This window comes from Diadema antillarum, unplaced genomic scaffold, assembly GCF_040938485.1.
Source record: "Diadema antillarum isolate AM-2024a unplaced genomic scaffold, OU_Dant_1.0 seq00000193_RagTag, whole genome shotgun sequence".
Taxonomy (NCBI): Eukaryota; Metazoa; Echinodermata; class Echinoidea; order Diadematoida; family Diadematidae; genus Diadema; species Diadema antillarum.
In genome coordinates this window covers 1,385,952-1,530,130 of record NW_027271256.1, presented here as the reverse complement: position 1 = coordinate 1,530,130, position 144,179 = coordinate 1,385,952, and the positions used below count along the sequence as shown (strand labels likewise).

General features: G+C 38.2%; 4 protein-coding genes across 4 annotated transcripts; 1 reads left to right on the top strand and 3 right to left on the bottom strand.

Moving 5' to 3' along the window:
- Positions 1-7,479: 7,479 nt before the first annotated feature.
- On the bottom strand, positions 7,480-13,073 carry LOC139728717 (uncharacterized). Its single transcript, XM_071639658.1, has 5 exons — positions 12,363-13,073; positions 11,052-11,284; positions 10,524-10,684; positions 10,395-10,397; positions 7,480-9,818 (listed from the first exon to the last, which is right to left on the bottom strand). Exons 1-5 carry the CDS (start codon positions 13,071-13,073, stop codon positions 7,480-7,482), a joined length of 3,447 nt encoding a protein of 1,148 aa, XP_071495759.1.
- A 7,463-nt stretch (positions 13,074-20,536) lies between these two features.
- LOC139728701 (farnesyl pyrophosphate synthase-like) lies at positions 20,537-34,019 on the top strand. The gene is made up of 11 exons (XM_071639644.1): positions 20,537-20,610; positions 22,054-22,186; positions 23,433-23,577; positions 24,533-24,673; positions 25,366-25,446; positions 26,236-26,358; positions 27,538-27,626; positions 29,714-29,786; positions 31,415-31,492; positions 32,043-32,177; positions 33,819-34,019. The coding sequence occupies exons 3-11, from the start codon at positions 23,449-23,451 to the stop codon at positions 34,017-34,019; spliced, it is 1,050 nt and encodes a 349-aa protein (XP_071495745.1). The 5' UTR covers positions 20,537-20,610; positions 22,054-22,186; positions 23,433-23,448.
- An 11,654-nt stretch (positions 34,020-45,673) lies between these two features.
- LOC139728715 (prolyl 3-hydroxylase 1-like) lies at positions 45,674-103,512 on the bottom strand. The gene is made up of 12 exons (XM_071639657.1): positions 102,878-103,512; positions 97,978-98,130; positions 97,564-97,735; positions 83,790-83,915; positions 80,527-80,750; positions 58,499-58,960; positions 57,037-58,041; positions 55,932-56,039; positions 54,741-54,836; positions 52,682-52,847; positions 46,609-46,796; positions 45,674-45,895 (listed from the first exon to the last, which is right to left on the bottom strand). Exons 1-12 carry the CDS (start codon positions 103,346-103,348, stop codon positions 45,674-45,676), a joined length of 3,393 nt encoding a protein of 1,130 aa, XP_071495758.1. The 5' UTR covers positions 103,349-103,512.
- Positions 103,513-130,263: 26,751 nt separating this feature from the next.
- Positions 130,264-139,165, bottom strand: LOC139728714 (metal cation symporter ZIP14-like). The gene is made up of 6 exons (XM_071639656.1): positions 139,034-139,165; positions 136,557-136,682; positions 133,519-133,723; positions 132,461-132,751; positions 131,269-131,456; positions 130,264-130,413 (listed from the first exon to the last, which is right to left on the bottom strand). The coding sequence occupies exons 1-6, from the start codon at positions 139,163-139,165 to the stop codon at positions 130,264-130,266; spliced, it is 1,092 nt and encodes a 363-aa protein (XP_071495757.1).
- Positions 139,166-144,179: the final 5,014 nt, after the last annotated feature.

Sequence of the window (144,179 nt, the reverse complement as noted above, 5' to 3'; positions counted from 1 at the left end):
GAGAAAAGTATCTCGCACATTCACACTCTTAAAACATCCGAGTCAGAACTGACCCGGAACTGGGTCCGTTGGGGTCACACACCGTTCTGGGTCAAAAATGACGAGGAATTTGGTCATGAAGACTCCGAATGGGGTCACTCTGACCCAATTCATGACTCTGAATGGGTCATATCTGACCCCATTCCTCGTCATTTTCTGACATGTCTGACCCGGAACGGTGTGTGACCCCAACGGACCCAGTTCCGAGTCAGTGCGGACTCGGATGTTTTAAGAGTGCACACACGCTTTTAATTCGTCATGATATCAAACTAAATCTACAGTAATTGACTTCTTCTCCACGATGCACAGGTTCCTTGCATCCCATGGTGCCGCTATTGTGATACTATGATCTTTTTAAACATCTGTAAATCACATCTATACCAGACGGCACTGTCATTATCATTGCCCTTATATAGCGTTGCCAGGTATACCCGTTAATGCGCCTGGGTCGACAGGAACACGGTGATCAAAAGCATCTTGTCCAGTGACTTGCACTTGTCGGGATTCGAACTCGTGACCTAAGATTTAAGAGTAAAGATTGTCCACTGAAGCCACATCCCCTCCATAGTTTGATCGGTACTACGCCTCGAGCAACGAACCCTCGCTACTGTTGCCATGGTGATACTTCTCGACCTGGCCCGCCTCTCGATTGATGTCAGCCTTTCGTTGTAGTCTGACGGACAATGGGGGCGGTTTCTCCACCTTCGGCTGTGGTGTCTGGATTTCTGTCACGGTGGATGTCCCACACCCCATGGTTGGTGCAGGTGGTCGTTGATCTCGACGGAAGACGAGTACTCCACAGGTTACCTGAGAGCCAGAGTTCCAGAGGAAACCTGTTATGATCAATGAAGATACAGCTCCATTTCATTTCGTTTCATTTCGTTTCATTTCATTTAATCTCATTTCATTTCATTTTTCATTTCATTTCATTTCCTCTCATCTCATCTCATCTCATTTCATTTCATTTCATTTCATTCCATTTCATTTCATTTCCATATCCAAAATAATTCAAAATTATTACAAATTACAACTACAATCATTTGTGCAAGCAGGTACAAACAAATATACAGCCATCTTATGGCAGATTTGCACAAAATCGACTACACAAAACGTGAAGTTTTCAGAGTAGGAAGGTGGCTTTCTATCTCCCTATCATAGTTCTCGACCCTGGTTTCAGGATTCATGTTCTTGTTATTATTTGCTCGCTCTGTTCTTGGACGACCTTCACTCTTAATAATTCTGAAAAGAAAATTGACAAACTGACAAGTATCCTGCACTGTAAAAACATCAGTGTTAGATTTAACACCACGGGTGTTAAATCTAACACCGATCAAACTTCAATAAAGGTGTTGAAAATGCACTGTGATGGTGTTGAAAAGTGTTCACCTGACACTTCGTGGTGTTAATTTGACACTGTACCTGGTGTTATTTTGACACTGTACTGGTGTTAATTCAAAAATGACACAACATGGTGTTGATTTGATATTTGTTGGTGTTAATATCAATAGTTTAACACCCGTCCAGCTTCAATAAGAGACCACACCAGCTGGTGTTACTGTGGTGTAAATTTATTTTCACATTTTTTCAAAAATCTAGTATTTTGATGTAAAATTCTTGATCGTCTTGTTTAAATTAAAAATCAACAAAAAGTGCAGTTACTAAGAAACTCTTCACAAAAAGTTTGAAATTTGGAAATGACACCCGGAGGTGTTAATCTAACACCATAAATGAGCACCGAAAATTTAACACCAGCTCGGTGTTCACTATTTAACACCGGACTTTTTGCATTGTGTCCCTCAAAGGACTCTGGACATCTAGTGCTTTAACACTGGACGTCCGTGGACATTGTTAGGGATACGTTCAAGGACTAACAAATCAATCGGCTTCTATTGAGCAGGTGGAGACAGAGATGGGGGGGGGGGTTGAGGGAAAGAAAGAGATGTCGACATGCGTCTACTCATCTCGAAACTAACTCCTGATAGTAACTATATTTTGAACACTCAAACACAGACATCAAAAGTACCTATAGCTGGTGATTTTATTTGAAAATGACGCACTTAAAAATGCATATCCTCATTAATCATTCGTCATCAGGCTGAACCTGCTATAGCCCTTGTAACACAATGAAGTGTTCAGGTTATGAGTGCACAGGGAACTTTCAAGTCATGTAGAGAAATCACTTTGATGGGACCAATATCCACGTATGTGTGTCAGCATATGATGGTCGCTTCTTTTGTGGCCCTTCAGTGTTTTAGTTTTCATAAAACATCAACATGAATGCCGACATAGCGTATTAAGCATATATCATAAATTCAACTCGTTAAAAAAATAACAAACCACGTCATGGCGGTTCTTTCCTCTTAATATCTTCTGCTTGCTACATTGTTTATAATTTTTCTGTTTGTTTGATGGAAATGAAAATAATTTGAATCTTGAATCTTAAATCTTGAGTTCATTAAGATAGTAAGAGGGGCGAATTTTAATAACCCTTGGCAAATTTCCTCACTAGAAATTCATAAAAATCATCCCGTGGCTCCCGGGCATACCATAATCATGTAACTTAAACTCGTTTCCAGCAGATTCCAACAGTATATTTGTTTTCAAATTTCATAATTAAATTTGTTTGCAAAATAATGGAGAAGTGATTGACATAATTCTATAAAATTTGTTGTGACATTTTCATTCTAGATTAAATCGTTCGTTTACCACATTGACAATTTAGATAAAAAGTGACAACAGTTGTCACACCTACAGAATCACAAGTTGGTATGATGATATAATCTTTATCAATAACAATCAAAAAGACTCGACTCCACCACTCATTATAACGTACACAGTTTCACACTGCTGGCTGACACATCAAACTATTTCGATGTATATGACATTAATCAAGGTCAATTTAAAGTTTGCAGGGGATGATGTAGACGTATGCAGAAAAATACAAGACTCACCGAGAATTAAATTCTCGAATAACTTCAGGGTGTTAGAAAAACATGTAATTAATTAGTGGATTCATTGACTGAACGTACCTTTTTTCTCGTCCTGACTTTGTCCGGAGTGAAAGAGATTGTGTAAGACTATCACTAACACGTGAATGAATGATCCAGTGACACTTTTTCTAAAAACTTGGAGATTCTCAAGTAGAGAAGACAAACTATTTCGAGTCAGATTTCGATCACAATCAAAGGACTTTCTCCGATGATAATCCAATAGGTTAGACCATCAACACATAGACGCAGTCAGACTAATGAGATCATTCTTCAGAGAAACCAAGGCGTCCGAATCCCTGTAGGTCGGATTTATTGAATGATTTCTCCCTTTTCATTGATGACTGGGAAAGTGGTTTTCGATCCTTTTCAAACGTCACTGGTTGTTTGCCATTCATCGCATTGATTTGTTACGTAACAATGTTTGTGAGTCGTGTTACGGGTCAAACAAACACAGGTATATAAGTTAGAAGGCTGCTTGGCCCAGGGAAGAGAAACCTTGCAATGTGGTCACGTGGTCCGGGCATCGTGCTCCTTACACTGTCATGGTTACAGGACACAATGCGGACCAATTCTGATATTGTCTTTCTGTGTTGGGGCAATTTTCTCACTCTTTCCAGTTCATGCTTTCCTCCCCTTCCTCTCATCCACTCCCCCCCCCCCCTCTCTCTCTCTCCCTCTCTCACTCTCTCGTTTTCTTTCATAATCAAACCATCAGTGAAACAAAATTTCATAAACAGAAATCAAATGCGAAATACTAACATTACATGAGGATATAACATTGCCAGAAATGATACATCTTGAGGATGTATTCTGTTGAATTTATACATTATGTATTTTGAGTGTATAAATACTATGCACAGTGACATTCATGGGAGATGTTGGCACTGAATTTCTCGGAGTACAATAGGGAATAGATTACCATGTACTGGAAGAGTGTATTGGTTGTTGTTTTTTGATTCACTTTACTCACCCTCAGACTAACACTCGAAGGTCATGAAACTGACTGTGCGGTTCAATTATGAAGAGCTTGCTTCCAAAAGGCGTTAAATCCAATGAAAATAATGGATTTAGCACCTTTTGGAATTAAGCTCTTCATATTGGCGAAAGGACTGGGTATATGATTCTGCTTGAGTTGTTTGTTGGTTGTATCACTAGTGTTAATGTAGGCACTATACATTGTATCAAATTTCTTTCTGCCTCGCCTTGATGCTTATACAGGCAATCCCGTTATAACGAAGTAATCGGGACCGGCAGTTTTCTTTCGTTATATCCGAACAAATAAAATGTATACAGATATCTAGGTGATATATATATATATATATATTTCATTTTTGTTTATTTATCTATTTTTTTTAAACTGAAAGGGCTACCCAGTGAAAATAAAACGGTATAAAGGTAATAATAGTTTAGGGCCTAGAATTTTTTCACTTCGTTGTTTCCGAAAGTTCGTATTAACCGTGTTCGTTGAATAATTAATACACTCAAATTTCAATTTCTCTCAGCCGCAGTCAGGGTTCATACTATAGAACAGACGGATTTGTTTTTTAACCTTCACTGCCTCTCACTCCTTCTTGGTTTCTTCTATCTACAGTTAGTTCTTCTCCTTTCTGCCTATCCATCCACCCTTTCCTCCTTCCATCCCTTCTTATCTCTCTCTCTATCTCTCTCTCTTCGTCTGGCGTTTCGGTGTGCGCCCTCAAAATAGGTGCACAAAATCTTGAAACATCACTAGTTATATAGAAGCTATCTAGTTTAAATTCAAAGTACATTTGGGGGAACACACGAGAGTCATAGAAAAGATATATTTATTTCACCATATCAGATTTGTCATATCCTTATCAACAACGTCAATAAATATGACTGGTACAAGGAATGCAGTGAATAATTCATGGGATATTTCACATCGGACGAGGTGTAATGTCAAATAGACAACTTTACAAAAATCTTCTATGCTGTCAAATATCAGAATTTCATTACATGCTGCCATTGTATGCTGTTATTGTATGCTGAGACCGAATTAGCTTCATCTCCTTTCTTATTCTCTGGCCAACCTAAAGTAACTGAAAACATCTTATCTTCAAAAAGTAATCGTGCACTTTGTCCAAACTAAAATCAAGACTTATTATCTAATTTTTGTTCTTAAAAGAGACAGATATAATTATGAGATATTGGCACGTGATGGAAATAAAGAATGAACATTATACCATTCATACATCAGAAGTATTCAATTTATTTTTTAAATGGGTACTGATTATCACTGTGATATTACGATTATCACAATTGCTGCAACATGATTGAAGATAATAATGATTTATACACACACACACACACACACATCCACAGCTCGTTCTATATAATTATAGAGGGACTCAAGGCGTTACGTACAATATACTGACCAGTCTGTTGACTATGAATGTTTGTTAACACCAGTGCCATGTGTGTTCCTATGATCCGAACAGTCCAGAAAATATTGGTTAAAAGCAGAAAGATGTATCCATATATACTTCTCGCGTGACTTTGTTTTTCTATTCTTTTTAACCAGAAAATCAACTTTGATATGAGACCGACGGATATTTGTTTTTAAATGCTAGCATGCGTTGGGTCTTTCTTTGAGAATTTAACGCACTGTAGTCATCTTTGGAGAACATGTAATTGGGATATGTTGAGCACAAAATCATTAAATTAAATAAACTACAACCACTTCCGTGACTGACAAGCATAACTCTGTATACATTCTTTCAACATTGCAACGCAACATAAAACAGTTTTCCTACATGGCAAGATATTTGATGGGCATATATACATAATCTCTTCTTATCTCATACCAAATAATTACCAAGATGCTGCAAACAAAGTGCTGAAAACAATCAAATTGCACTCTTTACACCTAAATTTAGTTATGTTAACTTTTAAAGTCAATGGAAAGTAATCGTTAAACAAAATGACTTTGAATAATCAATGGGAATAGCTTGAAAAAGAAAGTAACACATTCTACAAGGTGCATCAAACTTTCGTTTGTTTTTCTCATGTTATATTTTGAAAGCATAATTTCAATAGATAACATGATAAAAACAACTGTACTTATCTCGGATCAGGAGGTCGTAGGTTCGAATCCTGCTAGAGTATGTACGTATGTTGTTGTTGGTTTTTTTATGGCTACTACTAAAACACTGATCAATTTAGTGCTTTTTAACGTCGTAGGACAATTTTTCAATCAGTTACAATGAAAACATATCGACGAAGAATTTTATGAATTTGAACCGTATTTATTTCATTTTGATAACAGTTCGTCATTACGAACACGCGCGCCGAAGGACGTTATTTCGAGGAATATTGATCCGAAAATTATATACGATTCGCTATATTCCAAAGGTTCGTCAGTACATTTAACACTTTCTTTCTTTCTTTTCCTAATATAACTGGAATAACGACAGAACATGTCCAGATTAAAGAACCTAAGGAATAACGAACATCATGTTGTTATCTAAAAGTTAAAAGTTAAATGCAAGATACCACTGCAAGAAATGATACATAAACATTGACCGCGCCTCTGGCGTAGTTTCCAGACACAAACCCTCCCCGGTTGTAAAGGAGTCTGCGTGGGGAGCAGCTACAATGGAGGAAGTGCATGCACAGACCCTGAAAGAGATGCTTTTGCACAGACTCCTTTATTACCGACAAGGGTTTGTGCTAGCAAACTACCTCTGGCGTGATACAGACACGGAAACATGAGAAACACGATCTAAAAAAGAAAGAAAAGCCAAGAAAATAACCATGCCATGAACGAGCACAATTTGATGGAACAGCTTAGAATATGTCCCCAGCTGCTGATAGGACATAAATTATCGATAACTATAAACAGGGCCGGCGCCGTGTTTTCAAAAGTGAGGGGGCCCACATCCGGGTTTCATGAGCTAACAAGCAAAAAAAAAAAAAGGTCCTCAGCTCATCTCTCCCCGTCCCCGTCCACTTCCGGGTTTCTTCAGCTGACAAGCAAAAAAAAAAAAAAAAAAAAAAAGGTCCTTGGCTCATCTCTCCCCTAACAAGCAAAAAAACAAACAAACAAACAAAACAAAACAAACGTCCTCAGCTCATTCTCTCCCCTCCCATTTTTGTGCCACTTACGTACTTCCGGGTTGAAAAAAGTGTGGGGGTCCACCAAAGTGATGACACCTTATGTATTCCTTTGTATGGTGCACAAAAAGTGTGCCACGGCTGCGCCGCCCCTGATAAAAGAGTATGAAGAGAACTACCTATCAATCCGATCTGCTCGAACATTACTCTCCCCTCGTGGAAAGATGTAAAGAATGTACATATTGGTCTGTTTTCCTATATACGATAGCAGGAATGAAATTCTGAAACCCCATTTTCCGCTGTTCGGGAAGAGGAGTTGGTCCCTATTCTTGATGAAAAAAAAGATATCATGTTCCGTTATGTGTTTATGGAGATTTCAGGGTGAGTCGTTCCATTCAAGTAGCCATGTCCCCATATGGTCCATTGACTTCACGCCCGGCTCAGACGCGAACATATTAAGACAAAAGACCCCGCGACCCGGAAGTTGAATTGTACAAGTACGCTGGTGTTTGCCATTGAGTGATTCAGTCACGTTTACTTTACACTCTCGACCTTGGTCACTGAACAGTGCGCCGAAGGGTTTGTTCCTCCTTACAACCAGAGTACATACCCCATGCTTGTCTGCGAGAATTGTAGAGCTGCGCGGACTCAACACGGTGAGTCCGAGCTGGACAAAATTCTTCCCCGGACCCATAGTCCCGTGAGTCTCTGGAAAACAAGGTTTCTTTGTTGCCTCCAAACATTCGACGAGCCAGACTCCAACAAAGTCGAAGCTTCCCCCATCTTCCTTTGAGGCGAAGACGACCAGGTTAAACAGACCGGATTCCTTTAACCGGATTCGTATCCTTGTTTGCGATATGTTGCCATCATCACTGAACGACGCTTCGATTAATACGGATTCCTTCCTCTTCGGATACTTTCCCTTGTCCGTTTCAAGATGGCTGGAGACCCTGGTATTTGTTCCTTTCCTGTGAGCGAAGACAAACTCACCTTCCCCCGACGTCAGTGCCACTTTCTTGGACTTGGTCTCATCAGTCAAAAGTCCGCACTCCCTAAAACGGGCGTTTTCACCGTAGCTGTTGAACTTTCCAGGAAACCGTGATTTCGGAGAAGGTCCATCACTGAAGACTGGCCAAACGCCCACATACTTGTTCGTATCATAGCCGTCAGGTTTGGCGAAGAGACGCAATGCAAAGATTCCTTCCTTGTCCATTCGCAGGTTAAACTGCGTTACCTTGCGCTGATCTTTCACAAAGGAATCTGCAAACACCAGTCCGTCTGTCTTCTCTGCCTTAGCTGTTTGGAGATTAGAGATAAACTCCACCCGATCCTCCATCGAGCTGGAAACCTCCATCACAGCCTCTCCATTGCAACACGTAATCCGGCCCTGGTGGCTTGTTTCCAAACCGAACGAGAAGAAGTCACCCTGTGGTCCTACGTGACACGCCTTGAGTGGAAATAATTCCTTAGATGAAGGTTTGTGACACACCACAAGCCAATGGCCGACGAACAATGAGTCAGGAATAAAAGCGTCTTGTGCAAACAGGGCCAGTTTGTACAACCCTGCTTTCTTGAAGCGAAGACTGATGACTGTTTCTAACTCATTTTCTCCAGTTTGATTCTCCACCATCACCATCCCATCTTCCCTTAAAGACTTTGTGTCAGTATCGTCTTTCAAGTCTACAGTAATCCTTGTATTTCTCGAAATCGGAGATTTGACCACCAGCTGACCCTCCCCTTGACTGGTCAGTATTGTTGAGGTCAGTGCTTCAGCAAGTCTCAACCCAAGCTGCTCGAAATTCCCTTGAGGGCCTCCTGACCCATGGATGACTGGAAGTGTCACAGGACTGACCGTGTCTGAAGTCAGTATGGTATACCTCAGGGGAAGACTGATCGATTCGTCCTGACCTTTGACCCAGAGGTTGAGGGCAAATTTACCCTGAGATGGGCACCTGACGTGACACACCACCCAGTCATCAAGCTGCTCGCAGTAAACAGAGGAGTCTAATCGCTTGTCCTTTGCCTGGAAGTTGTACAGTTCTGCTCGAACATTCGATGGACCGCCCTCTATCTTCTGGAAAATGACATGTGCGGCACCTTTGGGGGCTTTGATCGTTGCTTTGTTCGGTGTTACCGGGACGAGGCCTACTTTGGGGAGATTCAAGGGTGCTCCAAAGAGGTGCGCATGCTCGTGAATAGAATTTGGCTTGGTAGCCTGGCTCCCGCTGGCGGATATGACGTAAGAGACTAAACTGTTCTCCAAAACATCATTGGCATTATCCGGATACAAAACCTCGGTGTCTTTCTCTCTCTTGTGCTGCCGCGGGGTAACATGGCCGAGGAGGCGGAAGGAATAACGGCCGGAGCGAGGAAGTTTTACCGAGCAAGAAAGCTGGTCTTCATTCCACCAGTGTTGCACTCTACATGTCACTTTTTTCCCAGAGTTATTGGTCAATATACAGAACGAGTTATATACCGCCCTCTTCAGTCTGAACTTGACAAGGACCTCGTTGTCTGGGGCGTTGATGATACCCTGCTTGTGTGTGAGACACTCTAGGCCAGCGAAGACGGCGTTAGCCGAGATCATCGGTTCGCTGTTCCACTGTTTAATCGAGGTGTATGGACTACCACTCAAATCAACAGGAATATGGGACATGTTGAAGTATTCGGGATCAGCTAAAAAATGGCTCTCTTTCCAGTGACGTGTGAATACGGCTTTGCCGGAAGTGGAATCTGTGAAGACATTGAATAATGCAAATTAATTGGAACATGTATTTTAATGACTAGGAAAGCAATCCTTTGGGTCATAGGTAGTGAGATGTCTAACTTTAATCCAAATGGGAATATTGGATTGTGCCTGAAATATTCATCCACACGAGCTTCATAGCTCTAATCACGACAGGTTTTAATCCTCACAGAAGAGCCCATACCTTAGACAATTCTCCTTTAAAAAAAAAATAAAATCATAATTATTAAGATGACAACTCCTTGGGTTGTCGATTAGTTCCAAGCTCATAATTGACCGAAATTCATAAAGAATATTATGGAAAATTTATGTAAAATGCATATTGCGAGTGAAGCACAACATAAATCATCGTTTTCTAAACGCGTCTCATCGAGTAAGATTTTCATCCCCGTTTTGAGAGAGTTACCTTCAAGGTCTCTGCTCCATACACGGTGAAAGAAAAGAAAAATCAGCCAATATTCTGCTTTAAATCACAAACTTCCTTGCTGTTTTCAATTAACAACTTCAAGGCATTTTTAGACACGCTTCTATCTCCATCTGCATACTATCTGTTGTTCTGTTTAGTTTGGTGGTAAATTCTAGATTCTTTATTTGCAACAGCGAGAATAGCTTTGGCGCTATACCTCCATAGGCTGCGCTAAGAATTTAACCACGCCTTCCTTATTACTTCTCACCTACACTCCCCGCCGCCCACGTGCTGTCACAGAAAAACTTCTGACCAATCAGAGTGACGCGATTCCACGCATGCTTGACTTTGCTCAGATCAGACATCATAGGCTCGTATCCAGACCCTTTACTGTATCCAGTAAGTGTCTCGCATTGGATCCCGGCTTCACTGTGTATAGAGAGACAAAACGACGGTGGTGTTGTGACGTAACAGAATTAAGTGAAGATATTGTTGTTTTTTGCACTCTGTTTTGTCCTCACAATTCTACACAGAATGTCTATATTGGATAAGATCACACAGCAAATTTAAACAATGGTAACTCAAATCTTGTAAATGGTTGTTGCTCCTCCAATCGTTTTTAATTTAATACCAAAATGTATTAACCTTTCATTGTCATTTTCTTCGAGTGTATAGTCTAATGCGATTGAAAACTGTATTAGGAAAGAAGGACGTGTCTAAAGACGCGCACATGTACGTCAATAAAAGAACAATACTATACAACTAGTATGTGTAAATCATGATGCATTTCACTTACTCGCACATTGCTTGTGTAAGGTTGCTGTAGCCCGCACACACGGCCTTGCCAGTGCGAAGGACGCCCTCTGGCGAGTTATCTCCATGATCGCCTGTGTTGAGAAAGTTGACGTTGTATTTGATGTTGTGAGCAACCCATCGGAAAATGACGCGAAATTTCTCGAGGTCTGTATGACATTGTGACGTCAGGAAGGTCACGAGGTTACTGAGGTTGTTGCGAAGATTTGAAGGAGCCTGAGGAGAAATCAATGTCGTCATGGTAATATTGATGACGCTGACAAGATTGTCATAGTTATCATGGAGTATGTAACCATTAATAATAATGCAACGAGCACAATTACGTTTAATCATATCAGAACATCACAAGAGTCAAGTAATTTGTTGCATTTTAAAGTAACAAAGAATTTACAGTCGATATTCATCGCTTTTCATTTATCTTCCAATACTGAAATTGGCTCTCGAATACTTCATTTCCGAAGAAAATTCTCTCAACGCGGGATAATGACGTCATTTCCTATGATGCCACAATCATTGCACTTCTGGGGTCGCAATTTGGTACCGCATTGACCCAGCTTCCGTTTACAGTGAGAAAAGGCCGGACCGATCCGAGCCGAGCCAGGGCCGAGACTACCTCCAGAGCTTGGCCAAATGCGCGGCCGATTTTGGTACCGCATTTGGCCTTTTCAGCGTTTGCAGTGAAGGAAAGCCGGGCTCGGCACTGGTCGAGCCCAGCCTTTTGGACTCACTGTAAACGGGATCTGAGATCATTTCTTCTGATCTCTCTCATTTTGTAAGGCCTCCTCTTATGCCATGTGCATGAAGGCTAAAACGCATACACAAGATATGCAAATTGTATACTTCCAAAGAAATAATGGTACATATTAATTCATGGATATTCTTTCTTGAAAACTGAATTGAAAAAAGCTTAGAAAACACGGTATAGAAAACAAGAGCTGGGCAAGCAGTGCAAAACGAGACTAATGAAATCTTAGAGAGGTCATCCCACGAAACCGACACCCATGAGTCATACAGCCCACGAGTCATACAGCCCACGAGTTCGACACTATGGGCAAATAAAGCCCATTGGGCCGACACTAAATGGGTAAAAACAGACCACAGGTTCGACAGACACAACACGGGGTTTAATGTGTCGGTCTTGTGGACCATGTTTGCTAAGTGTCGAATTCATGGGCTGTATTATGACTTGTGGGCTGTATATAACTCGACAGCTGTATGACTCTAGGGTGTCTGTCTCGTGACGTGCACCCATCTTAGATAGGGATGTTAAAGGAGGAAAGACGGGAATACTGGCCTCAATGGCTCGCTGGTCTAGACGTCTCATCTCATTGTAGTCAGGTATCATCGATCTCTTCCCAGACCAAAACGTGTCTTCGATACTCAAATCACCTTCGCCACTGGACAGCGAGAATGCATCTAATCCGAAAACTGGCCTCGGCTCACTTCGGTCCTTTCCGACTTGTACCGAAGAGTCGAAGGGCGACTCGGTTTTCGTATACTGCAGGCGTTCGGAAGGTTTGGCGTTCGGGATAGCACTCTTTGAAGTTTCTGATATTTCTGCCTTGATAACTTTTTTATTAATGTCACCAGTTCCTGCTTTAACAACATTGTTAGGCCTATGCTTTTTACTGTCACCAATTTCTGCTTTGACATCATTGTTAGGCCTTTCATTCTCACTAATTTCTGTTTTGACAACATTGTTATTACTGTCACCGCTTAGTTTGTCTAATTTTCCCTGTTCCTCTCTCAGGCTAACTCCTCCATCTTTTGAATGTGTCTGTCTCCGTCCATGCTTCACTCCTCCGTCTACAGTTGTTGATGATTTGACTTTCGTCTCTCCGCTTCGGTTTTCGATTTCGTCGCTCGTCCTTTCGGCAGGTTTTCGAGGCGTTCCGAGGTTCTCTCTCACACTTCGTGTGCTCGTGGTGGCCCTCTCGGAAATTTCCGGAGCGATCTCATCTTGCCTAGCAACGGGCACCGCCCCCTTGGATCCGCCACACCCCATGGTGATGAGATAGCGGGAAGCTGTTGATGGAGGCTCCTCCTACTCGCCCCACCCTCACACCGAGGGCAGACCCTCTGTCTGTGACGTCAGAGATACAAGATTAGACACAAACGTGAACAGAGGAAAATTGTACCTTAGAACAAGTTGACTACAATAAAGGTAACAGAAAACCCGTTCTTCAAACCGTTTATGAACATGGAAATTAATTACAGTTATGAGAATATTACTGATATAGTGATATGTCTAGATATACAAAGAATAATTTGCATTTTTTCTTCCCGTTATATAAGAATCCTCCGAAGAGTTTAATGGAAAACAGATGATTGCTAATTCATTAATTCGTTTAGTTTATCAATTTGAGATAGTGTATTTAGTATTTAAACTGATGAAAATTCAGAAAGTTATGAAAATGTCTATAATTTCACTCTTTCATAAACACTTCTTGTATACAATGTAACGAGTATAATGACATTGACAAAAATAGGGTTTTTTTCTGAATGTTATTTTGATGATAATATCATACCTTGCTGAAGCAAATTGAAAGTGGTGTTGATCTGTTTTTACAATTCTTCATACTAACAAATCATTATTCTCTCCCAATATCGAAATCACTTCAGTAATAGCCAGAAATCATCAGTTGGGCCGGGGGGGGGGGGGGGGGGGTCTTTACCTGGATCACTAGCTGAAGTCGCATGTACTTAAGAAGGTACGTGACGTCATCTTATACCCGTTGAAATTAAATGCATATTTTTTTCAATGTTTTCTTTTTTATCAAACCCCAGTAAATTATTATTTTCATCGAGCAAATATCATGCTGAACAGTGTAGAAGACTATACACTTGCACAGAATATACACAGTCATGTGTATAAAACTGTATTCCTTGGAAGTTTGGGTGTTGGTTAATTTTGTTGTTGGTCTTTATTGTCTTTCGTCATTTGTTGTATACTATTGTGCCCTTTGTATGCACATTTGACATTATGAATTATTTCATGGTGATGATTTTTATGATTAAAAACAAATGAAAGATCCCAAAAGCGCGATACTTTGTTAGTGCAGTTGAGTCTCTAGACCTTCATAATACATTCACTTTGTGTTATGATAATTGTACTGTCTATAATATAATATTGTCTTATTTTAATATTAAACAACAACAGTCCATCATCACAGCTCGAACATGGTGTATGAGCAAGTATCATAAACCATGCGGAGGAAACCCTAATAGCGAACGGCTAAATACCAGCTTCGTCACTCAAAAGAATGATAAGCAGGGTATGGCTTTCATTCTTTCCGAAAATCATGTGCTATAGAGAAAACCAGTTTCATGTGGGGCCTAATATCCTCTTCAAAGTGAAGTGAAACATCTGATGCAAATTGGTAAAATCATTAAAGCTATAATCATAATGGCGAACAAACAATTTGAACCTCAACCAACCCCGACACATTGCTACACACAGTATACGGTCTGTACATTCTACTAGAAATAGAGATGAAATATACAGACATAATTTTCACTGAATAATGATTATATACTGAGAAAGATCATACGAATACTTTCTACGATTCCTAACCTCTTACAATGTGTGATATGACGCTACCACCCGGAGACGAAGTAGTGGTGTTAAAACTCCGTTGTCAGACGAGGCACCTGTAGGCCTGGACAGGTCGTCACAGCGGACAGTTTGACACTATATCCCCGACACTGTCCCGTGTCCGTCAACGCAATGGTTCGCTCTACCTTGCACTCATCATGTCTTCACGCAGGGTTGACCGAGACATCCAATAAACAAAATAATGTTACGTCACAATAGCACCTGTTAATTGTCCTCTTTAATTGCTTCTCGGCACGTACTGTATACATGATGATTCGAAGAAAGAGGTATGTTGTCCCCCATAGCTGCAAACTAGGTTCACTTCCGTGCAGTCTTAAAGCACTTCATTGTTGCAATACCTCGCCAGACACGTATGACGTTACCATTGTGCATCAGTGTGTGGGACAGTGCCGTAAGGCTGCGTTCACATAGAAGTATACTATTCGGGTATTCGGGCTCGTTTTTCGAGGGCACGCGAATAGCTTGAATCGAACGATAGGATTTCCTCACACCTCCGGTTCACATATACGAGGGCACTATTCGAAAGTACCGAATAGCTGCGAAAAGTATAGCAAAGTGGGAATCGAACTTGTTCGATTTTCTTGCCGCGTATACCGTCTCTCGTTTATGAAATAATGACACTTTTGGTCTGGATTTGCCCTTTAGCAAAAATAAACATGTAGACTGAAATTCTGATGCAGTTTAGAAATTGTTAATAAGATTTGCTGGGATGTAGGAGGAAGAAATCCTCACTGCATGGGATGGTGAGTTGACGGTGCGGGTGATGGTGTATTCGGTGCTCGAATAGCGAATACCGAACACCGAATACCGAATACCGAATACTTCTATGTGAACGCAGCCTTAGAGGACAATAGAACCCCGGGTTGGGATGCATTCTGACACTTTGAATTATATCAACGTATAGTATCTTTCTATTCACCGAAAACGGTGTCTGAATTACATTATGTAGGCCTAATACGTGTCTCTATTTATGAGATTACAACAGGGATGTGTTATGAATATAAGACTTAAAATGTTGCTTTGTCGAAATTCATTGCCTCGTTTCAGTTCATTCATTCCACAAACGGTGCTGTCCCCTTCGCACTGCACTGGTGCGATCAGTCACAGTTGCGTAACCACATGAAAAAGACTGTTTGGCTGGCTTCATTCATTCCCATAGCAACGGTGACAATGGATCGCCGTGAGCGGCGCACTGGCAATTTGGTTCTGGATGGCCGAATCTCGTCATCTCGAGGTGTGCAGTTAATCTGTAAGCTTGTTGATAAGTTAGCTAGTAACCAATGAGCCTAAAATCAAAGCTCCGAGCATACCACTAAGAAATCTCGATAATCTTTTTTTTTTTATATGTACTAGTAGACGAGAATGCGAGAGCTAGATTTTTCGATTTCTTTGCAAAGAAATCGAAAAATCTAGATCTTGCATTCCATGGTTCGACTGCGTAGGCGAGAAGTCGAGATATATATCAGATTCATGTCTCCTTATATTTTTTCGATCCAAGAAAGTGAGGAGATGGTGTATTATTATAAGATTTTGTTTCGGGAGAAAATGTGAAAGTGAGACACAAGATATCGTCTTCTCGACTTCTCGGGTCCAAGGAGGCAAGAAGACAAGATTATTTTGCCCCCCTGCCTTCGTTAGCCTTTTAATTTCAGACCCGAGACCTTGATCTCGGATCTCCCCTGCCCTGCCTATACATTGAGAGTTGGATTTTGTGTGTGTGTGTGTGTGTGTGTGTGTGATTCAGGCTTGTCATATTTAAAGGTGCATATGTGTTTCATGGATACTCAGTAGTCCTAAACCAGAAAACCAGTAGTGTGATTTGCCCACCTTACTTCCCCCGATTTTCTTTTCTTTTTTTCTCTTAATCAAGGTAATCATTTTGTACTTTCTTTTTTCATTTTTTCTTTCTTTCCTTTCTAATCTGATTTGATGTCAGTTAACATTGTTTTTTTATTTTGTTTCATAAATCTGTTTGTAGTTTCATAAGTTATTATTCGTTCTTTTTTTTGTATTTTCTGAGGGCTCCATACCGTACCAGCTTTATGAATGTGTGTGTGTGTGTGGGGGGGGGGGGGGGGCTCCATTTCCATTCCCATCCTTGTACTATAGGGCCTATACCTTAAAAAATGCAGTTATGTTGTTACATATGATCACATGTATTTTGTTAACTAATACGTTTTTGAAATCATTAGATATGTTCTGTTAATGCATTGTATAGGCCTATATAATTTTCCCTGTTTATCTTATGGAAATGAAAAATAAAGTTGAATTTAACGTTGAATTGAATTGAATTGAATGGCACAAGTTATAGAAATGTTTTTTTTTTAACCGCAGGTTTATTATGCCAGCATTTCTATTAATTATATCTGCGCATATATTCATGCATAGGTTCGTTCTTCTGTATTTTGTAAATCTGAGCATAGTATGAGCCTTTTTAGACATGCCATAGCTATAGTCTGACGTCTATCAGCCCCCAGTACACACTCTGCCCATTTAATTCTTTTTTTATTTTAATAGGCCTGTGGAAAAATGAATTGAAAGATTAGAAATGAAATGCACAATTTCGTAGCTGTCAAACGACTGAACACACACACCAGCCACCCTTGCTATACATTGTAAGGGTATGGAGCGGCTTCGAATCTCCGATAAGGATAACCGCTAAATGACATTACGGTTAACACGCTTCACTCGATACATTCAAAAACAACTATAATGAATATACAAAATAATTTTGAATGCTTTATGCGTAACCGGATATAGTAGGCCTATTTATAGGTCTAGCAACCATTCTTTTTTTTTGATGATCAATCCACAGTCAAAATGTAGCAATACCAGTTTTCTCCCGTATTTGAATTCATTCTCATCATGCCCTTGTTTCTGTTTATGATTGTAGTCTTTGAAGCCCCTGTTTTTTTCTTTCCTTTTTCGTTTTTTTTTCTGTCTAAAAACAAGCTTATCATGGTGTTTATAGTTTTGCTCTTTGCATCACTATGCTTGTAATACTGTAGGTATAACAGGGGCGGATCCAGGAATTCTGTAAAAAGGGGGGGGGCAAATATTTCTGGCGTCACTTCCGGGTTTCATTCCATTTCTCTTTTTAATTCTTTATTAAAAAAAAAGAAAAAAATAAAGGGGGGGGGGGGCGTGCGCCGGTTGCGCACCCCTCTGGATCCGTCACTGTATAATGTTTGTATTTTAACCTGTATGTGTGCACCCCTCTGAAAAACCAACCTTTGTCTGACGAGGGTGTTCCACCCCAGGCGCGCCGGAAGCAGTTTTGGATGGGGGGGGGGGGGGGGGGGCAAATTGGAGGGGGCTCACGATAGACCATACATATTATGTTACACAATACACACACACACACACACACACACACACACACACACACACACACATATATATATATATATATATATATATATATATATATGTACAGTAGCGTATATGGGTCGAGACATTGGGGGGGGGGGCACCTTGTGGAAAAGTAATTTTGAGGGTGTGTATGCTTGTGCGTGTGTGCGTGCGCTGTCAGTCTGCAAACGTAATGGGACAACAACACATTACGGAATGTGATACATTCAACAACGCAGTCATTGAGCAACATAGGAAGTTTTCCTTACATGGATTATGGAATGACGGTGTGAAACGACAAATTACTGTCAGCAACATCAGAAGAATTGCATAACAATAAAATGCGAGCGAGCGGAGCGAGCGAGCTTGAAAATTTTGACATTTTACAGTCCCAAAACTGCCGTTTGTAGCTATATATTTCGCTTTGGAAATTAAGGGGGGGGGGGCGGTAGCGCACCGGGTGCAACTGCTGGCAATTACTGGCAGCAACATTAGGAGAATGGCATAACGATTCAATGCGAGCGAGCGAAGCGAGCGAGCTTGAAAATGTTGACATTCTACAGTCCAAAAACTGCCGTTTGTAGCTATGTGTTTCGCTTGGAAATTAAGGGGGATGCGCATCGGGCTCAACTGCTGGCAATTACAGGCAGCAACGTTAGGAGAATGGCATAACGATTAAATGCGAGCGAGCAAAGCGAGCGAGCTTGAAAATTTTGACATTTTACAGTCCCCAAACTGCCGTTTGTACTATAATTGTAGCTATATATATTTTTTTTTTCGCTTTGGAAATTAAGGGGGGGGGGGGGCGGCCCAGGCGCAACTGCTGGCAATTACTGGCAGTAACATTCTCTTTTACAATGGCATAACGATTAAATGCGAGCGAGCTTGAAAATTTTGACATTTACCCTATAAAAACTGCCGTTTGTAGCTATACTTTTTTTTTCACTTTGGATATTAAGGGGGGACGCACCGTGCGCAACTGCTGGCAATTACTGGCAACAACATCAGGAGAATGGCATAGCGATTGAATGCGAGCGAGCGTGAAAATTATGACATTTTACAGTCCCAAAACTGCCGTTTGTAGCTATATTTTTTCGCTTTGGAAATTAAGAAGGGGGGGGGGGGGGGGGCGTTGCGGGCGGGGGTTAAAACTATTTTCCCGGAGCGCTACCTACGTCGGGTGTCACGTTAGTAACAACTAGCGGTGGAAGTGGGACGTATGGTAGATTTTTTTTTTTTTCTCAAGGAGGGGGGGGGGGGGGGGGGGGGGGGGCACACGTATAAAAATTACAAAACAGAAGAATTTTAAAAACTTGCTTCAAAAGGAGGGTTGGCATGGGCCAGTTGTGCCTGCCTCTAAATCCGCCAGTGCTTAAAGCTAACATTTTGATATTTACACGATTTTCCATAGCCAAAAGCCTCTAAAATCTGCAACGGTTACCGTTGAATGCGGTTGAGATAATCTGCTCACACGCAACGAAAAACGAATGTCTAAACTATGAGAGTTAGAATTACTAGTCTTAGCTAATAAATTTCCCTATTTGTATCGTATATATATATTTTTTTATTATTTTATGTCTTTATTTATTTATTTATTTGTTATTATTATCATTATATATATATATATATATATATATATATATATATATATATATTTTTTTTTTTTTTTTTTTTTTTTGGGGGGGGGGGGGGGCAAAAACGCGTTTTGCCCCCCCCCCCCCCCACTTCCGGCGCCTATGTTCCACCCCATGAGTGGAAAATGAAAATTCAATTTAATTGAGAAGAGTGCGCGTTTTGCAAAGATATTCATGTCTCTAGTAGTTTACAAAATGTTAATGCAAAACATCGAGCAGTAATTAGGCCTACTACTAGTAAAATATCCGTAAAGCTAATTTCTACTCAGTTTATTGTATATTAGGTAGAAAGGGAAACTCATTATGACATAGAAGTCTAAATTACAATCAATAAGGGTTGTGGGAAAAAAAACCATGAGTAAGTTTTGTACCTCAGGGGGGCGTTTCATCAACGAGTTCGTCGGAGGTTTTCACCGACAAATTTGCTATCAGCGGCCAATCAGACGCAAGGATTTCACTAGCTTTTAACAGTTGTCAGTGTAAATCACTGACAAAAAGTTTCATGAAACGGTCCCCTGACATTTACCCCTGCGATGACATCTACACACTTCATAATACGCTGTCACTCCAAAACTATACTCGTAGTTGGCGCTATAATTTTCCATGTGACACACAGAATTCCACTTTTTAGCAGCTGCCTGCACCCACCGTCTCGTGCAAAGACTGTTCTTTGATTTGCCTGTATATAGTCCCCCCCCCCCCCCCCACTTTTGTTGTTCTTGTTCTTGTTCGTGTTTGCCATTGATGGGTTCGTGTAGGAGAGACAGCTAGCTTTATCAGCAGCGATTTTGTACAGCACACACAACGTTCGATATCAGCGAGGTCACGTCCTCAGCCAATCACGAGCTAGTAAGTTCATCTGACGATGTCGGCTGCTGTATTCTAAAGGTCCATTAGACAGGCGCTCTTTGTTTATCTGCAGCTTTCTTCATTCTTAAAAAGTAAGTATTTGCTAATTTTATGAAAGTTTGAATGTTCTACTTATATCATATCGTTAGTTTAGGGAGGTAGCTACTCTAAAATCTGTGTTACCGAAGCAGCAAGGCCGTTGAGTAGACTGCGGTAGCTCTACGGGGCCGCGGGGTCACTCTCCCCATCGCTGATGCGGGGTGGTCGGTGCGTGCAATGTCACCATACATGTGTTGACATGTGTTGTGTGTATGTGTGCGTGTTATCATAAAGCTTCCGTAGCTCTCATGCCCGTGTGTTTGGCCAGCTAGAGCGGCTACATCATCGGATCTCCTCGGGCGCGGCCCCGCCGCTCATGCTTGCATCGAAGCGTAGATAGTCGTGCAGTCGCGTAGCCTCCTGGTTTTGGCAGTTTGGGCTTGCTTCCGTTGGTCAAGTTTCATCATGTATGGGTCTTTCTGTGTTGTCATTTTCTTGCCGAAGTTCACCCAGTGCTTTCTTTACTCTACTGTCAACTGATGTGCCACCAACTCGATAAATCTGTGGAATGTATTTGCTGAAATCACAACTTTGCCGAATAGGTACATAAATCATATTTTTTGCAGTGTGGTCTGTACTGTACGTGGCAGTGTGGGTTTCGATTTACCTCTCTCTGTTTTTTTTGTTGTAAGCAGATCTAACCCCGTAGTAAGTAACTGCTCTTACCAATGGCAATGCCGGTTAGGCTTGCTCTCAGAGTCTGATTTGATGTAGAACCTTTAGTTTTGGTGATATGTATAATTTGATTGTAAACAGAAGAAAACTACCCTGACCAGAAATGAATATAATTTATTAGTGGAAATTGAGCAAAGAAAATGGGATTCCATCGGGATTCAAACCCGAGACCTCCAGACGTAGAGTGCTAGCCTGGTGTTCTACCCACTGAGCTATTACGTTAGTCCTGAAGAAAGCCCTACTAGTTCAGTGTTCTTCCACAACAAAACCCTTAATTCTATCTGGGTTTCTGGGAAGAACACTGAACTATAGTATAGACTATAGTGCTATAGCTCAGTTGGTAGAGAGCACCGCCGCGCTAGCGTCCAGAGCAGAGGTCTTGGGTCTGGGTTCGAACCCCGATGGAATCCCATTTTCTTTGCTCAGTTTTCCACTAATGATAATGATAATTTGTTTATTAGGTGCTTATTACATGGATGTTTCTAAGCGCAGATTAAATTGTCTGCTGCATGAATGATATATGCCAAGTTAAATCAAAACATGTTTATTAAAGTTTAATGTGTGGTATGTACTCACTTCAGTCTAACTATCCCCATCCCAATTCATGTTTCACAATGTTGAATTTGCTGGCTGCCTTATCTAATTACCTTTCTATGATAATGACTGTTAACCGAGGTAGAATTGCAGAGTTTTACTGTATAAACATTTCACAAACCATTTGACTAATATATTTTATTTAAGTTTTATTTTTTTTTTTCCAGGTTTCCGAGCAGCCAGAATTTGTGCACTGATACCAGTTGGTAGAAATCTACCTACGAAGGTGACAGTCTGCAGACATTTTATCTCTGTGCGAGGCAGGGCTCCGTGGTGTTTGTCTTCTGCTGGCCAGTCAAGGTATGATGACCAAAAATAGGTTTACCAGGATATAGACAAGAGCTTGTCCAACAAGTGTAACAGTGACCAAATATCCAACAGTTTAACAAGATTCCAAAGTGTTGTGTTACTTAAGTTTTAAACTAGTACCAGCCTTCTCAACATCTGTGTTCTCTGTTCTTTGTTTCCAAAAGAAAAATGTGTACTGGAGGTGGTGAATGTGTTTAATGAGACACCTCTCCAAGCTGTGGATGATTTTCAGACTTTTGCAACTGGCATCTTTAAAATGGGTACCTGGTATAGTGGATACAGAGTTTCAGAATTAAGTACTGTATAAATCTACGCCATATATTTCGCGAGTCTAAATTTTCCTGAATCGGGAATTCCCGATGATTTCGCGATCGTGGAGTCTGTACTGAACCGAGAAGTGTACACGCGTACGTCAGATTCACATTGGGATCAGTGTCTTTAATTTCGCGAATAGTACAAGCTGTACCTGACTCGCGAAATTCACGAAAATAAAAACCTCGCGAAATATTCGGCGTATACAGTAGTGAATAGGATGAGGAATAAGATTGCTTTCAACATTTATTACAAATCACAATGAACAAGGATGACGACATAACAGCTTCACATGATGGGTGCCCAAGGAGGCAGAATCAAAAGAAGAAAGCATATGTTCCACGCAGGTGAAGTTCAAAGCAAGTAGTATTGCAATGGAAATACATTACATTACTGGAATTAATACCTATTGTTTGGTTTTTTTTGAATGTTTGTTTGCCTGCTGTAGGACCACAGTAAATTTCACAAATCTACTTGTACGTAATGTTAAATTATATAAATCATCTGGAATGTCCCTTTTAGAAGGAAAGTGGTGAAATTTTTTGCACCATGAAGTGTTAGATTATAGACAAAAATCATCAAATGTTGAAGTGATGTTGGTAGAGGAGTTTCAGCCCTGGTATGCATGGTTAAGAATGTGCTAAGACTTACACAAAGTCAGTGCTCTTTGAGAGTAAATCTCTAATATTGTGAGGAAGTTATTAGTCACAGTGTAATTGACACAGACTTTACTGCATTTTATGGACTTATGGAGCCTTAGGGTGATTTTGGGTATCATGTTCTAACATTTCCAGATGATGTTTATTCAAAATCTCGTCTATCATCAAACTAAATGTCAATACTAAAACTTTCACATTTCCATGCAGAGCCATCGTACCACTGACTTTTTTCACATTGCCTCCCCTGCCTGCCTCCCCCTTCTCAGACCATTTTATTTAGACATGACTTCATCCAATGGTGCTCAAGATGTAGAGAAGTTTAAGAAGATCTTCAATGATCTGGTCGACGAGTTAGTGGACGATGACGCTGCAAATCCGGAAATTGCTGATGCTGCCAACAGATTCAGAGATGTGAGTTTCATATGGTTTGGCTTGAGAGTACTGTTACAGGACGTTATGTCATTGGACACTACTGCATTGTGGAGATATCAGTCAAGTTTGTGTTCTCTCATCTGTCTGAAAACCTCTAGGGCCTTGATTTTATTGTTTGTTTTCAAAAAAAAATATATTTTTTATTCCGTGTTATATGAGATTTGTAATCACTTTGAATGTTGACAGAATAAACAACATAATTACTGCCATTGGATAAAAATTATTATGCCTTGTTGGTCACTCTGGTCATTGCTTTGCCATGGTCACTACTTTTTAAAGCATAATCAGACTGGGCTTTTTTGGGGGGCTATGCTAAAACTGGAGGGGAGTGAAGGTTTTCCATTAGAAATATGCACACAGTCACAAAATTGTGCTCATTTTGGGATGACTTACACTTACAAAAATGGGTATGGCTTCCTAAAAGTACACATGGACGTTGCAAATTTGGTTTCAAAGTTGCGCAAGACTTAATAAAAAAAAGTCAAGAAGCCTCCTACGAGGTCTTCTGGCATTACAGAATAGCACAAAATGTCTAGGGGGCAGATTCTCCCCCCCAGCCCACCCCAGCCCTTTTAGGGTTAAAATCAGTTGTCATAATTATGTTCTCATGTGTTCTTTTGTTCAAGAGCTTGTCTGATCGGTTACTTGTAATGTATTTGTATGTCCTTACTGTTAAAAAATGAAATTTTCTTTTTCTAGGACACCTATACCTTGTAAGGAGGGTTTGGAGCTGTTGATGAACTTACAGAATTGCTAGTTTGATTATCCTTGCGACTGATTGACAAATTGCCCTACATCAACATAAATAAGGAATTTCATAAATCTGATTATTCTTGTCAATCAGAGTTCTATCAGATGCTGAATCCACGTAGCGCCTTTCACATTTGGGGACTGTTTTTAAAGGAAGAATACATTGTTGGTGCTTTTCTTTCAGATGTTGATGTACACAGTCCCTGGAGGCAAGATGAACCGCGGCCTCACAGTCGTGAACGCCTTTCGCCAGCTGGCCACAGCTGATCAACTGACCGAAGACAATGTCCAGAAGGCCATGGTACTGGGCTGGTGCATCGAATGGGTGAGGGAGTAGTCTCATATTCAGACTTCAGATTATGCTGCTTCTTTTTGACTTGATATGCAGTTGCTGTTCGGCTGAAAAAGTAATGTACATAGTCACAATAATGTAGAGTTCTGAAAATACTAAAAGGAATAAAACTGTCTTTCTATCTAAACTATGGATAAACACAAGTCCCACTGGTTTTCACATTGCAATGTTGGCCGCCCAGGGTATGTCATTATTACCAGTATCTGACCAAGAAACATATTTTTTTTTGAAGTTTTAATTACTCTCATCAGCGTTCTGTTTATGAAATTTATGATTTGTAATGTAATATTTATGAATTTATAATATGTGAAGTGCAGTGTATAAGTTTCTTAATAAGCATACTCTAGAGTAGAATTTGACCCCGACATCTGGACCCCATTTCATCAAAAGTTGATATGATAGCAACACTTGCTGGAATGCCTGGCAATTGTTATGGTAATGACAAAGATCCAGCTTCCTGATTGGCTGTTGCTGTAGGAAGTTGCCATTCCAGCAAGAGTTGCTATCCTAACATCTTTTATGAAATGGGGCCCTGATTGACAGCTGACTTGTTCTGTCACTTTGCCATGAGCTAAAGTTTGTCATGTTGCTCAATTCCTGAGAGCCTTGACCTTTGACATGAAACTTGACGTTGGTCCCATCTGCTTTGGTCCTATTCCTCCCAGCTCCAGGCCTACTTCCTAATAGCAGATGATATGATGGACCAGTCTAAGACCAGGAGAGGGAAGCCATGCTGGTACAGAAAGGTGAGAGATGTCCTGGAACTGGACTAATCATGATGTCTTTATTATAGGTCTTTCTTGGCCGGCTCTTATGACTACATCGTGTGCTTAAAGGCACATAGACCCGGTGGTTTATTCGAATGTGTATGCGGGTGCACGACACAAGTTTCCCACAGAGACCTATGCTATTTGAAGAAGTCCGATCCACTGTAGTCAGTGGTCCAATCACAGTTTGGCTCACGATTCGGCTGATGATGACAGCTTTAGCAAACTTCTTTTGTGACGTCATACATGCTAAGAAGCACATATGCACGCACCCTGGCGTCAGTACAGACTGCGTGATGCGCAGAGAAGACAATGAAGGCAACGTTGCCTAGCAACACTGACGCGCTTTACTCTTGATGACAGCTCAACTTTGGCAATCTCTGTATGAATGCTAACGATGATCAGCACTATCATCCAACAGTGCCCCCGCACCCGCCGGGTCTATGTGCCTTTAATTCTGAGAGCTTGGTATCCCTGGTTCGGGGCTTCCCAAATTTGTTCCAAATAATACACCTTTACAATACATGATCCCTTCCTTAACCCATTGAGGACGAGCTGATTATGCCATAACACACGTTTCCCATAGACACCTGCCCAAGTATATTACGGACTAACCTTCAAACTGGTAGATACTGTTATCTTCTATTAACCCGCTGAGGACTAATCCTGGATATTCTCAGGCAGTTGTCTATGGGAAATGTGTGTTGAAGCAATATCAGCTGGTCTACAATTGGTTAAGATCATCATCATTACTTTTGTCTTTTTCAGGAAGGAGTTGGGACGGTGGCAATCAATGACTCGTTCTATGTGGAGGCTTGCATCTACAAACTCTTAAAGAGGTTCATCAGACAAGAGCCGTACTACATGGACGTCACCGACCTTTTCCACGAGGTTAGTTAGAAATGCAGCTCTGCTTTGCTCTGTGTCAATTGCCTGCTTTATGGTAGAAGTACCGTATGTCTCCCCCCAAAATTACGTTACCCTCCGCAACGATAACTTTAAAAATAGTGAATCAATCCAAACACAATTTCAGGGTATGAAACTATAACTCATTGCCCACATTTTACAGAAAACCCCATTCAATTTGCTTCAGTGGTCAAAGAGAAATGAGGATTTTTGTAGAGCAAATCAGGAATCCCTTCCTTCCAAGTTCTGTCCATTGTGTTTACACATTAATGCAGTTCGAAGAGCATCCAAGTGCTAAACTTGGAAGAGTCAGACTCATGACATGCTTTACAACAATCCTCATTTTCTGTGACTGCTTAACCAAATTGAATGGGGTATTCTGCAAAATAGAGCTAAGATGTTTATGACTCTGAAGTAGCATTTAGATGGTTTAATCATATTGGGTGTTATCAATGCAAAAATCTGATTGTATTTTTTTTTTATTTATTTATTTATTTATTTATTTATTTATTTTTTTTTTTTTTGGGGGGGGGGAACATACTGTATAGTGACATGGCCAGATGCATCAATTCTATTTAGATTTGAGTGAAGGACCCAAAAAATAAAGTAGGCTCCCTGTATGCAAGCTCCTTGGGACCAGTAAAATGATATTTGATACAAAATGTTGTTATGTTAGGGTTTTAAAAACCACTAGAGTTCAAAAGAAATCTGAACTTTGGAGCAATAAAGAGACTACCAGTACAGGGGAACACTGCTATAACGAGATATCGGTTATTACGAGGAAACTTTCCCGTTCCCAAATTTCCTTCCACACAAGTCTATGTAAAACGCTACTCTTATAGCGAGATCGGCTATTACAAAATAACTGCTGTAACGAGATAAATTTTGAGATTTCCAAACATAGAAAAATGTAGCTAATCAAACCTGTTATAGCGAGGTAAAGCAAAATTTACTAGGGTAAAGCTTCACTTCGCCTGTGCAATCATGCTCCGAGATTGCAAAGCTCGATGCGATGAAAACTGTGTCTTGTACACACATATTTTCTTCAGTGCACTCTACCTAGCAGTGTGACATTGGCTCAATATTCAATGAACAGGTGTCATTGAGGCTTGAATCGTAGGTTTTGTGTTGAGACATTCATACCTTGTTTGCTGCCCCCTATAGGTGACATACCAGACAGTGGTGGGTCAAGCCCTGGACCTCATCACGTCTCCAGACACTGACCGAGATCTCAACAGGTTTACACAGCAAAGGTCAGTCATGGGTCAGGGGTCAAAGGTTAAAGGAGAGATGGAGAGGGAGTACATAGTGAGAATGTACAGTGATAAGATACTTTGATGACTTTTAATAAAATGAAGTTTGGACACTCAGAAACTTGAAATAACCAGTAATCAGAAAGTGCATCGACTTTTGATGGCTGATAATTGTGTTGACCTACCGAAGACCAGTTCTGAGTATACCCAGACAGGTGTCTGTGGGAAATGTGTGTTAAAGCAAAATCATCCCATCCTCAATTGGTGAGTCAATGTGGAGTCCTCAATGTGGAGTGAGTGAAAGCAGCGATATTAGTCGAACACGTCAGTGAAAATGTGATGAAAATCGGACAATCCATTCAAAAGTTATGAATTTTTTAAATAAAGAGCGACTGAATGTTCCATTGTACAGAGAGAGAGAGAGAGAGAGAGAAAAAAATGTTATGTAGAATATAATATGAATATGTAGGCCTATGTTGAGTAGTGATATTGTTAAAGGAATCCAAAGCTCAAAATATAAATGTGGATTGAGTGAAAGCAGCAATATTAGAAGAACACATCAGTGAAAGTTTGATGAAAATCAGACATTTGATTTAAAAGTTATGAATTTAATTAAGTTTCTTTGCTGTCATGACTGGATAGGGAGACAGCTGCAGTTCATGATGCCATAGTGGATAACCTTGTAAAGAAAATATAAAGAAAATTCAACATATTTTCAATTTTCTACCATAAGGAAAGAGCGCTTATAGGGACTGTACAGTACTGATTGAGGTGGGGATTCATGTTTTGAACATTCCTATTACAAGTGAGATAGTGAGAAATCTCTAAAGAAATATGAAAAAGCAAATTTTAAGGATTCAAGATTTATTTGATGAACATTGGTTTTCAAATGGCTGAGATATAAAAAAAGTGATAATAATAAAAGGTTACAGGCCACACCTTTTATTAGGATCTCTTTGTTTCACCTTGTTTTTGGATATCTCAGCCATTTCAAAACCGATTTTCATCAAATTTTTGATACCCCGTAGAATTGCATGCTCTTTGACATCTCATAGAGTGGTTTCTGAATATCTCGCAAAACGTTAAAAGCTAAATCCTCACCTCGACCAGAACTGTACACACCCTTTAACTTCATACCTCTTTCAAAAAGCAGGGGGAACAGTATTACCTGTAACATGTCAGTAACAAGTCAACAGAATGTGTACTTTTCATGAAAAGTGACCTACCCGCATGAAGTAACCATTGTTGACAGACTAATTTCACTTCTGTTGTGGACATGTATGCCACCTTGTTTTGTCAAGTATATTAATGGTATGTCTGCCACCTCGTTTTTTCAAGTATATTATGGTGTGAACAAGTGATATGATTTATCAAACTTTTGATATATTGATTTTATTTCAGATTCTAACAGAATAAAAGAAACCAGAGATCATTACAAAATATACATTCATTTAAAGGCATAATTTACCGTTTGCAGATGAAACAAAAACCCAGCATTTGTGCTTCAAAATAGTTCTAAACTGTGAGTTAGGGATAGAAACAACCAATGTGAAAATTTGAACAAGTATAATCGATGTTAAGTATTTTGAAGTATACAAAATGTGAACAATAGTTATAATAGAAATGCTTCCAGACTAAGCCATCTATAGTTACGATTTCATGAGAAAAATACTGATATCTCCTTATATTTTAGCCTTTATTGAATTTTTATTGCAAAAAGTGAATATGGTAAGATGTTTTGTGAGACAAAACTACCTACACATATGCATCAAAAGTGATATCTTGAACATTTTTAAAATCACTGCTCCTAAAGGCAAACATAACTTTTAAGTATTTCATAATTACAGCTTTCACCATGGTTGCTTGAAAGTAATGTTTTAAGAAGAGAAATAAATGAAGACCAAAAAGCTCAATGAGCTTGACAGTAGGTCATCTCAGTACTGTATGTCATTATAACATGAAGAGAATATAAAAATAAAAATGTTTACACACTGCTAAAGATTTTTTTCTGTTGATATTCCATTCTCTTTTTCATGACTACATGGACATGATTAGTATCACTGTCACATTATCTTTTGTTACATCAGGTACGATGCCATTGTGAAATGGAAAACAGCGTTTTACTCATTTTACCTCCCAGTAGCATCAGCCATGTACATGGTAAGTTCAATATTTATTTGTGTTTGTTTCAGACTTTCAAGTCTTGCACCGAGTGATGGCAGATTTTTGCCTTTCTTTGGTGTGATAATTATCTTAACAAGGCTAAAAGCCTTATGATGGCTGTGAGTCACAGAAACAAGTTTTCTTGTTATCGGTTTCAAATTTTTAATTTGAGATACTGTATTAAAATAAAGTGGGAATTTTTTGTGCAGTGTAAGTTTTTACACATATTCGTTTGTTTGTTTCTTTTTTGCAGCACAAAGCTAGCACAAAATTAAAGTGTGTGAATTTTTTGCTTGTTTATGTTATATAATCTTTTATCTTTGAAAAGGTTGTAATGCAGACTAGTTTAATACCCTGTACCATAGTATGTGCTGCCCAAACCTTGAGCTACCATTGCAGCAGTGGGTTGTTTTATGTGCTGGCTCAATTGTGACAGTTAGCAAACTTAAAAATGTGCAAAATTCATCTTGCCCGGTACCTGGTAAAAGTAACAAAATTTCCACCCTTCAGAGTAGAATTAAGCTCTACAAGAGATAGTGACAATATGAAACAGCTCTATGAGAGATGCAAGAAAATGTTAAACAGCTCTACAAGAGATAGAAGATAAATCTTTTTTTGTTTGGTGGCCTCTTGTTAACTGTATGGACAGTAATATGGTCAGCCCCTCACAACAGACAGATAGCTTTCATTCGACTCTGCTGTGCGGATTCACTTACCTGATGACTGCAAGTAGAATATGGTGTATAATTCCCCTTTTTCCTTTGTAAGAGATCACAAAATCATGCACCTAGATACTCAAGGAACGAGGGAAGCTCACCAATTTCATGGTTTATTCCTCTTATACACCATGTTGCATGTTTTATTGGGTAAAACGGTCATCGAAATCTGCTCATCTGTATGATGCAGCAGTCGTGTTCAAACCGCTGAACTCGCATTTGGGCAGATAGATCGCACAGTCTGCATAGCAGAGTGAATGGAAGATAGCTGTCTGTTGCCACGGGCCGACCGTATTACCGAGCATACACTGTACAGTTAACAACAAGCCACCATACAGAAGGCAGATTTATCAGTCTAGGATCCAAACGATGTGAATGGAGCAGAGAAGAGTTTGTTATTTGTTTCTTGAGAACAGAGTTTTCTTCTCGTTAAATTCTCTGTTTGTCATCAGGGAAGGACAGTTAGAGATTTAGCCAAATACATTACATAGTATTGTCTTCTGTTCTGTAACATGAGGAATATTCGTGCGCATTTTAATTTCGTAAGCTTCGCGAAATTATAATGCGCATGATAGTTCTTGTCTACACTATATGCATTGAATGGTAGAGGCAACTTGCGAAAATTTCATGCCGCCAAAAATATTGTGTTTTACAACATATGAGACTCGGCAAAGATCACATACACTATGAGCAAACATTTTGATTTTATATTCTCTAATGGGTATTGGTAAGTATTTAGCTAGTGGAAGATCTAGCAAGAAGATCTTTTTAATGTTACAATCTTTGCTCATTGGTAGAAAACACCTGTGTTTGATGTTGTTAAAATGCTATAGGGCCTACTAGTCTAGTTCATATTTGTGGAATAAGAATAAATTTTATTTCATACTTGCCTCTGTGTTTGTTTCCCAGGTTGGTATATCAGACGCTAAGGCTCATGCCGATGCAAAAACGATTCTACTCCAGATGGGACATTTCTTTCAAGTTCAGGTAAATCTCCAATCATATCATCATCAATGGTTTTTGACATGCAGGATATTGTGAATTTTCTCTCATTGTTGATTTAGAAATAATTGAGCTTGAATCTAAAGAGAAAACTAATTTGAGTCTGAAGTTATGATTACCATATTGATGCAAACATGTTGTGCTTTATCGTCACTTATAAATGATATTATGTTGTGCTAATCATTGGCCTTGTATAATGTATACATTGTGCTAAATTAATCAGCCTTGTGAATAGGTTGTGCTAGGTTAACCAGCTTTGTTATCAAACCCAGTAAGCCAGCATGGCAAGTTGCATAATGCTTTTCTATGTTTCAGAAACTACATGTAAATGTCTTATATTTGATCTATCAGCCAGTCTTGTTTGTCAAGTATCTTGTGTAGCCAAGAAGCTTTTAATTTACTGGTACTCAGTACAGGGCACCATATATGGTGAATGAGCAGGATCTGAGCTTAGATCCCAGTCTGATCACTGGTTGAATGTCATCTTGGTGAATTCCACATCAGTCAACTTTCCTCTGTCCGTGTGGTTTGGTAGGATGATTACCTAGACTGCTACGGGTCTCCGGAGGTGATAGGAAAAATTGGGACAGACATCGAGGAGAATAAATGTGGCTGGCTGGTGGTACAAGCCTTGCAGAGAGTGACACCCGATCAGAGAAAAATCCTGGAGGTGAGTCTAATCCCTTAACCCGTTTCTTACGGGAACCTGGTTTACCAGGTTCCCAAAATGAAGACAAGGGTGCCTGCTTCAGTGGCCTAAATTCATGTTTCTTTGTGTTAAAATGCTCAGAAAAGTAGGTTTGATAAAAAGATCAGAGTTTATTCTATCAGGATTTGTTCTCCTGCTGTTTAAAAAAAAAAGGGGTGTTTTACACTATTATGTACCATTTTCTGATTTAGTTTTTTGCTTATTCTGCTGTAAACTCGTACGAACATGTACATAATGATCAAGGCTGAGATCAGTTAGAAATGCGGGTTCGCTGACCCCAGTCACCTCATTCAGGTACCTGGTTTTGAGTAGAACAAAAGATTCTGAGAGCTCATCAGCGCACGCTCTATTCATACCTCGCACCCGATCGATATTTCCATTATTCACTGGCACATGTAGTTGACCATAGAAAGGGGGACACAATGAACCGCTTGACTGCCTTCACACAGCTGGATTACCAACCTGTGTGCCTCTCTGTCGACGGGCGAAAAGAATCTCGTTTGGGGGCATTAAAGGCACTCAGAGAATTGCGGAAGGAACGGGTTAATACTGTCAAACCTGTCTATAGTGGCCACCCAAAGGAGATGGTAAAAGTGACTGTTGTAGACAGGTGGCCGCTATAGACAAGGTCATTAGCATGGCTTTTCTCTTGGGGGAATTGTGTTTAGTGGTCGCATAGGCAGGTGTTCGCTATAGATGGTGGTTGCTATAGACAGGTTTGACTATATCCTGTAAAAGTGGATGAGTGATTGTTTGTGCTCGGCTGGGCAAGATGGATTTAATGTGTTTAAAAATTTGTATACCAAACAAAACCTAAACACAGTTTTATCTTTACGCTAGTTTCAAAAATCACACAAAATGCATGAAAATTACCCCTTGAAAGTAATTTTGATTCCATTGTTTTTCATAAGTGGTATCCTCTCCTTCAAAGTAAAGTACCGGGTACGGTGGTAGTGATGGTCGCAGTGCATCTCATTTGAGGACGAGTCCTGAGTATACTCGGGCAGGTGTCTATGGGAAATGCATATTGCAGCAAAATCAAACCGTCCCCAACAGGTTAAGTGAAAAATCTATTTCCAGTAGTCTTTCTCTTTAATAGCCTGTCAGTTTTTTTTTTCCCCCTGGGCCTGTTGCATAAAAGTTACTATTATGGTAACTTTGCCATCCAATGGTAACTTCCATGGAATTCTTGATTTTGATTGGCTGTCGAGTATTGTTGCCATGGTAGTTACCATTGGATGTCAAAGTTACCACAATAGTAACTTTTATGCAACGGGCCCCTGATTTGTACCTTTGGCATTGTTTTTTTATGTGTTTGTAAAATCATGCAGCTGTTTTGTCCTTGATTCGCCCCAGTACTTTTTCATGAATACCTTGGCTGCCACACTGTTCCACTGTTTTAATTGAAGCCTACGATATAACGTCACCTCTACAGAAAAAAAAATAATAAAGGACATTTGTATTGTGCAGCTACTATTAGAGTATACTCTACTGCGCATTACAAAATAACATACATAATTCAAACATGAAATAGTAGTGCAAGGAATGATCTTGTAACACCATCTTTCACTTTGTAATCTCTCCTCTGTTGTTAATCCACAGGAGAATTATGGCATGGATGACCCGGAAAAGGTAGCCAAGGTCAAAGAACTTTACATGACCCTTGACCTGGAAGCAGTCTACCGTGAGTACGAGGAAACAAGCTACCGGGACCTGATGGAATCGATCGAAGCTCACTGCCACTCTCTCCCGAAGAACATCTTTGTCGCTTTCGCCAACAGGATTTACAAGAGGAAGAAATGATGTTTGGTTGATTTATTGTCAATCTTGTCAATGTAATACTGTATACACCAAATATTTCACAAGGTTTTTACTGGTATTTTTGTGAATTTCACAAGTCAGAAGCTACTCGCGTAATCAAAAGACACATGAAAATATTGACTCTAATCACGCTATGAATGTGACTTACGTGTGTACACTTTTCCGCTTGGTACGGGACTCCAATGATGCGAATTTAACCACAGGCAAAATCGTTGGGAATTTCCGCTTCGTGAAAATTCAGACTCGCTAAATATGTGGCGTATACAGTATCCACTTTATCATCAATTCATTTGTACAGGTATTTATGTGCAGAAGGTTTAGATGTATGCTGATAAGAATTATGAGCAGAGATTTTGATGACACTCAGTTTTGGTATGTTGTACTCAGAATGACATAATGCAATATGAAGGCAACTGATGAATGGCATTTTCATAGTGATCTCTTCATATTTTTATTTTTTCTCTACCTTTTACAATGGAAAATTGACACCAGAGATAAAAAGTTTTCAAAATGATAGCTTTCAAACATGAGCAACAGACAAGTTTGAATCAGAAAGGAACAGATACACAAGAAGATATCAATTGCTGTATGAACATCAGAACTATGCTACTGTCTTAACCCATTCCCAAATACTGGAACCTGGTGGCCCGAGTATTAAGTCTATAGGCGCGGTCAGACTGGCAAAAGATCGAGAAGTTTAAGATCGCGAAGTTTGGGCCATTCGTACGCGCGCAAGAAAGAGTGCGCCGTCCGATGGCTAGTGATTGTGATGTAACAATGCACATCTGTACATGACAATGGCTTTGCGCTTCGGAGACACTGCCCGCAAACAGATCGAGAAGTTTTGCGAGAAGTTTCGCGGGAAGTTTGCGGTCACACTGGCAAAACTTGGAGATCTTAAAGATCGCGATCTTAAACTTCGCGATCTTTTGCCAGTCTGACCGCGCCTTATGGGGATTTCAGAATTCAGTATGGAACGGGCCAAGCTGCTGCTGGATGATTACTAAACTTTGTCACATTTTGCTCAAATGCATTTTTAAAAACTCTGCTACTTGATTGTGACTCAAGTCCTGAAGTCCTGAACACAAACTTCTCATATAGGGTACCAAACTCAGGGTAAACGATGAAAATGCTTTGTACATCTGTACAAGGGTAGCATTGCCATATCGAGCACAGTGTATTCATGTGTGTGAAAGTGCAGTTGAATAATCGCCTAAGTTGAAGGTCGTTTCAAGTCGTCTTCTCTCCATATTCTGTTGACTTTAATCCCTCATAAGTCAAATTTCCTCTTAGTGGAAGCCATTTCTTCAGTCCGAATAGATTTGATTTGGGCAAGGTGGACTAGCTGTACTTCATGACAACAAATCTAGAATCTTTAACCAAACGTGCCATTTCAAATATGATTTGTATGCCTCATATTTAATTTTTCACTATTAATAAATGTATGCAATATTGCTGATTAGATCGATCATTAACATCAGCTATCCTGATAATAAAGATTACATAGAAGTCTTCATTGACCAGTGGAATATTTTGGTATTGATAAAATAGGGGAAAACCCCTGATTGGGGAAACCCCTGACACATATCATCTAGGGAAGCAGTAGCTCTCCTTGGAAGGCGAAGATGTCATCTGGTATCAACATTTCTGAGGTCAAACCAACACCCAACCTAGGGTTATACTTCTTGTGAGAAATCAAAACATTCCTCAGGGGCCCGTTTCCTAAAACTTGTCATTAGTGACAAGTTGTCATGGATGTGACAAGCTACTGAAATCCTTGCATCTGATTGGCTGAGAGCAAATTTGTCATAGAAATGTGACAGCTGTCACTGATGACAAGTTTTATGAAATGGGCTCCTTGTTTCTATTGTTTTGCTTTATTTTTATGCCTCCGCCACGAAGTGGTGCCGGAGGCATTATGTTTTCGGGTTGTCCGTCCGTCCGTCCGTCCGTCCGTCCGTCCGTCCGTCCGTCCGTCCGTCCGTCCGTCCGTCCGTCCGTCCGTCCGTCCTTCCGTCCGTCCGTCCGTCCGTCTCTCCGTCCGTCCGTAATGAATTTTGTGGACAAGGTAACTATCAAAACCTGTTGAGGTATCCTAATGAAACTTGGCATGTATGTGTATTAGGGGGTGAAGTTGTGCCTATCAACTTTTGGGTGCACGTGCTCAAGGTCAAAGGTCAAAAGGTCTAGGTCAAATACATAAAATTTCACTATTTCCACCATATCTATGTAATGCCTCAAGATATTTTCTTGAAACGTAGTGTATACATGTATTACCCAATTTAGATTCTCTGGTGAAAGTTTGGGTTATGAGGTCAAAGGTCAAAGGTCAAAAGGTCGAGAAAAAGTATTAAAACTTCTTTTTTTTTTCTCTGTAAATTGGAAAATTGTTCAAGGTATCTTCATGGAACATAGTATATACATGTACTGACTGGCAGTGATTATCTAGAGAATGTAGGGTTCATGGGGTCAAAGGTCAGGGGGTCAAAGGTCAAGTGCAACACTTCAAAATTTTACTATTTCCCTCATGTTCATGCAATGCCAGCAGGATTTTTTTTTTTTACACTTGGTGTATGCATGTGTAACCTAATAGAAATTCTCTGGAGAGTTTTTTTTTTCTTTTTTTTCTTTTTTTGCCTCAAAGTTCAAAAGGTCAAAGATCAAGTAAAAGTGCTAAACTAACTTTTTCCTCCATATCTCGGAAGTGGCTCAATTTATCGTGAAACTTACTGCATATTTATGCATGTTCTACCTGAAAGTGATTATCTTATGAATTTTAGGGTCAAAGGCCAGATGTACATGGTAACAATTTACTATTCAGTACAGAAATTGCACTTTTTCTCCATACCGGTACCATGAAAATTACTCAATGCATAAATGTATGAATGGGTCAAAGTCAAGTTAAAGTCCTTAAATCCCCAAATTCATGCTCTCCTATTCATCCAATTAAACCAAGGTCAAGTAAGGTGAACATTCAACACATTTGTGACAAACTTGTCATTTCAATATTTTGCCGGTTTTGTGAAAATGTAATCACACATTGTCCACATGTACTATCTAGACCTATTAGGAGAATCATGCATTATGGCGGAGGCATACCAGTCGCCATAGCGACATTTCTAGTTGTTATTATTTTTTTCTTAGAGATAAAAGTTACCTCCGGTCACCTAATTCCAGAAATTACTTGTCTTGCAATTAATGCAAGCATCCAGGAATGGTATGTTGGAAGCTGATTTGTTTTCAGTGTCCAGCTATTCCATTTCCCCACTTAATTTGTTTTGTTTTGGAAAATGGGCTACTAACAAAACAGTCACAAAAAGACGTAACTTTCTTGCGATAGGCATGCAGTGTTATGCCTTGAATTTTGTCATGCACAAGGTGGAATGGATGAGAGATTTAAAGGAACTGATCATGTATTTTAATTCAAAAGAAATTATGAGAAATCAAGCAGTGAGTATTCTCCGGAGACCGGTGAGTGGAGATGGTGCACATTAGAGGAAAGAGTACGTACTGATGTAATGTAATAGTTACTGCATGGCAAGCCATGTGAGAATACATTGCAGGTGGCTCACATTATAAAGAAGTCCTTGGGGCCAGTAGTTTTCTTTCGTTGTATAGTGCACTCCCGTTATAATGAACATGGTTATAGCGAAGTTCCGGTTACAACAAAGTAAAAATTAAGGTTGCAGTGTTATCCACTCTATGTATTTTATTGGTTACTTGTTTGATGTAAAAAAAAATTAATATGATGAAAGAAAACTGCCGGTTCCGAGGACTTCATTATAACAGGAGTCCACTTATCAAAATTTAATTACTACTGAACAATTGAAGTACATACATGTATAAAGATACACAGAAAATAACTATGGAACCTGAATTTTTACTTTGTTATGATGGAAAATTTCATTATAACCATGTTCATTATAATGGGAGTGCACTGTACCTGTATACAGGCAGCAGTGTACCTAGTACACTGGCAGGCTGTTTGGGAATCCTGCAGACAATGAGAAGTGTGCCATCACATGACTCTTTGTTATTGTCTAGACTTATATACAGGGTTCTTTTGGTGGAGTATTGAGATTACTCATGACAAAATCTCAACAGGGGACTGGTTCAGAGGCTAATCATACATCTTTAAATCATGTTATCTTACTGTATAAGCTGTTATTTTCACAAGGGTTTGATTTTCATGAATTTTGCAAATCACAGTTGGATCGAGAATTTAATGGGATAGTACAATATTGGTGGAGATGAGAATTGGGCTTTTAACTTTTTTCGAGATACCAAGAAAACACTTATGATATAGTACTGAGCATACCATTTTAAGAGGAATTCAAAGTTTATTTGATGAAAATGAGGTTTGGAATGACTGAAACATCCAAAAACAAAGTAAAACAAAGCGATCGTAATAAAGTGTGGGTCCCACACTTTATTAGAATCGCTCTTTTTTGGATATCTCAGCCATTTCAAAACCAATTTTCATCAAATAAACGTTGAATTCCTCATAAAATTACATGCTCTTTGATATTTCATAAGAGGTTTCTCATTATTTCACCAAAAATTGTTAAAAACCCCAAATTTGGTCTCAACCAAAACTGTACGATCCCTTTAACAACACATGAAAATTTCACCTAGCGCTAGGTTAATAGTGCATTTATGATAGCTTCGGTGTCAATTTGCAAAACAAAATCTCGCGAAAATGTCTTTGACTTCCTCATTCCCGAAAATATTTGTATGTGAAAATAACAGGTTATACAGTGAATGAATAATTCTATTACTTGCCAAGACAGTCTATTGTATGGTGCAAGAACGAATTACAGTGTAGGATGTTTGAAAGCTGGATATCAATTTTTTGAAGCCACAAGTCATTGTCATGCATTGTCATGTACAAATATCATGGATGGTTTTTCTCAGTATTTTGGCATACACAAACTTGTGCGTGAGTAGATGCGTATACACTGTAGCTGCTTCAGTAACCTGTTAACACACATGGGGGCGACGATGACTCAGTGTATGTAAGTGTGTGTATTTGGCTGTATGATGTACATGATACTGACATGTGTAATAACTTGTATGGCTGCATATGTTTGTCTAATACACCCATACATTGTATGGCAGGGCTTAACATTAGTGGTGGCCTGATATTTCCTTTGTGATGTCATTTCCTGATCCATTGTCTCTCTGAGCTGTTACAGAGACAAAATTGAAGGGGTCGGTGCAATATAGTGCTAACCCACACAATAGTCATTATGAGATAATCGCTGTTGAATGTTCGAAAAGTCCATACATTTATACATTCATAAAACATGAATGCATGCATTTTTTACCATCTTATTGGTTGAATTAAGATATGATATTTTTACCGAGGTTAGCGTGAAGAATAAGGATTATGAAAATGCATGTCACTCAATTTTGACAAAAGTGTGGGTTAGCACTATATTGCACTGACCACTTCAATTTATAAGACAGAAAATGAAAATCCAAGAGGAAGAGAGAGAGAGAGAGAGAGTAAAAATATGTGTGTGAAGAGAAAAAAAAAAGAAGGAAAAGAGAAAGACAACAAAATCTCATCAAAATAAAGTAAATAAGTGATAACAGTTTTACCACTGAAATATTGTCATAAAATCTCATATCTATCATTGTTTTACAGGGGTTCACCAGTTATGCACTTGTTTTGGTTAAATTTGCCAAATACATGCACAGTGTACCTGTATACTACTTACAGACGAATAAAGAGAGAGAGAGAGAGAATGTGTGGGAAAAAGAAGGAGAGGGAGGCAGAGGAAAGGACAGAGTGAAAGACGCAAACAGACATACAGTGGACTCCCATTCTCACAAAGTCCTCGGGGACCGGCAGTTTTCTTTCGTTATATCGCAATTTTGTTATAACCAAACAAAAAATTAATAAACAATTAAAAATATATAGAGATGATAACGTTGCGGCCTCAAATCTTACTTCGTTGTAACCGGAATTTCATTGTAATGGGAGTGCACTGTATGCTTGTAGAACAGAAATACAAACATTACTTTGTAGAAGTGGAAGAAATCAGTTATTGTGGACAATAATACAGTGATAGAGTACTGTACAAGTGGAAATTTGCACACATTTTAGGTGACCACAAGCTAGCCAAAACATAAAAGTACAAAATTTAATGTATGTGAATACTTTTGCATGCCATATGTTCCAGTAATAATGTCCTGATTCTGGCAAATTAAAAACACACCAAAATTAATCTCATCTGGCTGAGCACAAAAAATTACTCACACGAAAATTTTCACTTCTGCAGTGGCCCATCCAGTAGATGCTTTAAATTAGCTCGGCAAAATCTATCACCAAAAATAATTCTTGGTAATGAACAGCATTCTTGATAGTCTTGTGGAATATTTTCCCCCATATATCTAATCGTCATACAGTTTTATCAGCACAGATTAATCATTTCTTTGCAAATCAATTCACCAGAATGACGAACAGTGTCTCTAAGGGTTTATGTTACCATAGTAACCAAGGAATATCAACATGGAAGGGAATGTTGGTATCAAACCCTGATAGAATTGCATACAGATAAATCAAAGGTGATAAACAAAGACAATGAGTGTATGTTGATTGTCGGGTACAATTGGACTGTCATGTATAGACCGATTCGGTTTCGTTGAGGGCAGCAGACAATTTGTGGCACTGGGCGCAGCCATTAGCTCATTTTGCGGTGTCCCAGCCTACCCCCTCTCCTCTCCCCCACCCCTGAGCAACATGTTTATCGTGCACTTGTAACAAAGGTTCGCGCACTAAGCAAGCATTCGCGCACTCAGTACGAGACGCCTATTGGCTAAAGCAACCATGCATCAGTTTTTCATTCCGTGCGCGTGCTAATGTAGGGAGAGGGGTGGGGGAGTGGGACGGCTGAGACACCACAGTAATGGCGCTGCCCATGCCAAAAATACACATAGCGCGTCATAGAATCGGTCTATACTGCAATCTTTAAAGAAACATGAACACGACAAAGTCGGTTAAAATGAAAACAAACCACAAGCAGACAACCATTAAAATTTCTAGTTTCACTTTTATTTACAAACAGACATCAATAACGATAAAGATTTGAGAAAAGTAAACGAGGCACTTTTGACATTTGCACCATGCTCATGAAAGTCATCAGTCCAAGAAACTTGAGATGGCTGTAAAACGCTCTTCACAAATGGATACCTAATTATCACCTTTGAAAGGGCAGGCTAGTAACTGATCAGTGGGAATCAGTGGAAATGCTGGGAGATGATTGTTCCAATCTTTATGGGATTCATTCAAGAGTTCATTGTATATCTGTTGTTGTGTGAAAATGATTTGCTTCAGAATGGTCTCATATTCAAGTAATGTGCAGTTTAATGCTCCGTCACTGACCAGGGACGCTAACCTGGAAGCATTAATCTGCACATTACTTGAATATGAGACCATTCTGAAGCAAATCATTTTCACACAACAATAGATATACAATGAACTCTTGAATGAATCCCATAAGGATTGGAACAATCAACTCCCAGCATTTCCACTGATTCCCACTGATCAGTTACTAGCCTTCCCCTTTGAGATTTCAAGAGTTTGATTGCAAAATGTCTGGGCTAAGCAGCATTCTTGAACTTTTTTTTTTTAAAAGTAAGTCTAACATCAGACAGAGCAAGATAAAAAATTTCCAGTGATACATTACTTGTAACAAAACTAGAAATATTCTTGAAATATTCTTGAAGGTATGATAAAAAAAATCCCATATTTCTTGTTACTCTTTCTGTTTATTGGCAGCTTTAATCAGATATACAATCTCAACTCTGAACTGATAAGAAGGCAAATCCACTTACTGTAAAAGAAAAGTAAAATTCAGGATATTTTCACTGTCTTGCAACTTGTAGAATGTTGACTTACATGAGGTTTTACTGTATACATATACAACTATGTTATTAGCACTGTCTCGCAACTTGTAAAATGAGGTTTTCCTGTACACAACTAGGTCATTGAAAAAGTCTTTATATTTCTATATTCCCTGGTTTTAACCTCCACAAAAGTGCATACCCAGCAGCTAATGTGGGTAAAGAGCTGCTGCATAGATGACCACAACCCTTTCCAATCACTCTCAAATCATCTTTAAATAAAGTCACCTTTATAATCACATTACCTTTCATGATAAACATACAGAATAGCTGAACTGTGCTGGTATTAACCCATTGAGGGCGGACAGATTTTGCTATAACACTCAATTCCCCTAGACACCTGTCCAAGTATTTTTGGGACTTGTCTTCAATGGGTTAAGGTAAAAACTTATTTTTTTTTCTTATCAGCATTGTGACAGAAAAAGAAGTCTGTTGTCAACTCAGAGGTAAACTAAAAGAGCAGGAGAAAGGGACATGAAAATATTGATGAGATTAAAACATTACTAGACTGACACAAGTTGGCTTTGGTAGACACAACCATTACGTGCCTTTCATCTGTATCTTTCTCTTCATATTTATCAAAAAGAAAGGTAAATACACCCTTGCATAGAATCTGAATTTTCATAGTTACTAGTCATCATCCATTGTCAAAGACTGGGTTTACCTGAGACTAAAGACAGTTTACAATGTTTGTATGCAAAGTTTTGATATAACTTTTCATCAAAAAATTGGGCAATTTGAAACAAACAAGTATCAAACAAGATGGAAACAGCATTTGTGTGGCAAGATTACAAAATAAATGTTACAAACATTTAAATTCTATTCAGTAGATCTACATAACTAGGTTATATCTATCCAAAAAAAAAAAAAAAATAGGCATAAAAATTCATACTTCTACCAAATATCCACAGTAAAGACATCAACAGCAACAAACTTAACTGTAGCTGTGAAAATCTTGGTTTCTGGTGGGAAATGTTCATACATGTATCTAAATTACTTCAGAGTAAAGGTATCTCAAGAAAAGTGGAAATTATGCACAATTTACAATATTCCAAACCAAGCTTCAGTGCACCGCAAGTTTGCGTCAAAATCTTCCAGTTTGATGTGTGTCACTAATGAGGCAAACATTTACTGACTTGCACGACTTCATCATTTAACAGAAACTAGAATTTGTGGAAAATGTCAAACATTTAATTACTTTGCATCTACAGGAGTAGAATCAAAGGAACAGAGGGTAAACACAAATTAGATCTACCATAAAATAATGAAATATTCTCAGTCATTTCATACAGTGTATTTCATGCAAGTCAATTTCTGAAGTTCAATATCTACAATAAAAACTCTACAGAATTAATATTCATCTAACATTTATTGTAGTATTTCTCTAAGACTCGGTACTTGTATAATTCATAGCACTCATATCATTAATTTTTCAGCACAAAAATCAACTGAAACCATTATACTAACAAGGCAATCGCCAAATTGTGTCTCGCCCATTCGCGTACAAGGAATTAATATTTTTTATAACTCCCAGAAGTTAATTGACCTGCTTATGACTTTTGACCTCGTGGTGACCTTCAACACCCTAAGGGACATTTACCATCCAAGTTTGGTCACAAACGGATAAAGGGATGAAAAGTAATGAGCCATACTCGAAACGCGCCATAAAAACTTAATATTGGGCCCTAAAATTTGTTGACCCCTTTCTGTGACCTTTGACCTTTTGATGACCTTTAACTCCCCAAGGGACATCTACCGTCCAAGTTTGGTCACAAACGGACATAGGGATCAAAAGTTATGAGCCACAATCAAAACACGCCCTAAAAACATAACATTGGGCCCTAAAAGTTTGTTGACCACTGTCTGTGACCTTTGACCTAGTGACGACCTTCACCTCCCCAAGGGACATCTTCCATCCAAGTTTGGTCACAAACGGACAAAGGGATGAAACGTTATGAGCCATAAACGAAATGCGCCCTAAAAACTTAACATTGGGCCCTAAAAGTTCGTTGACCCCTGTCTGTAACCTTTGACCTTGTGGTTACCTTCACCTCCCCAAGAGACATCTACTATCACCCAAGTTTGATTGCCATTGTAGCAACATGTGCTGAGTTATGTGTGATAAGAGAGTCTTGCAAGTAAACTTTAACATATGACCTCAAATGACCTTGGACCTTATCCTGTGACCTCCAACGGCACCATAACATGAAGGTACCCCCAGTGCATCTATGACCCAAGTTAGGTTGTAATCCAAGCAACTTATGTGAAATTATTTGTCAAAAGAGAGTCTTGCAGGTAAACTTTAACATAGAAAAGAGAGTCTTGCACATACTCTTTAATATATGACCTCAAATGACCTTTGACATCATCACATGACCTCTGACAACACCATAACATGAAGATACCCCTAGTGCTTCTATCACCCAAGTGTGGCTGCCATTGCTGTAACAGTTGCCAAGTTATGCATCATAAGAGAGTCTTGCAGGTAAACTTTAACATTTGTGACGGACGGACGGACGGACGGACGGACGGACGGACGGACGGACGGACGACGGACGGACGCCATTTGGATCCCTTAGTCTCGCCTTCACCTCCGGTGGGCGAGACAAAAATGAAACACAATAGAACTTTTGGGGATATGTTATGTCAGACTCTGTGGTTTATCATATAGCAGCCTTCACTGAAAATAAAAAGGTATATTGTTCTCTGCATCAAAAACTCCATAGCATTCCAGCATGACTATGTGTGTGTGTGTGTGTGTGTATGCTGACATGCAATATTTCTATGACCATTCATTCACAACACAAGGCAAAATATACTTAACCAAGCACCATCCTTCGTGTAAACAGAATTCACACTTGTAAAAGATCAAGCAAATAATTTATTTTTCTGTGATGTTTAATCAAATGTGACAAGACACAGGGCAAGCTGGTTGGCTGTTTGCATGGTTTGCTATGGGACTTCATATGATACAAACAAATATATCAATTCAATATTTAAGTACTTTCAGTTTGGAACTCTTGAATCATATTTTTCTCAAGATGCTGACAAAGATAGGAGGTTTAGTTTCAGGCCAGACTCTCAGGGCTACTAGAGATTGATTGAGTTGCTGATATAAATAGTGAAGAGATTCTCATAGAGGGGCATTCCCCAACAACAGATACAGCTGTACAGCATATTCCCGTTATAACAAAGCAATTGGGACCAGCAATTTTCTTTTGTTATATCGAAATTTTGTTGAAATCTTTGAAGGCTTCCGTGGTGGTAGAACGTTGGGTGGTAGAAGGCTTCACGGTGCACCACGTATTCTTTTTAGAGTATGTGAGTACTTGAGAACGGCGAGAACATGCTTGCCGAAACGTCGGGATTGGGTAGGCCCTTTTCAGGGCCACTCACATACTCCAGAAAGAAATTTGTTATAATCGAACAGTATAGTGTATAAAGAGATTATCTTTAACCCATAATTTTGATTTCGTTGTATCAAGAATTTTTATATTCCCAAGTTTGTTATAACAGGAGTGCATTGTACTGTCTTTCTGGGCCCGTTTCATAAAAGTTGATATGTAAGCAGCTTTTGCTGGAATGGCAATTGTCATGGTGATGACAAGAATCCAGCTTCCTGATTGGCTGTTGCTAATGGAAATTGCCATTCCAGCAAGAGTTGCCATCCTAACATCTTTTATGAAATGGGACCCTGGAGTCCGGGCATCATTGATACAATGAATTCACTGGTTTCCATAGTAACCCTCCCTAGTGTACTGTTCCTCATAAAGAGTGTTAAGCTTGTCAGCTGCCTTGAAGAATTCAAGCTCCCTGAATCGGGGGTCAAGGGTGAACCACATCGCTAGAGCGCAACGGCGACCTCTGATGACCCCTTTCACTCCATGCAAGTTTTCTGACCCAGCCGAGAAACCAACCAGACGGCCACAGTGTGGTGTGACCACTGACTGTGAAAAAAAGAGAGAGAAAAAAAACATTAAAAATGACACACAAATTAACAATTTTTTCCTTGAACTTCTTTTTTTTTTTTTCAAAGTGATTGCCCAATTTTTCTGCATCCTTGTTCATGTAAATAAGCACTTATCGCCTAGCCGGGCTAAACAATTTCAAAATAGCCCGGGCTACATAGGGTAAAGGAAAATTGAGGATCTGTAATGAGTTTCAGAGTTTCACGTCACTGGACTATATCTTGTCACAAGAGGGCACTGTTTCTTCTCAATGAAGAGTATAAGATGCTGTTTCACAAAACGCATAAATATCATGCAATAAAGGCCTTTTCACATCAGCCCAATGACAATCTAAGCTTGAGATTTTTCAGCAATAACAAGTTAGCGTGCTAATTCATTTCCTATTCACATCCGCCCGAAAAGAATTGATCTTGCATTTCACTAACTGCAGCATACTGCGCAGTTCATCCACACTAGACATGATGGGATGTATTGCGCTTATTTCTTGACACCACTCTAATAATCAAATCATTCCACTATTTCAAAAATCTCACGAATTTGACTCAAGAAATTTTCTTAATCAAATCTTTCAAATTAGTGCAATTATTTGAATTCACATTCATCAATCAGAGCTCTATTTCATGATCGGGTTGATTTCCTGAATCAGAAAAAGGCCTAATGAGAGTAAATCTTGGAGAGAAATGACATCAAACCTGAGCCGTCTGGTTGAAGTGAGCAAAAATAAATTCGCCCCCCTCGAAGTCCTCGTTGAGGTAGAGGATGGCGCTCCAGTCCCGCCAGACGAAGGCAGGTAGCTTCTTGTGGCAGTTCCCAGCGGGATCCAAGTTACAGTTATCGGCATGGACTGGGTGACTGAGGTCACGCCTGGTCCAGTCTGAATCTGGTGTGAGGAGGAGAAAAGACCAGGACTAAATGTTTTTTTTTCAGCAGCAGACAAGAGGTGTGAGGTGGAGAAAAGACTAGGGGGTGTTTCATAAAGCTGTTCATAAAGTTACAATTAATTTGAATACAAACGACTGGTGATCAGTTCTTATGGGCTATACTTATCAGGATCTCAATAATTCAGCACAAGAACTGATTACCAGTCGTTCTTAAAGTTGTTTGTAACTTTACAAACAGCTTTAAAAAACACTCCTGAACTCGATTCATCAGTAGCACACAAGGTTTGTATTCAACGCATCATTGGTTCACAAAGTTATAAATTCAACAAACCAGTTTGTAATTAGCTGATGGGCACATGAGTGCAAATGACCTTTGTTTTTAGTTCCTTTTTTTTTCTCAGTTGGTTTGGCACTTTCCACTTATTTTCAAAGTGACATAATGCCTAGGTAGCCTTGCGCTATGCCACAATTTATGGAATTTTTGTTGAAACAAAGAATAAATTTGGTAGAATGCGTAGATTGTTTTGTACTGAATGCATTAAAGGACAAGTTCACCTTCATATACATGTGGATTGAGTGAATGCAGCAGTATTAGTAGAACACATCAGTGAGAGTTTGAGGAAAATCCGACGATCCATTCAAAAGTTATGAATTTTTAAAGGTTCTGCTCAGTCATGGCTGGATGAGAAGACTACTATAGCTTGTGATGTCACATGAGTACAACGGTATAAAGAAAGTATAAATAAATTTCACCTTATTTTCACTTTTCTCACATAACAAAAGAACACTAGACTTCTCTCTTTCAGAAGGCAAGGGGAATAATATTATCCTTAACATACATCAGTAACAAGTCCAAGAAATGTGCACTTTATTCAAAAAGTAAAATTTTGTGAAATTCTCTTTTTATTTTTATTATATTGTTGTACGCATGTGACATCACACACTGTAGTAGTCTTCTCATCCAGCAGTAATTGCGCAGATACTTAAAAACTTCATTACTTTTGAAAGGATTGTCGGATTTTCCTCAAACTTTCACTGATGTGCTCTACTAATATTGTTGCATTCACTCAATCCACATGTACATGAAGGTGAACTTGTCCTTTAACAAAAATTTCTTTGCAATCTATATTGCAAAATACCAGACTTGCTGTCAGGTGGATGTGCTGGTATGTACCATTTCTGAGATTTGCAATAATAATCATAATTGCATCACAGATGCTAATCTCAGTGAATATAAAAACAAACCTGACTGCAGGCAAAAATGATCCTTTTTTTTCTCATGTGCAAAGTGAAGCTGGAAATTGGCTTATCCATTACTGGCAGGGATGATGATGTGATCAGAATATTTTATTGAAACACTCGGGTGTCAAATTAAGAAGGAAATCAAAACCAGTTCCTTGCAATTGAGAGTTTCAGCAGCACAATTTTGTCCCAGAAACCCCTTCTTTTAAAGGGATGGTACAGTATTGGTGGAGATGAGAATTGGGCTTTTAATTTTTTGCAAGATACCAAGTAAACACTTATGATATAGTACAGAGCATACCATCTTAAGAGGAATTCAAAGTTTATTTGATGAAAATCGGGCTTGGAATGATTGAAACATCAAAAAACAGAGTAAAACAAAGTGATCGTAATAAAGTGTGGGTGCCACACGTTACTAGAATCACCCTTTTTTTGGCTTGGCCATTTCAAAACCAATTTTCATCAAATAAAGGTTGAATTCCACATAGAATTACATGCTCTTTCATATTTCATAAAAGGTTTCTCATTATCTCACCATAAAATGTTAGAAACCTGAAATTAATTCTCAGCCAAAACTATACGATCCCTTTAAGTGCAAAATACAACTTCACACATAAATGAAAATCAAGGAGTATTTTCAGCTGCCACAATACAGCATTTGCAGCTCTTTATATTGTTTGCTGCCAAATACCAAATTCCAATGAAAGGAAAAAAAAGTGAACATGCTGTGGCAGTAAACTAAGCCAACATCTGCCTCTTTATATCAAGGTTCTCTGCAAGGGAATATCACAAATATAATAGTTTCATGCATGTTTACAAGAAACAACTTTGCTTATTGTCTCTCAGCATGCACACGCACACTTGTCTACTACATGGCAACTTTACCACAGCTTATGACACTTTACGGCTCTACGCATTTCATGGAAAGCTCAGTTGCCAGTGAATTGGATATAGGAGGTTACAAGGAAGCTTTTCTTTCATGATTTTTGATGGTATGAAGACTACATGCATCCTAAGCCAATGATTTGCAGCAAAAGAGGAAGAATATCAACATAATATTTTATCAACAACTTTATCAATTGTACAGTTTTTCTCCTTAGTACTCCCATACTACCATTACTTCCACACTGTGGCAAGACATTAACACCTCTTTGAGGTTAATCTTCTGTTCCATTCCAATATTCACATTACTCTAACAAAATACGATTAATTTGATGTCTAATTTCTCCAGAAGACATTGAGGACGGTTTGATTTTGCTACAACACCTATTTCCCACAGATGCTTGTCGGAGTATACTCGGGACTCGTCCTCAACGGGTTAATTTCCCTTGACTTCACTGAGGAGTCTCGCAATAAGTCATATGTCACATCATAAAGTCTCGTGCACTGATTAACCAAAATCACACAACACTACTACTGCACATGCCACTGTACAAGCTGCTATTTTTGCAAGGGTTGAATTTTTGTGAATTTTGCAAATCACTGCTGGACCATGAATGTAACAATATGCAAAAATATCTTGAACTGACAGGTATCAGTGCGCTTATGATAGCCTCGGAGTCAAAAATTGCCAAACCGATGTCTCAGAAAAATGTTCCTGACCTCTTCATTGGCGAAAAATATCTGTACCTGTGCCTCAGAATAGGCTACTAGATCGATGACGCATTACAAATGCTGCACTCATCAGAGACTCCAACCTCAAGCACCTTCTGATCTGGAGATTCTCCCACCTGAAACCCCTAGCAAACGGGAGACTCCAAGTTGATGTGTGTGAAACGCACATCACGGGCGCGAAGCCCCTTGTGGTCTAAGGTTCTAGATGCTCTCTCGTGCTATCTAAGGCTGATTTTTCAACATACAATGAAATGAAGTAAGAAATCATATAAAGCAGGAGAAATTAAACCTCAAGCAGGAGAACGGAAGATTCTGCAAAAAATGGGCTTTCGGCGGGAGATCTCCTGTTGAAAGCGGGAGAGTTGGAGTCTCTGACTTATTATTATCATTATTATTACTGGTACACAAAAAAAACAGCTTATACAGCGATACACACTTCTGAAGTCGGAGTGCATTATGAAAACTGACACATCAAACACACAATGATAAACATGGAACAAAGTCTCTACAAACTACTGATGAAGAGGGCGCCCTTCTCTGATACTAGATGATAACTTGATTCAAGTTACAAGTCTTGTATAAACCCTGAATGAAATCATGTACAGCTGTACAAAGTCTCCTTATCATATAAAACACAGGCAAGATATGTACATATGTACATGAAATATTATATCAGAAATGTAAGTTGTGACCTACTCACATAAATTTTGTGCCTAAATAGTTTACCTTAATGTGATGCAATATTTAAGAAAGATTAAACTTTCCAGTGAGGTTCTATTGAAAGTCCAGTAGAGTTTTTTTTCCTGGTAATGAATGTTTGTGGTATTCAAGTAATTTCTGTGAAATTAGCCAAGAATTTAACAGCAGTTGGTCTGGCAGTAAATGGACTGGTCTAAGAAAGTTATTATTATTTTTTTTTTTTAGCATTGATTTCCATAGCAAACACACACTTTTGATTTTAAGTGAACTAAAAGCACTCCAAGCATATTTTGCTTCACAATCTATCTCTCTAGGGGAATATCTTGAATGGAATAGCAGAAGGTCATTAGCTTACAAGGCAGTGATGACCTTCTGCTTCTAAATTCATGACATGCTACCATGGTGATAACATGCTTCATGCATTATTCATGAGATGACTCACTGCATCCCATGAAGCCTGCCTCCTATTGGCTAAAGTGTGGGTAGAGGCGTGTCGAAGGCAAGCTGTATCCTAGCAACCAGTGAAGGGGAGGGGCATGCAACCTTTCTCTCTCTGTCTGTATCTAACAAAGATACACACACACACACACACACACACACACACACACACACACACACACACATTGATAATAAACCAGTTCACAGCTAAATGTAGCAACAGTCTATGGTGATCAAAAAACCACAGAATTTACAAAACATGGATTGATTTTTTTCTAATTATCAGAAATGCAGTTACAGAGAGAGCTAGACAGAAATTTGTAATTTACATGTAAGTTTTACACGTAAATGACATTTAAAATACTTTGAAGATTTACATTATTTGTTCTACGTGTGTATAATAAATGTTTCTTTCCTTCCTTTAGTTAAATAAAAAATTGTTACAAGGCATATTATGTTCCGAGACCATTGTCTAAGTCAAGCGTTTTGCTTATTGATAACGATCTCCTCCACCTGTACACTTAAAGGTCTGAAATGATATTTATGTATTATTTCATATGATTACATATTTGTAATGCGACATTTTGTTTATATTTTCATGACTTGAGAATATGTTCGATATTGTTATACTTATTTTCTGCTATGTACAAGTGGAGAAATAAAACTTACTGAAACTGAAACTGAAACATGAATGGCTTTCAGTGGCCGAGAAGTAAACACACAGGGCGCCTACACCTCTTTATTTCTATATGCATCTGTTCATACATGATTATCTACAGCATAGCTTTCATGCAAACCCATCCAGTTTCTTTTCACATATCTTCAGGAAAACTTAGTTATTCAAGACAGTTTCAAGAGAATGTCTGCAATGAGCTATATCTACCAATGCTGATATTGTAACTGTGAACTGACTTCTACATCACCCACTGTCAACCTTTGCTTCATATCACACTTGTCTCCTTGTAACCATGGTAACGGAACCAACCAATCAAGCCACCTGAATGATGTCCATTCCTCCTGCTTTCATACACCAGTCCAGGAAAAGATAATGAGAAACTTTCTTACAATGTATCTGTAGTTCTGTTTCAGAATAATCCCCCTCTAAAACTACCATAACTTGTAACTTTTATGTTAGCAAGTACCTCTCCTTGCACTTTGAAGATAAAATATGGTAGTCTGCAAATTGAATGTAGATGATGAACACGATGATATTTTAGTGCCAAGTTGTTTTTATTGCAACTGATTGACAAACTACCATTCATTGACATAAATACACATCAAATATTCAGTGTTTGAGTAGCAGCCATGATAATAAATCAAGGGCATGAATACTTCAGTCAGATTAAAAAACACAACCTCCTGTTGCTAGGCAGGTATCATATGAACTAGTCCATTTTTTATCATGGCTACTACTCAAACACCAAATAATCAGAGTCCACTTTACTAGTATGTCAATGAAAGCCAGTTCTTGTCAGTCTCATGTCTTGTAGTGAATGTAGTATTAAACGAGAGACCTGGGGGTCTCGCCCTCACCTGAGTATTGCAAGTTCACCTTTCATGCAGTCACTAATCTAAATTACACACAGCTCTGCTAAAATTTGACCAGGCATTCTTAAGTAGAAGATGAAAATGTACCATGAGGGCCCAGGTGGGGCGTGGTGCCCAGGTGGGGCGTGGTGCCCATTTAAACAATTTGAGATCCAAACCCCCTGGGGATGCTACCTGCTAAGTTTGGTGAAAATCTGCTTTTGGCTGAGGTGAGTTAAAAATGTGTGTAAACTGATTGGGCCTTTCATAAAGAAATGATTACCATGACAACCAAACTAACATACATACAGACAAACAGACAGACTAAAAAGAGAGAAAGGCTAGGAGTGTGGGTGTGTCTTACATGCCAGCTTGCTACCTGGCCTGGACTGACGGCAGACGAGATGGGTGAAGGAGAAGAAGAGGTGTGACTTCAACTGGAAGTGACGTTGAAGGAACTGTCGGGAGCGTTCAGCGAGATGCATGTAGATGGTGGGGTAGAGGAGGGGGATCCGCCCCTCGCTGGCTGCCTGGAGGATGGATGGATAGATAGTCAATCAGTCAGACAGACAGATAGATAGATAGACAGATAGATAGATAGATAGATAGACAGATAGATAGATAGATAGATAGACAGATAGATAGATAGATTAACAGATAGACAGATAGATAGATAGATGGATAGACAGATAGATAGATAGATAGATAGATAGATTAACAGATAGACAGATAGATAGATAGATAGATAGATAGACAGATAGATAGATAGATGGATAGATAGATAGATAGATAGATAGATTAACAGATAGATAGATAGGTAGATAGATAGATGGATAGACAGATAGATAGATGGATAGACAGATAGATAGATAGATAGATGGATAGACAGATAGATAGATGGATAGATAGATGGATAGATATATGGATAGACAGATAGATAGATAGATAGATGGATAGACAGATAGATAGATGGATAGACAGATAGATAGATAGATAGATGGATAGATAGATAGATAGATAGATGGATAGACAGATAGATAGATAGATAGATGGATAGACAGATAGATAGATAGATAGATGGATAGACAGATAGATAGATGGATAGACAGATAGATAGATAGATAGATGGATAGACAGATAGATAGATAGATAGATGGATAGACAGATAGATAGATGGATAGACAGATAGATAGATAGATAGATGGATAGACAGATAGATAGATAGATGGATAGACAGATAGATAGATAGATGGATAGACAGATAGATAGATAGATAGATGGATAGACAGATAGATAGATAGATTAACAGATAGATAGATGGATAGATAGATGGATAGACAGATAGATAGATAGATAGATAGATAGATTAACAGATAGACAGATAGATAGATAGATGGATAGACAGATAGATAGATAGATTAACAGATAGATAGATAGATAGATAGACAGATGGCAGACAGAAGGAAAAAGAGATGCAGGCAACTCCATTATAACAACCTCATTTCCAGCAAGGTACCATTTTTAATGAAGAGAACCCGTCGGTCCCAATTTTCCATTACTGTGTTTAGCTGTTCTCATTTTAAATATCTAGTACATTTTCCACGAGGTACTGGTTATAATGATGTTAAGTCCGCTGTCCCAGAAACCTTGTTATAACTGGGGTTCTCTGTGTTACACACAACTGATGGAAACACACAGACAGACCACTTTAAGAAATGTCAGAAAATTGACATTCCTAGTCATTTGCTAATGAATTTTACAATGATATTTGTATTTAAATCCTCTGGTAATATTACTTGACATCATTTTTTTTTTTTTCATTTCATCCTGAAGTAGTTAAAACTTTGTACAAGGTCTAGGAAACACAAATTTCAAAGGAGGATTAGATCATTCTATATCCTGTCAGCTGAGATCCAGAAGGATGCTATTGTGTTTTAAGATTTGATTGGAAAAAAAAAGACAAACAATCAATTTTCAATAGTTCGGGGGTCTTCTTCCCTGTATGGGCAGGGTAGTCTTGAAAAAAATGACATCAGATATGACTTGATGCTTGGTATGGAAATGAAGACTAGTCCAGAGCATACTCGGTCAGGTGTCTATGGGAAATGTGTGTAGTAGCAAAATCAGCTCATCCTCAAAGGGTGAGAAGAAATGGGTGGAATATACAAACTGCACAAAGGTAGATAATATTCACCAGACCTATATTTCTCTTCAGCTCAAAAGACTACTCACCACTAGTTTGCAGGCACCAACCCTTGTTGGTCATAAAGGAGTCTGTGCCAAGACTACCACATGCACCACCCTCTGGCACTGTCCCATAGACCCTATGTTGTAGAGGCTGCAGTGCCAGGGTGGTGCATGTAGTAGTCTTGGTGCAGACTCCTTTATGACCAACAAGGGTTTGTGCCTGCAAACTAACTCACCTCGACAGCTTCGTTGACTGTTAATCCCTCAAAACTCTCATGCTTGGTGTGTGGGCTTGGTTTGCCTTTATAACCACTACCCGTCTTGGCTTCTCCCTGGGGGGTGAGATAATAAAATAGAAAGGGAGATAAACATATGAGAGAGAATGAGAGAGATATAGATACGTGGATAGATAAAGAGAGAGTATATAGCTTGGTTTGCCCTTATAACCACTACCATCTTGGCTATTCCTTGGGGTGAGGGAAAGAGATGAAAAATGAAATATACACAGAGAGAATGATCTAGATAGATAGATAGACAGATAGATAGATAAATAAATAGATAGATAGAGATAGAGAGATAGGCAGACAGAGAAAGAGAGATCAACAGAGATAGAAGGATAAAGAGACATATACAAACATAGATAATCAAATTGACAAACAGATGGACAGTGAAAAAGAGAGATAAATATATAGAGAGAGATAGACATAGAAATATGGAGAGAAAAAGAAATAGAGAAAGAGAGAGATAGATATACAGAAATAGAGAGGAAAATAGAAATAGAGACAGAAGGAGAGAGATAAATATTGATACAGAGATAGACATAGAAAGATGGAGAGAAAAAGAGAGAAAGAGAGAGATAGATATACATAAACAGACAGAGAGGGAAATAGATATAGAGAGTGATAGCCAGATAGAAAGAGGGATTTTCATAGAAAGATAGATAGCGAGAGAAAGAGAGAGAGAGAAGGAAAATGAGGGAGAGAGATGATGTCGCTGTCTGAACACAAGGTCAGACTATGGGAGAGATCTTGCAAGTAAGCACAGTGGATGTTTGGTTTCAAAGCCTCCCCCTGTAAATCCTAATTTTGGAGAAAGCTTTACTATCATGGGTACTAAAGAAAAGAAAGGAGGCAAATGTCTATAAAGATTATGGATGACTAATGATGTATGAGACACCTGGGCCCCATTTCATTAAAGATGTTAGGATGGCAACTCTTGCTGGAATGACAACTTCCAATAGCAACAGCCAATCAGGAAGCTGGATTCTTGTCATTACCGTGGCAATTGCCATTCCACAAGAGTTGATATCGTATCAACTTCTGATGAAATGGGGCCCTGAATTTTTATAGAATAGTACATCACAAGTGCTGTATTTTTTTTATGTCACTGCAAGCCAGATCCCAATACACGCTGCCCTCTTCACTCACATCTAAAAGTTGTAAGAGAACTCCACACTCCTGGTCAGCGGCCAAACCATCGGCCACCACTCGATTCGTTCCGTTCAGCTCCTCATCGGTCATCACGATGTCCAGATCCTGAGAGAGAAAGGGAGAAGGTAAATAAAACTAGCATCCTATCATTAAACAAATATTATCTCTCCCTCCTCTACCTCACCTTAACCAGTGCTCCACACTAACTTTTAAATCATCAATTTCAAATTTTTGGTGGCCCGAAAAATAAAACAAAAAAACATTTACTCACTGCATGCATTTATGCACTTCCACCGCAAAAAGTTACAAATTTATTGATATACTTTAGAAAAAATTTTGGTGGCAAGAGGCGGGCCACCAAATTTGCCCTTTCTTGAAATTTGGTGGCCCGACTTTCTTAACATTATGAACACTGCATGACAGGTTCCTAGTCAAACAGAATGTAGAAATGAAGAAAACATTGACGAGAAAAAAACAACAAAAAACTTGATGTAAATGTACCCCTTTGTGTGCTTTGGGTATCAATCAGCACAGAAAAAACCCATAGCATTATACACTCTGTCCAAAGTCTTTGGCAAAGAAGAGGTTAAAGGGTGTGTACAGTAATGGTTGAGGTGAGGACTTAGTTCTTAATGTTTTGCGAGATATTCAGAAACCACTCTATGAGATGTCAAAGAGCATACAATTCTAAGGGGTATCTAAAGTTTATTTGATGAAATTCGGTTTTGAAATGGCCAAGATATCCAAAAACAAGGTGAAACAAAGAGATCCTAATAAAACGTGTGGTCTGTCGCTTTTCATTATTATCACTTTTGTTGATATATCAGCCATTTGAAAACGTATTTTCATCAAATAAACGTTGAATCCTTCTTAAAATTACATGCTCTTTCATATTTCATAAGAAGTTTCTCATTATCTACCTTAGGAATGTTCAAAATATGAATTACCATATGAATCAACCATTACTGTACAGTCCCTTTAATATTCTCACCGGGAGGTCAACCAGAAGGAAGTAGGCATTATCCTCAATCTTTATCATCTAACCCATATCATTATACACACTGTTCAAAGTCTCTGGTAAAGAAGAGGTTAATATTCTCACCGGGAGGTCATCGAGAAGAAAGTAGGCGTTATCCTCAATCTTCATCATCTCTTCCATCCACTCTTTAACCTCGTCCGTCATCCCCTCACCATCCAGGATCCTCTGAAGTTTGGCTTCCTCTGAAGACAACCTCTTCTCTTCCTCATCCTCTTCATCACCATGGTAACCACATGAGCCATCTTCATCAAGTTCCTCTAGGCTACACATTTGCGCTTCCATCCTTTCCTGTACGAAATCTGCGTAAGGGTTACTTCTTGTATCGAGATGGCTCTGCTGTGAACAGCTGCATTCTTGCTGTTTTGGAAGCTGCTCTTCAGAAGGCTGTGTGGCTTCAACATCATCTTTTTCTCCTTTTTCTTCCATCTCTTCTCCTTCTCCTTTTTCTCCTACTTCTTTTCCTTCTAATGTGATATCAGTGGCTTGATTGTCTTGACTGTGGTCATTAGATTCTCTTACTCTTAACTTATCGGTACTCTTATCATTTTTATTACTGCTATCTTCACTTTCTTCATTTTCTATTTCTTGTTGAGGAGATTCATGTTTAGTTCTTTCTTTATGTTTGCTTCCCTCATCCTCAGAGGGATAATATTCTCGATTTTGCTCAAAATCAGCTTCTTCTTCATCTGTAATATAGTCGCCTACATCCTCATCCTCCTCCTCCTCATCCTCACTATCATCTGTCGGTGTTGAGCCGGGAGCCCCTGCCTCATACCCTGGAGGATTCACCCAGTCAAAGTACTCCTTCTTGTCCAACCCCTTCATGGGGTTGTAATCCTTGATGTCCAACATCTTGGATGGCTTGTTGCTAGGATACACTACATCCTTCCGGTCCCGGAGGATGGAAGCTGGGTCAAAATTCTCCACATCCCTCGACTTCTCCTCTGTCTCTTTCTTGTGGTCGTAAATCAGGCCTTGCTGGGACAAACCTTGGATCATGGTTTTTAGCTGCTCCCTCGCCAAATCCTTTTCTACATTCCCATTTGCCATCATCTTCTCTATGGCCACCTAGAAGAGAATGAGAAGCAACAAAACACAGAAGTCTCACTCAAAGCATTTGATGGTTGTACAGGTCAGTACAGAATCACTAGGGTGCTGGAGTTACAAAGAATGGTGTTTAATCACCAGTCCTTTTTTTGGGGGGGGGAAGGGGGTGGGGGTGGGGGGCTGCTATTTTAGGAGGTCAGTGCTTCTTTCAAGAGGAGCCAAATTATGGATGTGCTATTTTTTTAACGGATGTGGTGCCTATTTCAGAATGAGGAACATATTTAAGGAAGTGCTGCCTAATACAGGAGGTGGTGCTTGTTTCAGGAGGAGGGACCTCTTCCAGGAGGTGGTGCCTAGCTCAAGAGGTGTGGCTTATTTCAGTAGGTGGTAATGCTTCCAGGAGCTGGCCTTTTATCAAGAGGTAGGGCATATTTCAGGAGGCGTGGCCTACAACACAATTCTGTCAAGACCTGCCTACCTTGATGCGATCCTTGATCTCCCTTGACTTGGGATCCTGAGCCAGTTGAAGAAGGAGTTGCTCCGATTCCTCCTCACTGGATCCCATCAAACTCTGCAAGATCTTCTTCATTCCAGCCAAGATCTGGGCCCTGGTACTGGATCCCATCCTCCGCCCCTCTGACCCGGTGGTGTCCTCCGGGTGGGGTGCGCCAGTGGGCGTGGCAGTCTGGGATCCATGATTAAGGTCTCTGGAGTATTTAGCTGCGCCCCTCTCATTCTCATGCCTCTGCTTCTCCAGGAACCTCCTCAGCATCTCTTTATCCTCAACCTCCTCAACGTCCGAGAGAAGACCAAGATCTCCCGTCGTGTCTCCTCCCTCGTTCTGTTTGAGGTTGACCTCCATGGGGTCAATAGGCTCCGCCCCTAGATACGCCAATTCTGATTCGTCTTCTTCATCATAATCTCGGTCAGGATATAAGTACTGAGGGTGAGAAAAGAAGGGAGTAAAGAGACAAGGTGATAAATTTTGAATTCTCAAAATTTCTTGAAGAAACTCTGCCAACAATACCCATCAAGAATTTTGTTACTTTACTTGTTTCTATAAGCCGAAATAAACAGATATAGCACAAAACACACTATTTAATGAGTATAACAGACATTACCAAAAAATACCCTTATAATGGACATATTTGTGGTCCCTGATGTAAAGAATTTTGTACTGCATTTGTTTCGAACAAAAAAAAAAGGTGTGTAACTCTACAAAATTCTCCCCTCGACAAGGTCCATATTAAATCCCCAAGGATACATCAAATGAAAGTGTGTGTTAAAGTGCAATATAGCATATAGCAATAGAAAAGAAAGTAAACAACTCTTCTGCAAGTAGTTACATCACATCAATTAAAATCACATGACCTTTATACCACCAGCTCTATGGCAATCTCTCAATCTCAGTCATTACCATGGCAACCAGTCTCTTTACAACATCACTGGGACTGTGAGGTGAAGGTCTTAGTGGTTTATGCAAAAAAAAGAAGAAAAAAAAAAAGAAGAGATATCAAAAGCTTTTAGATTCTTCACTGCACTAACACATTCAACGAGCCAATCACAGGTTGCCCTTAGAGGTGAACAAACTTTGTGACAGTGTGCGTCAACAATTCAAACTCAGGCTTTCTATGAAACCAGCCAATCTCACTGTGAAGTATTAACCCATTGAAGACAAGTCCCGAGTATACTCAGGCAGGTGTTTATGGGAAACATATGTTACAGTGCAATTAGCTCACCCTTAACGGGTGTAGGCAGACAAGAAATTAAATACCCTCTTTGAGGTATTGGAGGTAAATTGGGTAAAAATTTTGTCTCTATGATTAGAGTAGAAATGAAAGTTACAATGATAAAATTACATTTGTCTTTCTTCTAAACTGGGAGGCAGTAATGACTTAACACTGATGAATAATTTGAAATAAAATGCAACTAATACAATTTCAAAGAAATCATATAGGTTTGCAACTACTTAGACTTAGTTTATTAGACTTAGTTTATTAGACTTAGTTTATATTTGATTCACATGTGTTTCCACTAGGGAAGGAAACTTTCAAACAATCTGAATCTTTGACTTGGGAAAGTTACAAAGTGAAAATCACACCTAAGAAGAGATAATCCATCAAATTGTAAAAATTCTATCATTTTCTAGCAACACTTATCAAACAACTCACTCTGACTTGTCAAAAAACAACAAATCACAGTTTGCTATATCAGATTGGGAGCTGCAATTACTATTATTATTTAGTCAAAATATCAATCTATATTACAAATATACCTCCAGAATATGAATCATATCACATAGTAGCATGAACAAATTCATAGAATATTAGGCCATAATTAAAGTCACTTTATAATATTTTGAAATAATAAGAGACTTTAAAATTTTTAAACTTTTTTTGCCCTTTTGAGGGGGAGTTGTGGGTTGGTATGGGTTTACTTGCAATGCATTCACTTTGGATTTGATTCTCTAGAAGCTTCACTTTTATGGTTTGACCTTTTACGGTTTAAAAGAAAATATTCCAAATTTTAGAGAGAAAGAGAGTGAGAGAGAGAAGGGACTTACGGCTGAGTTTATTGGCCAGTCTCGCCTTCTTCTCAGGGGTCACCAATAGAGGGCTCCCTCCAATTTGGCACTACTAAAAGAAGAGACTAGGAAGAGACTGGTAGGCATGTTAGGCAAAGACCCAGGACTAGCATCCAGTACACATACAGCTCAGAGAGGTTTAACTCAGAGAAATGGTAACAGTCTGTCATTCATAAGCCCTTCGCACATTGTAATATAATGATGCAGAGATAATTTCAGAAGTGATAACAGATGTTACAGCCGAACTGCCTCCCAGCTCCACTATACAGTATCAATCATTCTGTTGGTATTTAATTGGTGGCATAAAATGATTACAGCACCTTCTGGTCTGCAAGCTTCACGACTGTGCTCAATCTATCACATTAATGTGCACTATGACGATTTGGGGTCATTCCACAAGACCGACACCCATTACAGCCCATGAGTTCGACACTAGGCAAATAAATCCCATGAGACCAATATTAGGTAAAAAGAGCCCTCAAGTTTGACAGATACAACATGGGTCTTACTGTGTCACTCTCGTGGGCCTTGTTACTAGCTTCATATCGAACTAATGGGCTGTACCGTATGACTTGTGAGATGTAAGACTCGTGAGCTGTATAACTCATGGCCTGTATGTCTCGTGGGTGTCGGTCTATGACGTGCACGTGATTATACATCACCCATTCTCTATGTGTTAAACAAATCAAATCAAATTATCATTACATTCATGAAATGCAGGTAAAATCTACAGTCCAAAGACTTATTTCCAAATACCTCATGTTGATTTCAGAATAATGTACAAACAACAAAAATTTTGTACAATCAGGAGCCAAGTTACCTTGTTTTAATGACAACAAACAACTCATCATTCTTTAAAATAAAACTCCCTCATACATTCAAATGACATAAAACTTAGATGAGGAATGTCATACTCGCTTCAAAGAAGTTATTTTGAGACATCTTCATCAAAATCAGAATAAACAAGAAAGACCATTGAAATTAGAAAATTATAACAATAAAATGCCAGTAAATGACACTTTAAATGAAGCTTAAGTAGTGCTGTATGATATCTTTCTGACTAAAACATACGCAATGTCACTTGTATCATATTAACCCGTTGAGGACGAGTCCCGAGTATACTCGGGGAAATGTCTACGGGAAATGTGTGTTGTAGCAAAATCAATCCATCCTCAACGGGTTAATGTCTTTCTTATTTATTTATGATTAATTGTAAAAAAAAAAAATGTTTTCCTTGTACAGATATTTGATAATTCTTTGTTGGCTTGTGGGAAGGGGTTCTTGATATTTCCTCAGTGATAATATAAGTGTAAAAAGTTTTGCTAACATTCACAGCACTTCAAAATCAGGAGATCCTGATACAATACCAGGGACAGGGAGATATAATATGTGTGTCCCAATCATATAAACACATAGCAGTGGAAATGTTCATGATGTGGAGATGTTAGCAAAATTTGCATGAGAAAAAACCTAATATATGCAAAAATAAAAGCTCAAATATATATTTTTTTTCATTGTTGTATGTGACATCATAAGTTTTGACTTTGCTGTGGAATTGAAACATTGTAGAATTCATCTTTACCTGTATGACAGCCTCTGGTCTCAGGTGAGATAAAGAGTTTTTGAAATATTAGAAGGTTTGATATGTCTTTGTCAGGATATGTGGAGATATTTCGGTCTCAAGGAACCTCCCTTAAAGATAATATAAAGTTTTGGTACCTCAAAAGTTTCCCTGAGTTTCCTTGTCTTGGTTTGTGTTTCAGGTTAAAGTACCTTTCATATAACTAACACTGTGAGACCTACTCGTCCCAAAGTGTTCTCATGTCTTAGTAATCATGCAATCATGGTTTCGTACAATACGTGTATATTGATTGTCGTGGTACCGCGTCGAGTCAAACTAACGGCTTGTTTGAAGTTTTCAGAGCCCGCTCTGCTCTGGTACGAAACCATCATTGCATGATTACTAAGACATGAGAACACTTTGGGGCGAGTAGATCTCACAGTGTTAGTTATATGAAAGGTACTTTAACCTGAAACACAAACCAAGACAAGGAAACTCAGGGAAACTTTTGAGGTACCAAAACTTTATATTATCTTTAATCAACCTGTTGAGCACTTTTCAGATACTCTTGCAGGTGTATGTGGGAGATGTGTGTTAAAGGAAAATCATCTGGACCTCAACAGGTAAAGATTAAATAGATTTAGCAGAGATAAGAATTGGGGCACTGATTATGTAACATCATCTTCCTGCCTCCCTGAAAGTGACTTCCATTCAGCTTGTTCTTTCTTAACCCATTGAGGACAGTTTGATTTTGCTATAACCCACATTTTCCATAGACACCTGCCTGAGTATACTCACGACTCGTCCTCAACGGGTTAATTGGTAAAATTGACACCTTCTGGGGCATTAAATCTTTTCGTGTGCTTTGAGTGCCGACTGGTGCAGAAACCCAATAGCGTTGTACATAGTAGGCCTGTCTTCATCAGCTCAAAGTTTCAAAATAGCACGCTATTTGATTGGGACAATTTCCCCAAAAATCTTGGGCTAGTTTGTGAATTCGCACACTATTTCGGGAAATAGCGCGCTAATTCGTTTGCGTCTCTATCAGCCCGAAAATTTCTTGATCCAACCATACATTACGGGGAAGCACTGGCTGGTGCAAGCAACAGATTACGAACTGTAACCCTCATTTTGCTTCTTGGCGAAGGCCCCGTCTACTTATCACAGATCTATACAGTGTTCCGTAAACTGTCAATGTTGATACGATTTGCACACTAATGTACCAACAGAATGGTAGAAAATAGACCTGAAAGCTCATTACATGTATTGTGTACATGATCGAGATCAACCAGACGATCATGAGTCGATCGCGCTTATTACTGACTGTACCAAAACATGTGTCCATACCAGTCTGTTGTGTATCGTACATACGGTGATACGGGAGATTTGCACAGGGAAATCCACTTTCAAACTAAAGAGTGATGCAACGCGCATACGTCAAATTTTGGGCTAATTTCCCCTAGCGCGCTGTTTCAAGCTGATGAAGACGCACACTTGCAATATCAGGCTATTTTCCCAGACCGCAAAATATCCTGCTAGTTTGAACTTTGGGCTGATGAAGACACACCTATTGTAGGGTAGCAAAGATAGTTTTTGTTTCATGCATACAAATTCTAGTCAACTGGGAACACAAACACACACTCCGGATTTCTAAACTCATTGAACACGCATTTCCCATGGATACCTGCCCAAGTATACTCGGGACTAGTCTTCAACAGGTGTAACTTCAGTAGTATTGTGACTAAAATTAGAAAAGTGAAAAGTGAAAAGAAATTCAAAATATCATAATGCTTCCATAACATCTCTAATTAAACACAACTTGTTCTGTAAAAATATCTCACCGTAAATGTTTGTTTCTTTACAAGAAGTAGCTATGGTGTACATTTTGGGGAAAACATGATTTGTATTGATATCCACAGGATAAAGCGATGTCCTACAGAACATGTTATACATAAAAAAATCAAAAAAACAAACAAACAAACAAACAAACACAATCCATCGTCATGACTGCAATGCAACACCAGAATACCTGATAACTTGACATATGTTTTTCACTCTATACCCTCATTATAACCTTACCTGATCCCACAAATACACTCTGGGTGCACGTCATGAGACCGATACCCCCGAGTCATACAGCCCACGAGTCATACAGCCTACGAGTTATACAGCCCATGAGTCATACAGCCCATGAGTTTGACACTAAGCAAACAAGGTTCACGAGACTGACACATTAAATGCTGTGTTGTATACATTGAACTCGTGGGCTGTTTTTACCTGGTGTTGGTCTCATGGGATTTTTTTGCCTTGTGTCGAACTCGTGGGCCGTAGGACTCGTGGGCTGTATGACTCGTGGGTGGTGGTCTTGTGGGATGACCCCTACACTCTACCATAATTCAGCCAGATCACAATTTATTCCCAAAAATCTCTCTGAGTCCATGTATCTTTCCAATCTGTTATATATTTTAGGTATAATTTAAGTTATGTTTGAATGTATGTCTTTTTGTTTTTGAAAAATGGAAAATAAAAATAATATTGTGATATGTTCAAAGCAGTTAATTGTGAATTAATTTGAACAAATATAAATTTGAATTTGAAGATGCAAAAACAATGTTACCTTTTATCTGAGACAAGATATTCAAGGAGTGAGACTGAATTCAAATTAATTTCAAATTCAATTTCAAAATTTGACTTTATTGATTGCAAACTCTTAAACATATGATGGAAAAACCTTTTAATATGCAAGCTATCAATCTCTCAAATGGCTTTGACATCAAAACCTCAATATGAGCTTTGTGGTTTCTGTTTTATTGAACATTTTAGTTTTAATATGGCAAGATTTTGAGAGTGCATTGATGTACATTTAAAAGACAAATAATAGAACAAAACAAAACAAAACCAAATGTTACAGGATAGAGCTCAAAAAGTAATCGTTTTCATGGACTGTTCGTATCTATAAACACTGCATGATATACTATCATCATCTTGCATTTCTTCAATCATGAAATACAAACAATTCCACACAAATGTTTTCCTAAAAGCAGTACAAACATACCCCAAGCTCTGAATTTCAAAATGCTTCAAGCTCATAATTTGAATGTTTAGAAAGATCTTTGTATACAAAATTTCACTTCTCTTTGCACCAGATGTATATTAAAGATATCTGCACTAAACATGGCTTCACAAAAAAATGTTTATTTAATTGCAAAAAAAAAGAAGAAAAAAAAAATGATCACAGAATAACAGCACATCTGATAAAGACAACAATTCATACCTAAATATATATCATCAAAAACAAAACACATCACATTAATATGGGAAAATCCCTAACAAGATGCAAAGAACAGTTAAAAAAATCATGTATACATATGAATTAGATCACAGCATAATGACCTCAAAAATATAAATCTCCCATGAATCTGTCACACACGTCATTAGCACCATTCAAAAGTGAATTTTAAAGAATGTACATTCACTGGCTGCCATGATGGATCTAATACTGTATGAAATTAGTCTTTAACTCTTTATGTGCCATGGTAGAAACCCCTGAGTGCCACATTATTCTAAGACACCAAGGTTGTCATACTTTGAGAAAACATTTTGCTTTTCAAAATCTATGTAGCTTTTAAAAACTTATGTTGAACTGGTCATGTAGTGCGTAGAGTTGTAGAGAAAATGTGAAGCTTTGCTTTGATGTAAATTGCCTGTCGAATCAATGATTTATTTTCCTTCGAATGACCAGCAGCTACATTACAGTAAAGGCCTGTTTTTGCACACAAAACAGCGGCAGAAACTTAGAATTTACATGCAAATCCAGCAGGGAACACCGATTGATAGCCAATTACCACATAAAATGCAAGCTAAATATGAGAGGAACGGAATCACGAGAAACGCTTGCATTGTTCTGTGGCATTTGGCGATTTATTGACCGGTTTTGGCGAGTTTGTGCATTTGAGCAGTATGCGAAGTTCACACGCCGTCGACTAAGTCGGGCGTGCGAACGTGGCACATAAAGAGTTAAATTGCAGCTAATTACTCTATTTAAAGGACAAATTCACCTTGCTATATGTGTAGACATTAGTGTGTGAGTGCACACAATCCATTCAAAATTTATGAATTTTTACAGTCTCAGTGCTGTCATCACTGGGTGAGGAGACTACTACAGTTTGTGATGTAATACATGTGCAGAATGATATATGAAGACAAGATTGAAAAAAAATTCCACTTGTCTTAAACCCAATGAGGACAAGCTGATTTTGTTATAACTCAAAAGACATCAGCTCGAGCAGGCTACTAAGGTCTACATGTAGCCTTCATAACATCATCTTAGCATAAAAATAAACAAATCTTGATGTAAAATAATTACCTATTCATACCCAGGTACTAAAACAAGAGATAAATCTCAGGAAAACAACTGTACTCGATATCTACTACAAACAGGACAAAGCATGAATTCAAAAGTTATTCTATTCATGGTAAATGAGTGATTAGAATTATGCAAGACAATCCATATCTAGATCTGCAATTTCATACAGGCTCTCAAAACAACTGCTTCCAATGAACACAGGAGGGCGCTTTTACTATGTTTTCTCAAATTCACTGTGCCCATTCCTGCTACACACGCAATATATAGGATTAGAAATTGAGTCATAAGGGATTTGACCTTTCATTCCTAGCAGAATCTTTGTCAGAGACAAAATGACAAACATAAAAAGGTAGGCACACACTCACATGGACTACACATGGCAACATAATATGCACTACCTAGAGGAGGCTGTGACATGTAACGATAAAAGTTTGATAGAAATGGACATCTGATGAATTTTGAAGTTATAGAAAGTGTAAAATTGTCATTAAAAAATGCACACAACTGTTTCATGTAAATGTCTTGGTTTACATGGGCTAGAGGAGCCCAAAGCTGCAATTTTATGAGCATTTTATCAACTCACTTCTGGCATAGATTTAGGGATTAAGGTTTTCAAACAACTTTCAGGGAGATCTGGGCAGATGATAAATGCAAAGCTGTTTTGATTACGGGATTAGAAATGCCTTTCTGTAGAGATGATAAACGCAAAGTCAGTTTGAAATGCATTTATTATATAGCTTGAACCTTACCACCAAAACTTCCAGAATTCTGCCCATTTCGGTTTTGCGAAAAATGGACATATATGTGACCCACTACAACAAATGGATCTGAAGGTCGAGGGTGGTAGATTTTCTGAAAATGACATGACATTATTCCCTTACTCTTCTGCTTTAATTTCATATATAACACGACTCATAAAAGTACACAGTTTCGGATATATTGATAATGTTATGAGGCGAACTTGAGAGGCTTAGGAAAAGAGGGTTTCTAGGAAATAAGCGTTTCGAGAAAACCGCTTTGAAAAAGTTTACTTTCCGACACAATCGTGATCAAGGGGAGGTTAAACAGTTTTCACCTCTTGACAATAGAAGGTCTGCTCATAGCAATGTCCTCGATGTTCATTCAAGCTTAGCGCTAGCCGTCTACGCATGACCAATCAGTAACCAGGATGCCACACACTGACCAATAGAATCACTCCCTCATTGCTAGGGGCGGAGTCTATCTGTGGCACTAAATCCAAATCTTTGGACACGTTTCTGTTCCGTTGAATGTCAGAAAATCATGGCACAGAAAAATGCTAATTTCTTGCCTTTCCTTTGATCATTTAGTTTCGAAATTTCAGCAGATGATAGACAAAACATTAGACTACAACATAATGACAACAACAGAAATTTGAAAGTTTTGATGATTTGACTTCAAAGTCGATTTTCTCGCTCAGCCGTCAGCGACTTTAGGATCCTTTCGTTGCGGCAGGTCACACATACACTCCCTACATGAGCTCTGATCTTTGGGTCAAAATGTGCAATGAAGCTGCACAGTGACGAGGATTCTTCCTAGACTAACATTATAGACGTGATAAAGGCAACAAGTCGAAAAGGAAAAAAAACAACAACAAACAATCCGAAAGGCCTCTGAAAGTGTGTTTTGATAGTGGGTATTGAAACACGCTCTAACAGTGAGAGATGGAAAAACCGCAACCCCAGAGACCTGGGGGAACCTTGTGGAGATATTTCCAGACATGTAACCATAAAAACACCAGGAGACAACAAGAGGAACCTTGGAGTTGAAGCAAACAGAGCTGAATGTGATGATAAACATTCAGAGATTTATCGTGACTCTCAGGTCACACACCAGACAGCTAACATTCCTACCCACAATGTTTCTCCAAACTTTTATCAACAAGATTAGAAAGAAATCAAGAGGAGATTGTATCAGGACTACCATCAACAATCCAAACATTCACTGATCTTCATCTCTACTTGGCTAGTTTTATACCGAGCTAAGCTGTCATCATCATGTTGGGCAAATTTCATGTTTAAAGGTCTTGTTTATCTTTGGGAGAAGTGATTTAAAAATGTTCCAAGATATCACTTTTGATGCATATGTGTACAGGTCAGTTGTATCACAAAACATCCTACTAAATAAATCTTTTACAATAAAGCCTACAATATACTTCACTATTCTTCTCATTACACCAAAACTGCAGACAGTTCAGTCTGGGGACATTTTTTTTAATCATAACCACTGTTCACATTTTGTATATTTAACAATACTTAATAGCGATTATACTGGTTCAAATTTTTACATTGGTTGTTTCTATCCCTAACTCACATTTTTGAACTATTTTGAAGCACTCATGCTGAGTTTTTGTTTTATCTTGAAATGGTAAATTTTGCCTTTAACTTTACAAAGAACCATCTGAAGGCCCATTCATGCATAAGATGAAATACCATGCTATTTCCCCTGACATTATTTTGTAATGTGAACGAAAGCTTAATGAGAGATACCTCAAGAAATACAGTAGTATTTAGGATTCATAGTCATTCAAACTTTGCTCAAAATATGCATGCGTTGAGTGTGAATGATGTCATAAAATACCACCCATGTGTGGACTCACGTCACGAATTCATAGGTGGAGCTAATCAACAACAGTTAATTAAGTTTTCGACCTAAACTTCAAGTTTGGCAACTACGTGTGAACGTAACTAATGTTTAGTCGGCCCCTATAATCTGTCTGATAAGTTGATGCAGCTTTCAGACTAGACAACTTCGTCTTGTTTACCAAATTTTTCTGTGTCCTTTTCTTAAAGCTCTATAAATCAATGTACTTTTGTTATCACTAGAAACTACCTAGATTGTATTCTGTTTGGCTGGAATTCATTCTAAATGTAAACTCAAATTGATTTGAAGTTTATAGAGCAGCAACAGCAGAAACATAACATATATGCATCAATTACATGTGTCAAAACCTGTGAAGCATAACATCTTCCTGACTAAAACTGAATGATACGGTCTTCACTGTTTATGCTTGCTATTGTCTAGATGTCTGTTGACTTTTAGGGCACTTTCAAATGGTCCTGTTTACCTTTGGGAGCAGTCAATGTTCAAGATATCACATTTGATACATACACTGTACATGTATGTGTAGGTCTGTTGTATCACAAAACATCCTACAATGTCAAATTTCAGCAAATAAAGCCTAAAATATAAGGAGATATTATTTTTCTCAATAAACCATTACTGTAGATGATTTAGTCTGGAAACATTGATTGTTGCCATTTTGTGCATTTAACAATGCTTATAATCAATTACACAGATTCAAATTTTTTACATTGGTTGTCTCTATCCATAACTCACATTTTAGAACTATTTTGAAGCGCTAATGCTGGGTTTTTGTTTCATCTGCAAATGGTAAATCATGCCTTTAACAATCTGATTTCTGTTAGATGGAGAGACATGATTTGTGGGAGTGTTGTCTAGACAGAAGATCAAGATCCATTTAGTCAGAGACAGACTCACTTGATGATTGATAAAGTCTGAAATGAAGACTAGTATACCTGTATCATCTATAACAGGTGTATGAAGAGCTCTCCCACAGAAATCTAGAGACAAGTGGAAAGTAAGCCACACCCCTCATCTCATGGATAAATGAGCTTGACCCTGACCTTTGACCTTCTCAAGAGGTGGCACCAATGCTCCTGAGAGCTGGTTGCCATGGCAATGGGGCAGTGAAAGTCAAGTTGGCTGGCACATTTTGCTCTGATACAAAATAAAATGGTACACTCTCTATTGTGTGAATAAAAGGCATCACAGGGCCATAGAAACAAGAGACTTTAAAAAAAAATTTAGATGGCTGTAAGCAACTTATGTCAAAGAATCTGAAAGATATTCATACCTTTGTACAAAATGGTCTATACAATGACAAAGTCTGTAATGTATCAAAGTGAGGATACAATGTAAATTAAATTCTGTTTTGATTTAACTCACATCCTTCACTTCTAAAGATCATTATAGGTGATAGTTTTTAGATTACGATCCATCAAGTACGGGGGAATCAACTCTTTCTGACATTTTGCAATGTGAAAAGTGAGTCTGGACAGGACACCAGCCATGTTAAAAATAGCAAGTTTATCTTTCTGGTGTAAATTGCCAAATGCCTTAAAAAGAAGTGTAAACATGATGTGCATAATATGTGTGACAACACTTTTATGAATCTCTGTAGAACAAGAACTGCCAATAACCCATTTTGGAAAGTTGGCAAGATATATTTTCTATTAGTTCCTTCCTTCAATCTGCATAGAGACATTAATCTATTTTTGTGATATGGGCTATACAAATATGGTTTATTACCATTATCATTATTATAGCCAGCATCAAAAATTGTTCACAAAAATATCTCATATCAAACCTTGTGACCAGTAGCTGTCCGACTGATATGATTTAAAAAGATTTGACAGGGGATTGAATTGGAATGATCCAGAGAAGTTTAAATTTAGAGTCAAGACTCTTCCATTCCCACAGGAGGGGAGGTCATCACTAAACAATTCTCACCCTTCCTGTAGCTCTGTGAGTCAAGTCACTGCTTACATTTCATTTTCCTTCCACTTTCACATCAGATTATATTTCCTCCTTTGCAAGATACCAATCATCTTCATAGTCTTAGCTTCAGGCTTTCATTCCTCCTTTACACGATACCAATCATCTTCATAGTCTTAGCTTCAGGCTTTTTCACATAACATTTTGTAAAAATCCCATTTAAGACCAAACATGAAAATATGGAAAGGATACTGAATGCACCTTTTTATTTGAGAAAATTAAGAACCAGCACTGACAATTGTAGAGTTTTTCCCAGTGAAGAGTATGAGAAAGATTAAAGGGATCGTATAGTTTTGGTTGAGACCTAATTTCGGGTTTCTAACATTTTTTTCGGTGAGATAATGAGAAACCTCTTATGAAATATGAAAGAGCATGTAATTCTACGAGGAATTCAACGTTTATTTGATGAAAATTGGTTTTGAAATGGCTGAGATATCCAAAAAAGAGCAATTCTAATATAGTGTGGGACCCACTTCTTAGTACGATCGCTTTGTTTTACTTTGTTTTTGGATGCTTCAGTCATTCCAAACCTGATTTTCATCAAATTAAACTTTGAATTCCTCTTAAAATGGTATGCTCTGTAGTACTATATCATGTGTTTTCTTGGTATCTCGCAAAAAGTTAAAAACCCAATTCTCATCTCCACCAATACTGTACCATCCATTTAAGAGAGAATCAGAAGACATGTGGTCATCATTTTACTAATCCTCGACATCTGATGAAGGCCTATGGGTCAAGAGGTCATTGAATAGTATGGAGAGTCCAGATGGTCTACTGGCTACCATTTCATTTAAAGGGATGGAATAGTATTGGGTATCTTTTTGGCGGCTCAATGCATTCATACAAGCACATGAATACACACACCCAATAGGCCTAACCTTGTGGCTTTGTTGTTTTTTTCCCTCTTTAAATGAGTTCATAAGTCAAAGATCATCTCTCAATAATATTTAAACCCATTGAACACCACAGAAAATGGATGTACACCTACCTTATGCAAATCCTGTCTACATTTTTCAACAAATATGAATATTTTCACCTACTAGTGATATACATTGTATATGAACAGATAAACAAACAAACAAACAAAAAATCCATCGAAATTTCTTTTAATACTTGTTTCCAAAAAGCCTCCTTATTCAAAAGCTTTAACTATCTTTAAATTATCCTACTCCAGAACTACGTTTACAATTGACTGAATTGATACAGAATCAGAATTTTGGACCAAAGGGAAACAATTTCTCCACAAGAGGCCACTAGCTCCTCAATGCTGACAGACTAAAGTTTGAGAGTTCAACCTTCTTCCACATTGAGTCCTTGGGGTCACGACCTTTCTAACCTCCCAGGAGGGGAAAAGAAATAGGAAACAGATAATCTCTAAAACTCTCATCATTTCTTCTCTCATCTCATCTTTAGGACCAGGATTCCAACTCTCCCCTGGCTGGGGTCTCTCATACTCCTCTATCATAGCAAATCTCTGGTGTTGCCCGGATTCCTTGGGGTAGTAACACACCAGAAATTTAGCCTTTGGGGTAGCTAGGTCAGTGGTGGATCCAGGTGGGGGCGCACCCCCCCTATTTTTGTTTGTTAAAACAAAAGAAACAAAAAGATGAAATGGGGGGGGGGGGGCACGTGTGCCCCCCTTTAATTTTGTAAAGGCACCTACCTTTTACAAAATTCCTGGATCTGCCCTTGCAGATGTAGTGATTCTCCACAAATTCTTGTTTAGAAGATGCAGCAAGAAATTGAAATACACCTACCTTTAAAGGGATTGTACAGTTTATCCTAAAATACAAAGATATATCACTATTTTTCTCAATAAACAATAACTGTAGACAGTTTGGTCTAAAACATTTTTATTATAACTATTGTTAACATTTTTATTATAACTATTGTTCACATTTTGTATATCGAACAATACTTAACATTCAAATTTTCGTTTGTTTCTATTCTTAAGTCGCATTCTCAAACTATTTTGGAGCACCATAAGCTGTGTTTGTTTGTTTGTTTTTTAATCTGCAAACGATAAATAATGCCTTTAACTGCAATTTAGAGGCACCTCTAACATAATGCTTTATTATCTTTTTTCTCATATTCACTAGTGCAAAGAGAATGAGCAATTTACTTTTTTTTTTCAATTTGAAGAGAAGCTTCAACAGTCTGAAAGTTAGACTACCCCAGTATTGACTTTGTAATTTGTGTCTCTTGAAATCGATAGTAGGCCATCTGGTCTAACCATCAATATCATAGAAACAAAACAACCCTACTAGTCTAGCATCAAGACATCCAAGTTTACTGATTGTAGATAATACTTTTTAATACTTTTTATGAATGAAAACACAAAATTTTTGCATTTCAAAAAGAGCATGTCTCTTAATGTTTTGAGGAAAAATCCCCAAATACTACAGACATGAAAAAAAAGGGAGAAAGATCCTTTGAACGCTTGTTGGACGGTCTATCATAATGTCCCGAGAACGATCGTGCTACAGTGGTTAGGTTTTTCGTCACAGAGTGAATCACACATGGTGTATTCATTTCCACACAATTCTCTGTCAGCAGAATGAACAGATGACCTGGCTCTGAGTTCTCCTGGCCTAATTTCTCTTTTAAAGGGATCGTACAGTTCTGGTTGAGGTGAGGATTTAGCTTTTAACGTTTTGCGAGATATTCCGAAACCACTCTACGAGATGTCAAAGAGCATGCAATTCTAAGGGGTATCAAAAGTTTATTTGATGAAAATCGGTTTTGAAATGGCTGAGATATCCAAAAACAAGGTGAAACAAAGAGATCCTAACAAAAGGTGTGGCCTATTGCCTTTTATTATTATCATTTTTTTTTTTTTTTATATCTCAGCCATTTGAAAACCACTTTTCATCAAATCAACGTTGAATCCTTCTTAAAATTACATGCTCTTTCATATTTCAAAAGAGGTTTCTCACTATCTCACTTAGGAATGTTCAAAACATGAATCCCCACCTCAACCAGTACTGTACAGTCCCTTTAAAGACCTGATAGCACTGGCTACTGGTAACAACCTGCAATATTACAGGCCTGAGGGTGTTTCACATACAGTTAAACTCGCCTAAGTCGACATCGCATATGTCGAATAATCGCGCAAGTCGATGATTTTAAAAAGTCCCGATTTTTCCCCATTGACTTATGTGTAATAATTCACTCACAAGTCGAATTTTGTAAGTCGAATACTCGCCTAAGTCGATGAAATTCCAAGAACACTTTCATGGAAAAACCATTAAATTCACTGTGCCTAAGTTGAATAAGATTTTATTGTGCAATAAATCACTGTCAAAATCACGAGACGCCAGTTTTGTTTACATAAGAACTAGCCCGATCAGACAGGTGACAAAAAAAAAAAAAATGATCTAAAGTATCAAAATTCAAAGCGATCGCATGCGATTGTTGAACTCTCTTCGTGTTTGGAGGTCCGCTGGTACAGCCCTGTCGCGCTAGCGCTACGTACGTACAGCGACTGGGCTGTGTATAGTTGTGCGTACAGCGACTGAGCTGTGTATAGTCTGTGTATGTTTGCAGTCTGCGCTGTGCAGTGGATGGATGAAGCTGCTGAGTTTTCAAAGCGGAAAGAAGGGGGAAAGTTACGGGCATGGGTAAATCAGAATTACACCTCTACACGCATTTCAAGCCACGGTATGGTAAACTGGAATCAATCACTGCTCAAATATCGTTCATATTCACTTCCCCAAGGTTTAACAAGGGTGTAAAGTAATCGGACCTGTGCCAATACTAATGCACTGTCCATGCAAAGTTCGCCGCGGCCCTGCCGGGTGACCCGTGCTGCGGCACACCTCTCCAGCTCTCGGCTCCAGAGTAGACAACATACATGTACATTTATACATAATGTACGTGTGGTGTGACTGTTGTTAAGTCGATTTTTTTCGACTTACGCACAAGTCGAAACTCGCCTAAGTCGATGTGTTTTGCTCAGTCCCGAGAAGATCGACTTATGCGAGTTTAACTGTATATTAAAGGGAAGGTATAGTTTTGGCTGAGATGAGGGATTCAGCTTTTTGTGAGATGATTAGAAACCAAGTATAAATTTATTCAGAGACTAAGCAGTCTACAGTTATGGCTGATGGTGAAAAATACTGATATCTCCCTATATTTTAGTCTTTATTACAATTATTTTACATGCTACGATATGATGTTTTGTGATACAAGTAACCTACATATAATGCATTAAATGTGATATCTTCAACATTTTTTAAAATCACTGCTCCCAGAGGTAAACAGAACCTTTAATGTCTTGCGAGATACTTAAACAATTAAACAACAGTTTATTGAGAAAAAAAGGGTTATATATCCTTATATTTTAGGTTTTATTGCAAAATTCTTCTATGACTGGATGTTTTGCGATACAACTGACCTACACATATATGCATCAAATGTGATATCTTGATCTTATTTTTTTAATCAGTGCTCCCTATGGTAAATTATGCCTTTACAAAACTGAAACATCACAGCACCTTTTACCATGACATTTTGCCAATGAGAACAGTAACTACAAATTCCAATGGTGTTTAATACCACATAAAATTTCAAATGTGAATGCACCCCAGGCCTCTTGCGTCCACTCAGCCCCCTTTCCTCTCTCCATGACAGATTGAATCAAGAAGACTCTCTCCCTACACTGACCACTCAATGTCCACTTTACTGACCAGAGAGGATGGACACAGACATGCCTTTAATTTGGCCAAATCACACTACAGACAGTGATCAGTCTATGAGTAATGGTCACCTGCTATAACAGCCCTGTCAGAAGGCTGAATCGGGTTTATAAAGTCCCCAAGGATCACCTGAGGAACATGCTATTGATACTGTACAGAAGAGGCTGCTGCGGTAACAATAGGGAGTTGGCCTGGAAACCAATCTGGGTATACTCTAGGGCTTTTTACACTTGTAAATTTTTGCTTAGCCCCGGACTATCGGTGGGGCTAAGGGGGGGCCTTAGCCCCACCGTTGGTACGGGACTATCCTTAGCCCACTTTCTGTTTACACTCGTTTTTGCCAAAGTGGGCTAGCCCCACCGATAGTACGGTACTATCTGGCCCTGCAAAATAGCAGGGGTTAGCACCGCAATTGCGGTGCTAGCACCGCAATTGCGGTGCCAAGCAAGTGAGTGTAAACAGAACGAAAAAATAATCCTGGGCTAAGCGACGGAGACGAAGTCCGACCCTCACTGACCAATCAGAAACGAGGCAATCAAGTGCTGCCGGTGCGTGCGTGTACGTGTACAGTACACAGCGTAATTATGAATATTCATGTGGTTTGGAAAGTCCGGGGCTAAGAAATACGAGTGTAAAAAGGTCAGTTTTCTCCTTAGCCCCGGACAAGAGATAGTACGGGACTAATTGGCCAGTGTAAAAAGCTGAAAAAATTGGTACGGGACTAACGATAGTCCTGGGTCAGAGAAAGTCCGGGGTTAAGAAACACAAGTGTAAAAAGCCCTTCTGAGACTTTCCAGGCAAGAAAGTGAAAAGCTCCATATATTTTGATCCCTAGAACTGACTTTCCTTATTGTTTACCACAGAATTGATATCAAATATAAAGTGACAAAAAGTGTCAAACCCTTTTATTTTCACACATCAGAATCAGAAAAGCTCTAAAGAAGCAACCAGGGAAATACTTATGGGTCTTTTGCATCTCAGTTGGCAAAATAGTTCCAAAATCACATCGACTTTTATGCTTACTTGTCATGAAATATGGAGGCATTGAAATTGTGGTATTTGAGTTTTTATGACTTTCATGAGGTGAATGATTTTGTAAAATCAACAACTTCCAAGAAATTGCCCTCCATAACACAACATGATCTACAGACAACTCCCCTTATAACAAAGTCCTCGGGACTGGCAGTTTCCTTTTCTAACATCAAAATTTCATTATAACACAAAGAAATGTTGCACCATGAACATGTGTAATTATAATTCTGGGATAAGAATTTTTACTTGAGTGTAATGAAATGTTGTCATAGTCATGTTCTTTGTAATAAGAGTTTAAAGTTTATCTCCATGGTGGGAAATCAAACAGGTCTCTTTTTCATCTAAGAAAAGCTAAACACACTGATATCTCATTCAGACACTATGGTTCTCGATTGCAAACTAAACAACTTGTGAAGTTGTCTTGTATGGCCCAACTTGGGTAATATTACCCTCAGGAAATAAATGACCTATTAAAGATGTATAAATGTTTTTTGAAGAGACCCCCTACAATTAGCCAGGCTGGTTTGCCATTTCTGAGGTAGTATCATTGTATGATATCTTTCATAGCACTTCATTGTAATGACATAAAAGTTCCAGTCAAAACACTGAAAGTAGGCCTACACTTTTTATTACACCTGTAGCCAAAGTTATCATTCATTGCCTTGGACTCTGTTGCCATGGAAACCAGACAGGAAATTGAATTGTGCAGACTTGTCATGTCAGGAAGTATGCTGAAGGTCAGGGGGTATCAATGGACGCCTGGCTATCGGGTGAGACTGGGATTCACTGTTAGTTTCCTTAGACCAAGCACCCCATATCCCACGTTCACACTGGACCCTGCATTGCACGGACAGTGTCAAGAGATCTCATCCTTTTTATGGCTGACTGTCCACACTGCTATCTCATCTGTCCCCAAGCTGTAGGGGCAATTTGGGCTTGTGGCCAGCTCTGCCACTTGAAACTAGGCAATATAGCACATGCGCACATTTCATAAATACAGAGCTGGACGCCATCAATTTCGCCCCAAGGTCACTCTCCCCTCCAAATCTTGTCCCAGTACCCGACTTGCTTTGAGGGGACGAGGGGACAAGTCCCAGCGAGCATTCACATTATGGTTTTTAAGGAGAAAGTCCATAGCATGGGAGTTTTCCCACGTCACGGGGACTAATGTGAACGCGGAGTTAGTTCGGGCTCAAACTACTGACCACTGACTCAAACTTACCACTTAATTCATTCACCCAAAACTCAATGGTTACATAATTTCCTTCGAAATTATGCAACCTAAAATCACTCCACTAACCCTTCTATGCCTTAAAAATATTAATATTAAATGTAAATGTTTTCTGAATTGCTTTTCTTCTACAGAGAACATTGTTGGATGTAGCATAATTACACAATAAAACCTAACAATCAAATATTCTTTCAATATATGAAGTCATTTTAAATGATTCATTCATTTGAAACTGAAAAGGAAGCTAAAATATAGGGCTCATGAGGTTATAATGATTTTTCTTCTTCTTTTTTATCTTTTGTAGTACATGAACACTCCCACACAATCTCCCTGCCAATACTACCATAATTCACAATAACAAACCTTTGATACAAGGATTCCACAAAGGGACAAAGTCAAAAAAACAGCGAGCTAGAAATATTGTGTTTAGGATGTGACTGTAATAATACCACTAGGTGCCAATATCTACTTCAAACCATCAGTCTGTTCCAATTTATGAGATACAGGCCAATGGGGGTGAACAGGTGCAGAACTGATAGACAGACAGACAGACAGATTGACTGACTGACAGACTAACTGACCAGTAGAAGGGCAATGTACTTTAATGACAATCAAGCCAGTCTCTCCACCAAAAATTTTGATAAGAACTACAACAGCATTTTAATGCTAATATTGATATCAGAACAAATGAACATCTCAGAAAAATGTCTGCACTTGAGCATGTTTTGTGAGATCTACAAACCTGACTCTGGTAATCATTGTTCGAGGAATGGTACAGTTTTGGTTGAGATGGGGTTTGAGGTTTCTGACAGTTTTAGATGATGATTTTTATGAGATAATGAGAAACCTCATATGAAATTTGAAAGAGCATATAATTCTAAGAGGAATTCAAACTTTATTTGATGAAAATTGGTTTTGAAATGGGTGAGATATCCAAAACAAAGCAATCCTAATAAGACCCATCTTTTATTAGGATTGCTTAGTTTTTCTTTGTTTTTGGATATCTCAGCCACTTCAAAGGCGATTTTTATCAAATCCTGTTAGAATTGCAGGCTTTCCCACATTTTGTGAAGTGATTTCCAGCTATGTCGCAAAAAGTTAAAAGATTAATTCTCACTTTACCCAAAACTGTACCAGCCCTTTAAATTTGTCAGAATAGACTGACAGGACTAGGAACATTGTGGTTGTACATCATCACTCTGTGAGAAGCATGAAGCTGTGTGATAAGATCAGAAGAGGTGGCAAACATGTGAAGATTTCATCACTCTTACAATCTGACATCTATGTCCTGTCTGGTCTAGAGAGTAACTCTCAGCAAATTAGCATCACATGGATTGGATGGAACAATCTCTGACAAGTCGTGAATTGATGTCAATCACAATGGTTTTCACTTCCAGCATTTGAGAGACTAACTTTGATTAGAATAACATGGATCCGCCTCTCTGTTTTAATCACTACACATCAAGTCATCATATGAGTGAGAAGGAATTTAATGTCAAAGGCTGGACCTCTCGGTATTACTCAATGTTTCATCTTCCTCTACGAACATTTTAGATTTGGCTGGCTAGAAACTCTGTTTTTGCTCAACTTAGTTTCTAGTTCAGCCCCTAGTCAGTTTTTCATTTGAATTTTACAAGATGTATTGATACAGAGCTACTGTAATTTTGTCACAATGTGTGTGACATAGGTCTCTTATAGCTTCATAAAATTCATCTTTTTACACAGCAATATGAGAGATGCCTCGGAAAGAATACTTCACATCTTTGACATTCTTAAACTGATGGCAGATAAACTTGGAATTAATCTGTGACTTTGGCAGTATGCTTACACGTCTGTTTTTAGTTTGGTCAAAGAGGTGATACCAACCATCTCCTCCTCCACCTCAATCTATCTCAATAAGATTGTCTACCGGTATAACTGATGCCTTCCCTGTCCACCAGTCTACCGGTATAACTGATGCCTTCTCTGTCCACCAGTCTACCGGTCTTGAGTTATTGTCTCAGTCTCCGCCATCTCCCTGTGAGCAGTGGGTGGATAGACGATATCTTGGGTGTGGTCCTCCTCCTCCGTTCTCTGCTTGGTGTCATTGTTCTCCCGTGCCCCTGCCCCACCCCCAGCCCCGATACCGTTTCCAAGAACGTTCTTAAGGAGTTGGGCCTTGGGCCTATCGCGCTCTTGAACGATTCGTCGATATTGCCTCGCCTCCTCTGCGTACTTCCTCGCATCGTTCAAAACATGTTCGGCCTTCAGAAAGATGTCCCTCCTACCGAGATCATTCTTACTCTTGTAGCCATGTTTCCGTAGAAACTCCTCCCTACCATCTTCAACATCTTCCTCCCCCTCCTCCTCTTCCTCTTCTTCCTCCTCCTCTCTCTCATCCCCTTCATACCCTGCATCCACGTCAAATCTATTCAGCATTCCATTCAATCGTTTCATTACCTCTTCGGCGTTCTCGTTCCAGAAGTTCCTCTTAGCGAAGTTCAGCATCCTGTCCTCCAAGACGGCCCTCTCATGGTAGTCCTCCGCCTCCCTCCGGGGAACGAACTCCATCTGCAAATCATCCATGTTCTCGTAGAATGCCATGTTTTGTAGCATGACCTCATCGGCAGGGTGAAAGAGGAGGTATGATAGAGCATTTTTCACTGCATTTTGGATGTCACCAACTGGAGGGGAAAGGTGTGAGAAAGAGAGGATAAAGGTCACAAGTCTGATGCAATGAAGCAAGTATTCCTAAATTGCCAAAAATGACCCACTTTGTTAGATTAACTGGATATCATAAGTTACGTTCAAATGCAGTTACAAACTTTAAGTATAGGTTGAAAACTTAACTATCGATGATAAGCATCACTTGTGAATTCACGCACTGGTTCACACGCAAACCTTAACTTTAAGTTACAACTTACCAGCGAATCCCACTCGATGATTACACTGGAAGCGCAAAGTCTTTGCTAGATGACCTTATGCCCATACAAAATAGCGCAGCTGGAGGTTGACCCAGATGTGAACGAGAAGCGAGGTTCACGCTAACTCACAAGCTCATTGATTATTGTGTCCACATGAGTGAAACTACGAGTGGGGACCCCCGTGGCTCGTGGAGAGAGCATAAAACCTAAGATGTCTCGTGGTCTTAATCATCAACTAAACTTTACGATCGCTAACTTTTGAGTGCCTCCACACAGTGCTAAACTACAAGCTCATCATCGAGGGTCAAGTTTCCGACCTAAACTTAAAGTTTAGGAACAGCGTGTGAACTAACTATGGTTACCTGAGTCTCTTTCAACCACAGACATCTCATCCTGATCCCAAAGAACCAACAATCTCAATCTAGGCCCTGTTGCATCAAATTTAAGATCATGCATTCTGATTGGCTGATACCTGAATTCTGTTGATTTTCTGACTTGCTTGATTACATTTTTTAGCAACAAGGCCCTGATCTCATTGATCTAATCTTAAAGGACAAGTCCACCTCCATAGACATAAACATACAATTTTGTGAAATTCTCTTTATATTTTCCGTATATCATTGTACACATGTGATATCATACACTGCAGTAGTCTTCTCATCCAGCAGTGACTGTGCAGACACCTTAAAAATCCATAACTTTTGAACAGATTGTCAGATTTTCACAAAAGCTTTCACTGATGTGTTCTACTAATATTGCAGCTGCATTCACTCAGTCCACATGTATATGAAGGTGGACGTGTCCTTTAACCCTAACTAGGCCGGGGGGGGGGGGGGGGGGGGGGGGGGGGACTTTTTTCTTTCGAGTCTCCCGATCTTTTGACACCAAATTTGCGATGCGCGGGTGTGCGGTTCCAAAGTTGCGCATGAATATGCATGTGCATGTCAGACCAAAAATTGCTCAAAAATGTGAATTTGTGTGCAATTTCAATGCAAACTGTGTTTACAGGCAAATTTCATAAAAGCATGATTATTTGGGGGTTTATTGATTAAAACCAACTAATAATGCATTTTCTTGTTTGGAACAATGTCACGGACAAATTTCATCGAAAAAACAATGAAAAACATAAAATCGGAAAAACAATCAATCTATCAAATCAAACAATCTATCATCTACCTAAATAGCCCGGCCTCGTTAGGGTTAATACAGCTCCTATAATCATGCCATCAGCAATCTAGCTGGATGATACTCACATCGGATCAAGCCACACTATTAGCCACACCCAGCTAGGATAAAACTTGATTCACCTGCTATAAAGTTGGATCACGCTCCACTTATCTAGAGCTGATCCCTGCTCCGCTTTGTTTCCCTCCTTTTCATGATCCCTATGTTAGTCTCTTCTCTCTCCCTCTCTCTCTCTCTTCTGTATTTTCTGGTTGTCCTCTTTTTATTTCTTATCCGCTTCCACACCTGTTCGCGAATATTTATTCCAACGTCTCTTATTTACCTCCTTTGATTTTTTTTCTCACTCTCTTCTCGAATATTAATAGCCTTGATTTGATTTTTTTTTGTCATGACACATTACTATGTTCGCATTAGGCTGCGTTTTTTCCCCATAACTTTATTTGCAGTTATGAAATTGATTTAAATATCTGTGTATGACTGCATTCATTTTTAGTTGCAGTTTTTTTTTCACTCCAATATTTATCTATCAATATGATAATATTCACAGTTTTTTAATGTGTGAACTATATATAATGAATTTTATCATATTGTATGTGAGGGTGTGTGCAATTTCTCTTCAGTTGATGCCTTATCTTTGTTGTTATTATTGGTGCTATCAATTTTTATGATAGTGTGAGTACAGTTTGTCTTTTTTTTCGGGGGGTGTCCATATGAATCAGTTGTGCAAAATGTCAGTTTGTTTTATTTCTATTCTTTATGTCTCCCTGTTGTAAAGCTGTAAAGTTTGATGTAAACCAAATATGGTTAGTCTTCGGACTTTTATTTGGTGTTTTTTAATAAAACCGAAATTGAATTGAATTGAATTGAATCTCTTGTAACATCCTCATCACATGGATTACTCACACCTGATGAGATTTTATCCACCTGTCTAGTACTGTCGAGCTCCAGTTTATCCAGTGCACATTTCAAAGATATTGATACGATTATAAAGAATTCGTTGCTGGGGCGACAAAACCTTGTATCTACAAAATGTCAAATGTTCAGGAGAGCAAAAAAAGACATGGAAGCCAAATCAGTGTATCAAATGGGATGGCCTTTCCTTTGACATGCCATGGTGGCTTCATTTTTGGGGTAAGACAGCTAGGATTCGGACAGGGCATCACTTAACTGATTATCTGACCATTTATCAAAAAAAAAGATCATTTTCACCAAAATTTGAGCTACAAGGTCTTGTCACCCCAGCAATCACATATCTCTCTTTCTTTTGAAATAAATTTGTAAGGAATACAAGCTTGAGTCATTTTACAGATTTTCCAGGCACACTCTCCAAGTTTTAACTGCTGCTAAGCTACAACCTAAGTTTACCAAAGATGCAAGAAATCTTATGTAAAATTAAGTTAAAGATATTTTCTTTCATTTCAAATTCATTTCGAGTTCATACATTTCTTTAGGATAAGGTCAGCAGAAAGGTCAATTTCAATACCTTAGTGGCACAAAAAGACTACGAGATGAAAAGTTTAGTGTCAAGCCTTCCTTGATGTGTGCATTTCCTGAATGAAATTGACCGAGATTCATTGGACCAGGAGAGATTGATATTAGTTTGGGTCAGCTTACCTTTGTAGTATGCAAACTGTAGGAAGTGAAAATGACTAGGGAGGTAGTCCTCCACCTGTTTCCCATTGATCCTGGCTAGCCAACCCTCACACTGCTCCTTACAGTACAGTGTTGAGGCGTAGTGATCTATGGGATAAAGACACACAGTCAAAGAGGAATGATTAGTGACAAAGTGCTCTCTACTGATTTGTCATGATTCATCTACTGTATATGCCATATATTTCGCGAGTCTAAATTTTGGCGAATCGGGACTTCCCAACAATTTCACGAGTGGTTAAATTTGCGATCATAAAGGCCTGTATTGAATGGAGAGGTGTACACGCGTACATCACATTCATATCGGGATCAGAGTCAATATTTTCGCGTGTCTTTAATTTCGCGAATAGCGCCTGACTCACGAAATTCGCAAAAATAAAAACCTCGCCAAATATTTGGCGTATACAGTAAGTGCTGGGTTTTCTGCATTCATATAAAAGATCACTGATTTCTATCCTATATCTACCATCTCCAACCAATGTAAAGCAAAAAATATTTGTGGCATGAAATTTTACAAATTGGAGCAAAAAGCCTCTTTCATGGCATGTAATTTTTGCAAATTGCCACTAGCATTCATCCACTGCATTTAAACTTTGTGAATCTTGGCTCTCATGAAATTAAGGAAATTAAAATGCATGCAAAAATTTGTGGTTTTCCATAAATTATTTTTTCCTCAAATTATTTTTTCCTCATTCTCTTTCAGTCTCTTCTTTTCTAATCTATTTTCTTTTCATCACCTCATCAAAATAACAATTTATTCAAACTCACAAGCAGTAAAATATCACACAAATAACCTTGGGTTTTGCCAAACACACACACACACACACACACACACACACACACATTATACAGGTATATAGTCTCATTCTTTACATGGACACAACTTTTAACACTATGTTATACCATACTGTGAAAAGCAAAATATCTGCAATACACATGAGTGTCTTGGGTGAACAAACTTCAACTTTAACTTCAGAGGTTTCTTTCCATCTCTTAGTCATGATGTAATGATGAATTCATTATCTCCAGGCAACAAGTAACATTCTTCATGAAATGAGCCAACAGAAAAGATGAAGCCACCGAACAAACCTGACATACACAGCTCTGTACTGGAACACCAATATTGTATTATGTCATCGAGTCCAATCATCAAATTCATCACAACTTTCTACTAAACTACAAAACCAGAAGTTTTTGCAAGCATGAAACTTTTAAGACAGTATAAAATGCACCTGAAAGTGTTGTCTACATTATGCATTGAATGCTAGTACTAGGGCCATGGTGAGCCCATTCTGTTTTTGTGTTTGTTTGTTTTTTAATTTGAGTTGTAACAAACATAGTTACTTTTGTATAACAAAATTCTTGTTACAATTAAAAATACAAAATTTAGACTAAAAATTACAATCTAGATATCATATATCTTTCGATGCTTTATTGTTCAGTTATAACATAATTTTGATATAACGGAAGAAAACAACCGGCCCAATTAATGACGTCATTACAATATGATTACACTGTAATGCACACAAAGTTCTATGTATGTTTTCATAAGCCTATATTGACCAGCAGTATGTGGTTTAACAAATCTCTGTATTACTAGTATAAATGCCCATAATTCTTTCAGTGTTGTTATTACATGGAGGTTTCATGACAAATATGTTTCTAGTTTTACAATAAATCTTATGGTTGAAATAATACCTAAAATAAGAATAACAGTGGATCACCACTTGCAGAGTAGTTTTTGGATCCCATCCAGAAAATAAATTCAGGACTCCCCAGTCATGTCGTATTGAGGCCACAGAGTGCATTTTTTTTTCTTCTTTGAAAGAAATGTGAGTCAAGGTTGTGAGGAAAGATTTTATTTCTGGTGAGTTGATTCCACCACAAACCTCATGAGACTGTTTATTTGCTGATTTAGGTCAAACTCCATTCCTCCATAAACTTAGTAAGGGGCTCTTGGAACCTTACCAATAACATGTTGGACCTGCGCAGCCACAACCTCTCTCAAATTCTGACTAAATATTTAAGAAAAATCCCCATTATATATGAAAAAAAAAATACAGTCCAAAACTTCTGCAAGCCAACAAGACTCTCTGAAAAAAAAAAAGAGAGGGGGGAGGGGGTGTCTTGCACTCAGCCATCTGAGTATCGCAAGATCATCCCACGAAAAAGGGCAGGGCCATCAGATTCAATTTGCAACATTTTCAGGACGCAAAAATTTCTTGCTTTACAGCATATACAGATATTCAATTCTCTATTAGAGTAGCAAGGTGTTCATACCCTTTGGCTCCGAACCTGGTATTCCCTTCAATGAAAACGGTGACTTCACCATCTCAAGATATGGGTCCAAGGCGTATAATGCCAATGTGTCCAGAACTCCACACTACCTGCATATATGTGTTAGTCTGTTGTACGACAAAACACCCTCCCATAAAATGTCTGTAATAAAGCCTAAAATAAGGAGATATCACTATTTTTCTCATTAAACCATAACTTTAGAAGGTTGAGTCTAGAAACATTTTAATATAACTACTGTTCACATTTTGCACATTTAATAATACTTTACATTTATAATACTGGTTCAATTTCTTACATTGGTTGTTTCTATCCCTAACTCACATTTCAGAACTATTTTGAAGCATGAATGCTGAGTTTTTGTGTCATCTGCAAATGGTAAATTATGCCTTTAAAGGGGTGTCAAAGTATTGGTGGAGATGAGAATTGGGCTTTTAACTTTTTGCGAGACTATACCAAGAAAGCACCTATGATATAGTACAGAGCATACCATTTCAAGAGGAATTCAAAGTTTATTTGATGAAAATCGGGTTTGGAATGGCTGTAACATCCAAAAACAAAGTAAAACAAAGCGATCATAATGAAGTGTGGGTCCCACACTTTATCAGAATCGCTCTTTTTTGGATATCTCAACCATTTCTGAACTAATTTTCATCAAATAAACGTTGAAGTCCTCATAGAATTACATGCTCTTTCATATTTCATAAGAGGTTTTTCATTATCTCACCCCAAAATGTTAGAAACCTGAAATTAGGTCTAAACCAAAACTATACAATCCCTTTAAACTTCACCAAGTTTAGGAACCAAGACGCCAGCTGGCTCCATGCCAAGAGATGAAGACTAAAGGAGGAAAGAATACTGGAGACCTTAATATGTCTTGCAGGCAAACCCAGGAACTCCCAAGGAAACAAGGGGAGGGCCACACCCACTTAACTTGTCTAAAAGACCGGTATCAGGTAGGAATGAGGGTAGTGATGTCACCTCAGACAGTGGGAGGAATCAGGGCTGGATTTAAAAGTATGATCACATGGTTTGTTGTCATACCTTTTACTTCCCTGTAATAATAATAATAATTGTTTTGGATATAAACTCCAAATTTTATTGTCCAAGAATGGAAATTCATTTTGCCCAATTGATCATGGGCCCGGCAGCCACTGAGCAGCGCCAGATTGACGTTGCTCTAACCTTTTCAACTGTTGAACGGCAAACAAGGTAGCAGCAACTCCCATCTTTTAACGTCTTTTGGTATGACGCGGCCGGGGTTTGAACCCACGACCTCCCGATTGTGAGGGCAGCCGCTCTTCTCACTGAGCCAACACATCGGTGTTGGCTCAAACTACTGTAAAAAATGATATATTCGTGGCACATTATTTTTTGAGAATTGGAGCCAATATCCTTTTTCGCGGCACGAAATTTTCGCAAATTGTCACCAACATTCAATGCATATAGTGTAGACAAGAACTTTCACGTTAATTTTAATTTCGCAAATCTTGGCTCTCGCAAAAACTCGCAAAATTAAAATGCACGTGAACATTCCTCATTTTACAGTACATTGACTACAAATAATTTATGAATGGTCATATCATATGCAAGACAAACCTAAATTTTAATTTCCACATTGAACTTAGTAGCCTCTACCTAACGTCCTTTCTATTCTGAGATTGAAGTGCAACAAAGATCAAAACTCGTCAATGAGCTCTACAAGGACTTTTGATAATTTCTCTATGTATACATAATGTGTCGCCTATCTCCAATCTCCAAGTCTAGTCAGGAAGACATGTTTAGTAACCAGGAAAGCAGGATGGTAAGAATTAAACCTGTAGATGGATGGTTAGCATCAAGACATAATTAGTTTTTGATTACAAAGAAAATGATGTTTGACAGAATCAAGCATGGCAAAGACCAGTGGTTGAAAGATTCCAATCTGGGAGTGGTTTCCTTCTTACACAGACGACTTCCTTGATGAACACATTGCAACTTACCCCTGAATAGATCATAGCAGTATCATGAATACAGCCCTGAACCTAGTTACAACCATCTTCAAGATATCTATTCATGGGTTCATGAATTCGCACTGCACGACTGTCAACTCATTTAAAATGTGCAGAAAAAAAAATGTGAAGATATTTTCACAGGTTTTAAAATTGGCACTAGTCAGAAATAGCAAGAAATATATGTGAAAATGAATGTACTACAAAAATTTCTTCATTTACAGTACTCCTGATTTCACCATGGCCACATCATTTCTGACAAGTAAGATGGAAAGACTTAAAGGGATGATACAGTATTGGTGGAGATGAGAATTGGGCTTTTAACTTTTTGCAAGATACCAAGAAAACACTGATAGTACAGAGCATACCATTTTAAGAGGAATTCAAAGTGTATTTGATGAAAATTGGGTTTGGAATGTCTAAATATCCAAGAACAAAGTAAAACGAAGCAATTGTAATAAAATGATGGTCCAACACTTTATCAGAATCACTCTTTTTTGGATATCTCAGCCATTTCAAAAACAGTTTTCATCAAATAAACGTTGACTTCCTCATGAATAGAATAACATGCTCTATCGTATTTCAGAGGTTCTCATTATCTCACAAAAAAAAAAAAAATGTTAGAAACCTGAAATTAGGTCTCAACCAAAACTATGTCATCCCTTTAAAAGAAGACACACTCGCAGCATTCTTAATTCACATATTTTATTATGAAGAATGGAAGAGAGACAGAGATGGAGAGAGAATGTTAGCCAGCTGTATTCATGTGAGTTGTCAACACTTGGATATCATGTTGTGGGGTTCAGGAGTCAAACGATTCTCAACAGATGAAAAACTCTTCCACACTCTGAAGTGAAACAATGATGTGAGAGTCTCTCAGCCTACATCTGGTGGAATCAAACTCATTCAGTTTTAATCTAAAAAATGTTCCCCATGATGTTACTCTCTCTCTCCCCCTATTCAGATGCACTCCATTATACCAAAACTTGATAACGAAATGACGTATAAAGAATCATCTTATAGCCGACAGACCGTTCTGACACTAATTTTGACCGTTCCGGGAAACGTCGTACAGATTATGTGCAGTTTCCTACTGCGCATGCTGTTATAGTCTGAGTGACAGCTTTGGGGTCACCTTTCATGCATGCTCCCATTAAGCCCCGCCCAGTTATACCGTTATATAGTCGCCATACGTTCAGACGCACACGGAATACTGATTCGTTATCGAGTTCTAGTTCGAAACGATGCTCTGACCATCGTTTCGCTATACGTCGTTTCGCTATACGTCATTTCGTTAGTCAGCGTTCAGACATATAAATTCAACATATATCTATACCATTCTGGTATAAATTTTTTTTGCGTCTGAATGCCCTGCAACTCTCACTCATGAAAATGGATCATCAATTATTCTAGATTACTGTCTAATTTAATTACTCCCTAAAACAGATGTGACTACCACGATCCCAGGTATTGTTAAAGGAAACCAAAACCCAAAGAGAAATGTGGATTGAGTGAAAGCAGCAACATTAGTAGAACACATCAGTGAAAGTTTGATGAAAATTGGACTTTACTTCTTTTTTTTTAAATTAATTTTTAATATTTTGGTGTTGGAACCACTGGATTAGGAGACTAACAGAGTTCATGATGTCATGTGTGGACAACAATATGTGACCCGCTATAACAAAAGGATCCTAAAGTCGCTGGCGGCTGAGCCGAGAAAATCAAGTTTGAAGTCACGTCATCAAAATTGGTCAAAATAATCGGATTTCTGTTTTTGGCATAATTTCGTAGTGTAATGTTTTGTCTATCATCAGCTGAAATTTTGAAGCTAAATGACAAAAGGAAAGGCAAGAAATTAGCGTTTTTCTTGGCCATGATTTTTCCGACTTTCAACATAAAAGAAACATGTCTGAAGATTTGGATTTAGCGCCGCAGCTATACTCCGCCCCTAGCAACGAGGGAGTGATCTTATTAGTCAGTGCGTGGCATGCTGGTTACTGATTGGTCGTGCGTAGACCGCTGGCGCTAAGCTGGAATGAACATTGCAGAGGTGAAAACTGTCTCGCCTCCCCTTGATCATGATAGTGTCATAAGGAAAACATTGAAGCCGTTTTTCTCGAAACTCATATTTCCTGAACAACTTGACATGCGCTAATAAATCATCTATATCTCCGCAACCAAGTACTTTTATGAGTTGTGTATATGAAATTGAAGTAGAAGAGTAAGAGAATTATGTCATGTCATTTTCAGAAAATTGCCCTCCGCCGACTTTCGGATCCTTTTGTTGTAGCGGGTCACATATAAAGTCTGAAGTGCATATTAACAGCTTCCATTACACAGCTGTGACAAGAATAAGCTTGAATCGTTATGAGAAGTCTAGGGTAATTTAGACACGCTCAGGAATTTCTCTCTTTCCTCTCGAAACACCTCCCCAAGACATGCCATGCACAGTTCACACAGGGCCAAAAGGATGAGCCTAAAGTGGGCCAATAAATCCACCAAGAAGGGGTGAAAAGGACCCCACGGAGGACCGATTACTGGTCCTGAGGACCAGGCTACTCCCTTTCACTGTCTGTGGATGCAATTTAACAGGTCTCTATCTCCCAAAAGCTCTTTCAACTTCAAGAAAACAACATCTGGTGATGATATTTAGTCGAATCTCTTCCCCAATGTGGCACATCTCACATCTCGTTTGCTCCAGATTATCAAAGTATTGAAGAAAACAAAAATACAATGTATGCTCTTTAAAGGCATAATCTACCATTTGCAGATGAAACAAAAGTCCGGCATTAGTGCTCTATTTATAGTTCTAAAATGTGAGTGAGGGATAGAAACAACCAATGTATAAAATTTCATCAGTACAATCAATGTTAAGTATTATTCAATATTTGAAATGTGAACAATACCTTTAATAAAAAAAATTCTAGAAATAATAAATGAATAAACTGTCAACAATTATGGTTTATAGAGAGAATAGGAATATTTCCTTATATTTTAGGGTTTATTGCAAAAATGTTAGGATGTTTTGTGATAAAAATGACCTACACATATCCATCAAATAAGATAACTCAAACATTTTTTAAATCATTGCTCCCAATGGTACATAGGACCTTTAAGTCGGTGCATTTTGCCCAGTATCACCACCTACAACTGTGTGAAACACTCTGGATTTTTCTTTCTGTTTTTGGTGGCTGTCATAAGTCTACCTACTACCATCTGTCACGGACATCTGATATTTTGAGTCAATAAAAATTCACTACTTCACATTCTCAGAAGTATGGTATATTGACTAACAGGTCAAGCCAATACAAAAGTATGCAATACTACAGAGTTAAAGGGATTGTACAGTTACTGTATGGTTGAGACCTAATTTCAAGTTTCTAACAATTTTTGGCGAGATAATGAGAAACCTCTTATAAAATGTGAAAGAGCATGTAATTCTATGAGGAATTCAACGTTTATTTGATGAAAATTGGTTTTGAAATGGCTGAGATATCAAAAAAGAGCGATTCTAATAAAGTGTGGGACCCACACTTTATTACGATCGCTTTGTTTTACTTTGCTTTTTGATGTTTCAGTCATTCCAAACCCGATCTTCGTCAAATAAACTTTGATTTCCTCTTAGAATGGTATGTTCTGTACTATATCATAAGTGTTTTCTTGGCATCTCGCAAAAAGTTAAAAACCCAATTCTCATCTCCACCAAAACTGTACTATCCCTTTAAACTTCAAGTTGTGAAGTTGAAAAGTTTTATAAACTCTCTTGATCATCCTCCTCAGATAATGTTGTGTGTCTTAAAGGGACTGTACAGTACTGGTTGAGGTGGGGATTCATTTTTTTTTTACATATAATCCTAAGTGAGATAATGAGAAACCTCTTAGGAAATATTAAAGAGCATGTCACTTTAAGAAGGATTCAACATTAATTTGATGAAAATTGGTTTTTAAATGGCTGAGATATCCAAACAAGTGATAATAATAAAAGACTACAGGCCACAACTTTATTAGGATCTCTTTGTTTCACCTTGTTTTTGGATATCTCGGCAACTTCAAAACCGATTTTCATCAAAAAACTTTTGATACCCTTTAGAATTGCATGCTCTTTGACATCTCATAGAGTGGTTTCTGAATATCTCGCAAAATGTTAAAAGCTAAATCCTCACCTCGACCAGAACTATACACACCCTTTAACCCATTGAGAATCGGCTGATTTTGTTGTAACACTTGTTTCCCATCAGACACCAGCTCAAGTGTATTCACGACTAATTTCAACAAACTGTAAAGATCAGTTGCAATAATATAATGTAGTGGCAAAAATCAATGTCCATCAATTATTTTACACATCTCTGAATTAAGTAGATGTCTTACAAACAATCAAAATACAGAGATCTCTGACTGTAAGAGACAAATATTGTTACATACTTGACTTGACTCCGCCACAAATTGGACAAAACCACCATCACAGACACCCAGGGGGTGGATATCCCACTGACTGTTGGAGGGACAGGACCAGACTACTAATTGATGACAGCGCTAACAAGGTTCAGTTGGCAAACATTGGTCCTAACCACAAATTACTTTCATGCAGCTACAGTGTACTTGACCTCATGATATTATACTTTTTTTACTCTTTTTTTCATCTCCAACATGTTCGCAAGTACATAAGAATGCCTCCAGACGAATAATAACTGGGCAAATTTGTCAACTTATTAGGCACAAGCCACTCAAGTTTAAACTTGTGTTTACATGAATTGCAACATCATCAATAATGTTGATTGTTACACATGCTTCTTTTGGTCTTTTTTTTCTTGCACTGAGAAGCCTTTTTTTTTTCAATGGCAGCTGCTATGTCAGACAACATACTGTAGGCCTATGCTATATTTTGCGTGATTTTTATTTCCGCGCATTTCGCGAGTCAGATGCTATCCGTGAAATTTAAGAAAGGTGAAGATCATGACTATGATCCCAATGTGAATGTGATGCACATAATTATACATTTCTTCATTCAGTACAGTACCGGTTACTCCTTCATCGCCAATTTAACCACTCACGAAAAATATCAGGAAGTCCTGATTCACGAAAAATTAGACCTCGCTATTAAAGTATATATGGCATAATCATTATGTTCCATGCACAGAATGGCAGTCGGCCTCAAACATAACCTGCATCCAAAGTGATATCTTTATTGAAAGTGTTAAAACAAATTAATGATTCACATGCAAACTTAAGAGGTAGATTGGAAAGGAATCATTTTAATGTAATTTGAAATTTTAAAATGGGCTTCATGCACAGCCATTTCTTCCAAGTTAAAACCACAGACCAGTTCCGTGAAAGGATGGTTACGTTTATTGTAAATTGCATTCATTGAAAACATACTAAATGACCACAATACTCGGCAATGTACAGCGAGTTTCGAGAGTGCTGCCAAACTAACTGTATCAAAGTAACTGAAAAATTCTTTCTTAAAGATTGCCAGGATCATTGCAGAAAGTAATGATGACAGTAAATAATGTAGAAGAATATATATATTTTTTTTAATTCATGAAATTCTTCCGTCGAGATGTTTTCATTGCAACTGATTGACAAATTGCCCTACATCGACGTAAATAAGCACTGAATTGATCAGTGTTTGTAGTAGCCAAAATAAATCACAAATATACTGCCAGAATGCCTTTGAAAGTAAAATGTTTTGTGGAACAAAAAGGCCAGAGGACAGGTTAGCTCTTTGTGTGCTTTGGGTGTAAAAAGGCAAAGAAAATCTCAAAATGTTGTGCACACTGTCGGTAGTCTTGTCGGAAGTTTACTTTATTGGCACACAAGACAAGAGGAATGATGCATGGTTCTATCTACTTTTATTTCAGTACATTTTCCTGAGCTGTATGAACTCTAAATGATACTTTGTATGACCTTTGAACGTCAGTAAGCTTCAAACAAGGAGATGGTTGATGGTAAGCCCTTTTCAAGTCTCATTTGGATGACAATTATCTGAGAGATACAATCTTGAAGTGATTAAACCATCCAGGCAGCTTGTCCTTGGCTTTCATGACTTGATGACTTCCAGATGTTATTAATTGACTTTAAATATATTTCAAATCATTTAATTACTTGGATGGTATTTCTGGTTAAAATGAGACAAACAATTTTATGAGACAAATATTTGAGAACAAGGACTCAGGATAAAAGGTCATTTCTCCACATATTACTAATTAGTATCAATTAATTAAAAATACGCAGTTGAATGTACATACGTATTCCTTACAAAAATAAACAAATAAATAAACAGTACAGTATAAATTCACTATATCATTGCTGTTATCAATGAAATTTAATTGAATACAACGCTTTCTACAATCATGAGATCGATTGTTCCAAAACAATCTTAGAGCTTGCCAAACTCAGCCTAATCACAATAAACATTTTTACACTCTTAGTATGAAAAAATTTAGTCAATGAAATGTCCCTATCACAACATATTTGGTCAGTAACTTACATTCATAGACACTAATAAAGCAATTCATTTCAAGAGCACATGAATTTGATCTTAGAAACCTAATTACATTTCTGAATGAAACCTTTGTGAACCCAAGTCATCTTGGAAAACAAAAGATTACTGATATGAAATACTTCACTAATAAGGACTCTAAATCTAATTTGTAGAGTGACAGAGAAAGTCAAATTATCTCGAGTGGATGGAAATCCTTTTTTTCGCTTTTTTCACCAAGTTACCCTCCACTTCACAAACTCAGGATTTGACAACCTTGACCTGGATGATTTCCAGGAATATTCCATCAAAATTTTCACTCTCCATTTCAATCAAATCAAGCCATGAAATCTGGTTTGAATAGTAGGGCGCCTTTAAAGGTACAAGAGACAATCCTCTAATGGTGGTAAATCTATGGTAACAGTGAAATATTTGCACCATTTTAAAATACAACCACACAGCAAAATACAATGTGGAATACGTCATGAAATCCTGAAGGCCGCTATCCAAACTATGCACAAAATATGAGATTTGAGTGTGATTCGTGTAGTAAAATACCACTGATTCTTCAGCAACAATATCCTCATGGGAGTGTACCTTTAAAAGGTAACCAACAAGTCACAATCTGGAGAGGCCAATTGATTGATTGATTGATTGATTGATTGATTGATTGATTGATTGATTGATTGATTGATTGATTCATTCATTCATTCATTCATTCATGAATTTCTATGGCACAATTATTGGTTGAGCACTGTTCACACGTATGAGTTCACATCAACCTCTCCTATTGCCCGATAGGATGCAGCCCATCTACAAAATCCTGAGTATAGCCTAAGTCTTTATATTTTCACTGCAAGTTGTCATTGGTCTCCCTCATCTCCTTTTGCCTTCCCCTTTCCCCTGAATAGTCTTCTCTTTTACACACTTTTTCTCATAGGAAAATACATATGACAAACACTCAAATTATGTTCACAGCCAATGTCCGTATTTCATGAACTTACTGATGAAATTCGGTTCCTGTCAGAACATGTCTTTTCCAAAAATACAAGGTAATATGCTCCTAAAAATGCAACAAAACTTATCCATACATTTCCTAAAAAAAAGTATCAACTCTGAATAGATGCGCAATATATGTGTGACGAGCAGGATGTAGAGTTTCCTCGCTCCCCATTGTTATTATTTCATCACGTATCTATTTTGCTGGGTCAAGGGTCAGGGGTGCTTTACTGGTAGAAGGACCACATACAGGTGCATGATGGGGGCACTGGGGCACCTTCCTGGGATCCGGTCCTGGTATCATGATTGATGCTCACACAGTTCAACAAGAAGTGAACCCTCTCCATTGGAAGTAACCACGGAAACAAAACATCCCAAAGTGGGCGGGGCCACCGCTTTTTGACTGACAGCAGTGATCAAGGTGAAGTCAAATCAAGCAATGTATTGCAGGGAGTGGAATATAAAAGGGGTTATCAGCACAGAATGAGATGTCGTAGGGTTTGTCATCTCAAATTGAATCATAAAGGAGTTTACCATCACAGACTGATACTCAACTGGAACTCTACCCACAAGGATGCTGGATGGATAAAAAGGAATGACATAAATAGGTCTACACCCAATATTTTTTTTCTTTTGGTCTCCTTTCACAAGTGTGGGGGGGGGGGGGGCGGGGGGGGGGGGGGGTTAGGAGAATCAAGTAAAAAGTGAAACTAAAGCAGACTGAGGGTCCATATGTCATCTCCATGGTAACCATAGCCACCATGTGACTAGGAACACAGGGCTATCCTAACACACACACAAACACTTTAATACAGACACAGACATGATCAGGGAACAATTTTCCAACTCATATTTGATTAGCAATTTCAGCTGACGAACAATATTACAAGTAGTATCCTGTACACTTCTATGGAAGAAAACTGCTACACAAAAGTTAGTTTGTATATCAGTGTAAAAATGCATAGCAAACTGTGATGCGATACCAGGAAAATTACTCCCTGATGATGATTCAATTCTGCAATGTTGGTCATCTTGACAAAACAATTTCATTTCAGACAGAATTTCACTTCTGACAGAGCTGAAGAAGTGACTTAGAAGAGTCATGAAACTGTTCTCTCCGTGATTTCAAAGTCCAGTCGAACAGATTTTATTTACACGCTTATAGTTTCATTTCAGTTTGAGATTTCGCGACACTACTGAAGTGTACACATCCATATCTCAGGCTATATTTTGATGAATTAATTGCATAAACTGCAGCTTGAATATTGATTCCAAAAAAATGAAACAAAGAAGCAGGTTTTAAAAATGCATCTTTCTCACAATCCCATACACATCCTATCATTTCACCCACAGACAGACATAATGCAGAAAGTGAATAGGTCCTTGACAATGTGAGTCAAACTCAAAGCATGAAAATATTTTTGCTGGCCTCCCAAAGGAAATGAGCGAGACTCGATGTATACAAAGCTTGTCTGCCTACAGAATAATCACTGATGGACTTCACTCTATATCTTCACAACAATGCCTTAATTTCCCCAATCAGGAAAAAAATAAGAGACAAGTTATCACTGTCAGAGAATAATGAGGATGTACTTGTCTGTTGTAGAAGATCATAATTATGAAATTAACAGCTCTTGTCCGCACATCACTTGATAAAGAATTTATATGTTTTTAAAAGATGGTTCATTTCATATACAATGTATGTTTTCTCATTCCTTGCATTGTCTGAAATTTAAGTTGTAGAATTTACCCATTTATATATTTCTATCTACAAGTACAAGGAAACAATCCATAATTTGAGTTTCAGATCCCTGTCACCAGAATACCAGTCTCTCATCACTATAATATCACTCCATCCATCATCCACTGTCCTCTACTACCAATCAAACAACCCCGCCCAATTCCAGCACAACTACCACCACTGTCTCCACCACACACCAGTATGACCACACCCAGAAACCTTAAAACTTACTTGCTATAGCCTCATAAAGGTCCATGAACTCCCTGTTGTCATATTTCCCCTCGCAGAGGGCGCGGCACTGGGCGTCGGCCTTCCAGTACTCTACCAGGGCCAGCTCCATCTCTGAGATGACTTTAGACCAGGACTCGTCTTGGTGGGCCTGGTAGGCATCCAGGAAGTGTTTCTGGGTCATGACAAACAATTTCCTGAGGTCAGGTGGGATGCTGGCAAGGCACATTGCACAATGTCATGAAACTTCCAAAAACTTTTGATTTCTCAACAGGTCTTTATCAAAGAAGATAGCCTGTTATTATTACTTTATTTGCTATCATATTATGTCACTGCCTATACCAATTAGCACTGAGAGACAGAGATTAAATAAAACTGAAACTTGATGGAAGAACTGATATCAGGACTGGTATCTACCTGTTGTACTCTTTCCTCCAGATTGATGAGTTTGGTATCATCGATGCCGTGCATATTCCGGTAGTAATCCAAATTATTCTGCATCACCTCATCGTCCGAATGCCATTGGAGGTATGTGTATGCTGCCAGGATTGCCTTTTCATACATACCATTCTATAAATACAGAAAATAGAGGAAAAATCAACTTAGAGGGACTGTACAGTACTAGGTGAGGTGAGGATTCTGGTTTAAAATAACATTTTTTTGGTGAGTTAATGAGAAAACTTTTATGAAAGTTTTTATATGAAAGAGCATGTAATTTCAAGAAGGATTCAACATTTATTTGATGAAAATTGGCCTTGAAATGGCCGAGATATCCCAAAAAGCGATCCTAATAAAATTGACAGGCCATGACTTTTATTAGTGATATCTTTGTTTTTCCTTGTTTTTAGATATCTCAGCCAATACAAAACCGATTTTCATCAAATAAACTTTTCATTTCCCTTAGACAATTCTTTAACATTTCATAGAGTGGTTTCTAAATATCTCGCAAAATGTTACAAGCTGAATCCTCACCTCAACTAGTACTGTATATTCCCTTTAAAGCTTCTTGCCAGCAAACATGAACTTCATTTGTTTATTAATCTAATAATAACAAATTCATTGCAGCCAGCAGTTGTTTTTCATTCTATAGATATTTCATCACAACTTTTAACAGGAATTTTCTCCCATGAATTTTAGTGATATGTATCTGAACCCTGAATTTTTAAACTATGTTCATTGTAAAAGGAAAGCCAGGTACTACAACTTTTCTTTAACTCTAATTCAATGAACTCCAACACAAAACATCCTTACTATAAAAAGAAGAATCATCTTTAACCATGCTGGACAAACCATAGGAAAAACTTGGATCAATATTTGAAGATTTCATAAATTTGAATTGACGTAAAGATTTGTCATGGAAGAATGAAAACGATGTATTGTGCGCTGCTCAAAATCAACAAACAGACTGCTACAGACGGGACCACAGACATTTTGTTGTGGCTCATTGTCACGCTTTATTGCCCTCACCCCTTTTCATTATGGTCTTATATAGGCTTTTCATTAGCACCGGGACCTGTGCCAATTGTTTTTACAATTTTAAAACCTAACACAGCAACCGCAGTCTGTCATGTCTGCCTATAATACCGTCTAACCGCGTTGTCTCACATCTATCATGTTTTATCCATGGTGGACTGAAACGTGATTGCCGTGGACATTGGGAACATGGTGTAAACGTTGCAGTAACAAGCGAAGGCAGTCACTGCAGTCTGAATGCTTTCCAGATGCTATCTCCTATAGTCACCTGTCTGACGGAAACAATTAACCCAGATTGATCTGAGTGGAAGACAACGAACTATTCTCTCCAATCTATTCATCTAAAGATATCACATTTGATGCATGTGTAGGTCTCTAAAACATCTATCCATATAAAATTTTTGCAATAAAGCCTAAAATATAACCGAATTACATCAGTATTTTTCTCCATAAACCATTAACAGACAGTTTAGTCTAAAAACATTTTCATCATTAATGTAACTATTGTTTGAACACATTTTGTGTAATTAACAACACTTCACATCGATTAAAAAATATGGATTCTAATTTTTACAGCACTTGGTTGTTTCTATCCCTAACTCACATTTTAAAACTATTTTAAAGCACTAATGCTGGGTTTTTGTTTCATTTGCAAATGGTAAATTATGCCTTTAACATTCAAATAATGGTATAAAGCCAGTCAAAAGTCCTTCTCATGGCAAGCAAAGGAAATGCATTTCTTCCCTTTTGATCACTCCGGAAATAAATTACATCCTTTTTCTATTGATTTCAGAATTATGCTTGCATGCTTGATTTCATTATGTACTTCAACGTTTCCTATGGCAACTGACACAAAACAGTCAAAATAATTCAAAATGGAGGGTGAAGAGGAAGTAAACTTTGATCTAAAAATGTTCTGCCAACTGAGTTTACTTTGGAGACGTTTAATGATGTGTGCCTAAGCGCCTTTATACTGTATGAAGAAAAAAAAATAATGATTTTAAAAAATGACAATCGTGCAGAATGTTTATGGATTGATGCTTCTGTAAAATTTATGTCTGGAGATGAAATATTTCCGGGACAAATCAGAATGTAATCTTGTAAATCATTCCTCCTCTTGTCTCATGTCAAATCTACCCTACAAGTTGAAAGAATTAAAACGCAATATTCCCCACCTTTTCACATAGACATTTAAGTACAACTTGTAATGTTTGTTAAAACTTACATTTAGCTGTGAGCTAAATCTAGTTCGTTGGCGTGATAGCATACAGGTTGTAGTTGCATAAAAGTATACCAACTGATGTATTACATTTACAGTATCACATCCTCAAACAAAAAAATAGAAGACAGTAACTCTGTTTCCAGGTAAAGAAATACCAATCAAATAAATGTTGATGTAGAAGCAGGGATTCAAAACATGACATCAGGTATGTTTGGCCTTAATGCCTGCTTCCGAAAATTGGAGTCAAGGCTGAACTGGCCATGACCCATATACATTTTACTACTGAATTCAAGGCCTGACCTTGTTGCACAATTGATGATCATAGTTACATGTACATATATGTACAAAACTTATCTTCAGGTGTGAGTTTCTTCAGTTTGTCTCCCTCTACAAATCAAATTTGTTAAGATCGCAACTGCTGATCTGCAAATTAATAAACATGTCGGAAAAAAGGAACCAGTGGGACTCGATTCTTTCTTAACAAATTTAATTTGTAGAGGGAGATAAAGTGAAGAAACTCACACCTGAACCTTCACCCCTCTGAATAATATCTTTCTTTCATTAAAACTTATCTTGTTCTCGTATCTGAAATATAATTGCCTTCATCTTTATCATCTTTCATGAAGATTTTAAACATTCCCACACATTTCTATCACCTCAAATTGTGAGAAATCAGTTCTGACACCTGTAAAACACCAGGAAAATTGGACAAAATCAGTTTGGCAAAATTTGACCGATAAAGAGACCTCATAGTCATGGAGGGCTGATAATGTGCACACAGGAAATCTCCCTTTGCAAATGAATTATTTCATCTTCTATTGATTTCAGACAAAGAGTAAACATGTTCACACGATCCCTGAAAGAGAGCAAACTTTAATCTAGGGTACAATCCTTTTTTTTTTCCTCCTGTTATTTAGAAACTGTAACGTTCAGTGATGGCATGAAATAATCGTGGTTATAAAAGTAAACAACAACAAAAGAGCAACGTACAGACTGTACATGCACAGCTACAAGAGCAAATAAACACTCACACACAAAACACACACACCAACCCAGGAAAAATGGAGGATTATAATTTGCACGGGAATGATAAACACATCAAACTCTGCCAAAGAAAAGGGAAAGAATTGCATAATATCTTAACATGGCTTCCACATGAATCTTGTTTTGTTTTGTTTTGTTTTTTTTTTGGGGGGGGGGGGTGTTTGAATTTTGTTTTACTTTGTTCGTTTCTTTGTTTCTTTGTTGTTGTTGTTTGTATGGTTTGTTTTTTTTTTGCTTTACAACAAGCATCCCAATAGCTAAAATAATTTGTAAATCATAAATGGAGGTTTTTCTCTTTTAATGACGAGATATCAGAGATGAGGGCTTTTAGGGTATACTACAGAGTCAGAGAAATTTGGAAAGCCTGTCATCTGAGGATAAAAAGTAGAAATTCAACAGATCATTACTACATATATGCTGAAAAGAAGAAAGGAAATGAAACAAAGATATTAAAATAAAACACTAGCAGAGTGGAGACCTCCATGAAGCATCCTGCTGGAAATTGTCCTCTTTCCTAATCATAAAGAATCTCTAACCCTCTGTGTGCCACATTATACAGGGAATAATTTTCCTGGTATTGCATCGCAATTTGCTACACATTTTTACATCACTGCTATACAAACTAACTTTTCTGTAGCAGTTTTCTTCCATAGAAGTGTACAGGATACCACTTGAAATTTTGTTCATCAGCTGAAATTGCTAATCAAATATGGGTTGGAAAATTACTCCCTGCTATGCGAATACCTGCTTATAGGTTTGTGTGTAAAATTTGTGAAGATTTGGCTCACTCGCAGAGAAAGGGTCAAAAGAAGGAAGATGAGGAGAAAAAGAGAAGGAAGAAGAGGAAGTGGAATATAAAAGGAAGAGGTTGAGGGGAGGAAGATGAAGAAGAAGAGGAAGAAGAAGAAGAGGAGGAAGAGGAGGAGGAGGTGGTGGAAAAGGAGGAGGATGAGGGGGGGGGGAAGAGGAGGAGGAGGAGGAGGAGGAGGAGGATGAGGATGAGGAGGGGGAAGAGGAGAAGGAGGAGGAGGAGGGGAAGAGGAGAAAGAAGAGGAAGAGGAGGAGGAAGAGGGGGAGGAGGACGAGAAGGAGGAGGAGGAGGGGGGAGGAGGAGGAGGAGGAGGAGGGGAAGAGGAGAAAGAAGAGGAAGAGGAGGAGGAGGAGGGGAAGGAAGAGGAGGAAGATTGGGAGAGAAGGGGAGGAGAGCTAGGAAATCAACAATGCCAGTGATTTCAAGGTCATGAGGTAAGGATGCCGACTTCATGATCCGATGATGAGGAGAATAGTAAGTGATAATCTGTAGATGACAAAACTTCTGACACTGATGTAGTGATGATAATAAATAAATAAGTTTGATAGCAACATTCTGGATGGGAAGGTTGTACCATCCCAGTTGATCCAAGGGATTTTATGCAAGATAGAACAGATTCCATGGGATGGATGATGCAATCACAATCATGTCATGATTGACATGAAAACAACAGCGGTACGTGTTGAGAAGTTGACAAGTTTTCATCACATGAGAATGGCCATGACAATAAGGACAAGATCCAGATTCTACGTTTGGATTGGACTTACTTTATAGTAGGCAAACTGGAGGTAGCTGTATGGCGTCATGCTCAAAAACTTGTCTGTGACCGAATCGTCTATCCGTTCGCTCCTGCCTCCGAGTTTTCTCAATTTGCATCTCCGCGTACAGTCCGCCTTTTTGAACACCCCCTCAAACACTTTTAATTCCGATAACGGATCATTTTCTGAAGTAGCTATGAGTGAAAGATTTTGGCACTTTAGTCTACATTCTGTTAAGCTGCTACGATAATAGTGAAATTCTTGCAGAGCTCTTTCAAAGTAAAACACAGTTCCCATCCAGTCTTCGTTCGTGTACGACTGCATGCCGCTTTGATAGAGTTCATCGTACGTCGTGTCCTCCTGGACATATTCGTCGCTGAGCGAAGAGTTCGCCGTTCTCCATAAATGATAGTTTATTAATATGAGAGCAAAGAAAGATGTCAGTGATAGTAATTGGGCCATGATGATCCAGAGTCTCATCGGCGTTAGTCTAAAAAGGCTCCAATTTCGCGATCACAACACACCAAAACATCACTCACCGCGGTACAGTCTCCATTGCCTAGCTCACTAGATTCAGCTTCACGAATTGCTTACCCAGCGGATCTGCGCCTGGGAGGCACGCCGACACTTACCGTGGGCTGGCTTGTGGGTAATGCACACTCGAACTCCCACGCAAGCGTACCCGAAAACCACGAGAACGTGCTGGTTCACTGGCAGCGAGTGAAAGTTGTTGACGTTGCAGTGGTGCCCGTAGTCTTCGCTCTAGTGAATTTGGTTCGTAAATTATACAGCATCGTGTAATTCGTGCATAAGGTTTACCAATGCCACACATCCAGGGCAGCGTGCTAAAGTCTACGGACATTTGGTCAATCAATTATGCAAAACATTTTCCAGGGCAGGCTAGCATGATAAACCTCCGTTGAAAAATCAGTGGTATTTTGCTAATATTGTTATTTGAAATATCATCCTTCGGGAAAACAGCGTATGCATCGATATTTGTATCACGTTCTCATTGCAATTATGATACATTGTTTAGCCTTGCTTACTACACAGCAATTTAAGTTGTGATGTCGTTTAAGAAGATTTGACTAATAATGTATATAACTTTAGAAGATTGCATATGATTTGCTGTTGTTGTTGTTGTTGTTGAGGTTATTTATTTATATATTTTTATTTTTGCGACATGATTGCACCGGTGCCTGACGTTTGACGATTGCTATATCACAATGTCTGGAGTCAAAACTAGATTCACTACAATTCACAAAATGCTGTTTGACTTTCAATGCATGGGTATTGTAACCTCTTCAGTTTGACCAGACATGATTTGACTACTGAATACATTTTACATGTGATTTCCCTTACGCAGAAGCGACGGAAGATGGCGCACTTGCAATCTGCCTCACCACTCGTCACCACTTCGAATGAGTTCAACAGCAAAAATCTGATCGACACGTTTTTTACATCATTTACGGTATTTAAAGGTTATACTCGAGGGATTCTACTTGGATAACAGAAAAATCAATTCAGTAATGCTCCTCTACCAAACCAAAGCGTTTTTCTTTTTCAGTAACAACTAATGCTTAATACTGTCTTTATTGAATAATGACGCTAATATCAAAATATATTCATAAAAATTGTGTAATGTGATAATAGAGTTACAATGCTCTTCCCACTGAAATCACAGCACTGAATAAAAGTAGAATACACAGACCAGAAGTCAGAGGGAGAACCTTACAAAGCTTATATGTTCATGTTCAATCAAGAATATAAATAGGGTCCTACCTATAGCTTATCTAATCTGGAGTTACAAACAAATTATGATCAAGGTGTCATTTCATAAATATGCGCAAATATATTAGCGTTTTCCTTTTTCTTTGGAATTAGATTTCCGTCTTCTCATTTTCTAAAACAATATCAGTCTGCAAAGAAGTGACAAAATGCATTTTGTGGATCAGCTAAAAATAAACCCTTCCTGATTGATTTATGTTTTCTTGAGCAGATGATGGACCAAGAACCTCAAGCCTTTATTTCGATATTTCCGAATTTCCTTTTTTTTTCTGTGGTTTAGACAACCAACAATGACCAATGTCTGAAGTTCTGGATGATGCGTGTGACGTTACACAGTAAGTGATGCGCTCTCAATCACCATAATATTCTTATTTTGTCTGTTCTTGCTGCGGGACGTGACAGCAGTTTGAGTACTCAGACTCACCCTCCCTGGATGCCGACGCTATCATAAAAAAATAATGAATTATAGATTTCATTTTGTAGGGGCAGGTAAACAACACTTTTAACATTTGTATAGCATACACATTGATACAACTCCCTTGTTTAAAAATGAATTGCTTCTTCTTCTTCTTTATCTTCTTCTTCTTCTTCTTTTTCATTTTCTTTAAATGTATAACCACATAGCTTGTACAACGTCTTCGGGTGCAAGGAACATCTTCGTGAACATGATTTAATTGTAAAGAAGGCTTGGACATTGAAATAAATACTAAGGATAGGCTACGAAGCCACACGGAGACAGACTCTTAACTTTGGTTTGATTTGGTCACCGATTATCGACTGCCAACAAAAATACATTTCTCTCATGAAAATATTTTGTTTTATCAAAGTTACGACACCGACAGATCACAGAAAGTCTAAGAAAGGGTGTGAAACAAAATCCTGTAACACAGAATTTGTGTACTTTTTCAATAGTTTCTTTTCATGACATAATTACATCATTTTTTTCAGCCGGAGGATTAGGTGCCTATTACAACTTTTTATTGAGCGAAGAAACGATTACACTGCAAAAAGTCCGGTGTTAAATAGTGAACACCGAGCTGGTGTTAAATTTTCGGTGCTCATTTATGGTGTTAAATTAACACCTACGGGTGTCATTTCCAAATTTTAAACTGTTTTTTGAAGAGTTTCTTAGTAACTGCACTCCTTGTTGATTTTAAATTTAAACAAGACGATCAAGAATTTTACATTAAAATACTAGATTTTTGAAAAAAATGTGAAAATAAATTTACACCAAAGTAACACCAGCTGGTGTGGTCCCTTATTGAAGCTGGACGGGTGTTAAACCATTGATATTAACACCAGCAAATATCAAATCAACACCATGTGGTGTCATTTTTGAATTAACACCAGTACAGTGTCAAAATAACACCAGGTACAGTGTCAAAGTAACACCACGAAGTGTCAGGTCAACACTTTTCAACACCATCACAGTGCATTTTTAACACCTGTGGGTGTGGTCCTTTATTGAAGTTTAATCGGTGTTAGATTTAACACCCGTGGTGTTAAATCTAACACCGATGTTTTTACAATGTAGAGAGGGAGAAAGGGGAGAGAAGGGAGCAAAGATATGAATTGAAAGAGGAAGGAAAATGTCAAAATAATAGCGGATCAGTTAAACAGACATGAATTTTAAACGAACACAGACGATACTGAAATTGAGACTTAGAAAAGTTAAAATCATGAAAATGAATGAATATCAAGTTTCATTTTCCGAAAGTCACTCAGTGATTTTGGCCTACCCGAATCATTTTGAAGGAACCTTCTCCCGCTATACTCCCTCCCCCTTCCTCCCGACCACCCCTCCCCTTTGCTTCTGAGCCTCAATCCTTGATCGTAGAGGGTAGACGAGTCACAAGAGTTCTGTGAGACGAGTGCGCCTGCTGCGAGCTGCGCTGCGTGCGTGCGTGCGCTCCGAATACACGACCGTGTACGCGACCGTACCGTACCGTACTCTTTACCCTAACTGCGACAGCCGCCACACGCAGTGTGGCGGCTGCGCCGTGCTCCCATTCAAGATCTTCATGTTGAACAAACGGGTGCCTTTGCGGCGCTATATTTCCTTAATTTTTCAACAGAAACTACTAGGAATACTTACATGGGTCGATGAAACCTAAATGACTATCATCGGCGACTGTTTGATGCATTTCATTGCTTGTGATGCACAAAATGATGTCTTATAAGCAGCTCACTGATGTTCACAGAATTCACAATCACTTGCACAAGCGCACAGAATACTTGAACTGTATTGCTAGCCTTTTGTCAAGGCCCTCTCGCTGTAACGGAAGAGCGAACGGACGAGCGAAGCTAGTCCATCCGAGCGCACAGCGCTACCCCACTCGGCTGGCTCTCCACACCATACAGCGAGAGGGCCTTGACAAAAGGCTACGTATCACTTGCTACATACGTAAATATTCATAAATGAATGATACACGCCAAAAAAAAAAAAAAATAACAACAACAACATGCTGCTGGCATTTTTTTTCCGTACCCTTAATACGCCGAAGAAATGTGTTCCAGTAATGCTGCTTGAATCGCTTACAAAATAATAATAATAATGATAACAATGTCTTGATCATGCACACTGAGTTCATGAATATTCATTTACAATGTTACTAGTATTATGTACATCGACGATGCAGCCGATGGGGAAAAAAAAAAAAACAAGGAAAAACTGAAACCCCACCTCTTCCTCTATCTCACTGAATATGGCATCCATGATGCTGTGATTCAAATCACAATTCTATATAAACTAGACTGTTAGTAGTTGTAACTAAGCCAGCCGTGTAATTGTATACAAAATGATACAGTACTGTACTACAGTATTGCAAACATTGAAAATGAACTGTTTGATGCATATTCATTTCACCTTGAAATTATGCATTATTCATATCCTTGAGCTTACTTACCGATGACGTCATTATTTACGCATGCGTAGATGCGTGCAAATGGATACACGTTCAAAATGGCAGCAAGGGGCAGGTCGCTTACTCCTAAAAAATGTGGAAAATTTTGCAGTTTCCAGATGAATTGGTGAGAAGAACCAAGCCAATGAAGTAATCTATACTTCAATTTTGATCGTTACTGTGTTCATTATCGAAATTTAGTTATTGTTTATTTGTGAAGTCGCCGCATGTGGCAATAGGGGAGCTCACATAAGCGAAACTGCGGGGAAGCCGCCAGGACCGCGCCTGGCGGCGCGGTCTCCGGGGCTATCTTTACCCTTACCTGCAGGAAGAATGCGTGATCACTTGGTCCACAAAAACAACTTTTAACTCTGATTATAGTGTGAGTAAAATCGATTTATTCGATTTAGCCTGTTGGGACGTATGGTCGTGCTAGGTGTGATACCCTATATCGGTGTGCTATTGAGTTGAATTATAACCAAAAAAGAGAATCGAGACATGTCTGTATTACGTAGTCCATGTGATAGTCCCATATACTACAAAACGTGTAGTTTTCGGAAGCAGTCCGTTATCCTTCTTGTCGGTGGTAGTCTGCTTCCTTCAACCTCAAAGATTCTTGCAGAACTTCGTGACTGACAGTGTGTGTCATAGGGTTAAGGTGCATGTGCCAATAATTTACAGGGTGCAAGTAAGAACTGCCTCGAATTTAGCTGTTGCTGCCTTCCGTCAGCGAGAGACGAAAAGGCGTTGCCGCCGTTAACTGAAGTATGTGACGAGGCCGTCACAACATCGTCAGTCAGCAGTTGGTCAGGGCAGGGAGGGCCGAAGGCTTTCCAGGGTCCAACAGTTCTGGGAAAGTAACGAGTTTTGGTGTTGTTGAGTCCGGGATTGAGAGATGAGGTAGCCTTGAGTGTTCACACCTCTGGATGGTCTGGTGGATTTGGTGATGAAAGCCTCAGCCCTCGCAGTTGAACGGTTCATTCAAGCTGGACGTGGATCTTGTTGTAAGACATCACAAGACGGAGATGTTAATTCTGTGGTGATGTCCATCCCAGCTCCTGCAGCAATCCAGCATTCATGATAGAGTCTAGCCTCTACACTTGTTGATGCATCCCGGTATCGGTTCAGAGCTGCCCTCTGCTGGATCATCTCTCTCAATCTTGCTGATATTCCTTGCAGTTAATGGATCCCACACGGAGGAGGCATGATATATTCAACTAGAGAGAGGTTTGATCAGTGTTCTGTATGCTGTGGTTACTTTTGAGTTTCGGTGAGTTGAGGTGTAGATTTCTTCTCAGGAAGGCAAAGGTGTTTTTTGGCAGACATTGTGAACTTGCTTGTTCCCCTTTAGGTCAGATGTTATTGTGACGCTGAGGTATTTTGAGGCTTCCACAGGGGTCATCTCTTCTTGGACGACACATTCTTCTTGGAAATACTCCTCAGCGTTCTGCACACAAAGCTTCTTGCATGCACTTTGGAGCTTCCTGGCTACTCAATTCTAGCCAAACAACAACTATAATTTGTGACTAACTAGAACCTTGATGGATTCTATATTTCTAAACTCTAATCAACAATTGATCAATGTTGAATTTAACATTCTAATTTCTAACCATGCTAACGTTACCTTTTTTTTTTTTTTTTGGTCAACTAACATTAGAATGTCATAACTTTCAGATTTATGTTCTGTCTTCATAAAATTCTAGGATTCTATGAAGACACTCTCATTAATTTTACTCCATTCCAATTCCATTGTATCTACAGACTTTACATTCTACAGCCCTTTCTTGTACCACGGTATTACTATTAAACCTAAAAAAGGGACAATTTTTCCTCCTAAAGTTATGTTTCTTTTCTGATTAAATCTCTTTGACTTCATCAGGTTTTGAGTCTACTCACCTAGACAGAGCGACCATGGCATTCCACTTGAACACCGGTCATCAGAGGTCACTCAGCGGCTTCCAGAATCGTACGGACGATGTGTTCGGGTCTCTAGCAGGCTTGGAAAAAGATTATGACAAGGCTGTTCTAGAGAGGGGTCCAGATGAATTTATGGAAGAGAGGGACAGTGAACAAAAAGACTTCAAAACACCAGAAATCCCCCATCACAGGAGTGGTAGATCCCGGAGGGAACATAGAGACACGCGCGAGAGGATTCTACCAAGTTGGAAGCAGAGGGCAGGAAGAGGCTCAAATAGGCAGGGACGTGGCAGGAGGCAGAGGGAACCTGACTACAAGCTTCATCCGGAGAGATGGACGGAGTATAGTCTGGAGGACACTGACCTTTCTGGGGAGTCAGCAAACAAGAGGGCAGCCATAGACTTCCTCAAGGAAATTCGGGAGAGGAAGGCAAAAGAACAACGCAGTGAGGTATGGGACGCTGATTTGTATTGCGACAAAATTCAGTTCAAAAAGCCTGTGGAGGAGGCTAAGGATGAACAGGTAGCTGAGAGCATGAAACCAATGCATGGCGATGTGCACAAAATGCCGGAATACGTTGTAGGACAAAAAAAGGCGCGGCTGTCAAAGAAGACCGCTGCTTCGTCCACCGTAACAGGAGCTAGAAGTGCTGATTTTGTGGCTTTAAGGCATCTCGGTGAGGAGGAGTCTGTTGACCAATCAGACAAGACTGTGAGAAAACTCAACCAATCAGAAGAAAGGACTGCAAAGGAAAGTTCACCCAGTACTGGAGACAAAGATGCCTCTGGGAGTGATATGAATGCTTCAAGTTCGGGAGGAGAAAATGTTAGTTTTCAGAAAAAGGGAAAGGGAAAGAGAAAAATACGGGAGAGGAAGTCTAATGATGATGAAGACTAAAGTTGTCTATATTCACCAAACTTTGATGGTATTTTTTTTTTTTGAAGATACTCATTGATATAACACGTTTTACATCATAATGCTTTAAACTGATACAGCGTAACTCCGTATGTTGATTCTGTGTCATCTGTGTTCATGTTCGTTTCCTTGTTTTGTCTGTGTTTCATGTTTCTCTGCACGCATTTCGGTTTCCTTTCTTCTTTTAGGTCTGCATATCCCCACGTAGCTGCTGAGTTAGGACCAGGCGGGAGGCCAGTTATTAATTCCCGAATGTTTTATATTCTAACCCATGGCTGACACAATAAATTTTGCTTTTAATTCCTTGAATAATGATGAATTCTATAACACAGTAAGGCACTTTGAATCTGATCATGCAAATATGATCTCCAGTTTATATGAAGATTACATATCCGATAAATACAATACCTCAGCACAAGAATTTGAATATAACTTTGACTCAAATGATCCAGTCCAGAGTCCATCGTGTGTTTATTTGACCGAAAATCAGTATAAAAATCGGATCACGAATACAGTTGATGAAACATTTTTGTTAGCTCACTTTAACATACGCAGTATCAATAAAAATTTTGATAAGTTGCGCTTACTCTTAGAAAACCCAGATCATAAATCTTGCTCCATCATAGGGCTAACAGAAACATGGTTGAACTCTAATATCAGTCATTTATTTTCTTTACCTGGATTCGAATTTGTATTTAGAAATAGAAATGAGAGAGTTGGTGGAGGAGTTGGTTTGTACATCTCGAAAAAATTTAAATATATTATACATGAGGAGATTAGTGTTATGAGCGATGTACTCGAATCCCTTTTTATTGAATTGATAAATCCACATGGAAAAAACATTATGATTGGTGTAATTTACAGGCCCCCTCGGTCGAATTTGAATGATTTTTTGACAGTTTTGCAGGATTTAGTACAAAATCCCATGATATCTATTAAAGATACATTTCTGATGGGCGATTTTAATATCGATCTCATGAAATGTAACTCCCAAAACAGTTCAAAAGAATTTATAGAAACATTAATGTCTGCTTCGTTTTTACCATTAATTTCCAAGCCTACCCGTGTCACCAGCCAATCGGCTACCCTCATAGATAACATTTTTTGTAATGTTCTTCCACTTCCTGAGTCTGGTATCGTCCTCTCAGACATCACTGACCATTTTCCTATATTTGCTCAGGTTCCAATTAAACTGAATAAACAAAATAATTATCATAAGCGTCGTAAGATTACTGCAGATAATCTTACAAGTCTCCAAAACAGTTTAAAAGAACTCGATTGGTCTTCTGTATACAACACTACCGATGTCAATTTGTCTTATGATTATTTCATATCTACTCTTACCTCCGAAATCGATAACCATATTCCCCTGCGTAACATAAAAAATAGATATAAGCAAATTCCAAGACTCCCGTGGATAACCCAGTCTATATTACGATCTATAAATAGGAAAAATAATTTGTTTTATAAATATAGATGTAATCCCACTGAAAAAAATAAGAAAAAATATGTTTCATACAAAAACACACTCATCAAATTATTGCGTACGCAGAAGAAATTTTTTTATGTTAATCAGATAAGCAAATATAAAAATGACATTAAAAACACATGGAAAACATTAAAGAATGCTATGAATACACCTAACAATTCATCTAATATTTCTGAAGTTCGGTGGGGCAATGCCTCCAGCAACACTCCCGCTGGCATGGCTGAAATTTTTAATGACTTCTTTTCTTCAATTGGAAAAAATCTTTCTCAAAATATTCCTCTTTCTAGTAAATCTTTTAGTGATTTTTTAGATACACCTAACTCTAAAACTATATTTCTTGACCCAACATATAAAGAAGAAATAATAAAGATTGTTGCCAATTTGAAAGAAGGTAAAAGTCCTGGCCACGACGGAATTGACAACTATTTGATAAAAAACATAATTCCTCAAATAGTGGATCCCTTAGTACATATTATCAACTCATCGCTTGCAACTGGCCATGTGCCAAATAGCATGAAAATTGCGAAAGTAATTCCTATTTATAAGAAAGGGGAGAAGGATGATGTCAATAACTATAGACCCATATCTTTATTATCTTCTATTTCTAAGATTCTTGAAAGAATAGTCTACACCAGGACAGTACGTTTTCTTAAAACCTGCGACATATTTTCAAACTTTCAATTTGGATTCAGGGAAAATCACAGCACAACACACGCACTACTTGCCCTCATCGACAAAGTCACACACGCACTCGACACACGTTCACACACAATAGGTATCTTCTTGGACTTCTCCAAGGCCTTTGACACGATTAACCACGGAATACTTCTCGCCAAACTGTCTCATTATGGAATACGTGGAAAGGCCTTGGAGTGGTTCACGAGTTACCTATCAGAAAGATCCCAATTTGTACATGTCAACGGCTTTGACTCTCAAAGTAAAACAATTGCATGTGGTGTTCCACAAGGGAGTTTATTAGGCCCATTGTTATTCATTATTTATATTAATGATTTTCATAGATCCTCGGAGAAACTATCATTCATATTATTCGCGGATGACTCTAATCTTTTTTTTTCCCACCCTGACCCAAATATCTTAATAAGAACAGTCAATGAAGAATTGATAAAGGTCATACAATGGATATACGCAAACAAATTGTCATTAAATATTCAAAAAACAAAAGTTATGCTTTTTAGTAATTCTTTAGATAGCCTCCCAGGCAATATAACATTTGATACTACTCCCTTAGAAGAAGTTTCTTCTTTTAAATTTCTTGGTGTTTGCGTTGATAACAAGCTTTCATGGAGGAATCATATTGATAACATATGTAAAATTATTTCACGTAACATTGGCGTAATGAATAGATTAAAATATTATCTTCCTTCATCTGCATTATTAACTCTTTATTCTAGTTTGATACTCCCTTATTTAAACTACGGGATTCTTGCTTGGGGTAATACATACCAGATGTTACTTGATAAACTTCTTTTATTGCAAAAGAAAGCGCTTAGAATTGTTTTTAATTTACATACCCGAGAACATACAGATGCTTTGTTTTCTGACCATAAAATATTAAAAGTAAATGATTTGTATGTGTTTCAACTTGGTCAGTTTATGTTTAATTACAACAGTACCTTTTTACCTAAAATATTCCACGATTTATTTCATCGAAACAGTCATGTTCATAACTATCCCACGCGACGATCCGACGAATTCCATCTTCCGTTAATGAGAACCGCACATGCCCAAAATACATTTCTTTATACTGGACCCAGACTTTGGAATAATTTAGATAATAGTTTAAAAGATTCCCCCAAATTTGTCACATTTAAACATAAACTCAGAAAACATTTACTTTCTACTTATAATCTTAGATAATTTAAATTGCTATAATTTATGCTTGAGCTTTCACCTGTCCTGATGTCGCAGCACTTGGCGTGTTCTGTGTGCAGACCTCTCTTCTTTCTTCTCTCCTTTTCCTTTCCTGTCTATTGTTCTTCGTAGACTTGTATTGTTACCGTCTTCTCTCCTCTCGGTACTGTCTCGCGTCCAACAGTGTATATGCGTGTGGGTAATTGAATGTGTGTACGAATGTATTGTCCTTGTCTTATTTTCCCGGTACATGTGGTTCAATGAACAGTGTCCGGGCACTATAGCATTGGTATTCTATATTTTTTTTCCCGACCTGTGTATCTCAAAATAACTACATGTATATTGTTATAGAATAGTATATCATTCACTCATTATTTATCTAGCGATCCACGTCCGACAAGCTTTGCTTTTTAGTGGATCACTATTTTCCATGATCGAATTTACTTTCCGCTCGCCCACGTAGTATTTGTACAGTGTTCCTCTTTATTATTGTACATATATGTTGTTCTATAATTTGTCTCGTATATTACATGAATCTTTTGCAAGCGTTTGAACAATATCAGTTAATGACATGTATACATTGTACTATGTTTTTGATTTTCGTTGATTGGAAATAAACTATGATTGATTGATTGATTGATATAGGTTTTGCTATACACATGGTAGCTGGTTACACACACTGAAAGACCTGTATGGTGTGTGTGTGTTTTTTTAATAGTCATTATTGCAGTCCCTTTTGTCATTTGAAGCAAGGTTATCCTCAATAATCAGTGGAAAGAAAAAGGAAAGAAAGAGTGTAGAGCATAGGTGGGGCCGAGTTGGGGGGGAGGGATTGGAGGTATCGCTACCCCTACAGAAAATATCTAGTGCGAAGAGTTCTGTGGTCATGAAACTTACAAAACAGTTTTCTTTCCACTAAATGTGTTATAATGTTTTTGTTGTGCATTCTACATTTCAATTCTTTTCACAGTGATGTACAACATAATCAGATGAATTGGACAAAAGTCAATGAAAAGGCCAATTTTGTTAACCTTAGTATGCTGAAGGCCTACAAGTAGTCTGGTGTACATATTATCACAACAAATGAAGCCTCTACCATACCAACCTTTATATTAGACTCTCTGGCCAGTTTTTCTCCACTGTACAACTGTATGTGGAATTTCTCAAGCCAAATTATTCTTTCACACTAGTGACAATGTCCACAGTAGTGAACAAAACCTTGTTCATTAGATAATAAAGATTGGCTCATTGTGTATCTTTCCCCCACCCATGAAAATTTCTGTATTGCCCACTATTGTGGTTAAGTGTTGGAGAATGGTGTTCATAAGTCTGTATATGTGCCTGGATATGTGTGCAATGTGCTGCACAGCAAATCCTTACATTGACATGTATTGTAATCAGAAGATCAAAAGTAGACTGTTTTAGGCCACTCATAATATGGAATGTTGTGTCTACAGCTCATTGTCTCTGTGGGTTATCACATTATTACGTGCTTCAATGAACTCACCAAAATTATGTTGATATCAAAGATGAAGTATTACCACTCTCAGAGAAAAATTAGCCATTTCCCACCTATCAGAGGGCAATAATTTTGTGACCAGTTGTTCATTTTGATAGTACTGTAAAAGTGGAAATTTTTTCAGTGTTGAAATTTTCACGCATTTCTTGCAACCAGAAACTAGCGTGAAAATAAAAGCATGCAAATATTTTGCTTGCTATATGTTCCAGTAGTTGATATCATGATCCCTTGGAATTAAAACATGCGAAACTTTCTTACCAGGCCGAGCGTGAAAAATTAGTCGCGCAAAGATATCCATTTTTACATTACTGCTTGTCTTCTGGAAAATAAATTACCGTGGTACATTGTACATACTACCATGTATTGTGTACATTGCACTACTGTTACAATGAACATGGATTGTTTTCATAATGTTTGGTTGTTATGAAATTTTGATACAATAATTTCGACTGCAGATCCCAAGGACTCTGTTATAATGGTAGTTTCCTGTACATTGTACTACCAGTGTGAATGGTTGATGTACTCTGGTATTTCACTCACCTGGGGGGGGGGGGGGGGGGTTTCATAGAGCTGTTCTTAAAGTTACGAACAACTCAAGAATGACTGGTGATCAGTTCTGATGTGCTATACGTCATCAGAATTTAATTCAGCACAGGAACTGATTACCAGTCATTGTTAAGTCGTTCGTAACTTTAAGAACAGCTTTATGACCCCCCCCCCCCCTGATATTTCACTCACTGAGTGAAGTTCATGATCAACAATCATGTCACATTTACTGATGTCTTGCATGAAGGAACTGTTGAAAAGTTGCAATAAACTCTTCACTTTTTGCTGTGGCAGCTACAGATGTAAAACATGACATCCATATGGCGTTCGTACATTTTCTGAAAATACTGTATACGCTATAATTTTCGCGTACATAAATTTTCGCGAATTACCGCTGTCACACATTTTCGCGAGTGGTTAAATTCGCGATTGGGGGACCAGAAAAAATATGAAGTGGCAAAGAAAGTGTGAATTTTCAACTTACCAGCAAATAAGAATGATACTAGTTATACACTGCATGAAAAAAACTTACCAAACTCTGCGAACTAGTAAGTTAGAATTCAACATTTTTGAAGTGGTTAAGTCCATCGCGCTAGATTTCTGACGAGTGGTCCCCTTGCGATAATGGATTGGCTCTCTACAGTATTCGTAAGTAGACGTGGACGTGCGTAAACAAGCTTAGCCAGTACGGTCTGTTCGGTAAGTGGTGACATACTAGTACTGAAATGTTCGTATCATCAAGGCAAGGGATTCATTTTGGAAGGTAATATTTTCGCGTGTTGTTAATTTCGCGAATAGCTCCCGACTCGCGAAATTCGCGAAAATAAAACCCCCGCGAAATATATAGCGTATACAGTATTGCTGTAAAAATATTGGATGAAATATTTTTATTTTCATAGTTGGTTATTTGAATGTAAACACTAAAAGTTTTGTTCAAGGTAAGCAAGTAACTTGTGTGTTCATTGGAAGGAGAAAATCACAAGACTTACAAACAGGGCCATGCGTGCATGCACTGAGTACATTAAAGGGACTGTACAGTACTGGTTGAGGTAAGGGATTCATGTTTTGAACATTTCTAAGTGAGATAATGAGAAACCTCCTATGAAATATGAAAGAGCATGCAATTTTAAAAAGGATTCAACGTTTATTTGATGAAAATCGGTTTTGAAATGGCTGAGATATCCAAAAAAGTGATAATGATAAAAGGCGACAGGCCACAACTTTATTAGGATCTCTTTGTTTCACCTTGTTTTTGGATATCTCGGCCATTTCAAAACCGATTTTCATCAAATAAACTTTTGATACCATTTAGAATTGCATGCTCTGTGACATCTCATAGAGTGGTTTCTGAATATCTCGCAAAACGCTAAAAGCTAAATCCTCACCTCAACCAGAATTGTACACACCCTTTAAATTGATATTATGGAGTCTAATCCATGTGGGTATTAGTTTGTTCAAGGGCAGGAATTAGAGAGGTTACAATGTAGAGAGGAGTGCCATAGGTGTGTTACGAGTGTGTGTGTTTGCCTGTTTAATTTGTGTCGTGCATTTGTGTGTATTTGTATGTGTGTGTGTGTGTGTGTGTGTGTCTGTGTGTGTGTGTGTGTGTGTGTGTGTGGCTGTTTGGTACAATGTAGACCCGTATTACACACAAATACATGTACGCGAACTGGGGTGACCAACCTGCCTGTATGCCATTCGGACAAAGCTCAAAGAAGAACATGAATACAGAAGAACTTAGTTTAGCATACATGTACACGTACATGTATGCTAACCTAAGTTCTGTATTAACATTGTATTTTGAAACAAAACCCTCATAAACCAAGGTGATTTTGCAGGTCAAAATTTGCTATACAGTCAATCTTGCTGAAATCGACCTCGCATTACTCAAACTAGAAAAGCACTTGGAGAGCACAGAACTCCGCCAAGCCAACAACTCATTTTCACTCTTAGACGCATGCAATTTCCCAAAATAGAAGCATTTTGTTTACGTGGTGGAGGTAATACCTGTAATCACCTCCTCTTTATATTGCATTGATTTTTATCCCTCATGAGTCAAATTTTCTCTTGGGTTGAAGCTATAATAGGTGAGGTGGACTGTATTTCTTTGCTTTTGTACACTTATACAATGAGTAACCTGATGAAAGACTTGTGATTGCCATTGTTTTTGTGTCCTTGTTAAAGGTAGGGGATACCTTTTACAGACCTCCCAAAATGCAGCAAAACATTAAATATGAACCTCAGGGGACTTGCTTAGGCCACTGCTTAGAAATTTGGAAGTCAACAGTTATCTAAAATTTGAATAATGCACAAAACTCAACTACTCAGTAGTTCTGTGTGTCAGCCACACTTAAGCCTTTTTGTTGCATTCTTCTGTATTTGTGATCTATAAACACAAATCTAAAAGTACAAGAGCTGATGTAATAACATATAGAGTGTGTGGTAAGAATGTATATAGAAATGTTTGTAAGTGTTGATGAACTTTCTTCACAAAATATACATGATGGACACACATGCAGTACATGGGTCTGCAAAGGTAGCCTAGTAATGTACTGGAATTTACGGTGAGCCCCGAAAACAATTCAATTCAAAATCTAACCGTCAAAAAAATGTACTAAATGTTACCTTCCACTTTCAATACTTTATGGGAGTTTCTAAAATGATATTCTCTCCAACATACCACTGTATTTATACAACTCTTCATTTAAGGCGTGCAAATGGGATTCCCTACCTTTAAAACAAGATTCCCTTGTACAGGTGACCTCACTGCAGACTGAAATAATCTACACATAGAATGCTACAACATGGTACATGTTTCCATCATCATTTTCCATCATTTATTTCACTTTTTGCAGCCATACATTGAAACTGACATATCCAATGGGAAAATGACCAGTATTCATAAATTGAACACAAAGATTGAACACAAAGCTGGAACACAAAATAAATGTTCATTGCACCTATAAATCTTGTGCATAGGGTATTCCATCACCAGTGTATTGTGAATACAGGTGAAACCTGTATAGTGGACACAGATCTTTGCAAGATTTCATTTGAACAAAATGGTTTATCCCATAAAATTCATTATTTCCTAATTTAATTTGTATAATTATTTCAATGACATTTTGTTATACACAAGAAAACTCTGAAAGGTACAATCTGTACTATCTCGTTATAACCGGGTTCACCTTGAATGACAGCCAAATAATATGTATACCTAAATTTTACGCACCTATCTCGAATTGCTCCACACACAGTATACACGGTGTAACCATAGCAGATACAACACTTCTTCATACAGAAGTACATGTATTATCCCTTTATTACATACACAGTATGATGGGATAGTAAAAAAACACCCATAGAGCTACACACTGGGTGGACTAGATAGTGCATTGTTTGGTGGATTTAGACACCTGCTCCAATATGGCTGAAGGTGAAAATAATAAGAATCGTCTTGTATTTCCTGGAAAAAATATTTTATCACAGACTACTTCAGTTATCCCACTATTTGACCCGTCTACAAGTATTACCATTCCAAGTTTTGTGTGTGCTTTAATCAAAATCGTAGAGTCAAAATGCAGAAGACTGGATTCTTTACAAATGTCAGATATGTCCTTTTGCATGTCAGAGTTCCATAAAGATAGCAAGGGTCTTTCTCTGAAGTCTGAAGTCTTGGTAGAATCATTTGATTTAACCCTCTGTGTGTGCTTTGAGTGCTGATTGACACAGAAAACCCCATAGCATTGTACATACTGTCCAAAGTCCCTGGTATAGAGAGGGTTAACTATGGAATGCTGATTATGAATACCTGAGCTACATCTACATTAGACAGAATGATCCATCTGTCTAGAGGAGTCTTTTAGTTTTTTGACGTTATCGCTCTCCTCCGTGTAAAGGAGGGGATTCCATGAAGCCAGACGCAGTCTCTACAGAACATATCCTGGACAACAAGATACAGACCGATCTACATCTACATGTACTTTGTCTGTATGATAAAGCTACAATCCAGATGATGGGCCTCAACAGTCCAAATACAGTGCATTCTCGTTATAACGAACACGGTTATATCAAAATTACGGTTACAACGAAATGAAAATTCAGACTGCAACATTATCGGCTTTATGTATTTCTATTATCCATTTGTTTGGTTATAACAAAAATTCGATATAACATAAGAAAACTGTCGGTACCGAGGACTTTGTTATAACAGGAGTCTACTGTATACAGAATGCCTACTGTTGGTAAAATTTATTCTAATGAACAGACGCTGCTTGTCCACATGATAATGATAAAAGGAAACTTTTCATAATAGGCTTGCAACAAGGACCCAGTTTTAACAAGGCAAAATCAGCAGTCCCTGGGACCTTGTGTTTTCTCTGTACCTTCTTCTGTTAAAGTGGATATTATCGTGTAACTATTTTTTTTTTTTTTTTTTTGGTGCTCAGCAAGGTAAGAATTGTCGCATGTATTTAATTCTGTGGAATCAAGACATCAACTACAGGAGCATGTGGCAAGCAAAAACATCTGCATGCTTTTGTTTTCGCGCTTGCTTCTGGTTGCGCAAAAGGCGCGAAAATCTCAACACCGCAAAAATTTCCACTTTAACAGAAGCTAAAATATCACCTTTCCCATCAGTCTTTAATACAAATCTCCCGATCCAGCCACAGTCTAGATATTCTATATATCCCTGGTTTAACACATATTATATATGGAGTGCTACAATGTACTTCACAAAGAGTCATAGATATATGTGTTTTGCATGGACAGCGCTTTACACAAAATGGCTGGATGTTGCTGATTGAAAGACTACAGAGAGGTGTAACACCTTACACTTTACTCTCCCTTATGGTGTACAATATTTCATATAGCATTATCAGTAATGCTTGAAATAGCTGTTTAGCACCTCACATAGAATTAAATATACTGTGATAGAAGTAAATTCCATTTCACATAGGTGAATGGGCAAAATTGTGCTTGTTTTAACAAATCTTGCAGTAAATAATTATTTTCTTCCACTGCCACAATATGTCAGCCTAAAAAGTTTGCTTGCTATGTATAAGATGACAACATGGTTGCTGGGGTGACAAGACCTCGTATCTACAAAATGTCAAATGTTCAGGATGGCAAAATAACATGGCAGCCAAAACACTGCATCCCATGAGATAGCCTTTCCTTTGACATGCCGTGGTGGCTTTATTTTTGGGTTAAGACAGCTAGGATATGGACAGGACATTACTGAACTGATTATCTGACCATTAAAAAAGGTCATTTTCCCCAAAATTTGAGATACAAGGTCTTGTCACCCCAGTGCCGATATATCATTTATTTCCTTGACACCACATAATTTTGCCCCACTGGAAGAAATATAAAGGCATCTGAAATCATATGATATCAGTTGGTAGGAAGAATATAGTGGAACAATGCAGCCTCATAGAATGAACAAAGTGGACATCATACACAAATATGTATATGTGGGACTGTGGAAAATGACCATTGGCGGGTGATACAATAATCTGATACATCATAATAAGTTGTTATGTGAGTATGCATATAATAAGTGTGTGAACAATGAAAAAAAGAAAGAAAGGAAGGGGACCCCCCCCCCCCCCACACACACACACACGAGAGTGCAATCATGTACATGTACACCATGCAAAGAGGGGGGGGGGGGGGGGGGGTGGTGTCGGGGGGTGGCCCCCCGGACCATATTTTGCAGAGTCAAAGAATCCAAGCCTTTTTAGGGTGAAGTCAATGGCAAATCATATGTCAAACCAAGAAAGTATCACCTCCTTGGTCAGTTGGTCAAGTGAATGAAAATAAAATGTCCCAATTTACTTTTACACTCAAAACCTTATGTGCGTTATTCCTCAATCTGTGTAAACAAAAGTTGGACATCAGCTATTGAAAGTCGATGTGTTTACCCAAGTCCCATCAAGACTGACTTCTGTGGAGTTGACTGTAATTCCAAGAATTCCACTAATATGGAGTTGACTGTAATTCCAAGAATTCCACTAATATGGAGTTGACTGTAATTCCAAGAATTCCACTAATAGGGAGTTGACTGTAATTCCAAGAATTCCTGTTATTTCATAAAGCTGTACACAGAGGTCAAAAAAGGTCATGGCTTCTCCATCATCACATGCACTTGGCATTGCATTGGAGACACACTATACTCAGCTCAAATGAAAAATGAATGAAAACAAATGAAACAGAAACATTTCTTTTTGCACATTTTTAACAAAAATTATCCTTTTCAAATATTGTGAATGTGTCCAACTTTCACATCGAGAAAAAAGAAAGAAAGAAAAAGGAAGTAGAAAGCCCAGGGCCCTGTTGCAAGAAACTTTGCGTTTAAACGCAACTTGCAACTGATTGTCACTGGCCAATCAAAATCATTGTTGCATGCATGTCTTCTTAATAGGGCAGACCCTGAGCCAATCAGAATGGTTGTTTCAAAATTAGCAATTATTTGCAATTGATTGCAACTTTCTTGCAACGGGGCCCAGATCTCCTACAAACAACCAATAAACCACATACAGCCATTGTTTTGTCAAAAGGCTACAATGTATTGAGAGAATTGCAAACATATGTGATAGTTTTGTTGTCATACCAACCATTCCCTTGGTTGTCAGAACTAGAAAAAAAAAATGGTGCTACTTTGTAATTTTTTTTTTGTCTTTCATATGAAGCAATCTCAATCTCATAAACAATTTAACAACATTTACACATTTTGACTGTACATTAAACATGTTGTGAATAATTACAAGTAAGAACACTTGTGAGGCAGTTTGGTGTAAGCTACAACAAATCAAAGTTAAAGTTAAAATCTATTTCATCATCTACAGTCTAATCTTCTCCTGCAAACTAAGATTAATCAACAAAGTTGAATTCCTTTCACCCAACAGACAGGAAACACTTCGTAAGACTTCACCTCTCTTTGATATTAAAAGTAAAACTCTAAAATCTAAACAAATCAAGTGGTAAATTACAATACAAATCTATTTACATTACCCCCAAAACAAACAAAAACTAAAACAATAGCTTAATAAACCAAGGTCATGTTGCATTAACAGCTGAGATCAAACATAAGTCATAAAACCAAACATAAGTCTGAATACTCCATGAATACTCCATTCTGATTGGCTGATACCTGATTTATGTTTGATTTTCTGACTTATGATTGATGGCATCTTTTTATACAACAGGGTCCAGAGCATTAAAAAGTATAAAAAATTTGCAGCACTCTTAAAAGATAACTCAACAGTAGATACAGCCAAACCTGTCTATAGCGGCCACCCAAGGGAGACAAAACTAGAAATATCACTTAAGGTGATTAATACCCCCGCCCCGTGACGACAGTCTTACCCAAGGAATGATCTTTCCTTGATCTTCTGCCATTTAAATGCCGTTACCATGGCAACGCAGCTTCCGACACGTCCGAAAAATATGTCTGCACATCTTCCCACCAAGACTATTGTGTGTGCCACATTTCATAAGCTTTTGTCAAAAACTGAGGAAGTAGTTCAATCCACAAGATCTTTCCTTGATCTTCCACCATTAATATGCCGTTACCATGGCAACGCAGCTTCCGACATGTCCAAAAAATATGTCTTGCACATCTTCCCACCAAGACCAATGTGTGTGCCACATTTCATGAGCTTCAGTCGAATACAGAGGAAGTAGTTCAATCCGCAAGATCTTTCCTTGATCTTCTGCCATTTATATGCCGTTACCATGGCAACGCAGCTTCCGACACGTCCGAAAAATATGTCTTCCAAATCTTCCCACCAAGATCAAGGTGTGTGCCACATTTCATAAGCTTTGGTCAAAAAACTGAGGAAGTAGTTAAATCCGCAAGATCTTTCCTTGATCTTCTGCCATTAATATGCCGTTACCATGGCAACGTACTTTCGGGTACTGTCGAAAAATGCGTCTTGCACATCTACAACCAAAGGCACACATCTGTACCAAGTTTCATGGAAATTGGGCAAAAACTGAGGAAGTAGTTTGCAACACAAAATTTTCCATCATTTTGGCTCATAATATGTGAGCTGTTACCATGGCAACATACTTTTTGTCACTGTCAAGAAATGTGTCATGCTGACCTATATCCTAAGACAAACATTCAATATGGATTCCATGAGAATTGGAAGAACACTGATGAAGCAGTTTTGCCATGAAGCATTTTGCCCTATATTTTACCAATAACATGCCGTTACCATGGCAACGTACTTTTTGCCACTGCGGAAATATGTGTCTTGCACATTAACATATTCAGATGAACATCTGTACCTAATTTCATAAAAATTGATCAAAAACTGTGGGAGGAGTTCGCGACGCAAGATTTGTACCCATTTTTGCCCATAATATGCCGTTACCATGGCAACGTACTTTTGGGTACTGTCAAAAAATACGTCTTGCACATCTACAACCCAAGGCACACATCTGTGCCAAGTTTTATGGGAATCGGTTGAAAACTGAGGAAGTAGTTCGCGACGCAAGATTTGCAACGGACCGACCGCCCGACCGACCGCCCGACCGCCCGACCGACCGCCCGACCGCCCGACCGACCGCCCGACCGTCCGCTGATTCCTATATACCCCCTTCAAACTTCGTTTGGCGGGGGTATAAAAAGTGGCCTTTACAGACAGGTGGCTGCTATTAACAGGTTCTGGGCTCATCCCACTGGACTGACGCTCACAAGTCATACAGCCCACGGGTTCGACATTGAAAACAAGTCCACGAGTCATACAGCCCATGAGTTTGACACTAGATAAGAACAGCCCACAAGTTCGACAGATACAACACGGGGCTTGATGCGTCGGTCTCATGGGCCTTACTAGCTTAGTGTCGAACTAATGGGCTGTATAACTCATGGGCTGTATGACTTGTGAGCTGTGTAGGCTGTAGGACTCATGGGTGTCGGTCTTGTGACATGCTTTTTCTTGTTTTTAGTGCTTGTATGTGACAGGTGGTCGCTAAGACAGGTTTGACTGTAATTAGAAGCTGAAAATAAGTAGAAATCAGTCCTCCTGTCACATAGAAGGTCCCTTGGAACATTCACCAATCCCCAAAATCTTACAATAGCTCTCTTTTCCTTCTTACAAGAAATGAAAACAAACCATGTATGCACACACAGACAAAAGGCAGTTTAAACACCAGCACCGGTTGGTCATGTACACAATAAACCCCTGTGTTACCATAATAGATGTTGTGTGTATGGATAGTAAACTGCTCTTTACACCTTTGGTGTTAATGTATGACCTTCAATACACCAGCAGCATTATTGACATATATAAAATTGTACACCAAATACACTCAGTATGCCCTGTGTAAACCATGTGTACCAGGTGCACCTGATAGTCTTGCTCTTCTGAATACAAAGACCCTTTCAAACCCTGTCACCAAACTTACACACAAAAAAAGGACACAAAAACAGATAAGAAAAAAAGATAGATAAAGAATACTTATCAAATTTTGATGTGGCTACTAAACATTTTTGTCATGAAGGTGACAAGCCTGAGCAAACATATTTAAACAAAAGGCAAAATAATTGTATTTTTAAATCACACAATGTTATTCTTACATCTGTCTGTTGATGTAAGGGGAGAAGGTCGTATTTATGGCTCAGATCAATGTCATGGAATGCTAAATGGGGCTAAAATATCTGTGCCGCTGTGCTATAAATTTTACAACATCTCTATGCAGATTCATTTCTATGGATGATAAACTTGTGAACGATTTGTCTCAACCTTTTGCTGACAAAAAAAACAACAACCAAAAAACAAAAAACAAAACCAAAACCCAACAGCATTACAACAGACAAAAAACAAAACAAACAAACGAACACACAAACACACAAACAAAACAAAACAGAAAAATAGAAAAACCAGGAGATTTTGCCCACTAATAGAAAACCCTGAGACACTAATATGTTTGTAATGCACAATATCTAGTAAGTGTCTATACATTGAGAAGTTTAAAATGCCCAAGTCTGTGTATGCTAAAAAGCCAACAGCACACATGTACAAACAGAATGATTGTACAGTGCAATCCTACATTATCTCACATAATTCTTCTACATCATTAAAAACAAACTTCTTTCATGAAAAACAAAAAAAAAAAAAAAATATGTCCGTAGCATCAGTTTTTCATGGAAACTGTTTACAAACAATCCCTGAAGTCTACAGTGCATAAAGAAAGTTTGAGTGCAAAATGGTCTACACACTATTTTTTTACACATTTCAAAGGATGCCATCATCAGATAGAGCAATATAAAACCTTTCCAGTGATACCTCACTCATAACACAAAAGGGAATACTCTTCAAATTCTGAATAAAGATATTCCATATTTCTTTTCATTACATTTTGTTTTTTAGCACCTTCAATACCAAGAATACCAATACCAAGAATGGATTGGACTCATTTTGTGATAAAACTATTTATATCATCCTACTGATCCATCAGGTCCCATACATAGTATTTTACCTGAAGAAATTATCATCCTGCCCTCCTTAAATTGGCAACTCTGTACACTGTATTTAGCTGCTGATCCTACAAAGGATGGAGACTTGTTGGAACAGAGTAAATACATAATCAACACAAATAAGAACAAAATGCAAAAGCTTTCCAATGTGTAAAACATTAAATCCATTTTTAAAGAGTATTGCCAATTTGAGGGGCAGGTAAAGATTTAATGATTAATGATTTGGACGCTTTCATTATTCTGCAACTGATATGAATAATAGTATATGACCAAAATAGAGCTTAAATGACTGTGGAGTTGTTTTTCTAACCTATGACATACCCGCAACAAAACAATATTAAAAAGTACGTTAAACAGATGAAGTGTCAAATTACAAAGAAAACAAAGAAAAAAAAATTAAAGCTTATTTTCTGTATTAATTGAAATAGTTAACCGCTAAAAGGTGAGAAAATGCAAAGGGTCTTTAAAAAAGGAGTATAATTCACCAAAAGCATTTTCCGGTGAAGACCTATCAAACTAAGATACTTGTCACTGTCAGAGTCAAATACGTCCTGAAAGTTTAATTTATTTCCATTACCTATACGGGTCATTTAGGCAGTCAGAAACTGACAGTTTTTTTTTTCCAGCTTTTCTACTCACCCCTCAACTTCAAGAAAGAAGAACAACTACAGATATTGTAGCTCTCTTTGATATACATCAAGTTTGGGGTAAGAATGTAAAGGTGAAATTGTTTAGACGCTGATACTTTCTATATAACCTAAATCATCATTAAAAAAAAAACAACAACAAAAAACTGTCAATGTATTTCAGGTAGTTTTAAAATTACTGGCAGTGTTATTACGAGCATCTTTACAAAAATTATTCCAGCACATCTTGACTTATTTCCCTTTCTGTTCTGCCCTTAAACACCAGAACTCCCCCCCCCCTCCCGAAAAATGCTTTATGTTTCTTGAACAGGACAAAAACAGTATTGCACAATCAAGACTTTGTACAACAGACTGCCACAAACAAATTGTAAAGTATTATCATAAATACATGCACATGGTATCAATCTGTAAAGCGCCAAACTTTTATTCATACCTTAACTGCATTGCAAGCTGCTTTACCTCTCTTTGTAAAGTGAAAACAGGAAATGTCTAAAACTACATAAAATGAAAACATCATGGAAACTGAGCAGGGATCACAGATTAGAACATGATCTATGATGTGTAAGAGGATCCATAGGAGTGGTTGCCCTGGTAACCAAGCAAATTTCATCTGATAATAAGACTTCTGTCAAAGAGCTTGATACGGAAGAAGAGGGATCATTTAACCCATGGACGTATTCTTAGTTAGGTGCCAATGAGGGTGCTAACACATATTATAGTAATATCAGCTAGTCCTCTGCGGGTGAAGGTCACTAAATTCTATCTCCCTTCTGCAAGGTATACCATAGTAGGCTGGTTTCTGAACACTGAAACATCAGTTGTTTTTGTTCTTTTTTATTTATTTATTTATTTTAAAACCCACTGAAATCTTCTGGAGGCTACAACATTTTATTATTTCTATTCAAGAAGGGCAGGACAAGTAAAAGGCGCACAGAGATAAAGAGGGAGGGGGAGACAGTGTTACAAATAACTTCAGGATACTGCACACCTGCTTAGCTTGTACACTGAGATGACAAAACTGTGGACTGTTAGGACTGGAAAATGAATGGAGAAATGTTTTTTTTTTTCACAGAAGCCGAAGAACGTGACATTATTCTTTAGATCTGCTAAGTTCCCCCTGAAAACTCCTTCTTCATTTTCTTTGTGCATATTCCAGTCAGGCAACTTAACAGTTAATAACCTGAGACATTAGCTCAATACTTTGATATATCCTTAGTCTAGGAAGAATACTCCAACCTGCCGTAGGCGATGAAATATTGCCAAGTTGAAAAACTGACCACAGGTAAAGCTTTACTGTTCAATAGATTTGTTACTGTTTGTACTTTATACTGATGTGCTAATTCTGTTTCACCTATGTATGACATTCACTCCTTGATATGTCTGTTCACATCTTGACAACTTCGTCTTGCTGCACTGCATTGCAACTTTTGTTGATGAATTCAGGCTTGAAATTCTTGCATGGCGTTTGCTTAACATTATCATAAAAGCCTTTAATACAGAAAAAAAAAATATTCTGGACATATATTGTAATAGCACATGTATTCCTTACGAAGATGTAAATGGCAGCATCATAAAAACCTTTCATACAGAAAACAATATTTCGGACATAATTGCACGTTGAATCCTTCCAATGATGTACATGATTCTCCTTAAAAAATAAGACATTGCTATAAATTGTCCATGGTCTTGGGAAAAGAAATATCTATCGTATCACCATTTCAAAAATTCAGCTAGAGTGTACACTGTCTTAGCAAACTGTTTGATGAGTGAGATTGAGACTTTTACTTATAAAGTCAACACCATCCAAACTCCTCGAAGAAAAGAGACATGTCTCCACAAAAGAGAAACTTAATATTTCAGACTTACAATGCACATCTTGTTTGGGATAAATTCTCATCTATTTCTTTTCATCAATCAAAATTGTCGAGAATTAGAGAATTCATCCTCTTTTAAGATTCTCTTCAATTCAAAACTAAAGCCTCTTATCATGACATCTACAGCTGCTAAAAGTTCACATCAAAACTGCACTTCTCTTTCAAAATATATCTATTTTTGGTTAGCATTGTGGTTACAATACCTTATTGCTGTTTAGTTTGTACGTCTGTATGAAAATAACATTTCTGCATCAAACTGAGCTGTAAATTCCACATCTTTGTTTCTTCAAACTGACTGCACGAAACAAACATGTTTTGCTTTAAAACAAGTGCCTCAGCTAACATCTCCTATTTATAGTTTTCACCCCCCCCCCAAAAAAAAAAAGCAGAAAATTTCACACTTGTCTCCTTTGTGTTTCTGTAAAGAAGATATCTTTATGTTTTTATGTACAATTTGTATCATGTAAAAGGGAATCTGAAGTCTTCAGACTTTTCATCCCTCTACAGTTCTTTGACGGCAATAACCCGATCTATTCTATTCTATTCTATTCTAACCTAACCAAATCTAACCTAGAATAGCCTAGCCTATTCTAGCTTATTCTAGCCTATTCTACTCTATTCTATTCTATACTAACCTAACCTAACCTAACCTAACCTAACCTAAACCTAACCTAACCTAACCTAACCTAACCTAACCTAACCTAACCTAACCTAACCTTATCTAACCTAACCTAACCAAACCTTTCCTAACCTAACCTTATCTCAACTAACCTAACCTAAAGGAGATTTGCAAGGTGGAGGATAGGAGTCTGAGTACTTGTGATGTTTGATGCAATCTGAGGGTTAAACACAATGCTATATAGTCCTCCAACATTAGGGAGCTTTAGATTTTGACGCGCGGACGTTTGAGCCGACGCTTGCGCTGGACGTTCTCCTCTCCCTGCGTCGTGTGGAAAAGTAGCTTTAGATTACGCTAGGACGCAACGTATAAAAAATAAAATCGCGCCCCCATATGATCAGTGCATGAAGAAGCTCTCTGCGTCGCAAACTGTGCGGACGTGAAAATAGCCCAGTACGCGTAGTAAACAACTCAGGCGACGCAAGCTAAAAATATATTGACTTTACGCGCGCTACTGCGCAAGCTCAGATCATGTTTTTTTCCTTTGAACGTCCGCGCGTCTAAAATCTAAAGCTCCCTATTATCAACATACACACACACATTGCACACAATTTCCATCATCAATAAAACCATGACAGTTTAGGATAACATCTCATTATTTATAACACCTTTCAATTCATACTATCACTGAAGTTGAGTCACTTTTCCATCGAAGATTGATAGTTATATCAGTCCTGTTCCGGCCGGAGTAGGCAGTCTTGACCACTGGTTTATCTCTTGACTATCCTGCTGGTCAGTCCCCAACGGATGATCAGGTCTAGAACTGGATTCGACCAGCGAACAGGGCCAAGATGACCATCAGGGCGAATCCAGTCAAGAGACCTGCGTTCTGAAGCAGCAGGATACCAAAACTTCGCTGGTCCCGGTGAAGGGGGTCACCGCCCCCAACATTGTTGATCTCTGGAAGCTGGTGAGAGAATACAAAGGAAAAGAGATAACATTAACAACAACTGTGACATATGAATATATTGATATAGTACATTGTTGATCTCTGGCAGCTGGTTAGAATACAAAGGAAAAGATTGAGACAATTATACTGAGGTGGTGACATAGCCAGTAATTGTATTTCACCAAACACTGCATCAAATTACCTGTAACATCAGCTTGATACATAAATACAATACAATACAAAACAATATGGGTACTTATATAGTGTTCTTACAATGAGTGAACATGTATCACAGCGCTTCACAGAAATATAATATCTACCTGACACTTGTGAGTTTGGAGAAAAAAAATACAACAGACAAGAAAAAAGTAATGTACATAATTAATCAATCACTTATTGAGAAGGAAAGTCAACAGTATCTACTTGATTTCAGTTTGACACTGCATACCAAAATTCTGCACCATCCCCCTCAGAAAAGTGTATTGACAACTAGAAATAATGCAAGACAAATTGCCCTACCTTGGTATATCGAAGTAAATAAGAACTGAGTGAAATTCTTTCATAAGTTGTCTTTACTGCAACTGACTGAAAATTTCATGAATTTGAATAATTAATCAGCCCCCACGATTTACCGATTTAACATACCCCAAAAGTCCAACCTGTTAGGGTTAAAGTGCACAAAAAATTGCTTGCACAAAACAACACAAAACACAGCAAGGCCAAAACATTAAGTTGTTGACTTTTCATGATAAAATGCTAAAGTAAATGGGTGAGTCTTCAGTGCTGTCTTAAAAGAATCATAAACTGAGGAGATAGTAAGAATATGTATTCAAAGGAAGTTTGCTTCAAAGAGAGGATCCAGTGTTAACGTACCATGTCCACCAGTGAGATGTAGAGGAACATGCCGGCTGCTAGGGCAAAGATCCACTCGCTGGCATGGAAGTTTTCTCCCAACACTATTCCTAGAATCAGACCCAGGTAGCAGGTGCAAGCCGAGAGAAAGTTGGCGAGGACGGCCTGTTTGACGGACATCCCAGAATTCAACAGGATGGCAAAGTCACCTATAAGAAGGAAAAATTAATTTGTGGAGTGTTTGATCGTCTTTCTCTACAACAAATATTTATGATCACAGAGGGAGCAAGGCGTCACAAGAGAGGAAACATTACAGAGTCGTGACCTGGTAGAGAGATTTGTCGGCTGTTTTGATTTTTGAGGATGGGGCGCTTGCATCTAGTGAACTGTGTACGCTGAAGAAACATGCTTTACCTTTAAACATAAAGCAGCTAACCGCTCCGTCCTGATTACAGACTGAAAGCTATTTTCACCAAGAACTGAGATTCAACAGGACAGAGAGACGTTTGATTTGCACATGTGCAAACTGATCTCACATTCCATCCATGGTTCTCTTTGAATGCTTTCCTACAATCGATAACTAGCTACTAGAAAGGACACTAGTGGTAGCAGAGCTACACAAACCTAATTCCCTGTACCTTGATGTTCATTAATCCAAAAGTGAAATAAGGATATGTTAGTCCAAACATTGGTGAAGTTATTCCAATGGATCTTTAACCCGAACACTTCAGAATAACAGATCATATTTTCGGATTACTGAACCTTCGGAATAATGAACCTTGTGTTCATTTCTGTATTTACGAACCCTCAGCTTAATGAATGTTATTTCATATACAGATTAACAAGCCTTTGGCAAATGACCCTTAATTTTTGGATTAAGAAACTTTGCAATTACAACCTTGAGAGTAACAAACCTTATTTCATTTTAGGACCAACAAAATAAAACTTAATAATATTTTGTTTTCGGATTATCTAACCCTGGAAAGAATAATGAATGTTATTTCATATACAGATTAACAAGCCTTCGGCAAATGAACCTTAATTTTTGGATTAAGAAACTTTGAAAGTACAACCTTCGGAGGAACAAACCTTATTTCATTTTAGGATCAACAAAATTAAACTTAATAATATTTTGTTTTCGGATTATCTAACCCTGGAACTACAAACTGTAACCATACACAAAGGGTGAAAGGGGTTGAAAAGCCACACGAACCTAATTCATGGGGAAACTCCTCACAAATGACAGCCACCGATGTACTGATTCCCTGGTAGATGGAGTTCGTGAAAGAAGCTCCGATGGCCAAGCCGTCAATAAAGTTATGAAGCCCGTCACCAAATATGATCATATAGGCCACGGTGGCTATCATGTTTGACCCGTCGTAGATTTGTGCGTGAGAGTGGCCATGGTGGTTGTTACCATGGACACCATTGCTATGGTGACTGTTCCCATGATCATTGTTTTGTTGATAATCTTTGATTTTATTTGTTGGAAGGTCTCCATTTTCTGCATCCTTGAGAAAAATGGTGCTTGGTGGAATATCCTAGGTTGGCATATTACCAAAAATAAAAAGAAAGAGAGAAAAATAATTAATTTGTGATTACTCTTTATTCAAACAAACCAATAATCCTTATTCAAACACAATGGCCATTAACTTGAATACAAATTAGCTACGAAGAACATATCAACAGGAGTTATGCTTGGTTGGCATATGACCAAAAATAAAAAGAAAGAGAGAAAATAATTAATATGTGATCACTCTTTATTCAAACAAACCAATAATCCTTATTCAAACACAATTCTTTCCTCCTCCTCATCATTGCAAGGTTTGCATTCCCTGACTTCAAACAGAATGAACATTACAATGGATACTAATGATAAGCTACAAAGAACATATCAACAGAGGTTATGCAATGCTGCATACTGCCACGAGTCTGCTGGTCCCTGACGAGTAACAATCACTGTTGTTGGACCAGTAACTTTTTCAGGAATGGACAAGGAAAACATGGAAAAACTGTGTACCTTCTGGCCCGATAGACAAGTCGGACCGGTAAAAAAAAAATGGTGTAGTGTGTAGCCCTGGGTTATGGTTTGGGCTTTACAATCACACAGCATGAAGTGACAAACATAAAACTGAAATCACTACAATGTTAAAACCTGTGCAACAAACAAATAGATAAACATGTGATATTTTCAATGAGAGAACCGATGAAAACACGACCCAGATGATGCATCTATTCATGACAAAGCACACCATCATCCTAGCAACCGACCAGGAGGAGAAGCCACACCCGGCAACCCATCACATACCTCTTGTTTCTCCTCCTCACACTCCTCTCCCCTCACGTCACTCATCGCCATGGCTTCCGTCGGCGACGTAAACTTGTATCCGATGCGGTCCGGGTTGGAATCCAGATTGTGCATGGCAGTGACTTGGACAGACGGCTGAGAAGGGATCTTCTCCTTGTTCCTTCTCGCCTTCTCCTAATAAGAACAGAGGAAAAAACAACAACAACTTGATATTGCTGTACTTTAGAGACTGCAGGTGGCAGAGATGCAAATGTTTTAGGGAATTTTTAGGAAGATTCTTGCTGAGACTTCACCCCCAAAATCTCTCAATGTTGAGATTCTCTTGGCAGAATTACCTAGGAAATTGTGGAGACTCTGATGGTAAGAAACATAAAAACAAAATACAAATAGTGCATGGTCATGAGTGCGTTGACATCCAAGGTGTGGTATAGAACAAATAGTATATGGTCTTAACTTGTGCAATGAAACAAGATTTCGCAAGAGGTGAAAGATAGAGGCGCTCTATTCAACGAGGCGAGGGCGAGTTATGAATAGTGCGCCTCATCTTTCACCAAGTGCGAAATCTTGTTTCATTGCACAAGTAAAGACCATATACTATTTGTTCTATACCACACCTTGGATGTCAACATATGTGGTCCACACAGATTCTTGAATTTAGCACAGAAATGGTAACCATTTTCCATGAAAGACAGATAAGCAGACGCACAGTCACCATGTACGTACATACGTGAAGCTGATCGGTTGAAGTTGTTTACAAGAATGTGTGATAAATGTACAAGCTATACTCTAAGCGCACTTGTAATTTATTGTTTTATTGTTGAGTGCGCGTGGCAAATGTTTGTTTATTGTGACATCAGAGCCGTGCGATGGAACAAAAACTTGGGGGTCAATCGTGAGTTTAACACTGGAGTCATTGAAAATGGGTGACGTCAGCCATGCGCTATCCATTTTTGCTCAAACAAAACTGCATGCTTGACAGCCACATTGAGCGATGGAACTTTTCACTAAATGTCACGTGATGGGAAATCGACCAACTGGATAGCTACAATGTACTAATTAGGTGTTGTATAATTATGGATGTGAAAGGGTTGATTACCAGTATCTATAAATATCACATAAACCAATCAATCACAAAACAGATGCCTATTTTGTAACGTTAGTCATCAGCCCTCTACAGGGCGTATAAAAAAAGTTACACTTTTGAAAAGATTGTCTAAATTACATTTCAAAATATATGGAAGATTTTTTCATATTCATGGATGCCCAATAGTCTCATCTATCAAGTGCAATCAACAAAAATGTTTGTTCACGCTTGGCTGAACACTGACGCTCTTTGTCCAGAGCATGAAAAATGACTTGCACCAAATTGAAAGAAGATGGAAAATTCAGCCAGCAGTCAAAATAAGAGCTCCCATTCAAACAAATTGCTCTTTTGCTTAAAGCTTTGATTATGTTATGATAGTCTGAGATTTTTCTGTCAACTTTATCTTAATTTTAATGATTTCATTTCTAAATTAATTGGTGAGAATTAGAGTGTGTAATTACTTCAAGATCTTTAAAGCACAGTTTTCACAATACACGGACACATCAATACCATATGCCAGTTATTCATTAATGTGGTAGTGGTACCAAATTAAACAACATTCAATACCAAAAACCTAAACAGAAAAAAAAACAAAAAAAAACGAGCCTTTAAGCCACGGGGGGAAGGTGATATTCCCTATGTCGATCTGGCATTTTAAACACGCATACAATTGTGATTGATTGATTGATTGATTAAATGATTGATTGATTGATTGATTGATTGATCGATTGATTGAATGATATGAGGATACATTAATTTTGTACTTTACTTCTTGACTGAGTGACTGGCATGTGGTTTTGATATGTCTGTGTATGATTTGTGATAATTGTGCTTAAAAGATCTTGATGTTGTTAATCAACCTTCCATAACACAATGGAATAATCTAAAATGTGACAGAAAATCACCAGAAAACTCCTAAACTATCATAACATAATCAAAACCATGAGCAAAAGACCAATTTGTTTGAATGAGAACACTTATTTGGACTGAATTTTCCATCTTCCTCCAATTTGGCGCAAGCCATTTTTCACACTCTGGACAAAGAGCGTCAGTGTTCAGCCAAGCGTGAACAAAAATTTGTTTTGTTGATTGCACTTGATAGATGAGACTATTGGGCATCCATAAATATGTAAAAATCTTCCATATATTTTGAAATGTAATTTAGACAATTTTTTCAAAAGTGTAAAATTTTTTTTTGATATGCCCTGTATAATGGCACAAGCATCTCACCAAATTTGGATGTGTTCATCCACGCCCTAATCCACCCATTGCTGAATTTTACTATGAACCAAAGAGGTTACTATACACTAGTATGTACTAGAGTGCTATATTTACCACATGCCGATATAATTGCTCTGTGAGTGTGTGAAGCGACTCAACGTTACAGTGACTTACCCTTCATAGCTAGCATACTAGCAACCAAGGAGCAGCCAAATCAAGGAGTGGGGACTTCCGTTCAGAGTTCAACAGTTTAGTACTGTATAAGCTGTTATTTTCGCGTACAGATATTTTCACGAATGAGGTCAGAGACATTTTCACGTGATGAGCTGTTTTTGCGAATTGACACCAATGGTATCGTAAATGCAGCATCACCTAGTGCAATGTGACATTTTCACATGTTGTTAAATTCACGATCCGACTGTGATTCGCAAAATTAGCAAAAATTAAACCCGAGGGAAAATAAGAGCTTATACAGTACACCCTTCAAAAAACATTCCTTGAGCCTGCACAGGACAGGCACACATAGTAAAGTCTGCCATAATGACACTCCAATCCGCCTTGTACTCACAGACATATTACAGAGTTTGCCTTCCATAGCCAATGGGCATTAAATAACCTCATTGCTATAAACAGACTGGGATCGAGTCAAGGGTCAAATCTTGGGGGGAGGGTCAAAGGTCATATCTAGCTGCTCACCCTCTTCCTGCTGCCGATGATCTTCAGGACTCTCTCTGTGTTAAAAAAGAGGTAGATACCAGCGAGGACCACCATGTTCTTCCAGATGAATCCTTTACCTTCCTCCTCCACCAACATCCCATGGGCCTGGCAGAGATTAGATTAGAAGAGATTAGATTAGATTAGATCAGATAAAATCAAATCAGATCAGATCTGATTAGATTAGATTAGATACCAGCCAGAACCACCATGTTCTTCCAGATGAATCCCTGACCTTCCTCCTCCACCAACATCCCATGGGCCTGGCAGAGATTAGATTAGATTAGATCAAATTTAAATCAGATCAAATCAGATCAAATCAGATTAACGTTAGATTACATGAGATAAGATTAGTATAATACCAGCCTGGACCATTTATTCTTCCACATGAACTGTTGACCTTCCTCTTCCACCAACACCAGGTGGGCCTAACAGAGATTAGATTAGACCTGATTTAGATTACATTAAATCACATAATATTCAGATTTTCCATCTGGACAAGATAAGATGGCTGCATAATCCATATAGATATTTGTCGTAATTCATCATTTCAACAACTTTGTGACTACCATGTATAGTATAGCTATGATTAGCGTTGCAAATTTGAAACAGGACTGTAAATATTGATACTCACATAATTTTCACCGTTGTCCTTTGGAGCACCGATATAGTGTTTTGAATGTAAAATCAACCTTACAACTACTGTCTGAAAAAAAAAAGAATTATCTAACTTCACTGCCTATCTACCTATGGCTTTTCATATAACACTCATTTGTAAAGAAACATAATCATAATAACACCGACCGTGGTGCATGAATGTCTTTATGCGTTGCTTTTTCAGAGCTATTACACGTATGTGTACCTGGAAACTAGAGTCAATGAGCAGAGATTGCTTAATGCTGAATCCCTTTTATGACTATAATTCCTCAGCATAGCTGGCTAATGATCTGACAGTTTGAATCAAGTGCTTGTTTGTTTTGTTTTGTTTTGATATCTTTTTTCTTTGTTTTGTTTTGTTTAGTAAATATCGTGAATTTTTTGCATTTTCATATGGAAGATGTTCATCATCGTGGTAGTAACAAAATGATATTAAAGGGTGTGTACAGTTCTGGTCGAGGTGTAGATTTAGCTTTTAACATTTTGCGTGATATTCAGAAACCACTCTATGAGATGTAAGGGGGAATGCAGTTCTAAGGGGTATCAAAAGTTTATTTGATGAAAATCGGTTTTGAAATGGCTGAGATATCCAAAAACAAGGTGAAACAAAGAGATCCTAATAAAGTTGTGGCATGTCGCCTTCATAATTAGCACTTTTTTGGATATCTCAGCCATTTGAAAACCAATTTTCATCAAATAAATGCTGAATCCTTCTTAAAATTACATGCTCTTTCATATTTCATAAGAGGCTTTTCATTATCTCACTTAGGAATGTTCAAAACATGAATCCCCACCTCAACCAGTACTGTACAGTCCCTTTAACTTAAGCTAATCTTCTGTCTCACGAAGAGAGATAAACACAAAAAATGAGGTAATTATGAAAATCATCATTTTCATGTTTATCTCGCTTTTCTTCTTGTATTTTGTTGGAATCTTTGAAGACTTTGAGTTCATGTAGAAAAGGGGCTATATAAATATCATTATCATTATTATCTGTCACCATGGCCTTCCTCTTGGACTGAGGCACATTTGCCACACCTGAGTGGGCTTTATTAACTTTACAACTCTGTCAAATTTGGATGAATTACTGAATGCCTATGATTAAGGCTTGGCAAGCTGAGTTAAATGCTGGGGCACACGACGGGCTGATAGCCACGGTAAATATGGGAAGTTCTAGGCGTGTGCTGAAATGACTCATCACCATTATCTCTTGCCAAGAAGGATCTATCTTTTTTTTTTTTCATTTTTCTCATTTCATTGAAAACAATTCATAGCCCACTCATGGCTGCTACCATAACAACAGGCTGCCGGCAAACGCAGCAAAAATAGACACTTTTCTTGTTTGTTTGTTTGGCTCCAGATGCAATCATTCTCCCACAAACAACACAATGGCTGGAAGACTTTATCTGAAATTTACATGAAATTGATGTTATGATGTAATATTAGCAAAGTTTGTAGCATCTTTGTTTCTACTGTATATGTATGTAACAGACTCTACTTTGTTTTCATCAAAAGGTACCGGGTGTAAGTTTTTTTTTTCCTTCATATTATATAACAGCACAAATATGTAGGGCATTGACGATGAAACAAAATAGAGCTATATGCGAAAGACGAAATAAAATAACATATCAAATACAATTAAAAACGAGAATGAAATCCACAAGGTAATATCATTAAAACAAAATACCACTTTGAAAGAATATAAAAAAACAAAACATCAGAACTAAAATCATGCAATTCAAATAAAATGAAACAAAGTGGAATGAAATAGTATTGCCCTCAAGGGGTGTAAAAATCTTTACCTCAGGGATGAGGCTGAGGATGGCGTTACCACACAGCGTTCCAACAGCTAGAGACACGAGGTACATCAGGACATGTTTATACAGCCTTTTGTTCATAAGTGGGATGACCCAAACTCCAACAAAGGCACCCATGTTGATGATGGTGACGAATAAAAAGCCATAACCCCAGACTGGGAAAGGAGATCAGACATGGATCAAGGATTAAAGGCATAATTTACCATTTGCAGATAAAACTAAAACCCATCATTAGTGCTTTAAAATAGTTCCAAAATGTGAGTTTGGGATAGAAACAACCACAGTACAAATTTGATTCCATATAATCAATGTTAAGTATTGTTAAATACACAAAGTGTGAACAATAGTCAAAATAAAAATGTTGCCAGACTACTAAAACCATCTAAAATTATGGTTTACAGAGAAAAATACTGACATCTCCTTATATTTTAGACTTTATTGCAAAAATCTTATATGGTATTATCAGCATGGCATTATGCAATAAATTTGCTATCTCGCATACAATTTATAGAATCAATCACCACATACAGAATGAACTTGCGCAAACTTACACCGCAGATATCCATACCAATCAGTGACTACCACTGTACCAGGTTTTTCTAAATGTGAGATTACACTGTGAAATATTGACAGGTTTATCCACTACTGTGCACAGGTGGGTTTCAGATAATGGTGCAGTTGAATGCTGTATGCATTAAGTTAATAAGCTACACATTAGCAAGATTAAACTGCGATAGTTTATTTTGATACACATTATCTCTGACCTTAAAACTTCATAAAAATTTGCCAGGAAAGGCCATAGCTAAGGATAGAACTTTTCTGTCATACTGTATCGCTTGCACAGTCTTACTTATGTCACAACGTAGCTTGGTGAATTCAATCTACTATCTCTCTCCCTCTCTCTCTTTTTAATGTGAACATAAAACTTCATTGCAATGACAATTAAATTCACCAACCTTGATATAAATTTGTTCATACCAGGCATTTTTTCAAAATCATTTTTTTTTTTTTTTTTAACAACCAGGTGCATTTTAATTTAAAAGAATTCTCTTTTGGATGCTAAAAGGATTTATCTGTAGGCCCTACACTGTAAAGCCAAAAGTTTTGTGTGCATTTGCAAGTTTTGAAAGAGCCAAAATTTGTGAAATTAAAATGCACACTAAAGTTCTTGTCTAAATCACTTATGCATTGAACACCAGTGGAATTGGAGAAGCTTCAGGCAGCAAGAAAATGCTGTCAGCTCCAATTTGAGAAAATTTCATGCTGTGAATAATTCATGGTTTTACAGTAAGTTTCAAAAATATCTCACAATCTTCTCAAATTAATTTTCTTACCTTCAGCAGATGAAGCTCCTACATGTACAAGGGAAGGAAAGAAAAAGAGACAAAAGATATCAATATTTTCACATGAAATATCACTTTTTCCTCTATTCTTATATTCTGCACTATCAGTAATCCACACTATTTCTTATCATATCATACACAGAGATTCTGTTATGTTTGGTTGAGAAGGCTAATGCCAGCCATCCATAATATTTCATCTGATAAGAGTGTTTTGTCTGAAACAATCAAACACACAGTATCTATTCTTGAAGACATGGCATTCTTCGAAGAGTAGTGCTACAACTGACCTCATATGGTATGCTTTGAGTTTTGCTTTTTAACCCATTCAGGACGAGCTGAATTTGCTATAACAGGCATTTTCCAGACACCTGCCTGATAACTGCGATAATGTGCCATGACACAGTAGTGTACAATATGCGTTTGAGGTTATCCCAGAAGCTGAGGTGGAATAGGGGTCATGGGAAGGTCACTTTTAACTCTCCAGTTTGTTAAAGGGATTGTATAGTTTCAAACGGAATGGGAGTTCACATTTCTACATTTTTTGATAATCATTTTTTGTGATGAGAAACCTCTTATGAAATATGGAAGAGTATATGTGACCGTGCACCTAAAAACGAACATTAAGTCGCACTCACTAATTTTGCGTGAGGACTGAAAATAAGTGATATGGGTCAACCTAGCCGAACTTGACTTTTTCATATTTTCTGAAAGAGCGGGTCTTCTTTTACATTATGCTAAAAATTGGTATCATAAAACGGGCAGGAAAGTGTGTTTTTTTAGCAGTTTATCTCGAACATTTTTGGTAGAATAGTATGATTATAGGTGTGTCTTTAGAATCCCTTTTTCATTTCTAAAAAACCTTGTCCCCACTCTTCACTTTCAACTCCAACAACTTTTGAAAGGATAGTGCTACTGCTTTGAAAGTTGGCATTAATTATGGACAGAATGTGTTAATGAGGCATGTTTAATTTCAGTTTAATCTGACGATCCCTTCATTGTTGTTACTCTGGTGGTTTACTTCCTGTTTTTTGTCCCATTCATCGCACAGCCAGCACGGTTTGGTAAAGATTAAGCGCTTGAATATAGACACTGTACTTCAGAGCCTCTTTTCTCAGTTCACACATTTCCTGAGTTTGTGCTTTCTTTCCAATATTTAGATAGGTTAGGAGAGTCCATTTAATTTGAGTTATACATCATTTTAAAGCTTAACGTCTGCTCTTTCAGATTATGGTCTTAACTAAAAATTCATGTCTGGCGACTTTTTGTTTGTTTTGAGGTGCAGGGTCACATATGATTCAAACTTTATTTGACGAAAATTGGTTCAAAATATCTGGTTCAAAACTATCCAAAACAAAGTGATCATAATAAAAGGTGCGACCAACTTTTATTAGCATTGCTTTGTTTTACTTTGCTTTTGTATATCTCAGTTATTTCAAAACTGATGTTAATCAAATTGAATCTGAATTCCTTGTGGAATTGTAAGCTCTTTAACATTTCACTAAAGGTGCGGTTGAGACCTCTCAGGACTAAAGTTGAACAAAGCCAAAAGTGGACCATTCCCTGATGTGCTCTAAAAGATAACCAAAAGCGCACAAAAAGTTCACACGTGAAGAATGCATGTAACATATCATAAAATGCTATTTAAGAGTTCATGCTCTGTGTTCGGGACAGCTGTAAGTAGTTCAAGTGTGCCAGGTTAATGACCCTTTTGCTTCAAAATGCATGACCCCCTCTGAAAAGAATTCATGAGGTACACTTTCTCAAGAGAGTGAACTTGAATGCTCAAAGTCTGGCATAGTACAGTATGGTAAGCTTTTTAGTTCAGTTCGCTTTGGTTCGCTTTTTGTAGAGAGCTTGAACACATCTCCCTCCCTGAATGGATACTTTTCTCAGTCAAAAGTAAAGGGATCAATATAATTAGTCAAAAAGCAAATTGGTTTTGACACCATTTGTGTACAGCACAGAAAAAAGTAAATTGGTGAAGACACACATTTTGTGTACAAAAGGTGCCAGGTGTGTTGAAATTTATATCTTCAGGTAAAATTGAAATTTGAATGGAAATCAGCCAAAGACTGAAGGGTTAGGGAAGGCTTTTTTGTTTGCTTAAAAACATTTGCTAAAGAATATCTTGGCTTTCGATAGCTGTTATTACCTAAATAGAATATGTTCCCTCATAATGCAAGATAAGCTGAGTGATAGTTTTGACTTACAGTTTGTCTTTTTTTTTTGTACTTGTTTCCTTTTGCAGTTAATGAACTTTATGATGTTGTCAAATATCAAATATCACATTATTTTTTATTTATTTATTTATTACAATTGGTTAATCTGTGGTATCATAGCAAAAACAAAGTTCTTGCCCTGTGGTCACCTGTAAATGTTTTTATTAATGAGCAAAATAAGAGTTTATTCAATTTTAGGGTAAACCAGTTATAGATTTATCAACTGGGTTCTCTGATAAACATCAGAAGAACATAACACAAGGAGATAAATTAATTTAAAAAAGTATTTGCCTTGTCATGAATGGTAGGACAGTGCAAAATTTAAAGACTTGAATGGAGTGAAAAAAAAATCTGGAATCATCCAAACTGTCCATCAATCCAATATTTTGAGGTCTTGTTAGTGGACAGCAAAGTGTCAGTGAAATTCTGAGAAATATCCTCAAATTTCATTGATAGAAACAACAAAAAGGCCTAAGAAAATGAAAGAAAGTACTTTTCAGATCTTGTAAAATTATAAAGAATATCTTACGTGGGTCATTTAATTGCCTTTAATATTGGTCATTATTGCATAGATCTGCATTCTGAACTTTGTCCACTGGATGCCATGTTTTGTGTATCCAGTTGATTTCAATCAAATTCTCATCAATTTCTGCTGTGACTGAAGTCTAATATCCTTAAATATTGTCAAGTGAATTTGGGAAACATAGTCTATTGCAAATGAAGATGTTAAAACATACGTTGTATCAAACTTCTTGAATTGATACCTGATTAAAAGTAACAATAAACTGAACTGAATGATGCAAAGGTAAGATTTTTACAGAAGACTTTGCGCATCACCTGGCATCCTAAATGATTCGTTCTGATCAATTAGTTAGACTTCTTTTCTTCTTTACTTTCTATTATTTATCTTTCTTGTTTTTCCCCTAGTGCCATCTACATTGTATCTCCAATAAGTTGGTGAGCTAGATTTTTATATACTTTTTGCTTTTGAATGAGAATTAATTCCATACATCCCCCAAGTTAAATGTACACTCTGCCATCTGCCACATACAACAGAACCATCTACAATGCGTACTTGCGTGCATCCATGCGCAAGCAAACAAAGGTACACCAGTGTTGAGAAGTACAACAGGCAAGAGTAGTGGAGAGATGTAATGGAAGTCTTTACCATTATTTGGATGTTTTATTATCACCATGCCTGTGATCATCATCTCACTGTTGCAGTTTTACTAATTATTAAAGGGCTCGTACAGTATTGGTGGAGATGAGAATTGGGCTTTTAACTTTTTGCGAGATACCAAGAAAACACTTATGAAATAGTACAGAGCTTACCATTTTAAGAAGAATTCAAAGTTTATTTGATGAAAATCGGGTTTGGAATGACTGAAACATCCAAAAACAAAGTAAAACAAAGCGATGTTAATAAAATGTGGGTCCCACACTTTATTATAATCGCTCAGTTTGGGATATCTCAACCATTTTAAAACCAATTTTCATCAAATACATGTTGAATTCCTCATGGAATTACATGCTCTTTCATATTTCAAAAGAGGTTTCTCATTATCTCAC

Coding starts and splice junctions, on each gene's coding strand:
- LOC139728717 (XM_071639658.1), bottom strand. CDS start 13,073: ATGGGGTGTGGCGGATCCAAGGGGGCGGTGCCCGTTGCTAGGCAAGAT. Junction 11,285..12,362: donor TAGACCAGCGAGCCATTGAG/GCCAGTATTCCC, acceptor ATTTCTCCTCAG/GCTCCTTCAAATCTTCGCAA. Junction 10,685..11,051: donor CTTACACAAGCAATGTGCGA/GTAAGTGAAATG, acceptor CTCTATACACAG/TGAAGCCGGGATCCAATGCG.
- LOC139728701 (XM_071639644.1), top strand. CDS start 23,449: ATGACTTCATCCAATGGTGCTCAAGATGTAGAGAAGTTTAAGAAGATC. Junction 24,674..25,365: donor TGGGCTGGTGCATCGAATGG/GTGAGGGAGTAG, acceptor TATTCCTCCCAG/CTCCAGGCCTACTTCCTAAT. Junction 27,627..29,713: donor AACAGGTTTACACAGCAAAG/GTCAGTCATGGG, acceptor TTGTTACATCAG/GTACGATGCCATTGTGAAAT.
- LOC139728715 (XM_071639657.1), bottom strand. CDS start 103,348: ATGAGACTCTGGATCATCATGGCCCAATTACTATCACTGACATCTTTC. Junction 56,040..57,036: donor TTCTTCTCGATGACCTCCCG/GTGAGAATATTA, acceptor TTTCTCTCTCAG/GATCTGGACATCGTGATGAC. Junction 52,848..54,740: donor CAGTCAACGAAGCTGTCGAG/GTGAGTTAGTTT, acceptor TCCATCCTCCAG/GCAGCCAGCGAGGGGCGGAT.
- LOC139728714 (XM_071639656.1), bottom strand. CDS start 139,165: ATGGGTGCCTTTGTTGGAGTTTGGGTCATCCCACTTATGAACAAAAGG. Junction 133,724..136,556: donor TCATCGGCAGCAGGAAGAGG/GTGAGCAGCTAG, acceptor TATTAGGAGAAG/GCGAGAAGGAACAAGGAGAA. Junction 130,414..131,268: donor ACATCTCACTGGTGGACATG/GTACGTTAACAC, acceptor TTCTCTCACCAG/CTTCCAGAGATCAACAATGT.